This window comes from Saccostrea echinata, unplaced genomic scaffold (assembly GCF_033153115.1).
Source record: "Saccostrea echinata isolate AGI-Se365-2 ecotype Australia unplaced genomic scaffold, CSIRO_AGI_Sech_v1 ptg000054l, whole genome shotgun sequence".
Classification (NCBI taxonomy): domain Eukaryota; kingdom Metazoa; phylum Mollusca; class Bivalvia; order Ostreida; family Ostreidae; genus Saccostrea; species Saccostrea echinata.
The window spans coordinates 3,525,736-3,647,631 of NW_026889803.1; the positions used below are offsets into that span (position 1 = coordinate 3,525,736).

The following is a 121,896-nucleotide window of genomic DNA, read 5'->3' on the forward strand; positions in this document are numbered from 1 at the left end:
CTCAGCACTCAGGGCCATTGTGCAGTGAGGGATCTTTTTTTCTGGCAAGCACTTACTGCGACACGGGACTTCAGTTTTACGGTCTCATCCGAAGGACCGGTCTCCACGTCCCGCAGTGGGATTCGAACCCGCGACCTAAGGATCGACTCCTTACTCCTTGACTCTAGGGCAAACGCTCTAATTACTGGCCACTGGCATGAATGAATTAAATTAAATAAAATGATATGAGAATCTGTAAAATGATATGCAAATTATGAAAGTATGTTGCAATTTTTCACAATACATGTATTTGATGAGTTATTTTATATTAGTTTAAAATATATTTATTCATTACAAATGAAACGGATTGAACAACAGGCATAATGCCTATAATCGTTCTCTCCATAGGTCAAGGTACATATATATAACAATTATTGATACATTTAACATTGAAAAACAGTATGTAAAATAGATAGATCATTAATTGGTACATATATAAGGTGAATCCAGAGAAAGAGAGAGTAAAATAAAGAGAAAAAAAATAATAAAGTACATTTAACATATTGAAAAGCAGTATGTAAAATAAACCATTAATTGGTACATGTATAAAGTGAATCCACAGAGGGTGAGAGAGAAAGATTAAATAGAGAGAGAGAAAGACCATATTAAATAAAAAAAATAAATAAATAAATAAATAAACAACACACACACATAATAAAGTTGACTCAGAGTGGAAAAATTTCCTTAACATACCTAAAATGAGATTATTCTTCCTAGCATATCATGATAAACTAAGATTTCAGTGAAAACCTGTTTGAGTTTCTTATAAAGTTATGTACATGATTGAAAAATGAAAAGTTGTCTTCTAAACATAAGGATTCAGCACCATATAGTATATTATCTATATTAATTGGTATGCCATTCTCATTCATATATTTAATCAGCGTCTGTCTTTGAAGAACATATTGTGGGCAATACATGAAAAAATGTAATGAATCTTCAATTTGGTATCCACAATTTGTACACTTGCTGAATCATTAAGGTGGTCTTTAAAAAGATCAGCATTAAGATTACTACATTTATTTCTTAACTGACAATTTAGTATATTTTCAATTCTATTCCCATAATTGTACAACTTGACTTTATTTTTCTGGATGGAATTGGTGTAGGTTAATCTTTTTTGAAATTTTGCAATGTTGGGGAAGTTCTACAATCATCAGGTAAATTATTCCATAAAGATATTGTGGATGGTACAAAACTTTTATAGTAAGACACTGTTCGAGTGATTGGGATACGATATGAGTTTGGGTTGCGTAAATTATAATTATGCTGAATTGGCATACATCCTTCAAGCATATTATACATGTATTCAGGGGTAAGATTATTAAGAATTTTATACATCAGTGTGAGCTTATGCTTTTCCCTTCTTGAACTTAAGGTTTCCCATCCCAACTCATAATATAGGTTAGTTTTGGATGCATTGCACCTAATACCTGTAATTATTCTTGCAGCTTCCACCTGAACACTTTCCAGTAATTTGGATTGTTCTTCAGTGCAATTATCCCATACCACATCCCCATATTCTACAACTGGTCGAACAAATAATAGATATATTTTGATTAACAAGTCCCTTTTTAATTTATATTTAAGTGTACGCAATATATTTAGTCGTAAGCAAACTTTATCATAAATTGTTGTAATATATGTTCGGACCACCCCCCCATTAGACTGTAATGTCAACCCTAGATGACCGTGACTTTGATTCTGAGAAATACTATTCATTGTGTTCCCAAATGAGATATTTGGGTGTACTCGTTGAGTTCTGGTAAAATTAACATTTTTATATTTGCATCAGTATGATGAGGACATGTATTAATGGAAGTTGTTAAACAATTTACTGCATGAAATTTTCTACATTTATTTAGTTTTATTATAAAATAATGTTTGAAGAAAAAAAAATGCGCTGAAATGCCAGAAACGAAAGCTTGATCATTTCAATTTTTTTTTCGTTAATTAATCCTTAAAACAATTCATTTTACTCTAAATGTTAAATTAAGGGAATCAAAGGTTCTAATATATTCATGTGGTGACCGAACATATTTATTTTAAGATAGCTTTCTATACATGCATGTGTGGTTCCATTTAGGCGTTCTTCCAAGTTAGATGTGCATTTTTTAGCAGAAATTTGTTTGAGATATTTGAGGAACAATTAATAAACCTATTGTGAGTTGCAGATATGAGCGAGTATCCGTAAATTCCGAATTCATTGTACTTTCTTCGCATAATTTTATAAAAAAAAAAATATCATGCGTACATTTCAGCGATATCAAGTATCAAATGAAAAAGTTAAATTTTACAACAAAAAGTGTCATGAAATCGTGGTGTTTTGAAGTTAGAAATTGTAGTCATTGCGTAATACGAAGTTTTGAAAACACATGTAGGAGAAGACTGCCCCATATTAAGTCAACTGAATTCGCAAGAAAATCCTAATATTTCATGTACATGTATTCGTGTAGCTTTTTTCTTACACTTTTTAAAGGGTAAATTTTATTCGAGGCACGATAGAATTTTCAAATACAAATGAAATATATGGGTAACTTTTGTTCGTCACAGTCCTATAATTACAGCTTTGATAAATTAGCATCCTTTCAGTAGTTTTTGTGTCCGAGATAATTAGGCAATGACTTTTGGTTTTAAATAGAACCGTAATAAACTTTGCAAAATGGCATCGTATCTGCCTTCAACAACCCTCTTTTATGTAAACTTTAAGAGGACGTGATTTTTTTTCCATTCCGAAAATAGATCGTTTTCTAATATGGTATCGTCAACAGATACTAGAAATTCAAGTAATCAAAAGACACGTAAAATTTCAATAAACTGTATAAGTATTATTGTATAAAAATTCCACAAAACGTCTCAAATAAAACATTTAAAGGCCGAGGTTTTCAACCGGTCGGTTTTCCTCAGGTAAGTTTGTTGTGGGGTGGAGCTTAATTGAAACGGCTGTGAAGCCCCGAGGGAACCAAGCTGGCTTGTGTATACCTACCTATATACACAGGATGTTACCTGTATATTACCTGTAAATGTTTACCTAAGACATAGTTTAACTTCGGGTGTTGGTCAATCGAAATGTTGATCGTCAAATTTATGAAATAAAACATGCTAAAATTGTTTATGTAGACAGATTCCTTTAGTTCAATTCTTTTTTTAAAAATATGTTTGAATAAAGGAGACAATTTTAGTTTAAATGTGTGCGTTAATAAATTTCATGCAGTTCTGCAACAAGGAATACGCAGTCCTCGAATCATGTTAACTGAATTTTCGGAAATGGAGAAATTTGGGGATCGATGCTTTCCAAGCATGGAGTAATTAGGGAATACCAAATTGAGAAACATCTCGTAATAAGCGTTTGTCACACATCCAACAGCGAAGAAACCGCCGAGAGTGTGTTGGTTTAACAATAATTATTTTATTTCCTAAGATGGTAAGGTGTAATGTGAAACCATTATCCATAAAGATTTTCCCCCAGATTTTTTTTTTACTTTTAATAAATTTTATTGAAATTTTACATTTACACAACGTAAAAAAGGCCGTGTGTACGAACTGACTTTTTGCATTTGTTTCATGTTCAGCAAACTTCATGTACGAATTGACTTCTGTAGTTTGCATACGAATTGACTTCTTATGTACTAATCAGTTTTTGTACGAATTAACATTAAGTCGGCGTAATTTAATGAATATTCATGAGGCGAGAAATATTATAACGACAAATATCAGGAATTAAACTTTGCGCCCATCAACAAAATGTCATTGAAATAACTTGAGAACCATGTACATTTTATTTCCGAACATCGAAACGACCCCACTTTCATTATTTTGTCTCTGCAAAAATCGCCGCTAGGGTCCCCGTGATTTTACACTGTTGTTTATTCATCGCCCAGACCAGCAGCAATAGCCTGTGGCTATAAATAGCCACCGTCTAAAAAGGAAGAGCATGCGCGGTTCGGGGGGGGGGGGGGTTGTCGGACTCGCCCCCTGGATTTGTAGAATTATTAAATGTATACATGTATATTGAAGGGGAAAAATGCCAATATGGATATACAGATTTGATTGCTTATTCTTTAATATGTGTATAGAAGATTCTTTTTATATACAAACAAAGATACGTAGCGGGTTCCAGTATATGTTCAACCAAGCCTCTTTCTTTACTCCTCACTAAGATATTAACAGTAGTGAAGGAGAAACTTCAAGAGTACTATGCAACAATATATTCGAGAAGTGGTGTAAATCAGATGTGGATACTTAAAAATTCCAAGGAACTTTTGGAAAATTTGAAATCACAAGTTTTTACCAAAATCAACAGCTTAAAAACTTACGACTTTTCAACTTTGTACACAACCATTCCCCACGATAAATTAAAGTCCAGGCTTTTTGATATCGTTGACAGCTGCTTTTTCAATAAAAATGGAACTCGTAAATATACTTATCTTGTCATTGGTCATTTGCAAAATTATTTTGTTAAAAATCATTCTGATTGTACACACAAGTACTCTGAAGTTGACATTAAAAAGATGCTTGAGTTTCTGACTGACAATATCTATGTGGTTTTTGGAGACCAGGTCTTCCAACAATCTATTGGAATTCCCATGGGTACCAATTGCGCCCCGTTATTAGCAGACCTTTTTTTGTATTCATATGAAGCAGAATTTGTCCAAAATCTTGTACGTGAAAAGAAGAAAACACTTGCTGTGGCCTTCAACTCGACATTTAGATATATCGACGACGTATTGTCAATTAACAATGGCTATTTCCATTCTTATGTCGATACGATATATCCTGGTGAGCTTGAGATAAAAGATACCACAGAGTCTGACACATCTGTTTCATATTTGGATATTTTACTTGAAGATGTTAATGGTAATCTAACAACCAAGCTTTATGATAAACGTGATGACTTTAACTTTTCAATCGTCAACTTCCCTTACTTATGCAGCAATATACCTTCATCACCTGCATACAGGGTATATATCTATCAGTTGATTCGATACGCAAGAGCATGGTCTACGTATGTACAATTTCTAAAACGAGGTAAATTATTGACAAACAAGTTGATGAAACAAGAATATCAGCTGTCTCTTTTAAAGTCATCATTTCGTAAGTTCTATGGTCGATACAATGACTTTGTCAGCAAATACAATTTATCATTGAGTCAAATGCTGACTGACGTTTTTCATACTTATTGTTAGGCCATTAATTACACACTGAATTGTCGACGGATTTTTCCGTTATTTCCCGATCATGACAAGGAGCACACGGCGGGTGTGACCGGTCGGCAGGGGATGCTCACTCGTCCATGGCACCTGATCCCACCTCTGATGTTTTGGAGTTCCGTGTTTGCTCTGCTCCTATTTTGTATTGTTTAATGGACTTTTGAGCTGGTACGTAGAAAAATGACCCACGTTTTCGTAGAAATTATGGCCTTTAGGTCATTTTTCTCCATGTGGATTGTAGAAAAATGACACCGTAGAATAATGACCCTCTGTCATTTTTTGATAAAATATGGATTTGTAATGAAATTTTTTGTTAGGCAAATACATAGGGGTAATTAAAATCACAGTGTTCATTTTTAAAAGCTTTCAAGTTTAAATAATAAAATTAAAAGGTATTACTATACTTTACATAAATACGCGCTTTCTTTGATTTCTTTTATCACATTTAAGGTTTTCCATCCCTAATAGGACCAAATTCTCTATCCTTAAATGTTCATCATGTACATAATACTTTGATATTAATTTAAAGCATTTTATAGAACAAACGGATTTACCGAGAGAAAGTTTCAAAAATGTAATTTACTAAGCAGTAATTAATTAACAAAAATTGCTTTGAAGTCTACGAGGACAAGAAATTTTTTTAAAATTCAAATAATAATATCAATAAATATTGTGGTAGAAAGATACATTAAAGATTAGAAATAGAATGACAATTGAAAACGGTTTTTTTACCAGGTAAGTTTTTAAGATAATTTTTTTTATTAATTAAAAACAGATAACTCTTACCAAAATTCAAGATCATAAATTAGGATAGATCCCACCCTTCCATGCTTATTTTAATAAATGGGAATTATGTCTAAATATACTGCGTATTCAACACATACACATCTGATATGTATTCAATTTCATTGAATCTTTTGCTATTAGGGATGGAATACCTTAATAATAGTATCTTAAAAATTTTCAGTTTCCGCAGTTTTAATTATCTAAATGTGCAAAAAAAATCAAAATAAAGTCTTCTTTCTTCTTCATAAGTTATTAGAAAGATTAACGTTTTAAAACTCTTCCCAATTAGTTTTAAACATAGCGATTGTTAAGAAAATTTGATCTCATAATTATCTTTTAATTTCTATGAATGAAGTCTTAAACTTCTTCTCATAAAAATATAGGTAATTGTGAAATATATAAATCTTAAAAATATCACACAGGACTGCATCAATATGCCTCTGACTTTCGATATCAGGGGCACAAAACGTGATTTGCTCAAAACCTTTACCAGTGTCTTTTGTTGTTTGCTAGTGTCAACAAAGCCTTCACAAAATGAGGCTTTTTACAAAGAAATGTTTAACACAAGTCTATACACGGTAATATCATTTTCTATGCTTCTCTCTCCCCACTCTCTCTTTCCACTCTACTCTCTCCCCCACCCTCTCTCTCTCTCTCTCTCCCACTCTCCTCCCACTCCCTCCTTCTCCCCACTCTCTCTTTCTCCCCATTCTCTCTCTCTTTCCCAACTCTTCTCTCTCCCCATTATCTCTCTCTCTCTTTATTTTTTTTGACCGTCTGACTCATTTATATTAACAAAAACGTGAAAAAAAAAACTAATATATATGCATAATACGTAGATGTTTCAAAGTTATTTACAATAAAATTAATGGAAAAAATACTTATTCCAGAATAAAGACAAAATTCTTACTGTTAGTAGAAAAGAAATTATAAAATGTTAATTCTTGATCTTTTTACTTAAAATTGAATTTGGCAAATTTGTTTATTTTTGCAAAAAAATGAATGTATTTCAAAATTATAAGGGCGATAACTTCAAACAACAGAAAATACTGCTTCCCTGTTCACAATTTGCTCATTGCGTTATATGTTTGCGCATTTAATTTTATATGCTTGGAAAACAATATTTATATATGCTTATTAACATGCAAGGAACATATGTCAGCTTGAAATCTAAGTTGGATATTATTTGTTATACCGTTATGAAACATAGATGTGCGGCTAATGCCCTAAATTATCCACATGCAGAGAGGAGTCTATAAATATCCTTTATTTGGTCTAGTATGTAATAAGGGTTTGACATTCACTATCCTTTTCCCTTGTAAGCTTTCAGTTTACTATATTTTCATAATTTTTATCTTGTTCAGACATCGTGTCGTTGCTTTCAATGTCAACCAAAATGCACTTGCATCATGACTCACTCGTTGTTCTACGGATTACCCGGCATTTCATTTTTTCTTATTGCATATAAACGTTCGTTTGGTGTTTGTTCAAATACGTACTCTTAATAAAACTATGTGTAATTTTTACTTGTTGCATGGTTCTACTCTGCTAACCATAGATTTCTACGTTTTGAATGGACAGTTTGAAATGATTAACCGTTGGGCTATCAACGTAATTTGAGTAAATGCTCACCTTATTACAGGTCCTAGCAAAGCTTCTGGGAAAATTAAAATCATTCGCTTAAGTAATAGAGCCATTCAATCCAAAAAAAAAAAGAAAGAAAGAAAGTCAAGCAAATTGTGGGCTTAAAAAATCGTACCAAAGTTGCCTCTGTCGCGCATAGGAACCCTCCTCAATCTACATGTACTGTACATAACATTAAAGAGATAAAGTTTATAAATTGTAAAACACTTGAAGTAGGCATTTAATTCTAAGTCTGAAGGAAGAATTTAAGAAGGAATGCCACACCATTTTTTTTTCATAGATCTTTAAGACATCCCCTTTAAACTATGGTTTCAGCATTAAAAGGCCGATATTAGCTCTCAATTATTTTATGATTTTTTCCTCAATTTTTCATAGAAAATGAAAAAAAAAAGATTTCATTTGCAAATAAGATGCTTTAGAGTTTAAAATTTGCTATTGATAAATGCAGAAAATGAATATCTAATAAAATATGTAAACAAAAGCAATCTGGACATTTTAATTTTTTTACTAAAAAATTATCTATGAAAATGAAACACAATATTTGCGAATATTTTCGAACCTATGGATAATATATTCAAAAAACAAGTCACAGCTACAATGAATATGCTAGACAAACATATTTTAAAAAGAAATGAAAATTCCAAATTTTTATGGAATTCCATATACAACAGCCAACTGCTTACTGCCAACTGCTCACTACTTACTGCCAACTGCTCACTGCTTACTGCCAACCGCCACACATATTTGAATAAATTTTCATATTTATATTGATATTTATGTGAATTTTCATAAAACCAGGCGCGGATCCAGGAATTTTTTCCAGGAGGGGTCCACCCCAGTAAAAAAAATCCAACCCAGGATTTTCTTGACAAGAAAAAAAAAAACAAAAACGTAAACTCCTTTCCTGAACGTGAAAAACCTATTTCGGCCGGGGGGGGGGGGGGGGTTGATATCTTATGCTTCATATTTATGACTTTTCATATCCACTTAACACGGATCCGCGTTTTCTAGGGCGGGGTTCAAGGTCACTTTAAATTGGTTTAGTATATACATTAAATAACTACAAATTTCAGGGGGTGGTCCGGACCCCCCTCCCACCGACCCCCCCCCCCTCCAAATCCGTATATGTAAAACATAACTTATTTGGGAAAACATAGAGATATTACGAAAACCCATTGAGCTCATTTTCGTAGGTAAAAAAAATCTATTTTTCGCGTTATAACGCGAAACTTTCGCGAATAAACGCGTAACTTTCGCGTTATAACGCGTAACTTTCGCGTTATAACGTGTAACTTTCGCGAATAAACGCTTAACTTTCGCAAATAAACGCGAAACTTTCGCGTTATAACGCGAAATTATACATATATAGTCATGTTACTCAGGAACCTGTGATCTTGACTGACAGATAAAAAACATGAACGCAGAGGGGGACTTCTATGAATTTATAAATGACATTTCTTCAGAAGATGTATAAGAGAACTGATGCGAGAAATGGATAGAATATAGTGTTGATTTTGCATTTAATCTCAAAACCCTACTAATGAATTAAATGAATATTCCTTTAAAGATTTTCTTGTTTTTCACTTGTTGAATCCAAGAAATTCTGTAGACTAATTTTTTTCTCAGGAAGATCTCCACTCGTTGCTTTCTTTGAATAAATTGTCGTTGTTTTCGTAAGTAATGGTATGACCAAGTGGTGCAACCTTAAAATACAATGTTGTAATTCTACAGTGAGTCTATCGGAGATGAAATATTTGATACAAATATTTGTCATCCAATTTTCACATGAGGTTACTCATGTGATGTGACACAATTGTTCCATGAAATATACAAATTTACCTCATTGTTGTCAATTTTCTGAGATCTTTTATTTCAAATTCTATAGAGAGTGTTCAATCTAATTAAAATTAGACAGTTTCGTAGTTTGTATTTTCGCTCCTCTACTATACGCTTCAACACTTGTATTGAACAGCATTGAGAAAGACAAAATGTGACGGCAAAAAAGATTTAGAAAGAGAATTTTTTAAGATCAGGGTGAAAATTTAAGTTAGTTAACTTAATTTTTTATGTAGAGTGGGTCTTCATACAAAATTTTTGCAAGTGTAAAAAGCAACATCTTTCCATTTTTAATTTTTATCCAACAAGTTATGTGTTTTTTATCCCCGAGCCTTGGCGAGGGGATAAAAAACACACAACGAGTTGGATAAAAGTCATATCCAACTACAAATCATGGGAGATTCTTTTTATCTCATGTTTAATACTTCACAACCAATGTTTTACACTGTTTTATATTGGACTCCACTTTATTTTACTTCATCATGCTAACGCAAAAACCATTGTGACGTCACAACTGCACTTAACTGTGGGTTATGAAAAAAATATCCAATGAGTCATATCCACGGGATAAAGGGGTAAACATGGGATAAAAGGAAGTTGTAGTTTAAATACTAGTACAGGTAATGGAGTTATCTCTCTTTGACCATATTGTTAGTGTGTGACTAGCTACATATATATTTATATTGCAAAAAATTGTTAGCTACAGGCAGCAGTTACACTATATTGATAATTGATTCAAATGACAAATGCACATTATAAAATTAATGTTTTTGTTTCATTATTATGTTTGCGCGTTAAGTATAAGCTATTATAGTTTGAACATTATTGATGAAGTTTTATAGTACATGTATTATGATAGATACATCATGTGACTTTGATGCAGATGATTTATTGATAGGTTACAAAGTTCTAGTCTTTTTAAATATTTATTGATTAAATACTAATCTAAGAATGTTTATAATGATTTTGTTTAGTACAAAACTTGTTTGTTCACAATGGATAAAAAGCTAATATTAAAAGGTCTAGTATGAGTTTTAGATTTTTTATCAGGTCAGTGTATATTTATATCAACCAAAATCTTTTCTTTTTCTTCTTCTTCTTCTTTTTTTTTATTTATTTATTTATTTATTTATTTATTTATTTATTTTTTTGCCTGGGTAGAATTCAAGAGTGCTGAACCCATTTCATATTTACTTTACAACACAAAGTATACTCTAGAAAAAAAAAAAACAAAAAAACTTGGCATCGAATTTTTATTTCGTTCCCACGAATGTTTTTTTTTTCGTGGCCACGAAATACTGTTTTAGAATTCAGCATCTTTTCATAGAAAATTAAAATAACAGCTTGAAATTAAGATAGCAACTCGAAAATTCAAGACACTATTTTAAAAATTCGAGAGAAAGAGGTGAATATTCAAAAAGCTACCATAAAAAAAACACTAAAAAATTAAACTTCAAAATCAAACTTCATCGTAAATCCAATGTTTTCTTAAAGCATTCTAAATGGTCGAAACATTTACTTCAGTATTGGCGTCACACCGGTCAAGGTCCGAAAACTGAATCACTCAGGCGGGAAATAGGATGCTTCCCTAATGCCTCCGTTAGTTTTGCGTAGATTTCATTTTTTGTTTTATTTTACCGTGATCTTCGGCATATCAAAAAAAATAGAACGCAACTGCAGGTAACCTTTTAATATAAATATTATAAAAATAAATAAACACTATAGAAAAATTTAAGATACTATATTCTCGTTAAATGATACTGATTTCAAGATAACATGGTCAAAAGAAAAGATACTACAAATAGAAATTTTGATCCGATGTGAAAAAAATTAAAATTTTACATTGTTTTTAAGATATTTTATCGGATTCTGACGAAGGCAACCTGAACCCTTGCCCCTAGAATGAGAACACTTTGATTAAATATCAGGAAGGAGAACGCAAGAAAGCAAAATTGCGAGGAAACGAAATGAGCATCACCATCACATTCAATAAATGTTGTTCCCTCGTCCTCGCCTTATCGCACTTCGCCTTCTCCGACAGTCTCCTCAGATCCTTGTTGTCTCCCCTTATCAGTACACCATAATAAGTTAAGATTCAAGATCTATGAAAACTACAAATTGCAAGTGAAGATAGCTCCTTTAAGAGTTCACCTATTAGAATCAAACTACGGGGGAGGAGAAGCTTAATAAAGCAAAAAGGTGTAATAACGCGTAAAAAAGGCGTTTTTCAGTCTTTTTAAAAAGGCATTACTATGACTATTGAAAGTGTAGTACCACCTTTTGTACACATGTTTGAAGACTGAAGTTTTCAATTTATTTGAACTTTCAAAGTACATGTACTATTTGTGTTTAAAATTCATTTTATTGATGCGAAGATTATGATATCTCAACTATTTCGTGTAAGATTCTCAGCTAACATCATTTGTTAAACCGAAGCGCCAGTATTTCTATGTAGATTATATTTATATATTAAACAAGGTTGCACCTTTACATAATTTATACTGGACGACTAACACACGTCTAGAAAATTGCAAAATAAATAATATACACTAATTGCAATTTATATATTGGCACTTGAAGACAGTGTATGAATTTAATTCTAGTACACTGATGGGGACGTGGCGTAGAAGATAAGAAATTTCATGATGGGATATTTCAGCCTCCCAGAAGGTGAAACATAGGCTCCTGCATGGCTAGGTTGGTTTCAAGAAGTAGAAGTTCCACCTATCAAAAAATAGGTAAGACTTATCTTAAATATTAATAGAGGAAGGACTAAATTGAATAGAAGAAGTATATTCAATATTCGTCAACGAATGTATGATAAAGGACACACGGATAAGACGAAAGAGCATCCACTGATAAAATGAGCAGTGAAATACATTTCAATATTTAATGCCTCACATATATTTTTTTTTAATTTCAGTTTCTCTATGTTGATTAAAATTTCAGTCTTTTTGAATTGAATAGGATTAAATAGATTGTTTAAGAACAGTTTTAATCATTGATATTAAGTCACATTAATTCTTCCTTCAAGATGACAAAACTGAATGCATGGTGAAAGCCAAATTTCTGTAATTAATTTTGCTAAATCATTTCACATTGCAACTTAAAAAAAGAAGGTATTCTAATATGAAAACAAAATCAGTGGTTTCCTAATAACATTTCCATGGGTACCTACATATGTACTGAACTGTATATATGCATTGTAGTACCTTGACGATTCGGGGAAAAACATAGAAACACAGATTTTTTTTTTATCAATTTAATGATGTATGATAAGAAAATATCACAGACGATAATTAGATATATAGAAATTTTACTTATAAACAACACCAAAAGTTAGAAATAAAATAATGACCATTCACATTGTTGTTTGGCACAAAAGGAATACTTTTATTTTTCGCTTTATGTAAATTATCAACCAAATTAAATACCAGTGCAGCTATTTACAAAACCTCTGTGTGTTAATCACAACAATTCAGACGCCATACAAAATACAAAATATTCTTTCATAATGAAAGAGAAATGATCTACAGCGAGCCAAAGACGCCAAACAGTCATCCAAACCATCCACGATATGGGAAAGATAAAAAACTTAGTGAGTCAAATTGAAAATATTCTTTAATCTAGGTCGGAACATTCTGAGCATCGTCGACCTTATTCCAGCTGGTACTAGAGCGCCTGAGCCCTGAACCTTTGGCGTTAGGTTTGCCTTTCTGTTTAGAGTCCTTGGCACTACCTACTTGTCGCTTGGTGTGGATGACCAACCCCAACGCCACAAGGGATAGGACGAACGTGGCGAACAACAGAGCGTAATTCACGATATCCAAAATCGTCATACATATGCTACCCACAACAAATCCTGGAAAAAGAATCAAAATAGCGGTAAACACGTGTCGGAACATTCGTAAAATATCGCATATTTCGATTCTCTTCATAACAGTATAATTAATTGTCTTATCAAGTGAATAGAAGTTGATTACCATTATTTACAGTAATTTTGGGAGATTGTTTGTTTATATGCATAATATGTTCTGGGAAATTGAGGACAATACCTGTTTGACCAGCTTTTTCACATGCATCTGGTTGTGGGCACTGTTCTTTATCATATAAGGACATTTTTACATCTGGAATAAAAGAATATAGTATAGATTATAGCACTTCCTGTGTCTTTGATTGATGGAAATAACCCAAAGTACAGGTTATGATGATCAAAAATCTTACTTTCATATGCTGTAGGAGATCCACAGACGGCGTCTCCGTTCATGGTTATGTTGTTGCTCTCTAGCCAGGATGGGGGCCAGATATTGGTGCAAGTGCATGCCCAGGGGATGCCGTATAGTTCAACAGTCGTTAGGGAGTTGATGCCTTTGAACAAGTCCGTTGGGAGATATGTGAAGGGGTTATTGCTCAAAGAAAGATATGTCATCTTCTGAAGAGCGTAGAACATATCTGTTTGAATAGATTTTAGGTTGGCATTTTCGATTATAACACTAGTTACATTTGATTGTGAAAAAAGGGCACCAAAAGCAAATCCTCCTGAAACTAGGCGACTGTTCTTAATAACAAATTCTCCCCGGGGGTCCGGTACCGTGGTCATTTTTTCAACATTCATCCCTGTAAAGCTGTCTCCAACCATAGCGTCGATTGATCCTCCAATAATCGCAAATCGGTTCAAATTCCCAAAATTTGAAAATACTTGAACAGGAAGTGATAAAATATCGCAATCTTCAATCGTCAGCTCCTCTACCCAACCCATGTCCGCAAAGGCAGCTTGAGTGATGATAAGTTGTCCGTTAGAGGTGCATCTAATGATCAGTTCCGGGGCATAATTGGAATCAAAACTCGCAGTACTGATGGAGGAAAATCCCGAAAACGTAGGTCCGGTCGGGGTACCGTTTGGGAGCTCTCCATCAACTTCCCTCAACAAAATCCTCTGGGGCTGGGGCGAGAATGTTCCGAAGGCCAAAGGGAGGGACCAAGCTCTGGCGTTACATGTGTGTAGGAGCTGTGAGGAGTCGTAACTACAACCCTGTGGATTACCGTACACCCTCGAACACACAGCTAAGACCACGAGGACAGAAATTAGAGACATAATTGTCCAGTTTTTTCCTCTGTCTTTCAGAAATTACATTGAAGATATTTTTATCTCCAAAATCCAGTGGAATGAAAATGGCCGTGAATTTGCCCAGAAAGGTCTTTCAATATTAACTTGAAATGTTCTTGTATCCAGTGATCCGTGAAATCATTAAACACTGCAAAGGTAGATCACACTCAAAAGTTTATAATTCTTATTGATTTAAATTCTTAAATATGGAACACGGTTTTCACGGATAAAGACTAAGAAGATTGAAAAATAAGAAAGACATTTAACCTGTTTATTCCAACGATTACAGAAATTGTTGGCACAGTATAATTGTAAAATTAATATGCATTGCGGCTTGAATATTTCTTAAATTAAAAATTCATAAATTAAACCCAAGTACAAAATACTTGCATGGCTTCCTCTGAAAAAGAAGGGGAACACAATTGATAGATGTTAAGAATACAAGCAGAAATTAAAGAAATCTAAACATTTTTTACATTTCCATTTTTTAGTAGAAACTTCAAAACACACATACTGAGTGTCCAGTTCTTCAAAGTTTTAAAATGTTGGAATATGCTCAAAGTATTGCGATGTGTCCACTATTTTCAGCAAGACACACCTTTAAAAAACAAAGACAATAAAAATTCTTCAGAGGAAACATTTTATTGTTTGTATTCAGTTTTTCTGACTATGGAACAGGTCCTAAATCCCTTTGAATTATAAGTGGATTACAGGTTTGTGCTCAGAAAGGACATTTAAGGTGTGAGGTCTTCTACGTTCTTTATAGTCTGAATCTCCATGAAAGCAAGAAAACAAAAGCAAACAGCGACCCAGTAGCCTGACATACATTTAACTCCTAAGCCTCATTACGATCAGCACTCAAGAGTTTAAGCTATAATTGGAAACAAATACCTCATTATGACATGTGGATAATCTTATATTGAAAACATAAGTATTTCAATTGACCCGGTAAGGTAGTGGTTGGGCCATAGTTTTCTTTACTTCAATTTTGGGTTTCGGGTCTGCGTATTTAATGATTTTTGAGCACAATAGAAATTTTTTTTGCAGACCTCATATAGTTTAAATCACTGATAATAAGGAAGATTTCTGGTAATTTTAATAAACTCCCATTTCGAAGTTAATCTGGTAAAGCTTTTAGGCATGTTTCAGGAAGATAATATATACTGACATATTTTTTTTTTAAATCTAGGCTTACAAAGCAGGATCAGACCAATCAAAAAGTTCCCTTTGAACATTGACTGGTGTTGATGAAATTCCATTTATGAATATTTGAACTTGTTCCGTTATTGAATGAGAGAAACAAAAAAAAATCAATGAAATATTTTTTTATCTCCTAAATGTCATTGAACATACTAGTATGGAAAAGAAATAGGAACGCCCACCTCCATCTTCCGACAAGTATTACTAAGAAATTATCAATATAACATATTTTCAATGATTTTATTGAGTATAATACATTAACATTATTAACATAAGTGAACTAGTGCACAAAGGTAAAAATCAATGTAACAAAATAATTAAATAATTTAACCAGCATCATACATATAAAAGTTTCCATGAAAGTATCAATATCATAACATCATACCATATATCAAAAAATGGCATCTGAAAAAAAGACGTGTATATACATTACTCTACAATAGATACCTAATGAACGTTTAGGTAGCTCTCACAAAATGAAACGCCTAGTATTAATGCTATTCTTAACGTTTAGAACTTGGAAAGATTTTGACATACATAACCACGGATAAATACAAAACAAAGGCAAGATACTTAAAACGTGGAAGATATGTCAGAGCTCGTTAGACCCTTAATCTTATTCCCATCCAGTTTTCGTTGGGAACGGGGGTTTCTGTGAAGCCCCTCCTCCGCCTGCTTCCTTCTTTTTCATCATCTCCTGCACCCGTCCCCATGAAGTGGCCCTCTTGTTTTTCAGCCTATTTTGGACATCTTTTAAGTCCTTGCGAACCTTGCAGATGATTATCAGGGCGATGGTAGATATGACGATTGTGATGACTACAATACCATAGCATATCAAGTCCACCATCAGAATGCATGTAGCTGAACCCATAACGACACCTGGATAAAATATAAATTATAACCTTTTTGAATGTCTAAGTAATGATTTTTAGTTGACACATCATTCTTGCTAACATATGGTTGTGGAAAAATAAAAATAAGAGGACGCTTCGTTGATATAGACATAGAAGTTGATTTTGAAATAAATGAAGGCTTTTAGCATTGCCTTACCTAAATTGGGTTCACAAGCGTTGGACTTTGGACAGACTTCATTCCAGTACTTTGTTGCCTTCTTATCTAAATAACATAAAATGTTCTAGAAAACTGCAAAGGAATGAAAATATTGCATATCATTTATCACAAGTAAACAGAAATATTGAAGTTTCTTACAATTATATTCTGTAGGTGTGTCACAAAGTGGGCCACCACTAAGCCTGAGATTCTGTTGAATGCTGTAATCTAGGAACCAGAGATTGTCACAAGAACATGCCCAATTGTTTCCCTCCATATTAACCTCAGTGAGTGCTCGTAGCTCATCGAAGATTCCCGAAGTAATATTTGTCAAGTCGTTATTAGCCAAGCTAAGATAGTGAAGACTAGTCAAGTTGGTGAATGTGGTTGGTGCAATATAATCTAGACTGGTTCTCTCCATGATAAGGTATTCCAAAGATGGTAGCGACCCAAACAGGCCGTCGGGTAGGGTACCTGTGATTGGACAATCCCTTATGATGATTCCACTCTCCTCTGCCGTGATGTTCATTTTGGAGATTGTCAGTCCTGTGAACGTTCCCGCGTTTATTGAGGTTATTTTCCCGCCTTGAATGGTCAGCTTACTCAAGGTCAATCCGTTAAATACGGAGGCTGGGAAGGATGTGATGGGACAGTTTATAATAGCTACTTCTTGTGCGTTTGGAAACTGCGAAAACGCATTGGCACCGAAAGAAAAGGTAGAAATTCCTGATTTGCATTTGATAGTTATTGTATGAGGAAATTTAGGACTAAATCCGGAAGTTGAAGCACTTGAAAATCCTGTAAACTGACTGGATTGAAATGAGCTCTGATATTCCACAAACTCCAGTCTCTGCCATGACAGGGTTGTAAAGGAAGAATGAGACAAAGGCGTTGAGAATGACCCATAGGTACACTGAGTCGGTATGGTGGAATCCAGGTTTCCGGGCTTCGCCACACAGCCTGTGGGGTTCGCCCTTACCCAAGGAAATAACGATATACAAACAGCTATCAAAAGTTTGTCCGCCATTTTGACGGACATGTTTTATTTGTGCTAGCTGTTTCCTACATGGTATAAAAGTTGTCCTTCACATTGTTAATTAAACGCATGGCCTAAGACCAAACCTAATCCATAACCTACTTAATTTAAGCTATTAAAAACGCAAGCATATATGAACTTTCTCAAGAAGTATAAAGGATTATGCATTTTCATAAGAGATTATTGAGACTCTGGACTGAGTAGGTCAGTCGTGATTAGATTGCTTTTTGGATTACACAGGGGATTTAAACAAAAAATTAGAGATAATCTAGTTCTAAATGCGAAATCAATGATTAGCACACCAGAGAATGAAATTAATTTAGGGATGGTAATATATCATTATCAATTTCACTTAAAAGAAAATCACAACTGCAAAACAAAATAGCTTAGTTTAAAACTGATGAACGGTACTTATTTACTAGTAGTATGTAATGCCGGTATATTAATATATACTTTTGCTACTATATACACTGATAAACATGTATTTGTAACAAAGATTTGCATCAAGCAAAAGCTATAAAACAACGATCGTGTTTATATGCAAAAATTTTGTTGTATGGCTAAGTATCGCAAACACTTCCGAAAACTGACCCGAAATTTATGCCTCAAAATGCGAAATTACAGGAAACCGAATTCAAAATTTATGAGTCGTAATGCAAAATTTATGTGCCATGTGCATGTTTTACAGTATCCGTTTGCTATACATGTACCCACTCATGATGGTAGATGCAGCCCGAGAAACAAAGACCTATGAAAATAAATGGCCGAATATATAAAACAGGGATCCTGGTACTTTTTCCTCTTATCAAATTAAATTTAAAAAAAAAATGTCAGGAATTCTCAAAACCTATCATGCTTCTTGAAATGGGACGTCCTCGCCACTCGATATAAAATTCAAACTTGCAAGGACTGTATTTGTATTATTCTTTTATAGTTCTTACATAAACAATTCAACCCAATGAAAAGGCTGTTCAAAGAAGCATCTAATCACCACTGTATCTTCTAAGAAATCTGTATATTTCTTAATTACTCTATCATCTGTTGTGAACCCTTCCATCAACTCTACTTCATCCTCCATCTGTAACGAACATCTGTACCACCTTCCAAGACGTTAAATGTGTCATCTGAAATGACATCTATTGTATCAGCACCAAAAAGTAAATTGTATATTATCTTTGATAAATTCTTCTTTATCATCTGTTATAAGCATTCATGTTCATTTCCCAATCAGTTTTAAAATCACCCCCAAAGAAGACAAATAAATTATCTCTATTGAACCCATATTTTATCATCTCTCTAGATAAACTGTATCGGCTCCCAGAAAGTTTAATGTATCATCTCTAATGATTTCAATCATCTCCCAAGTAGTGAACTGTTTAACCCCCCCCCCCCTCAGGAAATTAGGTGTATTATCTTTTATGAACTCTATCATCTCCAATAAACCGTTCACGGTAGCTCAGTCGGTAGAGCGCTCGCTCCGTGATGGGGAGGTCGTGAGTTCGAATCTCGGACCTAAGTCGATAAAAAATGGGTAGCAACTGTTCCTTCGCCATGCGCTCGGTACTTTGAAGTGAAAGTTGCGGGTCCTTCGGATGAGACCTTAAAAACCGAGGCCCCGTGTCACGGCAGGCGTTGGCACGATAAAGATCCTTCACTGCTCAATGGCCCTGAGTGCCGAGTAAAGGTCAAAATTTGAAGCCCTTCACCGGTATATGGTGACGTCTCTATATGAGTGAAAAATTCTCGAATGGGAAGAAAACCTTATGACCTCCAAAAAATTTAACTGCATCATCTATAACGAACTGGACGTTATCAACTCCCAATTAGTCATCCGAATTAGCTCTCAGAAAGTCAAATGTATCATCTCTAATGAACTCTATCACATGTATTGAACACTTCTATATCATCTCCCAGTAGGCCTACTATATCATCTCCCATTAAGCCAATTGCATCTCTTCCCAAGATGAACTCTACTCTATAATCTGTAATATCTCTTCTGTGTCATCTTTCGATATATCTAAATCTAATGAATTCATGTACATGTATCATCTGTTATGGACTCTACTGCATGTATCATCTCATAATAATCTACTGTTCCTCTCCAAATAACAATGCTTCATCATTTGTTGACTTCTCAAGAAGGAAGAAGTCAATCGAATCACCTCCCAAGACGTCGATGTATAAGATTTACTTTTATCACTTTATAAGAACTGCATCACATCCTAAGAAGTCAAATGTATCATCTCTAATGAATTCTTTCATCGGCAACTAACTCTGTTGTATCATTTACCAATAAGTCTACTGTAACTTCTTTAATAAAGCGTATGAAACATTTGTAATGATATCTAAATTACCAGCGCCGAAAAAAGTCTTTGAGAACCATTCCTAATTTCCTATTCTAGCATCTGTTCTAGATGTCTTATAGTTGTAGTAGCTTTTCTTAACCACTGTTTTTATCGTCAGGCTTAAAGAATTAACGTTCGTCCATTCATTTACTGCGTTCACATTCACATTATCGGGTAAAAAATCTAACAGGACAAATATACATCATGAAAACGATTTATACAAGAATCCTGTATTTCATAACAATTGAAATGAGTTGTAACAATTTATATTAAAAAATAAGCAAAGCAGAAAAACATGATCATTTTAGTGACAACAAACAACAAAACGAACACGAGAAATATGATTAACAATCGGTTATCAAAACCAAAAGAAACAATTGCTTATTCATGAAAATATTAGATTAATCATACAACATTCACATGAGTTCATAATGATAATAAAAAAGAATAATCTTATTCATTCTTGTTTTAGATCCATCCGTTTTTGCCGACTGGAGGTTTTTGTTTTGCTCCGCTCCGTTGTTTCATAGCTTCCTGTACCCTATTCCAAGAGCTGGCCCGTTTGTTCTTCATTCTTCTCTGTACCCTTGTGAGTTCTTTCCGAGTCTTACAGATACAGCCAAGTGCCAAGCAGGAGAGGACGAGGATGATTAAAAGCAAGATGAAGCTCATCAGTTGGTATAGTGGCATACAGCTACTACCCATAGCCAGTCCTAAAAAGCCAAAAATATATATAGATCTACCATTTCTTTATAGTCCAGAGAAAATCATTTTCCTTTGATCTTTTTCGACAATTAAAATATCAGAATTTGTATTCAATGACTCTTGTTTGAACTCGTGTATTCTATATTTTTATATATAATGTATACGTCATATTACTCACCAACTGTATCACCACACACGTCCTCAGTAGCACAGATCTCTGAGTAGTACACCGTCACCCTCTTTGCTGAAAACACATTAAAAAATTGATAACTGCTTTACATATCAGATCTCTTTACAAATAAAAGCATTTCATTCCTGACAACTGATAACTTACTGTCGTGAGAGGCGGGGGTTCCACACAGAGGCCCTCCCAGCAGATTGATGTGGTTCTCAGCTGTGTATTGGAGGAACCACAGATCGCTACACGTACAGGTAAACTTGTTATTCGCTAGATCCACATAAGACAGACTCTTCATATTGGTAAAGATGCCGGTAGTTATGTTAGTAATCAGGTTGTCTTTTAGACTCAAATATTTGAGGTTAGCCAGACTTCCAATGTGGCCGACAGTGATGGTGTTCAAATTAGCGCCATTAACGGCTAGAGATTCCATGGACGTAAGGCTATCGAATACTGTTTCTGGAAGGCCTGCGGTGAGAGCACTGTTGATAGTTATACCACCAACAGCCCCAGGAATAGAGAGTCTGCTTATGTTAAGACCACTAAAAGCATTAGCATCAATAGAGTCTATTTTCCCGCCAGTGAAAATTAAATGATCCAAGAAGTGATTGGGGAAGGCGTTTGCAGGAATTGACGTGATCGGACACTCCTGAAACTCTAACACCTGAAGAGTGGGAAACTGAGAAAATGCATTGGCAGCAACAGTGAAAGAGGTAATCCCAGGTTTACAGATAATGGTGAGTGAATGTGGATAGGAAGAATCAAAAGAGGCGGTAGAGGCTGAAGAAAATCCCGAAAACTGACTCGATTGGACACCAGTCTGGTACTCGATCATCTCCAGTCTCTGCCATGAGAACGTAGAAAATGTGTTGGACAGTGTTCCACCTCCAGGAAGTGTACACCGAACAGGACGGACGCTATCGTAGTTTCCCGTTTTTTCCGAGCATGTTCCGGGATTTCCTTGGGTGATGGTAAATGTTAAGAAACCTAGGAAAAGGCAGAACCACTTCCCAGCCGCCATTTTAGCTGGTCTGCTTTCCGCGCTTTCTTTCTTCGTGTAAAGTTCCCTTTAACCTCAATCTGAGAGCACAAACCAGTGCCAATATTTCACTTCATTTTAGGCTAATCTTCAAATGTAAGTTCAATAATCTCCATGATCGAACACAAAGTAAAACGATTAAATTGCTCTCAATATTTTTACAAGAAATTTGGGATTATGTTTTGGAACTGGGCATTTATATCAAGTGTGAAAGTATATCGAGACGATTCAAAAGAATTTCGCATCAATTTCTTTTTTAAATCTGAAATTGCAAAACTTCAAGTTAATTTTAAGACATAACTCAAAAAAGAAAATAAAATGTCATAAAATAATTTCTTTACTTTAAAGAATACATATCTTGTATATATATATATATATATATATATATATATATATATATATATATATATATATATATATATATATATATATATATATATATATTAGGGATGTCAACGAGTACCCGGTTAACCGGGTACTCGATCGAACGTCCGAGTATCAAATACTAAAAATGGTACTCGGTTACTCGGATGTGTATTTTTTCTTATTTCAAAGTACATATTTTTATCAAAAACTTATCCCAAAAAATAACTTTAATATGCATACGGTAATTAGCATGTCGTCATTTACACCTGTAAAACACCCGTTATCGCCTGTGGCAGTGTGTATACAGTAATTAGTGACCAATCACCTGCTACACAGCTATTGTGGTCTTTAATTTTTGGATGGATTCAATGATTGTTTTCAGTGAACATCGTTTAAATATGGTCTATTATCTTCAAATCATTTTAAAATTTTCAAGTTAATATACAGGAGCGAAATCGGACATGCTGGTACCCACTTCAAAGGTTGAGAATTATTTAGAAATAATTAAAGATTCAAAAGATATTGAAAGTCAGTTTGCGTAATTAGTTTAGTATATACGGGGGAAACAACCAACATATGAAATAATATTAGACTAGCAATCCAAACAACGTCCGTTCCTTTTCTTTCGCTAGTCTAATCATCACAAACCTGCGTAACAGATTGTCTTCCTTTTGAGTTGATGAAACAGATCTCAAAAAGAACTGTAAACAATTTTTTTTAAATTTTTGATCTATTAATTGTGTCTTTTGTGTTCATTTGATAAATAAATGTAGTACCAAAAAATCATCCCCGTTGGACTCGATGTTTATATACATTTATAGACGTGATAAAAACAGCTTTGGAGTTTAACATAGCTTAATAGGGCTCAAGAAAATTAACGCACTTGTATCTATATTTTTACCGAGTACCCGGGTACTCGATCGGAAAAACGTCCGAGTAACCGATTATCAAAAATTGACCGATTTGACATCCCTAATATATATATATATATATATATATATATATATATATATATATATATATATATATATATATATATATATATATATATATATATATATATATAAGAATGAATGATTTAGAATTGAGATATTATTTGAGATGGAAATTATTCCTTTTTTGAAAATTGATGAATCTGAAAACATAACGACATGTACTTCATTTATTTTTTTAAAGTTGCTTCACCCGCAAAGATTCCTTGAAATATATAGTGCATAACATAGATATTGCAAGAAGAATGATGTAAGAATTTGAAATGAAATAAAATAACTCATATTCTCACTCAAGGTACCCGGCCAACCCTCGAAATCGATTGTTGGATTTTTGAAAATTCTGCACACTAAGTCCTGGTTGACCCAGAGAATATACAAAAATTCATGAAATTAAACACATTATATTTTGATCTTTATCTTGACTCTATTTTATGTAAGTTTGATAGATTTTTTTTTAAATAGAAATATAGATATGAAAAAGATTTTTCATTAGTCTAAGGAGATCTGATTATGACGTTAAAATGGTTTTTGACGTCAAGACGGAGCAGCGGGAATACATTAATTTTTGTGATGAGTTGAGTAGAACTATTCAAAGAACCTTCTAAAACAAACACAAAGTGTCCAGGCCTCTAGTTTCTTGTTGATTTAAGGTCATCAGACGTTTTTATTGAGGGGGCACAAGCATATAGTATCTATGTTTACTATAGTAATCTATATATCGGCAAAATTATTGTGCCCCCGGTTCCTACGGCCATGGAAAGCAAAGGAACTGAAGGACCACCAGTTATTACGGACGAATTTACGTCACCAGTCCGAATGACGCACGTCCAACTGTAAGAGATATTAAGGGGTTTTTTTGGGATATCAAAAGCACACAGCATTGTAAAAAGGGGATGGGGTTAAAATGGAGAGAATTTGTACCTGTTCGGTTCCTAGAATGTTATAAGTTGTATCATTTGTTCTTGGTAGAATTTTTGTGACTTTTATGAATTTATCTTTTAATGATTTCCGGACAGACCTCGTAAATGTCTTCAATGTCTTAAAATTTTGTGAATCATAATGAAAAATACTATATTGCAAAATGCAATTTATGAAAATTCTACCGAAAACTGAAAGATATAAACTTTAAAGCTGCATGTCTATGTTCCTCTAACATACATCTTAGCAAAGTGTGCGTTAATCTTGAATTTATTACTCTTCATTCTCTACTTTTGGTAGATAATAACTAGTAGTATATATATACACTGAATTGATTGTTAGTAATATCAATTCAAAAAGCACGATTAGAAAGTTGTATTTTCTCTTGTATTTTGTATTAAACTCTAAAAAATTATCAAAACTACGAAATTCTCGAGTGTTAGATTGCCATGCACCCTTGTACTGCCACGACTACAATTTATCAGTGGGGAATCTGTGGTATTAATAAAATAATTGAAATTTTATCCAGAAATATAAGAAAGCAGAACCAACACATCATTGTTGTCAATTTTCGTGGTAAGTGATGTGTGCAGTGTTGGCAAATCGAACACACCGAATTAACAATAACGGAACTCAAACACAGGTACTTGTTGCCAGATTAATACTGAATATAAAGAATTTCATGTAAGTTTAATTCATTAAATTGAAGTTATTGGGGTTTTTTTAACAGAGAAATTCAAATTTGTAAACAAAATGGTAATGCAAGTGTCTATGCCTCATTACCTACCAGGAAATGTTTATTAGTATTCAGAAAATTTTATTTAGAAATTTGTCTATCCTCTAATTATAACTGTTTGCCTTGAAAGACTCCAGCTATTTTCAATAACTTGTCAAATTATGGACAAATGTAGATAGATTGTAGTAAAAAGTCCCGACCCCGAAATAATTTTCTCCGGAGATGTGATGGGACAAAGGTAAGCTTCCTAAGATTTGACATTCGTCCGTGAAAAACTTCCGAAGAACAGAAAGTCTGCAATTTGGTAATCAAGTAATCAGATGTTCAAGTTAAGGCTATCTTTCTTGCCATTGGTGAAGCCACTGCCGAAGGGCAGAATACGAACGAAGGGCATCAGAGAAGTATGATTTTTCTTCATAGAACAGAAACAGTGAGTGAATGTTAAGCAAACATTCGCAATATTTATATACTGTATACTTTATAGAATTGTAACTGGAATGGCGGAAAAAAGTTCTTCAAAACTGCTCCAATCTGATTAATTCTGTGTTTGTAAGAATTAAAATTTAAAAACAAAGTTGAACAAAAAACATGTATACTAGTAATCAAAGAAAAACAATTTGATAAAGTTTTGGCTGGATGTTAAAGAGTACATTTAACAGTGATAACAATTTAGGCAACCGGGTGGATTTCATAGAATGTATGACATCTGACAATTTCATACAAAACAGCATGAGGTTTGTGGTACAATCAATATTTTATTTACATTATGGTCAGTTGAAGTCTTTTGTTCAATAGTTCATTTTTCCAGGAGTTTAAGCATCACATAAATGTCAGTTCAGACCCATCCACTCCCCCTTCTTTGTTTCTTTTCACCACCCCCGCCGCCGCCCCCACCCTTTTTGGCACCTGGTGGTGGGGGTCCCTTCCTCGTCTTTTTGACTGGTCCAGCCAGAGCATTTTTCCTCATGTGTAAGATACAAGCAAGTGATACAATACATATAATTAGCATCACAAATATAAGACCGAACCCGACAAGATGTCCTAAGGGGAGGCAAGTGGAACCGATAGCCACACCTGGAAGAGAAAGAAATGTACGCTATAAAAGATGTACTGGAAGATGTCTTGAAAGAAGAACCATGCAGTAGTTAATTCTGACAATGCTTTATTCTGTATTTCAAATAATATTTGTTTGGTATCAAAACATCTATGATGTTTTCTAAAGCTGGGTTACAGTTTTGCCAGCGATTTCTAGCAACTGGTCATCAGCGAATCTAATCTTCAAAGTATCTTACCCATGGTGTCTCCACATACGCTACTTGTCACGCAGTTCTGATCATAATACTTCCCAACAAGTGTGCCTAAAATGGACATTAAAAAGATTGTTAGTACTGGAAAAAGGATTCTATTAATGTAAAAGTAGCTATGAATATGATTTCAACAGACAAGAAATATAAATAAACATCTCTGTTTTAACAAAGAAAGTTACTCACCAGCAACGTCAGCAGGGCCGCTGCAGATGGCAGCACCTTGAATCGTGATATTTTTCAAACTTGCTTTCGGCCACCACCACACGTTATCGCACGTACATGTCCACTGGAAAGAGGTCTGGTCAAAAATTACCAAACCATCAAGTCCTTTGAAGAAGGTAGTGGGGATAGTATCGACTATAGAGTTGCCCTTCAAAGAGAGCGAGTGTAAACCAGTGTTGGACGAAAACACTGTTTCAGCAATGGATGTCAGTCCAACATTTTCAACGCGGATGGATCTTGTTTGATTTATGGGTGTAAAAACGTTGGCTGGGAACCCTCCACTGAGGGTCAGATCTTTGATTGTAAGTTCTCCAGCGGCGTCGGCATACTTGTCAATCGGTGCTATTGTCAGTCCCTCAAATGTAGCAGCATTCAGAGTCAAGGTCCCTCCGCTAATCGTCAATCTGTTCAGGGTTCCAAACGGCGAGAAGACGTTGGCGGGAAGATTGACATTACAATTTGAAATTTCGACTTCTTGGATGTATCCTAAAGTGTTGAAGGATGTAGATTGTAAATTTAACGAACCTCCTGTAGTGCAGAAGAGCTGAAGTGTTGGGTTTTTGTCGTGGCTTAGTTTTGTCGTGTCATAGGATCCAAATCCAGTAAAAGATCCTGCATTCATGTTCCCGTTGATTTTGGTTATTTGAATCCATTGTGGTAGAGGGTCGCTGAACGTACTGTATGTTAGAGGTAAAGTGACGGAACCAAACGTACACTTGTAAAGATGAACTGAGTCCACTTCATCATGGTATGAACATCCGGTCGGAAAATTCGCTCCATTCACTACAATTATTAAAGACCAAAAGAAAAACAGAGCGCAATTTCCAAAAGCCATTTTGAAAAATCTCACTCTTTACTAATTTTCTCTTTGTTTTTCTAAGTCTCTTTCTGTCACATATTATCTGTAAAGTCTCTTCATATATATAAATGTGACTGTTCTAGAGTGTACACTTTTCCCCTGACCTTATTAGTTCGTCTCCCAAAGCCAGCTTTTGTAATAATCGTATTACTTGAAGTAAAACACAATTGTTGCAGAGAATGCGAGGCATAGATTTTTTCGTAATCTCCTATTTAAATTTGGATCAATATTTCAACGTGATCATGAACACGATTTAAATTTAATCTCTTGAAACCTGTTCAAGTTCACTAATCCGGAGAATTTTATGAAGAATGGGTAAGAGGGAAAATATTTTCCTTGGAAAGAACGAAATATTGGTCATTTCAGCCTATCCCTATTATGTCTTTGGTTTTTATTTTCCTATATTCATAACACTATTGCAGTAAACACTTTGACAATCTCCAAAACAATATTGATACAACGTATTTCCTACATTACATTGTAAAGACCCCATACAATGAGTTAAATGCACGTACTTTTTTTTTACTTTTATCAGCGCAGTAAATACTTTCAGAAGTGATTTCTAATTTTAGTTAATTCTGCTTAAACAGTTTGAACATTATTTGATAACCCTTTTTTTGGTTTAAGACGCAGTACCCAGTTTTATTCTTCCAACCGGCTACCGAACTATTCTACTCTTCAAACAGGATGTATTTTTCACAGATATCAGCCAAGTTAATTAACCGTATTTTCCTTTTGTCCATTTAGTCAGCATAATAGTTTTTCGTCCACTTACTTTATAATTTATATTCAGTTTGATTCTTTGTAATTTTTATAGTCATGAAAAAATATGAAGAAAAGTCTTATTCGATCTAGATCGTCTTAAATTCTTCTTTTAAAACTATGAAAAATCCTAAGAAGTCTGGTTTCCAACCATATTTTCAACGCCTTATAGTGTATCTCAAAATATATTGCTAACTCATATTTTTCATTTTCTAATGAATTGAAATCTAAATTGAAAAAAAAATGAATTCATTTTATCTCAGTAGAGTACATTTTGAAAGATATCATGTCTAGTTCAATAAAGGAGGATCCATTCACAGAAATTATTTTGGATGTTGGAAGACATTAATTTGCATGATTAATTTAATATCATTGTCAGTGTGGTTAATTGCAGTATTATATCGATAAAATGAAAAGTTAAATTATATCAAAGTAAGCCATTCTATTCGTAAAAAGTAAAACAGCATTTTTTAAAAACAGTTTTACCTACCCTCATGTTTTCAACGACTAAGACATAATTTGACTGCATTGTAATAAAGGAGATCTGTAACAGTTGCCAATTGTTTCAAATATTGTTTATAGATTAATTGAGAGACTCCTACTGTAAAGTTGAAATCATGTCGATATATATGCACAAATAAAAGCAGGGGAAATTCAAGCGAAACATGTTATATCGGTTTTATGTAATTTCATGCATAGATGTTTCTATGCATGATCATTGATTATATACATGTATGTAATCTTAGAAAAAAAGGTAATTAATTGAAACACATGAATAGAAGAAAAAGGATATTTCTTGAACCAAAATTTCTCTGATTTAGTTTAAAAAAACGTTACTGACCATGTAAGAAGTGACGTCCATCAAACTCTCTCTCTCTCTCTCTCTCTCTCTCTCTCTCTCTCTCTCCGGAATATTATAAATGTCTACTTCCACATTCACATTTTGATATTTTATAGTTTTCGTTTATTTTCTTTAAAAGTAAACTTTTCACTTGATAGCAAACATAATACTAATTATCTATTTTAAGTGAATCTTCTAGTAAATAGGAAATCATTCCTTGTAAATTGAGTCAAATGTTTACTTTCAAATTCTACTTGATCAATACGTTCTTTACATATCAGTTTTGTAGCTGAATTGATAATGATGATAGCTTTGGATTTGTCCATCAATGTACAATAAATGCTGCATTCTAGATTCAGGCATTTTTTGTAGAAGCAACCATAATATTCTAATTTTTGCATCTACAAAAACATTTGACTAGATCTTTTTTTTCTGTTTGGTAGAGGTTAAATTTAGGTAAAACTGTTGATATACAAATTGAATCTAAATTAAAAATTTTTACAATCATAGTTGTACGTCAGTAATTGAATATTGAACAATTTTTTTTAGACAATATATTGACACAGTCGCATTGATATATATTTTATATTCACTAACCAGACATTATACGACATTTCGACTAATTGTTAAACTGGACAGAAATCTATTTTCACTACTGAAAGTGCAAGAATTCCCGATTTTTTCCTCACTTTTTTCGGCTTAAGATTCTATCTTAGGGGGGATTAAAATATAAATAACCATTTAAAAATATTGTGGTTATAACGAATTCTGATATAGTGAATTTATGCAAATAGCGAGTTGATTTTGTGTCCCGTAGAGGTTAAAAATAATGAAATTAACTTCTTTTCTGACTGATTTTTTAGGTCCTAAAATTTAAAAATATTTAACAAATATTATTGGTTGTAAGTATTTATAATTAAAATCTTATTATACAAAAAAGTTCAGTTCTCCAACTAGGTTTTTGTATTTGATACTTAAATAAGCATATTCTGTAGCCGTAAGATGGAAAATATGTATAACCCAAAGTTTCTGTAAGGATTTTACGAATTTGTCATACGGACTTAACAAATTGCGGATATAGCGAAGTAAATCCGTGTTCAGGACTTCGATATAACCGAGCTTTACAGTATTTGTGTCGTATTTGCTAGCAGTAAAGTTAATGAGCTTAAAATGATTTTAAGTTCTCGGTTCAATGCACGCACGTAGTATCGGGGGAGGGGGCTGTTAATCTTAATTGAAAGCTCCCCCTCCCCCTAATTTTTGTTGCAATATAGTCAAATCGTCCAATGGGTATGCAATACTTAAGTATTTAAAAAAATGTGAAAAATCTGGAACCTAACCCAGGCCCCCCTTTCCCCCGAAATAGGATTTTCGAGTGGACCATCTCTTTTTTTTTTAACTTGTGAAATAATTTTCAGGTAACTTGTGAAATATTTTTTCGCCCTTCCCCACACACACGTACACTTTCAAAAACGATTCTACGTGCTTGCATTTGAAATTTTGTCAAAAAATAAATATGATCAATACAAAATAAAATTTTCAACTTGTATAATTAGAAAAATAGATTGTTGAAGACCTCAGGTTTGCTCCTTATTTTATTTCTTAATAACGAACCTTCAATATAAATTCAAACCTGATAAATTCGACATACATGTATTCAAATGCTTGTACTTCCTATAAGTAACAACAATCATATACGAATATGTACAAAATAACAATACAAACACAACAAGCACATTAAGAAATTCAACTGTTTATAACGGTTAATGTATGTAAAACAAAAAATGATACTGATCGAGTCATGTCTCAATCACCATCACCAAAGCGCTTGTCGGTTGTGGTCACCTTGCAACACCCTTTGGTGGTAGGGTGGCTGCCGGTGGCTTCTGCTTAGTGACCGCCTGTGAGTTAAGCACCTGTTGTATCTTTGACCATTTCTCCGTCTGCTTGGCTCGGAGCTTGTCGTGTTTTGACATCAGCTTCTTCCGGGTATGGATGAGGAGGATAAGGACGATTATAGTGAGGATTATAGCGATGATAAGCAGGAGGACAAAGAGGATTCTGAACCAGTGGTGACAGGAGTCTCCGAGGATGAGACCTATAAAAACACATAATTGTTCAGAAAATTATTTGAAATCAGTTGTACATAAATAATGAAGACATATTTTGTTGTCAGGTGATTAACACTTCTTTGATAGCATATAGAGTGAATACGTATGTTACCTGGTATCCCATCGCAGATATCGTAGGTCACACAGTTTTCAAAGTAATACTTCTCAGCATTCTTGGCTGAAAAAAAATTTATAAAAGGCCTTTTATATTAGTTTCAATCTCTTGCAAAACAGACACTAACATTAACTACTGCAGGTAGAAATACAATTTTTCAATGATTACAGCTAACTTTTTTACTGAAGAAAGAATTCTTTCCATTTTTTTGAAGCAATATCGTATAATGCAGAAAGGTTACTGGTACAAGGTACATTGAAAACATACATCCTGTCTAAAAATACATCTATGCGTTTCATACTTTGAAAACCTTACCATTAGTACTCATTGAACAAATGGCCCCATCCCCTAGAGTGATGTTGTGGTCAAGAAAGTGTTTGATGAACCAGACGTTTTCACAGGAACATGTCAGACTCATCCCACTCAGTTCCACGTACAACAGAGAATCTAGACCAGAAAACATGTTGTTAGGGAAAGACGTGATAGGGTTGTTTCTGATAATGAGTCGCTGGAGCCTGGTATTCTGAGAAAACATGGCGGTTTCCAATGTAGTCAAACCATTGTTGTCTAGAATAATGGTGTCTACAGTTTTCAGGTGGTAGAAAAATCCGCTGGTAATCGATCCTCCTGCTATAGCGACATTTGTGAAGTTCAGAATACCTCTCGATTTGGTTAGCGTTGTAGATACAGTGATGTTGAAGTCGGCCATAGTATCTGCAGCTATTGCATCAATGGAACCACCCTCGATAGTTAATATGTTCAGACTTTTGAAATCGGCAAATATATATTCCGGAAGACCGTTTGTCAGCCTGCAGTTTTTTATATGCAGCTCTTGAAGGTACGACATCTGCGAAAACGTTCCCATTGAAATGATGGCTTGGCCCGAGGGACTTCCGGTGGAGCATTCGAGCTCCAGGTAGGATGTAAAGTCCGAGTCATGACTGCCTGTTGAATAGCTTCCGAATCCATTGAAGGACTTGGTTGGGGATGACACTGGTAAGTTGCCGTTGATATTTCTTATCTTAAGACGCTGGGGTATTGGGTTGGTGAAGGCGCTGTAGGTTACTGGCAGGGACATTACCGCAAAATCGCAGGTGTACAGACCACGTGATCCAGTTTCAGTGCTGTAGCTGCATCCCGTCGGTTGTGCAGCATTAACCAGGCAAGAGTAAAGAGTCAGAGAACATGCAAAAAACACAAAATTCCTCATGTTCGATGGTTAGTCTTCAATTAGAGTTTCACATGGTTCTCTTCTGCTTGTGTTCTTTCCAATTTCAGTCGTTATATATTTTTTAAAATCCAACACGAATAACAATTCTCGTCTTATTGCATCTAGCAGGTAATCCTTTTCGAACCAAAAACAGATTAACGATCAAATGGACTTTAATTTTCAGGGTAGTTATGAGCTGTGGAGCTTTTGATTAAATATTGAGGTTAATCATAGATTATTTAATTTTGCCTCACATATTCTTTCACTTAAATAAAAATGATTAATATATTCATAGTTATTAACAAGTTTAATTATACCTGTTTCGTGATCATGAAACAATGGAATTTTAGTCACTGATTTCCCTTTTATTATAATTGGCTGAAAAAAGTAAAAAGACAAAGATAATTTTTTTAAGAAAAATTAATGAATTAGTAATTATGAAGTCTTTCAGCCTCTGATCCCCAATTAATCCGAAAAAAATGAGAGCTGATATAAAGTAGGAATTTTATTAATACAGACATCTTTTACAAGTTACACGATTTCAGTTCCATTTCATCTTAAGGCAACAATTACGTGAACCGTAAAAATAACTCTGTCCCTCTTTGTCCCCTAAGCATTTTCCTATTCCTTTACGTCCTCCGATTTACCCATTCTTATTCATGCTTCAAACATTAGATTGTTCCAAGATAAACAAAATTTGAGGCGCAGTGACTTTAAGAAAAATATTCAAACTCAGAAGCCAAGGCCAAAATGTGGATTTCGCCATAAATTATCCTAAGGTAAAAAAGTACAGTGACCTTGACCAAAAATTATGTCACCTGATTAAAGGTCAAAGTAAATGCTCTTCATTGTGTAAATTCCTTTGACAAAAAGTATATCTTTACTTTTCAGGACCCCTCTACACACCGTACATTGTTTTAATGCCGTTAGAATTATCAGCCATTATAAACTTAGCTCTATAGTGCATTTCTTAATTTATAATCAATTCAAACATTTTTAGCATATTTTACGTCGAGAATAAATTGATTTTAATAAACTTTTTAATATATTTTTCGCAATTTAAGCATATTTTATCAATAGTAATTTCTGTTCACCAGTACTTCATTTTCTTCGAACATTTTTTCATGGGAGTAAATGGTATCCCACGCAGAAGATAAAATAGATAAACTCAGTATTCACATTAATTATATCTCAATACAATATCATTTTCTCAATGAAAAAAAAAATCAAATTAGTGTATGAAGGACTCTTATAGGAATCTTCACTTGTCGTCTACGTGTATGCATAAAATTTTAAATTTAATCAACACATCATAAAACATCTGGTACTGAAATTATCGTACTAGATTAATAGGATACATTTCATCTTTTTGAACATGACATTCTTCAACCAACGTCGAAATATTCTTCTGTTGTCCTGAACATGATTTGCTTCTACCAACGTCGGTCTATGACCGTTTGCTTCCTTCTTGGAATTAACGGTTATTGCTTAAAGAGAGACAACTCAGACCAATGAACAAGATGAATTCAGATGAGAAGCAAATGAAAAAACAAAACTTAAGTTTAAAATATAAATATATACATGCACAAGATCTGCGTTGTAGATGGAGCCAAAGGATGAACTTAGTTGGACAGATGTATTCCTTTCTAACTTGTCTGTCTGGATACTGAGTAAAGCCTGAACTTCAAGATACTCTTGACTTTTTAAACGTGACAGAATAGTCTCACCCTGTATAGGACAGCAATACAAAAAGCCAGATACTGCTGAAGATTCTAACAAAATGACAAATGTTAGGAAAGCATTAAAACGTATCTGCAAAATATCAGATAGTTTCTTCTGTCTGTGATAAAAAAAAAACAAGTATCTACAGTAGAGACGTTATGTGTGGTTATTTTCAAATAAAACCGGAAATTTATTATTTCCAGACCAATCAGACAATCTCAAAATGGCGGATCACCACCATGAAGTCGAGCACAGAGAGTTTTAGAGGTTAGAGGTTGAAACGTCCATTTATAATGATAAGAAATCACCCAAAAGAAAAAAAGAACTTTCATAGAGAGGCAACATCTGAGATAATGTCAGACAGTAGGGGATCATAATCAGTAAGTCACTTTTTTTTATGAGAAAATTTGTAACGTATTTCTAACTTAAATACAAACTACTCTAAAATGCTTCAAATAGATAATTGCATTCCTTGCATGCTAACTTTTTTGCAAGAGGTGTATTACAAATTTACAAACATTTCAGTTATAATTCCGAAACAAACAGAAGTGATGTTATAAAGATTTTTCAGTTATTTCAAGTATGATTTAAATTCCTTGCTTAGATACAGCTATAGGCTTCTAAAACGAAATGACAAATATGAACTTATAAAAATAAAAGTGATGTCAATTAAACTCGTTTAAAATTACTACATATACACAGAGTTAACGCATTTTATCAACTTGAATTATACTTTTGGTGTATTCACCAATAAGGGGATGGACGAACAAGGTGTGTAAAATGCCCATAGCTTCAAAATGGTTTTAAAAAATATCCAATTTGTGAATTACGTAATTAGAGTAAATTTATTGAAATTTACGAAATAATGACAAACAAAACTTTTCTGTGGGAATTCTCTCGCCAGAATTATTATATGACTAAAAAATTAAAATGTGGTATTCTTGGAATTCGAATCCAAGCAATAAAAATCCTTTTTTAAAAAGTATTATTTTCATATAGAGACTAACACGTTAACCATTACGCTACACAAGTCACGACTAATACATGTACCGACATTCAAATCATGTTTGTGATATGACCCTTGACTAAATGGACTTCCAATTATTACTCGGTAAGGTACGAGTGTTGTGTCATAAAAGTGTATTTCTAAAATTTAGTGGGTCTTTTCTCCATGTTAACAGAAAAATGGGGGGAAAAATGTATATTTGAATGCATACGTTGGGGATATATTTTCAAAAAAATGGAGCCAAGACCGACTGATATAGAAAAAAATAGGTTATAGAATGAAGAAATTTTCATTTTTCCCTCTTTGATGTGTTTATGCTATTTAATAGACGAAATCATTTCAATCTTTGTGAAATTGTTTGAATTGTTGAGATTTTACATTAAGTACATGTACATGATAATGCTAGATGAAATATCAAAGAAAACTACATGTATGTTATAACGGAGATTTCATTTTCACTTTCTTATTTGTCGCACTGTAGGCATTTTGCTTGCCTTGTTCGTCCATCTTCTTTACATCTCACACGAACGTCCGAATTTCAAACGTTTTCCAAGTCATTTTTTAACCTAGAACGTACAGTTCTGTGCCAAAAGAGAGGATAAAGATTATTACAAATTTAGTTTTTAAAAAAAAAATGGTTCATCATTTACATCAGTTCTGAAATTCAAGATTAATGTTGTCCATATAATTCAATGTGCGTATATGATACGCACTTAAATTACGATAATTTTTTGATACCAATGCTGATCAGATAAAAAGTATTGTTTTTATCAAATAAAACAATTTCTTGGATTATCAAAAAAATTTGTGGGAAAATCTGTCAAGAAACGTCATTCCAGTGATTTTACAAAATGCTGTTTTCAATGAAATATATAGAGAAAAAAAATAAAATTGTCTTCACTTCTGGCACACATCTGTACCTTGTGCTTTAAAGTGTCTACTTAGTACCTTAACAAAGGTTTACTAGATGTTATGCAATCTATGTACTGATGTGCGAAGTATTTCAAGCATTTTATGTTTCTAGTAAGTATAATTTGAAATCCGTGTTGTTGTTTTTTTTACGTTTATTACAGATTATCAACATAGTTGCAAACCACAGCCAAAATGTAACGATCCTCTCCCATAGTAGGAGAGACCTGGCCCTGGGGCCATGAAACTTAGTTGAGCTAACTTCTGATCTCAGTCTTACTTTTCCTCTATCAATTCCTTTGATAAGTGAGACTGAGATCGGCTGCGTGACTGAGACGATGGACCTCATCTTATGTTACATAACATAAAAAGCTCATACATGATTGGATGGCGACTAGGTGACTGTGAGATAAAACAGCAGCTTCTGTCAGGATATCATGTCACTGAACTTTTTCTATTAAATGTAAAGCTTTTGTCAACAGATCACATAATTACAGCAATGAGACAAATGTATTAGATTTTCATATTGATTTATATGGCAAAACTTGTTCTTGTTTTCCTTGTACAACAATTAAAATGATTTTTTCTTCATGAAACATCATTTTTTTCTGAAGTTTTATTTAATTCTATTGTATATGTAAATAAATAATTTCAAAATATTATCCACAAAATTAATATAAATATTTAAAGCGCCTTCTTGATTTCTGTGTTCTCTGACTGATCCGTGACAGCCCAAGTCATATTGGCTTTAGGTGGTGCCTTCTGTCCCCCTCCACCACCTCTTTTCAGAGCCTCTAAGACCCTGATGGCCTTCTCTCTTTTCCTAGTTTCGATTTCCTTTTCATTCTTGTACATAGATCTGCGATAGATGACGACGACCACAAAGGCAATCCAGGCGAGCACGAAAGACACAGAAGTGAAAGCGTATGAAATAATCTGATACCATTCAAAACAGTCGATTCCTATGGCGATACCTATAAATCAAACGGAAAACAAAGGTATTAAAGACACTATAACGACATTAAAAAAAGAAGAGATCTTTCCATTTCGATCATTACCTGGTATACTGTTGCAGTTGTCTGTGCTTCTACACTGTTCGCCAAAATACTGGGCTGCTCTTTGACCGCCACTACAAAGAATGCTTCCTTTTACTCGCATGCGGTACGCAGAAAAGTGGTCAAGAAACCAGAGATTGTCACAAGAGCAATCCCAGATAATACCAGAAATATCAAGTTCCGCTAATGATGTCATATTTTGTAGAAATGTCTTTGGTAAAGTTGTAAAATTGCTATTCGCCAGATTCAGTAAAGAAATTTTATTGTTGTACAGAAAAGTGTTGGCATCGATGGTCGTGATCCCGCAACCGCTGATGTCAATGGCGTTAACCATTGGAAGAAGATCGAAGAAGCCAGAGGAGAAATTCGTTCCCACATTTGCGTTTTTTATGGTGAGCTTTCCTTGAGGATTGGGAACCCCAGACATCTTGGTGATATTTAATCCAGAAAATGTGTCCGACTCTGTTGATGCTATTACTCCGCCTTCTATTGTCAACGAATCTAATTCTACAAATGTAGAAAACGCGCTGCTTGGAAGACCATTGTTGAAATTGCATCCAACCATTTTTAATTCATTAATAAAGTTCAGATCAGTAAATGTCGTACTGGATATTTGTATCGTCCCTCCTGTTTTGCATCCAATTTCTAAATAATTTGTGTAGTCTCCATTTACAGCTGAATAGTTGAAGGCGCTGAAACCATTAAAGAGTTGTGATGCCGAAATGTCTCCAGTGACGTCATATATCACCAAACGTTGAGGTTCGGGGTTGCTGAAATTCACATATTCCAGTGGAAGAGTAATCGAGGCAAAATCACATATATAGAGTCCCATTGATGACGTGGATGTATCATAGGTACATCCACTGGGAGCAGTTGCAGACGACACTATTCCAATAGAAAGTCCTAGTATTAGAAGTAGTAAGAAAGACATGATGGTCATTTATCTTGAAAAAGTTCCCCTATTGCTAAACGTTCGACTCACATCTTTCGATAGTTACTTGACTTAGAACCTTCACCTTTCAATACTTATATTCAGGTGTTTAAATATTCGCCGTTCATCAATGAGATAATACCTGCGTGCTATGTGTTTTTATAAAGAATTAGATCAAGGCATATTAAGAAAATGATCAAATACACGATAAGTTAGGTTTGATGTGTCAATGTGGGTTATGTTTAATTTGGCGATTATTGTATCCTTGTGAACAAACGAAATACTTATTTTGTTTACTTTTAAATAATAAGTTTTTTTAGTGCCATTTATCCTGCTTTTTTTTAATTTTTGTAAGTTTATTTGAAGCATGCACTAGGTTTTAAGCAAATAAATATTACAGTTTTTTATAACTTCATCGTCCGCATTGTCCAGCACAGTTAGTAAAAGAGGTAAATATGCTTTAAATTATCTTGATTAATGATCAATTCTGTTCTTTTTAATGATCATTATTAAATTCATTTCACACTCTTCAATTATTTTATATATGCGTATGACATAAAACTACAATTTAAAATGTTCTTGAAAGACCGGGAGCAGTTTGTCACATCGAAGTCACCCTAAGTAGTTTAAGTCTTCTGTCATGCCAAATATCTGTTGTGTCAACAACTATTTTTATGACTTTATATATTAAGTTCAAAAGCAAATAATGATCAGAAACATTTATGAAAGAATGTTAAATTCGGTCTTTTAAAATATACACCGAAAGGGGAGGTCCTTATTGATCACGGTCATTGAATTCTCAGTGAAAAAAAATAAATCGCCTTCGAAACCCATCTTTTAAATGAAAGACTTCCTTTGCTAAGAAAATTTGACAGAAAGGAAAATGATTTTAAGAATAATTTGTTTTTTGGCACTTCAATCTCTGTGTTATGGAGCTACACATCCTACTGGGTGTACCTACGAAGAATATACAAAACCAATAGGTGTGTACACTTGTGACTTTACAAATGCAACCTTTCCAGTGGCGCTAGGATCCTTTTCAAGTCCAAATCCACAAAGACTGAAAATAACTTTTTTCAATGGTAATTTGGTAAGTTCAAGCGTTTTCTCAGGATTTGGTGCATATGATGTTTCAACGTTTGATACAAACTACAAAGCTTCTCTCGAGATTTTCTGCGCAACAGGAGGAACACTTGGGCTTGCTACAAACTCGTTTACCGATATGACATACATTCAAGAATTAAGGCTAACCGGCTGCAATCTAAACAACGGAATCCCAGCAAATGTATTCAATGGAATGCAGTTGGATTATCTTCAAATCGACAGAGGGATCATCGCCTCAACTGATGCATCAAGTCTTGCTGGTCTAACGATCAAAAAACTGGCCAACGTTCCAAATCCAATTGGAGGTTTTACAATTCAAAATGCCCAATTGACCACCGGGGACTTGGCCACCAATTTCTTCTCGCCCCTCACCACCGTTGTATCCATCACAGTGGACAATGCAAACCTTGTCAATCTCACCAGTGGAATGTTTTCCTCCAATACCGCTGTACAGACAATCAACCTTTCACGGAACAAATTTACCAAGGTTTCCTTCGACTTGTTCAGTGGTTTGACTTCTCTCAGTTCCATTAATATGTCGGAGATCAGCTGGGACTGCACCTGTAACGATCTCTGGTTCCAGCATTCACTTTCTTCAAATTATATTAACTTATATGGAAATATCTTGTGCATGTCACCCACAAGTTTTCAGTGTAAGTGAATATCAGATAAATAAATGAATAAAAAAAATAATTAAAACTGAAAAAGATTAAGTTTATTTGCACATAATTAAATTATACTTGATATAAAACAGCATTTGTGTCATTTTAGATATGAAATGGACCCAATACTACTTCAATGTGTGCGAAAAGAAGGATTTCTGCTTTGGAATACCAGGTAAGATGACATATGTGTAAATTATGTAATTCTTAATTTAACACAACACAGACGTATCATGTTGTCCAGTCTTGAAACTTATATCAAAATGCAGAATTAATCCACATTATATGAGAGATTATATAGTAATCAAATATGAATACAAATCAAATTGATTATCTTGATTGTAACTACTCCTTTGTTATTAGCAAAGGTGCTTGAGGACAGGACCCCCCCCCCCCCCCCCGATATAGACCTCCGGGCCTTTTCGACTTTTTTTCTCATAAATTATCTTTCAATGACATATTTGTGATATAATTTATACCAACAATTATAAATTTTTATGTATAGGGTAGGGTAGTAACCTTTATAAAATGTTTGTTTAAGTCAATTTTCCGAATTGATGATAAAGAGATTATATCACAGATGGGTCATCAATATATAATTTATGAGAAAAAAGTCGAACAGGCCTGGAGGTCTATATCGGGGGGGGGGGGGGGGGGGGGTCCTGTCCTCAAGCACCTGTGGTTAATAGTGAAACAGGAAACAATTTTCCAAATTATTTCAGAATTAAACTAAAATTAAATTTAGAAACTACTTTACCTCTACAGGTGTTGTATCCAATATCTTTTGCTACACGTGGCATCAGATTTTATTCTACTTCCTGCTGATGATCGGTTTCACCGTGTCCGCCATAGCTGTTTTCATCGTTGTTAATGTTCGACGGAAAATGATGCAGATTATTCGTGAAATCGAGGCCAAGAAGAAAAAAGCTTATCGCAAGGTCAAAGAGGCGCTTGTCCGTGGGAGAGATGGACAGCACGCTCCGGCATCTACTGCCATGTATGGTATGAAGGAGAGGAAATGGATTGATACAAACGTTCCTTAGTCGTATATAATTATGAAGTGAGGAAAGGATATTTGACACTGTAAATCATGTCAGACAGGAGTATTGCTCTAATACTCTACTCAGAAGACAGTTTTTATTCACACTATTTTACAGGGTCATTAGAAAAGTTACTGTATAGTCTCCACAAGAATTTTATGCTCTGGTAAAATATGATGTTTTACAGCCGTTCCACTCTCAGTATTTTCCACATTCCCAAGGAATCTATACAAAAAATTAATTTGCACAGCTCTAATGGATGAAAGAAAACAACCTTTAAAAGTAAAGCAAGAACAATTTAGAAATACTATTACGTATAGAGAAATAATGAATTCAAACGAGCAAACCTTTATAAAAATTTTATTGAAACGTTCTCCCTAACGTAGAGTGAATACCTATAAATGTGATATTTCGTCAAACATGCTCACCGTTATCGTAATGAATATCTATTACTGTGATTTTTGTCAATCTCCATTCATGCTAAGAGATTTTCTAATTTTTTTTACTATTGTTTTTTTTCTATGTAAATCTCTGTATACAATTGTAACATTGTGATGAGATTTATAAATTCAGTCCAATTCACACAAAGTTACAGTGTACATATAATTAGGTTTTTTAGCTTGGTTAGACTTTTTAAAGATATATTAGTGAAGTTCAAAATTTTAAAAGTTGGCAAAAGTTTGTTTTGTTTTGTTTTTTTGTTTGTTTGTTTGTTTTTTGTTTGTTTGTTTTGTTTTGTTTTTTGCAAAGTGCCAAATTTTTATCAATTAATGAAAATACATCTACATGATTTGTGAAAATAATTTGTTTTGGTTACTAGTATCAATGCCGTGCATTTATTTATTTCTTTTTAAATGAGAATGGAAAATGTCAGTTTGATATTAACTTATACATCAGTCTTAGAATAAAGGTGATGTTCAGTCGGTAAAAGGTAATCATTTTTTTTTTCACATCATTATTGAACAACGTTGCTACCGCGGTATGGATAGGAGCTGTCAAAAGTCCTAGAAGACGTTAAGACATTAATATTTGCATCCACTGAATATTATTTCCTTTATTTTTTTAAGAAACCCATTGCCGTTTATCTGTGAGTAAACAACATTAAGCAAGCCACTTGTATAGATTTCTTGAGCAACGGCTGTTCCATCAATTATACATACAATGTCATACACTTCTATAATACAATATTTAACATGTTTAATTTTACTTTGAATGTTTTTTTTTATTCAGATATAAATATAAACAATAAAATGACTTTCTTTGTTTATTCGTACTGGAATTAATGTCGCAGCTATTGCAGAAATTTTTTTTTTAAAAATGTATTTTTTCTGCAACAGCTGCGACATTAATTCCCGTACTAACAACCAAAGAAAGCATTTTATTGTTAAACCTAATGCTTTCTTGTTTCTGGCTATTTTGGGTTCTGTAGAAAAAGAAAACGATGACTTCAAACTATGACCATGATTTCCTTATTATCTCTCTTTGGAAGGGGTGCAACCCTTCAATTGAACAAATCTAAATTCCTTTGCCAAAGTATGATATATGGCAGATTTGTTAAAATTTTCCTGTGGTTTTCAAAAAGTGGAAAATGTGAAAAGTTAATCGACAGACATGGTACAAACTTCAATAAAAAAGGCTCCTTTGGTCTTAGGCTTATGTGAGCAAATAATTTTAGAAAACATATAGTTCAGCATTAAAGTAGAAACTCTAAAGAGACCTCATACTGAACGTTTTTCATGTTGAATGAAGCCTTTTAAAAATGATAATGACAGGTGTTTCATAGACTATTGTTTCTCTGTTACCTTTTTAATTTACTCTTTTTGTAATCAACAATGTAAATTGTCGATCATATTTTAAAGAGCATAAACAGGCCATTTATTAATTTTATCGATGCATTTCAGCGAACCACAACTATAATCCAGTTGATTGTATATTTGTAGTAACTTTAATACACCAATACATGTAGCAAATACAGTGTATTCGCATCAGGCTGGACGTGATTTATGTCATTTTAATAACACAAGGTAAATATGACTTTTTTCCCGGACAAGTTACTGCTTAATGAATTTTTTTATTTATATGTTTGGAAGAAAAAGGATCTTGTTAGAATCTGCTATGGCTCAATTAAGCACATCTAGTTAAAATATTATACTAAGAATCTTTCAGAATGAGCTTGCCAGAACCCGAATGATTATTGTCAGAATATTTTATGAGGTGGTCCTCTTCATTATTCAGTTAAAGATTTTTCAATTTTCTAAATGAACCATAGAATTGTATCTACACGTTAAAAAATTCCTATCACTTACAGTGAAAATTCTAATTTACATAGAGATGGTATAATAATAAAATAATAAGCAATCCGCCAAAATACAAAAAACAAAAAAAAATCACTACATTGTATTTATCAAAAAACAAACAAACAAAAATTGGCATAACTGCTGATTCGAGAGAGAATATAATAATCTTAAAGTATATTTATTAATTTTTTTTTCTGATCAGTTTTACTCAACCATACAAATCTGAACGTATATTATTTCTAAGTTGATATTGAGAAAATAATGACAGTATAAATATTAAATGGCAAATGAAACAATTCATTTAAAAAATCATTGATTTTATTCCAGAAGGAAATGGCAAAGTGTTCGAAGAATCAAAGAAGAATTGTAATGAAACTTGTCTTTACTCTTGTTGTCCTTTACGTTATCGTCTTCATTTTTGTGTTTCTAAAGAATCACAGTGCAGCAATGACAGATTTACCCTACTTATTACCGGAAGTTGATTATCTTATAAACAATAAACACATATGCAGTTTTCCCAACCAGATATCATGCATTGTGTTGGTCAATACAAAAGTACACAGTTTTGAGAGGCGAATGGAAATGAGAAGAACTTGGCTAAATTCGTCTCTCTACAGTCCTTTTATTGTGCGTGTAGTTTACGTAATTGGAAAGTCTACAAAACTTAAAATTCAAAAAAGAGTGAAACTGGAGAATATCATACATTCAGACATCATACAAGGTGACTTTCCTGATATACCTAGACATTCGATTTTCAAGGGTTTTAAGTGGGTGTCAGAATATAGTCCAAACTCCAAGGTTGTACTGAAAACAGAGGAAAATGCATTTGTGAATCTCTTTCTTTACTTCAAACCCTATCAATATGAACTTCAAAACGCAAAGAACTTCATTTTTGGGAATATCTATTCAAGGATTCAATGAAGATTTTTCGCAATGTCAAAAGTGATTACTATATTCCACCAAACCAATATCAAGGATTGTCAGTTTATCCATTTCCATACTCTAGCTTTTTTGTTAACTTCATTTCTCCAAAACTTGGTACCAAAAATGTACCAGATAACCAAATCGGAGTCACTCGTCCAAATCGAAGATGTATTTTTGCTTGGCCATATTCTACACTTAGTTGAAACTTTACATGAAATTCACTTACATTTTATAAAGGCAAATGACGTAGTAACATTCAGTGAAGGCGAATGGCTCAATTATTACAAAAACAAAACAGACTGCGACCTCTTGGCTGTTAACGGGTTCACAAAGAGGCTGGGTATAAACAGATGTTTTTATGCTGTTTTGAACAGGATGATGATCTAAAAACAAACTTCTAATTATGGTCTTATTGACAAAGCATCTTTGAAACCTAATATTAATTATAGGTAACTTATCGGCAGATGTATTGATGTGGTTTTAAATGACATGATAAACTGAAAGCAAAAGTTTATGTATTTTACGTTGGTTTAAATATAAAATTATATGCATATTCTAGTATGTAAAAGAATTCGAAATAGATTTATATTTAATTGTTTAAGAAATTTGGATATGATTTCCTTAACTCCTAATTTTGTAAATTTGTAATAAAATGCCAAAGAGCAAAAAGACTCGGCAACGTCACATTTTTCCTCTTGACAAATATTCTCTTACCCATAAAGCACCTGTTAATATTGATTTTTATGCCCCCGTATCGAAGTTTCGGGGCTATATAAGTTTTTGTCCGTCCGTCTGTCTGTCTAACTGTCTAGCTGTCTGTCCGCAAAAACTTTAACCTTGCCCTTAACTTTTGATTGGTTGGAGCTGTAGCTTTCATATTTCACATGTGTATTCCTTGTGACAAGACCTTTCTTTGGGTACCACCATTTTTGACCTTGACCTTGGCCCAGGTTTGAAAAATTTTACCAAAGTTTAATCTTGGCCATAACTTTTGAACAATTGGTGCTAGGGCTTTCATACTTCACGTATATAATTCATGTGACAAGACCTTCCTTTGGATACCAACAACTTTGACCTTGACCTTGGAGTTTGACCTACATTTGAAAAAACTAAACCTTGGCGATAACGTTTGAACGGTTGGTACTAAGGCCTTCATACGTCACATATGTAATCCTTGTGACAAGACCTTTCTTTGGATACTAACAACTTTGACCATTTGACCTTGACCTTGGAGTTTGACCTTCTTTTGGAAAACTTTAACATTGGCCATAACTTTTGAACAATTGGTGCTAGGGCTTTCATATTTCACATGTGTAATCCTTGTGACAAGACCTTTCTTTGGATACCAACAACTTTGACATTGACCTTGGAGTTTGACCTACTTTTGGAAAACTTTAACCTTGACCACATCTTTTGAACGGTTGGTGCTAGGGCTTTCATGCCTTACATATGTAATCCTTGTGACAAGACCTTTCTTTGGATACCAACAACTTTGACCCTTTGACCTTAACATTGGAGTTTGACCTCTATTGGAAAACTATAACCTTGGTCATAACTTTTGAACGATTGGTGCTTCGGCTTTCAAATTTCGCCTGTGTATTTCTTGGGAGAAGGCCTTTCCTTGGGCACCATTAATTTTGACCTTGACCTTGATGTTTGACATACTTTAAAAAAAAAACTTTTAACTTTTTCCATATCTATTCAATGGTTGCTGCTAGGGCTTTCATATTTCACAGGTTTATTCCTCGCGACAAGACCTCGCTTTGGGTAGCAACATATTTGAATTGCATTTGAGAAAGTTTAACCTTTGCTATAAGTTGCCATACGGGGGCATCAGTGTTTCACAAACACATCTTGTTTTTTTCTTTGGTTGTAACTTTTGCACCAAAAGAGACAGGGTTTTCATATTTTTATGACCCCGTAACCGAAGATTCGGTGATATATAGTTTTTGCCCTCTCCGTCCGTCTGTCTTTCTGTTGTTTATCTGTTTGTCTATTTGTCCGAAAAACTTTAACATTGCTCATAACTTTTGATTGGTTAGAGCTATGGCTCTCATATTTCACATGAGTATTCCTTGTGACAAGTCCTTTCTTTGAGTACCAAAATATTTGAACTCTTAACCTTGACCTTGGAGGTTGATCCAATTTTGCGAGAAATTACCCAACTTTAACCTTGGTCATAACTTTTGAACAGTTGGTGCTAGGGCTTTTATATCTCACATATGTATTCATTGTGATAAGACCTTTCCAGGAATATGAATATCTTTAACCATGGACGGATGAACAAATTTTTTTTTTACCTTATTACCTAGACCTCGAAATTTGACTTTAAAAAAATTTAAATCGTTTTACTTCAAAAATATGTTACTTTTTTAGCATTATTGACAAACTTTTTTAGCATTATTGACAAACAAACATGGTTTTGAATTCGGTAGAATTATTTGGTAAATTTTATGGTATCAGCTTTCTAGACACACACACACAAATCATTTAATATTTTAAAATAGAAGTAGGCATCACATCATTAGCAACAGTAATTTTTTTCTTAATGTCAAGGAAGAAGATAATGACCTTGCTTCTTAATACATGTAAGACGGCCAAGCTTAATTAATACCATCGCTTAATGATATTGTATCCTCAAAGCTATAAAAATTTCATTAAACTGTTTAAAATACAATAAATATGAGAATACAAACTTTAGAAAGTTCATATTATCTAAAGATACAATAATTTACATGTATGTTTAAGCTTGCTAAATAAAGATAAAAATGCTTTTACATTTCCTCAATTTTCATGTTTCCTTTGGTCAAAAAGGGCCAAAAGTGGATCTGTCTGCATGGCAACCAAGTGCACTAGTGAAACTGACACCATAGTTAGTAGTTTCTAACCAAGACGCACCTGTGATGCAAATTTCATTAAATCGAAAAAGTCGTTTCCAAGCCCTATAGTAAATTTTTAGGTCATCTGAGTGACCCAGGTGACCTATTGCTATATCTTTTTTCCTCCGTCGCGTGCATTGTGCGTCGTGCGTTATCAATTTAACAATTTCAGCTTCTTCATTGGAACCGCTGAACCAATTTCAAACCAATTTTGGCATATGGTACCTATAGGTGAAGGAAAAGGGAGAAAAATTATGGATTTCATGGTCCTCCTGGGGCCTGAGGGGTAGGGCTTAAACCATCAAAAACTAATGCAATATATAAAAAATCTTTTTCTTTACTCGTCGGCATCAAGCATTTAAACTGTTGATATAATTGTAATAAGGATTGAGTCCTTTATCAAAATTGTGAAATTCATTGCCCTAGGGTGAGGGGTTCTTGAGTTAGGGTGGGATTCTTTTGATCATATAGTGAAAATGAATACATTCTTTAAAAAGTTTTTTTCTCTGCCACTGTATATTGAACAGACAAATTAAGTGCATGGTTATTATGAGCAAAAGTGCTTCTTCCCAAATTGTGAAATTCATGTCCCCTGGGTCAGAGGTTTTGGTGTCAGGGCGGGGCTCTATTGATCACATAGTAAAAATGAATAATTCGTTAGAAATTTTCTTCTCTGTCCCTTGGTATTAACCAAACAAAGTGCATGGTTATGAAGAGCAAGGGTGCTTCTTTCAAAATTGTGAAATTCATGGCTCCTGAGTCAGGGGATCTGGTGTTAGGGCAGGGCTCAATTGATAATATAATAAAAATGCATTAATTTTGAAGTAAAAGAAATTCATTATTAGATAGTCAACATGTATAAATCATTTACAAACATTCTCCTCTGCTCCTGGGTATTTAGCAAACAAACTAAGTGCATGGTTATGATGAGCAAGGATACTCTTCCAAAATTGTGAAATTCATAGCCCTTGCATGGGTTAGGGTTCTAGTGTCAATTAGGGGCTCTATTGATTATATAGTGAAATGCATCATTTATTTGAAATTCTTCTGTACTCCTGGACATCTAGAAGGAAACAGAGTACAAAGTTGTAATGAGTGTTTTTACCGGATTTGTCAGATACTGGACCACTTGGTCAAGTGTTCTGGTGCTGGGCAGGGCTGTATTGATATTGTACGGAATTTTTTAACTCCACTCTACTGAGAGAAGTTTTTCTTCTTTGCTATTCACCAATGACTATTAATTATTGCAAATAATGTAATTGATAGGTCAAATTGAATAAAAGAATTAAATAAGAATTTTTGATGTATAATACAAGAAGTACTTTCATAGTTTTTTAATGGTCAGATAAACTTGTAAATAATAAATAAAAATGAGACAAAAATACCTTATTTATTTCTTTAAAGACCAAGAGAGGCCAGTGTTTGAGGGAACATAAGGGTTTAACCATGTCCTCAATGATAGTGAAAAAATGGGAGTGTATTAGTACTGGCAAGTAAATAGATCTACTCCATGATTTATTACCGAGTACTAGACTAACCATTTTGTTGATCCCTGACCATCCTTTTTCTCTTGCTTTGGGACAACATGTATTTTTGTCTCATTATAAACTTCTGTTGATCCTTTACAGTGTTGTATTATACTCAGGTGACCGATAAGGCCCTTGGGCCTTTTGTTTGGCGCTTACATCGAATGCATGTTAAATCTTTACATTTTTAGATATTTAAAAAAAAAAAAGAAAATTTATAAATTTCGATTATTTCGGACGTAGTAAAAATCAATTAAGAAAAAGATAATTTAATCTCACGGACACTGATTATGTAACATGACGTAAAATAGACAGGAACAGAACTTTCATAACAATAACAAAATGCTTTATTTTTGAAGATCTGATATTAAGTTCTTTCATTTCCAACTTATATGCAATTTAATTAATTATAAGATGAAAAGTAAAAACATCTTACAGACGATTGAAACTAATGTTTCTGATTAATTACATCGAGTAGAAGTAATCAGTGTGCCATTTAAGTAATTTAAATTATTCGTGAAAAACATCAGAAAGAATTATTTTGTGGTGGTTTAAAGGGACCAAATAAGACCAATTATGTAATAATGATGCTAGTTTAAGGCATGAACAGTGACATTTTTGCTTCATCACTGGAGGAGAATAACATTTTTTACCACATTCAATATCACTTCACTCCTGTTCCCTGGGAACGAATGTGATCATGACTCAAGTTTCAATTATCAATTTACGAGAGTATTTGAAACCTACCAAATGGAAAGTAATGAGAGTGTAAATTGCATTCCCATCAATTCTTCAGAAATGGTGTCCTTTATATCGGTTTGATTACTTTACACGTCTTCTAGATCGTCTGGAGAAAAGATGACACCTGCTTAAGGCACTGAGGAGAGGCAATTCCAATTCCGTATCTGGAAATCTACAAATTCTAGGAATGAAATATGAAGATAACGAACAGTAATCAAGCTCAAAAGTCCATTGAAACAATACAAATCGGGAACAGAGCAAATGCGGATCTCTAAAAAACATCAGAGGTTGAATCAGGTACCATAGAGGAGTAAGCATCCCCTGCCGAACGGTCACACTCGCTGAGTGCTCCTTGTCATGATCAGGAAAAACGGAGAAATCCGTAGACAATTCAATGTGTAAATATAGCCTAACAATTAGTATGAAAAACGTCAGTCAGCATTTAACTTTATGATAGATTGTATTTACTGACAAGGTCATTGTATCGGCCATAGAACTTGCAGAATGACGACTTTAAACTAGACTGCTGATATTCTTGTTTCATAAACCTGTCTGTCAATAGCTTACCTCGTTTTAGAAATTTTATGATCTTGCATATCGAATCAACTGGGAGACATAAACCCCATATGCAGGTGATAAGGGTATATTGCTAAGTTGACGATAGAAAAGTTGAAGTCATCACGTTCATCATAAAGTTTTGTTGTTAGGTTACCATTAACGTCTTTTTCTAGTAAAATATCCAGATATGAAACAGATGTGCCAGACTCTGTGGAATTTCTTTTATTTCAAGTTCACTAGGATATATCGAGTCGTCATATGAATGGAAGCAACTATTGTTAATTGATAATATGTCATCGATATATCTAATTGTTGAGTTGAAGGCCACCGTAAGTGTCTTCTTGACATGTATAAGTTTTTGAATAAATTCTGCTTCATATGAATACAAAAATAAATAACGGGCGCAATTTGTACCCATGGAAATTCCGAAAGATTGTTGGAAGATCTGATCTCCAAAAACTACATAGATATTATCAATCAGAAACTCAAGCATCTTTTAATATCTACTTTAGAGTTAACTTGTGTGTACAATCAGAATGTTTTTTAACAAAATAATTTTGCAAAAGAACAATGACAAGGTAAGTGCCATTTTTATTGAAAAAGCAGCTGTCAATGATGTCAAAAAGCCTGGACTTTAATTTTTCTTGGGGAATACTTGTATAAAGTGTTGAAAAGTCGTACGTTTTGATGTCATTGATTTTGGTAATTTAAAGATTTTGGTAATTTAAAATTTTGTGATTTAAAATTTTCTAAAAGTTCCTTGAAGCTTTTAACTATCCACATCTGAATTACACCACATCTCGAATATATTGTTGTACAGTTTCTCCTTCACTGCTGTTCATATTTTAGTGAAGAGTAAAGAAAGAGACTTGGTAGAACATTTACTGGAAGGATTTTTATGAAGTTTAGGAATCCAGTATAGGCAATGTAATCAAAATTCATTCTGATTGTTGGGAATATTAAAAATATTTAAAACTGACGCATGATTTTGAAGACCTTCTTCAATAGAAAGGGAGCTGTGGGTATACATTGGATTACCACTTGCAGAATTAAATCCCAGTTCTTCTAAAATACAATTAAAATAATGAGCCTTATAAACAAAGACAATGTTGTTACCTGCTTTGTCAGCTTGGACCAGTATATACTGATCGTGTAATCTAATTCTTTTTTCACTTCTGAATTATTGAAGACAGAAAGACAGATGGTTTTCATATTGCCCCTTAATCGCTTAATGCGTAATGTTAACATCCATCTGATGACAAAGTTTCAAGGTCTTCTTTTTCATGTTTGGCCCATCGCCTGGCGTAATCTTCCACAGAATTCATAATATTTATGCAATTATGACGCCAGTTGAAAGATCGGGGTTCCCAAAGTGTTGGCCTTTTTAAAATAAGTGATTTAAGGTCCTCATTATTAACTATATTAACGTCACCAGTAATGAAGTGTCCAGCAGGGCTATAGTTGTAGGGTGAAGAAGAACATGATCACGATGGAGGATTATGTTTCAGATGTTCGATATCTAGGCACTGTCGAGTTCTTTTGTAATTAAAAAGTTTGAAAGCAATAGACGATGTATATTTGTGAGAAATACAAGGTGTGGACTTCAACTTGAAATATGGTGGAATACAAGACTGGACCCTTTTGTGATTAAGAATATTACTTATATGTCAATTCCTTTGTTAGCATATTGAAGTTTAAGGAACAAGCGGGTTTCAGCAGTATTTTCTTCCGTAAAACGTTGCGGTTTAAAAAAGCCTATATTTTGCAATATCCGTAATCACAGATCCGAGCCTGTATTCTGGTGTCGAAGAATCCAAATGTGGACTTTTCTTGAGTTTTTTAAATAGACTTTTTAAAAACTTTCAAAGGGACAGAGTAAAGTTAAGTGCGAATGTGATGAAGGCCTAAATGTTTATTTACATAAGGTAGTAGTTAATCAAAGGAGACGTCGTGTATAATAAGTTTTTTGTAAGACCGATATCCATGACTACGCTTACGTCTCTGTGTATTGTTAAAAAGTCCCATCACATTCACATTGCTACACTGTGGACTTGAAAGATTCCCAACACTATCGACTTTGTCATTGCTGCCATATGGAAAGGTTGTGTCTAGTTTTCTAATCCAGCTGTATTCTTCTCGTTGGTTACCGAAAGGTGTACTCAATGAATGTATTCAGGAAAACATCAGTGAAAAAATTCTGGTTTATGTCTTAACCAATCCTAATTATAATGAAACTCTGAGACTTTCATTAGATACTAGAATATATAATTTAGTTATTAATGATAAAAATTTACAGTTCTAATTTTATTCTTTTGAAATGAATTGTCTAACGCATTCATGAACAAAAAAAAAACAAAAACAAAAAACAAAAACCAACAGTTGTGCAATTTATTTTTGGACATGAACAAATTCGCAACCTTTGCCGTTATTTATATTTATTTATTTTAGTTTGGGATAAAATATGGGTTTAACGCAAGGAAAACCTATTAGAATCGTTTATATCCATTTTCGACAAAAGAACTCTTAAAAAGGGAAGTGCATAGTCCGAAGACTGTAAAGTACTTCAGTTCTTCTTCCAAGGTAAAAAGGTCTGCAGCGTTCCTTCAAACATCAATATTTACATTTGCTGTGTTTTTCTACTAAGCCAACTGTGAAATTGATTTGAAAGTCATTTTTGTGTATACTAACACGTAGAAATATACACGGTGAAACTCGCTCTAAAGTGACGTCACAATGAGGCTACAGAGACGTTAATAAAAATGTAACGATATAGGACAGCAAGAAATTCAAATACTGAGTATATTATTGGTGCTTTCAAACTTGTAAAATGTAAATATAGCGCGCTTCATGAAATATGCCTACGTGACAAGTCTGTGTGATTTACACACCAATAATTCACACAAAACTTAAAAACATTCCTTAACTGATACCTTCAAAAATTCATCATAGAATTAACTAAGCAAACCACTATAGTAACAAAATAAATAAGGGCATATACATGTGATATAAGTATAGACTTCCTTTCAGTAGAGATTGTTTTCTTTGATGTATATTTATTATTGAAAATTTCTTGATAAAGCTCTTACCTTACCGAAAATTCATTTATAGAGCTTTTACCTTACCTACGATTTTGAAACAAACCATAAACTTTTGAGGAATCGGGGATTATAGGCCTTATGGCTGAGAATTATTTAAACTTAATAGATATTTGTGGCCTTTTGGAAGATATAAATAAATGTAAAAGCGCCTTGGTTGAAGAAAATGATAAATATTATATTAACTAAAATTCACTGGAAGAAAAGGCAAGATATTTCATCCACCATGAAAGATAAACAAGTTTTACTGCATGATAACATATCAAGATTATTAATCTTTATGAAAAAATGGTTTATTATGACTTAGTCAATAATAAAGATATGTGATTTAGCTCTGAACCTCTGATACTCAAGTGCAGAGAAGATTTTTAAAGGATAAATGCATTTTCACTTTATATGAATAGAGCCCAGTCTAAACTCCAGAATCCACGTACCAAGGGCCATGAATTTCACGATTTTGGAAGAATCACGATTGCTCATTATAAATATGCACTTAGGTTCTCTGTTATACTCAAGAGCAGAGAAGAATTTCAAAGAATGCATGCATTTTCACTACATGTATATGATCAATAGAGCCCCGCCCTAATTCCAGAACCCCTGACCCATGAATTTCGCAATTTTTGCTTATTATAACCATACACTTAGTTTGTCTGCTATATATGCAGGGGAGTGAAGATTTTCAAAGAATTTATGCATTTCACCATATGATCAATATGACCCCACCCTAACTCCAGAATTAAAATTCAATTTTTTTTTAATATTAGAATTCAAAAAAAAAAAAAAAAAAAAAAAAAAAAAAAAAATCAGTAAATAAAAACAAACTGACAAATGACTAAATTGCCTTTAAAAAGGTTTTTAAAAAACGTCCTAAGCGAGACTCGAACTAAAACTTACCGTCATGACAATTTATATTGCCACTTAATTAAATAATGATCACATATTTAGAGAGGGAAGCGGGACATGACATACATGTAGGTCTTACGTAAGCGATAGCCCAAACAAAGGTTTGTTTTACCGATCTCAATGCAGTGTTAACAAATTCGGAGAGAAAATCCATCCACATTCTAAACAAATTCCGCTATATTTTCAGATAACATATTTAATGACTAAATAAGGATAATAATTAAACTAAAGAAAATTATTACAACAAAAGCAATATTCTTTGTAACTTTGAAATATTATACATACCCTGCAATCATGATTAACTCAGGTACATGTACTTATATGGAAGTCAACTCTGTAGACAATTACATTCAAGAAAAAGTCTATAAAGTAATAGTTCAAAACAAAGCCTTTCTTGTGAAAAATTAAACAATTATTATAATTACCAGTATTTTTTTTACAACAAAGTAAAGATTTTATTTTCAACACTTTTTTTATTACAACAAAAGATTTGTATTTTCAACATAATATGAAATAGGCTTCATTAAAAAAATGAAGAATGCTTAAATCTTTGAAGGGGTGAAAACATTCAAGGTTCACTTCACTCCTGTTTCTAAGTGACGTCATTGCCATTCATTATACACGAGCAATGACAACACATTCTTAGTATGTGTCTCTGTAATAATCGGAGGTACCTCCTCTTTGGCATATTGGCACTGTCTGCAAGTAGAGGATTTCCCTCGTTTAATTCCGATGGTCGATCTGAAATAAAATCAACATCTCTACTAACTGCACAGATGCTTTAGCATACAAAAATGTAACTTCCGGTATATTACAGTTTATGCTTTACACTAAGTAGGACTTTAATTCTCTTTTGATATTTTTATAAAATTACTCGTCAAACATCATCTCATGAATTGTAAAATTTCAAGATATCGCACACAGGTGTATTCTGTGAACAGATCATTGCGGGATAGGTATTAATATTGGTGTACATTTCATATATACACCACCGGGTGCCCAGGAGTCGTGCACTTAAGAGAGTAACTGTGCTAGGTGGAAGTTAAATAAAATTTTTGTATATTTCACCTGATATTTTAACATACCATGTTAAAGTCTAATTTTCTGTGTATAACCTTGAATATATTAAAGTCCATTATTCAATTCATTATCGAGGCACAAAACATGTGAAATTTCTGTCGGCCATATTTGTTTTGGATCAGTAGTCGAGCACTCGAATGTACATGATTGTAACAGCAAATATGAGGCCAAGAAAAATAAAAACAGAATTGGAACAAATTCCTAGTGACTGAAATTGCATTTTTCAACAAGAATCAATCTAATCTTTATCTTCATTTGATTTAATCATTTTATGATTGGTATTTCTAAAATAAATCACAAATTTTTCATCACTTTTTCTATACATGTATTCCTACGTAATAATTTCAGTATAATATTATAAAATCTTTATCATATCATCTTTTATAACGGCTGACTCAAGTATAAACAATTGAAAATACCCAGTGTGGCGCATGGTGAAAAATATACCGGTATTTAGAAACTGTAAAAAGCGTAGTAGTGCAGGAGCGGCTTTTGCTTGTGCATATGTATAATTAGGTATGTTTCCTGTGAATATTTTACTCTTTGTTATTGTACAGGCGCTTTCTTTGCTACTCTTTAAAAATCAGCCATGTTTAACGTAATATTGTAGCACGTGACCCAAGGTACAATGATCAACAAACAAATGGTAACGACTACTGGGCACTCACCATATACAACATTCGACAAGACACATTGCTGTCTCAAGAACACAAATCAAATTAATTAATTTTGGGAAATATGTTTTGCGATCTGTTCTCATTAACCAATGTATGGTGAAAATTAAAATGGAAGTACCATTCTCATAGATTAAAATATATGAAAAGATTGTATAGGAAAGCTGAAAGAAAGGGAAAAAAACTAAAAATCTGAATTTGAGTACAGTATTTGTTTAGATTTATTTTTTCTTGTTGTCGAATATTTGATGACGTGCAAATACTTTTATTAAAGTGTATTTTTCCCTCCTTTTAGGTACATGTTTACATTTTCTTTCTTTCCTTTATTCCATACGTACGTGTACAGTTCCTGGCTGGATAGTTATTATCATGTCGTCCTCGGTCTTTCCTGGCGTGCATTTCAGAAGTCTGATTATCGGTGTTCTGAAAAATAAGAAAGTACATTTAATTAAATGTATGTCTCTAACTTACTTTATAACTAGGGTAAAATAAATGTGTCCCTTTGACACTGTCAGATAGTAAACCTTCCACAAAAGTAAAGCCCCCCCCCCCCAATATTTACTATATAGTATTTCATCCGCATTTTAAACCTCCCCCTTAGTTTAAACGGTTTAGATTTTATGTATTCTATGTAGAATATACTCTTACAGTAAATGTTTACCTTTATGTTAATCGAGTATTGTGAGTTTCAGCTCTTTGAAATTACTGAGGATCACAAGATCTACAGGGCAACCCCAGACTTATTCCGACACATGATTGAGCTGCTGTGAAAAATGCAGAAAGAGTTCAGGGAACCAGGCTCTTGTACAAAACAAAAATAAATTAAAAAAAAAAGATTTTGACCCTAAATCGCCCCCAGGGTGAAAACTGAAATTCTGAAACCTTATTGCACAACTTCAGGACACCACCAATCATATTCCAAAAGATAAATTGGCTACTGCGAGAAATGTAAAAAAGAGTTCAAGGAACAGGCTTTTGTAGAAAAATGCTGGGGTTCTTTTTTACCCCTATTTGGCCCCCAGGGTAAAAATCAAATTCTAGGTTTTTAAAGAAAAAAAACGATGTTTTTTGACCCCCAATGGACCCTAGTGTGAAAATGAAAAATTCCGAAACTTTATTGCACATCTACAGGACACCACCGATCATATTCCAAAAGACGAGTTGGTATCTGCAAAATATGCAATAGGAGTTCAGAGAACCAGGTTTTTGTAGAAAAACGACGGATTTTGTCCCCCATTTGGCCCCTAGGATGAAAATGAAAATTCCGAACCTTATTGCAAATCTGCAGGACACTACCAATCATATTCCAAAAGATTAGTTGGCAACTGCAAAAATGTTTGATGAGTTCAAGGAACCAGGTTTTTGTAGAAAAACAGGTTTTTATTACCCTCCTGGGTAAAAATGTAAATTTCGAAACCTTATTGCACATCTTCAGTACACCATCAATCATACTTCAAAAGAGGAGTTAACTACTGCGAAAAATGTAAGAGGAGTTCAGGGAACCAGAATTTTGCCCCAAGGGTAAAAATTAAAAATTCAAAACCTGTTTGCATATGTTCAAGGCACTACCAATCATATTCCAAAAGATGAGTTCTAATGTCAGCTTACTTAAAATGTAAAAGAAGTTTAAGGAAGAAGATAGTGTGACAGACGGACGGACCAGGATTACAACAATAAACCCGAACTTTCTTTAGAGAATGCGGGTATAAATAACTTATTTCATGACAGAACACATATTTTTCCGCTCCTGTGCCATACTAGTTTACTACCAAAGATATCAAATTAATCTAGAAAAGAGAGTATTCATCATTAAACGAAACTGGAATAATGGTAATTGATGAGTCCCCTGTATCAATAAATATCGTTATCAGTGAGTAGCTGGGAAAAATATGTTTAAGTGCGCATGAAAAGAAACGTATCATAAAAGTGCAAGGATGGGTTCATTTAAAGATCATTAATTGGCATTTCGGTGAGGGAAAATTTTCTCTCTCAGAGTTTGATGGGCAAATCGATGAAATAGATTTCTATTGCGTTTCAAAAACCCCTAAAGGTCAAGAAGAAACACGCAAGCTTTCAATTTCAGGTGCCGAAAAGAACTGATACACAGTTTCATCGTTTTCTATCAGTGTCAGGAAAGAATACTGGTAAATTCTTCCAACCTCAATAGCCGACTCAAATAAATTTGGCATAGGCTTCTTTTGTAGTCTAGTTATGCCCCCGTAATCGAAGATTCGATTTTCTGCTTTTGGTTTGTCTGTTGTGTGTCTAAAAGCTTTAACCTTGCCCATAACTTTTGATTGGTTCAAGCTGGGGTTTTCATATTTCACAAGTGTATTCCTTGTGACAAAACCTTTCTGTAGGTAACAATATATTTGACCTCTTGACCTTGGAGTTTGACCCACTTTTGCAAATTTTTACCTATTTTTAACATGGACGTAACTTTTCAATGGTTAGTGCTAGGGCTTTCATATTTTACATGTGTATTTCTTGTGACAAGGCCTTTCATTGGGTACCAAAAATTTTTGAACTCCTCACCTTAATCTTAGAGTGTGACCTACTTTTGAAAACTTTAAACTTGGCCATAATTTTTGAACAGTTGGTTCTAGGGCTTATTTCACATGTGTACTACTTGTGACAAGACTTCCCCTGGGTATCAACATTTTTTACCTTTCGACCTTGACCTTGGAAGTATATTCTACTTTTGAAAAACTTTCACCTTGGTCATATCTTTGGAACATTTGATGGTAGGGCTTTCATATTTCACATATTACTTTTGACAAGACCTTCCCTTGGTTAACAACAGTTTTACCTTTAACCATGACCTTGGAATTTGACCTCCTTTCTGATTTTTTTATCTCTGAATTGTTGGTGCTACGGCTTTCATATTTTTGTGACAAGACCTTTCTTAATGTACCAACATTTAAGACCTCATGACCTTGACCTTGGAGTATGACCTTCTTAGAAAAAAACTTTAATCTTGGTCATAACTTTAGAACAATTGGTGCTAGTTTTTTTGATATTGTTCTTGTTTTTTACTTGTGCCTTTTGTATAACTTTTGAATAGTTGGTGCTAGGACTTCATATTTCACGAGTATTACCTGTGACAAGACCTTCCCTTGGGTACTACATTTTTTTACCTTTCGACCTTGACCTTGAAGTATGTTCTACTTTTGAAAAATTATACCTTGGCCATACCTTTGGAACATTTGATGATAGGACTTTCATATTTCACATATTACTTTTGACAAAACCTCCCCTTGGGTAACAACATTTTTTTACCTTTTAACCATGACCTTTGAATTTGACATCCTTTTTTAGAAATTGACGATGCTAGGGATTTCATATTTCACAAGTGTATTGTTTGTGACAAGACCTTTCTTGAGGTACCAACATTTTAGACTTCATGACCTTGACCTTGGAGTATGACCTTCTTTAGAAAAAACTTCAACCTTGGTCATAACTTCAGAACAATTGGTGTTAGGGTTTTTATATTCTGCTTGTGTATTACTTGTGACCTTTCTTTGAGTCCCAACATTTTTTTTATCTTTTAACCTTGACCTTGGAGTTTACCTACTTCTTAAAAACTTTAATCTTGATCATAACTTTTGAACTGTTGGTGCACGGTCTTTCATATTTCACATGTATATTCCTTGTGCATCTATGTTTCACAAACACACCTTGTTTTGATTTGCAGTGGACTGGTAATGTGCATCACTTTCAGCAAATTAATTAAAAGAAGAAAAATAAGACGTAAACTTACTACTGGGTATTTAATTATGTACCATTATGTTAAGAATAATTTTACCTACTGTTATTATTTGATACATAACAATGACATGTTTTCAACAGGAGTGTGGTACCTCTGTAAGAAATAGTTATATTGAAATATTGATCTTCTACACTGTCTTTCTAATTAATCAAAGTAGCCTTTTCATCTGCGTCAAAAATTGTGTTTTTATATATCTTAATTAGATATTAATTATGAATAATTAATATCACTGTACATCATAGATGTCCACCTTACTAAAAAGCAGGCCATTTCCGGAAATATTTTTTCTTTTCTATTTTTTTTTTTTCAGAAAATTTTTTTTTAAAAACATTTAGAAAATTTTCAATAATAATTCAAAGATAATTTCATCTTCTTTAGCTTGAAGAACCAACGGATGGCGAAAAGAGGTATATATATTTTGAAGAATTTTTTAAATATATTACAATAATTTATAGATTGTTTCTGATAGACAATTTGCCTCGTTGAAATAGTTACATTTCCGTATTTCAACATGTATAATATTTAATCACAGTAATATCTAATTCGAGAGCAATTCAGTTTTGTAAACATTAATCCAATCATAACGAACTCTTAAAAAAAGCAAGACTACTTAGAAATCTTTGTATTTGTCTGTATATTTCAGTAAAGGCCCAATGTATAAAATCATTTTGGGAGAAGCTTTTTTTTTCTTCGCTTACATTCCTGTTATTAAATTAAGGAAAAGAGGACATCAAACTTTTTGGAAATACCCATAACCACATTTCTTTCCCTGGAAATTTCAACACAATATAGAAACTAAAATTTCAAAGACAATTGTTATTTTTTAATTTATTCCCCCCCCCCCCATTTTTCAACAGCGTTTTAGTAAAAGTATGTGAGAAACTGTATGTATCACATACTGATCGAATGAAATGGCATATAAATGTGCATAATACACAATTTGATCTTAAGTAATTAGGATATTTTTCAAATGAAAGATTAATACTGAGTTATGTTAGCTCTAATAAAAAATTGGAAATCTGGAAGCTTTGTAGTCGTATCCACACAATCTGTACTTTTATATAGACAGTATCTTTTTGCAGTTGACAATATTTTCAATATAGATTGTATTTCTGAGGAGTGGTCTTGAATAATGCAAGGAAAAGATAATCACACCGGGGCTAAGCTTGTTTTTTGACAGAAATTCCAATACTTTCTTCTAAATCAAGAAGTAAATTGAATTTCCAATGCTGAATACTCTCATTAAGGCAGCAAGCCTGCTGTAAGCGATATCAAGGACTATCGTGAACCCAATTTTTCAGTATTGTCTAAAGCAATGAGATGCCCAACAGATCCAAATATACACATAACAATTATTTTTATTATATTATAACACTATACATTATATATGTACGTTTATTTGAATTTAAAAACTTAAAGAAAGGAAGAGAAGGTAAAAGGTAAATTTATTAATTTCGTGTATTCTGTTTTAACACTAACGTATACATTTACACAAAATTAGGGGAAAGGGGGGGGGAGCTACATGTATAACGAAAAGTAGCCAATTCTAAAAAACAATAATGTTTTCTTTACGCACTGATACCTTTTCATTTCCATATTTTAATCTTTAAATCTCATTCTATATTTTTTTTTATACATAACGTTCAGTGAACAGTTTAATGACAAAGAACAGATGAAATCTTATAGGAAGACCATTAATTTTGCTACATTGTTTCCTTGATTAAAAATGTTTTTGAAAAGCATCTGACAATGTCTCAACAGAAGGGATTTTTGTTCACATTTTTTTCTTTCGTACGTGAACAATGAAATCTCAAAAGACGATAATTATGACAACGATCCGAAACAGTTCTCTTCGATGGCGAACCAAAAAAAAATTCTTCAAAAGATCGAAGCTAACAGTCTAGAAATATTTGAAGGAACTGAAATTGCTTTCCATTTTCGTAATGTTTTATGAATACTACATTAGCTGTCGTGGTTACATAAGTTAGAATGGTGGCACTGTATTCCTGCTGAGCGACAATTACATAGAATAACACCACTAGTGTAATATTATATTTTTCATTTCTTGGAAATAAATGTGACAATTATTACATCCAGAGGTGCGACGATCGCAAGGGAAATCTGATGAAAGCATAAACGTCATATTGTTTACAATTTTGCCTTATAAATGAACACTTTGCAAAACCCGTGTAGAAAGAGGAAACAAATAGCATCTACTCTAGACCTTGGAGAGAATGCATTTGGTATATCGAGAAGACAGCTAGCTTAGAAATCACGTCTACTATTTAGCCATTAGAGAACAAATTCAAACTTTTTGGTTATTAAACGTGAGTCTTCTCACATAAACAACTCGTAAAATTTACGCGTTATTTTACATACAAGGAGGTTGTGAAAAAAAACAAAACAAAATGTGCATAAGGAGAACATTACCAAAAAAGTCATTTTCATGGCACGCCAAATTCACAAAAATTAGATAAACATAGTTTAACAGTTGATAAACTAGGTTTGTCCATTGTAAACTATAGTTTACGAATTGTAAACTATAGTTAACGATTCGATAACCATTCTAAACTATACTTAACGATCGTAAACTATAGTTTTGAGAGATAAACTATGATTCACATTTGCCAATCATAGTTTATCGTCATAAAGTATAATTCACTCTCGTAATCTATAGTTAAGAGTTGTTGAATAAAGTTTATGAATCTAAACACCTGTTAACTGTTAATGATAGTTTTCATTCAAAATCTCGCGGCACCATTCGCTAGAGGAAAAATACTGAATGTGTATCATTGCCGTAAGTTCTATATAAAAAAGAAACATATAAACATAATTACTTAAGTATTTTCTCTTCTTGATAATCTTAAATTTATGTCAAGCTTTCAACAACTCTTTTGATACCAGCAATGCTCAGTCATTTTTGTTTGATCAGCGCCAGAGTTTGGAAAGACAGCAAGGATAAATGTCAGTGATTTATTCCGTTGCTGATGAAGAAAAATTTGATTACAAACCGTCAAAATGCATTTTTAAAACATACATTTTAATCAATAATTTTCCTGTCATTTTCTTTTTATTTCCCAATAGATTTGCTTGAAAATGAAAGAAAATTTACTTTTAATGTCATCAAGTATATACTGAGTATTTAACAACCAATGAAAATAGTCGTTGTATAGCTAAGTCTTATCATACTACAATTAACTTATCTATAACTTACAGACAAAACTATTGTTAACTATAGTTTTGATCGTAAACTATACTTTAATTAGAGTCGTGAAATATAGTTTTACAGCATGTATAACGAAAAGTGGACAATGCTAAAAAACAAAACCAATAATGTTTTCTTTACGCACTGATACCTTTTCACTTCGACATTTTAATCTTTAAATCTCATTCTACATTTTTTAATACGTAACGTACAAAGTACAGTTTAATGACAAAGAGAAGATGGAATCTTATATGAAGACCATTAATTTTGCTACATTGTTTCCTTGATTAAAAATGTTTTTGGAAAGCATCTGACAATGTCTCAACAGAAGGAATTTTTGTTCACTTTTTTTTTTTCGTACGTGAACAATGAAATCTCAAAAGACGATAATTATGACAACGATCCGAAACAGTTCTCTTCGATGGCGAACCAAAAAAAAATTCTTCAAAAGATCGAAGCTAACAGTCTGGAAATATTTGAAGGAAACAAAATTGCTTTCCATTTTCGTAATGTTTTATGAATACTACATTAGCTGTCGTGGTTACATAAGTTAGAATGGTGGCACTGTATTCCTGCTGAGCGACAATTACATAGAATAACACCACTAGTGTAATATTGTGTTTCTCATTTCTTTGAAATAAATGTGACAATTATTACATCCAGAGGTGCGACGATCGCAAGGGAAATCTGATGAAAGCATAAACGTCATATTGTTTACAATTTTGCCTTATAAATGAACACTTTGCAAAACCCGTGTAGAAAGAGGAAACAAATAGCATCTACTCTAGACCTTGGAGAGAATGCATTTGGTATATCGAGAAGACAGCTAGCTTAGAAATCACGTCTACTATTTAGCCATTAGAGAACAAATTCAAACTTTTTGGTTATTAAACGTGAGTCTTCTCACATAAACAACTCGTAAAATTTACGCGTTATTTTACATACAAGGAGGTTGTGAAAAAAAACAAAACAAAATGTGCATAAGGAGAACATTACCAAAAAAGTCATTTTCATGGCACGCCAAATTCACAAAAATTGGATAAACATAGTTTAACAGTTGATAAACTAGGTTTGTCCATTGTAAACTATAGTTTACGAATTGTAAACTATAGTTAACGATTCGATAACCATTCTAAACTATACTTAACGATCGTAAACTATAGTTTTGAGAGATAAACTATGATTCACATTTGCCAATCATAGTTTATCGTCATAAAGTATAATTCACTCTCGTAATCTATAGTTAAGAGTTGTTGAATAAAGTTTATGAATCTAAACACCTGTTAACTGTTAATGATAGTTTTCATTCAAAATCTCGCGGCACCATTCGCTAGAGGAAAAATACTGAATGTGTATCATTGCCGTAAGTTCTATATAAAAAAGAAACATATAAACATAATTACTTAAGTATTTTCTCTTCTTGATAATCTTAAATTTATGTCAAGCTTTCAACAACTCTTTTGATACCAGCAATGCTCAGTCATTTTTGTTTGATCAGCGCCAGAGTTTGGAAAGACGGCAACGATAAATGTCAGTGATTTATTCCGTTGCTGATGAAGAAAAAATTGATTACAAACCGTCAAAATGCATTTTTAAAACATACATTTTAATCAATAATTTTCCTGTCATTTTCTTTTTATTTCCCAATAGATTTGCTTGAAAATGAAAGAAAATTTACTTTTAATGTCATCAAGTAATATATATACTGAGTATTTAACAACCAATGAAAATAGTCGTTGTATAGCTAAGTCTTATCATACTACAATTAACTTATCTATAACTTACAGACAAAACTATTGTTAACTATAGTTTTGATCGTAAACTATACTTTAATTAGAGTCGTGAAATATAGTTTTACAGCATGTATAACGAAAAGTGGACAATGCTAAAAACAAAAACAAAACCAATAATGTTTTCTTTACGCACTGATACCTTTTCACTTCGACATTTTAATCTTTAAATCTCATTCTACATTTTTTTAATACATAACGTACAAAGTACAGTTTAATGACAAAGAGAAGATGAAATCTTATAGGAAGACCATTAATTTTGCTACATTGTTTCTTTGATTAAAAATGTTTTTGGAAAGCATCTGACAATGTCTCAACAGAAGGAATTTTTGTTCACTTTTTTTTTTTCGTACGTGAACAATGAAATCTCAAAAGACGATAATTATGACAACGATCCGAAACAGTTCTCTTCGATGGCGAACCAAAAAAAAATTCTTCAAAAGATCGAAGCTAACAGTCTAGAAATATTTGAAGGAACTGAAATTGCTTTCCATTTTCGTAATGTTTCATGAATACTACATTAGCTGTGGTGGTTACATAAGTTAGAATGATGACACTATTCCTGCTGAGCGACAATTACATAGACAGTATAACACCACTAGTGTAATGTTATTTTTCATTTCTTTGAAATAATTGTGACAATTATTACATCCAGAGGTGCGATGATCGCAAGGGAAATCTGATGAAAGCATAAATTAACATTTGCTATCGTCATATTGTTTACAATTTTTCCTTATCAATGATCACTTTGCAAAACCTGTGTAAAAAGAGGTAACAAATAGCATCTACTCTAGACGTTGGAGAGAATGCATTTGGTATATCGAGAAGACAGCTAGCTTAGAAATCACGTCTACTATTTAGCCATTAGAGAACAAATTTCAAACTTTTTGGTTATTAAACGTGAGTCTTCTCACATAAACAACTCGTAAAATTTACGCGTTACAAGGAGGTTGTGAAATAAAAAAATGAGCATAAGGAGACGTTACCAAAAATGTCTTTTTATCTAAAAAATTTTATTTACAAGAAAGTATAGGAAATAATGCACTCATTATTAATTCATAAATGGTACTCATCCATGAAAATATCATTACTTTATCTACATCAGGAAAATGCGTGCATATAATGATTTCATTACTTTATTTTGGTCAAACATAATGTTAGAAATACTTCACTTGTTTCATATTGCGTCATTTACTGTAGATTTCCGTGTATTTTATTTCAAAGGGCAGAACTACATTAAACTTATCAAATTAGAACCTCTCAGTTAACAGTGTCTAGAATTTCTTTAAGAAGAAATCAGTCAATTTTTTTATATAGACTGAAATTTATGTGGTACGGTTACCGATTCACTTTAGAATTAGATCGTTCCAGCAAAATGTTTTGGGACAACAGCGAAGCGCAACTAGGTCCTTCTTGACGCCTGTTTCTGGTTTTCATTTTCCATAATTTTATACGAGTTTTTCTTGGTATTCAAGAAACTGGAATGGGTACAAAAAGATATTAGAAATAATGATTAAATAATTTCATAGTATTTACCGCCGACACGTCGGTTAATCGTGTCTTTTCGTATTCCTTCAAGACATTTAGGTATTAAACTATTACCATTAGAATTCGTAAATGGAAACCGTTCTTAAACCATCTCCCAAGTTAAGACAAAATCGATTCAAGGTATCCTAGGAAGGTTAACTGTCGATTTTCGACTTTCGACATTGAAAGGTCGAATCCAAAAATATTACCTCCATTAATTTGTATTACGTTTTCATGATAGATAACAAGGATTAGTGTAACATGTGACAAGTGTGGAGTGTCAACTCACCGACTTAACGGAAATCAATATACATCAAGGAATTACGTAAATAAACAAAAACAAACAAACAAAACAAAGAGACACTATAGTTTTACATTTTGGATGTTTACAGGAACAGTACAATCTTTTGGGATTTTAATTGATAGACCCTTTGCAACATTGTTATCATCTGTGTACAACAGTTATTTCTGTTCACCAATACTTCATTGTCCTTAAAAGAAATATGGCAGTTACTACAATGAAAATGAACTATTAGAGATAAACTCAACATCATAGAACTAGATAAACTCAATATGTACATCTTTATGTGATAAATGTCTTTAAAAATCCCCAAAACATTTTTCATTAGTGTTCGAACTTCCTTAAAGAAAAGAAAGTAACACAATTATGAACAATTCCGTCACGTGACTGTTAGGGACAAAAAGTGTTGTGGCTAATTGTGTTGAATCTCATTTTATTATACACATAGAAACGTTTCTATATAGTGTGGCAATCAAACGAAGAATGAACAAAGGGAATATGAAATGAGATAGCTAATCGAGTGACCTTATCTCTAGATCCAATGACTGATCGAATAAGCTTAATTTTAGGTTGCCATAAAACCGTACAGCAATCATCTCTCGCAACTTCAGAAATATACCATATTGAATTAGCGCTGGACTCCATTCATCTGAATCTAATGGCATTGTAATTAATATATTTTCTTTTAATACCAAATAGAAATGTCTACGTATACAAATGAAAAATAAGATGAGATTAACATTTGCAACATGAAATTGTATAAAATACCAGCTATTGATTCGGTGCTAATATACAATGTTATGCATATACTGGTGCAAATCCAAAGCTACATATGAAGAAAACGAATATAGGCATTCAATTTGTAGTCATATTGAATCTTTCATAAAGCTTCAAGCATATAAATTTGAGTAAATTAAAAGTTGATTTTGGATTGGAAATGACAGCTTTAAACAGATAGGAAATAGAAAAGGTGTCAATAGATAGGGTTTATAAGGGGTATTAAAAGATACTCTGTAGGCAGGGAGTCAATACATAGGGTATAGACAGGGGGTCGTTAGATACAGTACAGACAGGTGTCAACAGATAGAGTACAGGTAGGGTGTCAAAATATAGGGTACAAGACTTGGTATCAATAGATAGGGTATAGACAGGGAGTCAATAAAAGGGGTACAGAAAAAGTGATAACAGATAGGATACAGACAGGGTGTCTATAGATAGGGTACAGGGTGTCAATAGATAGGGTACAGTGTTTCAATAGATTGGGTATAGACAGGATGTCAATAGATAGGTTAGGGGCAGGGTGTCAATACATAGCATAGGACTTGGTGTCAATAGATCGGGTATAGACACGGTGTCAACAAATAGGGTACAAACAAGTCACTAGACAGTGTACAGACAGGGTGTCATTAGATATGGTATAGACAAGATGGCAATAGATAGGGTTAGACAAAGTTTCAACAGATAGGGTACAGACAGGATGTCAATATATAGGTTACAGGTAGGGTGTCTTGGTATCAATAGATCGGGTATAGACACGGTGTCAACAAATAGGGTACAAACAAGTCACTAGACAGTGTACAGACAGGGTGTCATTAGATATGGTATAGACAAGATGGCAATAGATAGGGTTAGACAATGTTTCAACAGATATGGTACAGACAGGATGTCAATATATAGGTTACAGGCAGGGTGTCAATACATTGGTACAGACTTGGTGTCAATAGATCGGGTATAGACACGGTGTCAACAAATAGGGTACAAACAAGTCACTAGACAGTGTACAGACAGGGTGTCATTAGATATGGTATAGACAAGATGGCAATAGATAGGGTTAGACAATGTATCAACAGATAGGGTACAGACAGGATATCAATATATAGGTTACAGGTAGGGTGTCAATACATAGGGTACAGACTTGGTGTCAATAGATCGGGTATAGACACGGTGCCTATAGAAGGATAAAGACTTGGTGTTAATAGATAGGGTACAGGCACAGTCCCAGTGGACAGGATATAGACAGGATGTCAATAGATAGGGTACAGACAGAGTGTCAATAGATAGGGTACAGGCTGTCAATAGATAGAGTACAAGTACCGTGCCAGTAGACAGGGTACAGACTGGATGTCAATAGATAGGGTACAGAGAGGGTGTCAATAGATAGGGTACAAACAGGTTGTCAAAAGATAGGGTACAGGCACAGGGTACAGGCAAAGTGCGAGTAGACAGGGTGTAGACACGGTGTCGATAGAGTACAAGCAGGCTGACAAAAGCTAGATGAGTATAGAATTATTTCCCTTTGTATGTTGACACATTTGGAATAGCACCTCTAGGTAAAGAGCATTTTCTTTTTGCAACATATATTTAATCTTTTACTGTAGGTTAATAAAAAACAAATACTGAATTTTTTTCAAATCAACACAGTTATATACACTTACATTACCGTGTATGTTTTCCTGGGATCCATTGATTTCCCTTGTGTTCAGTTCTATCATTTCTTCTTTTAGTTCTTTGTTGAGATTCATCCCATATTCTTCTTAGTATATATAACGTTGTATAAATAAAATTAAAACTTCATTTCATGCCGTCCACTTAATAAAATACTCATTTAAATTGTGAATAATAATTTTTTAAAATCAAATTAAAATACATTACGTTATAAATTATTAAGCAAAAGAAGACGTTAAAGAATTTTCTATAAATAGGCCTAGTTACCATTTAAGCTGTTCTCTCGTTCTTGTGCAAGGTACTCCTGTTTCGCATTTTTGATGACGTCACTTATGAAGTTATCAATCTGTTCTGCAATTAGCTCCTCCTTTGTGGGTGCATCCCACGATAGCTTAAGTTTGGCTTTGTTTTTTCGGCGTTTTGGTTTTGGGGAAGTCAGACTATTAAATGACATCGCTGAAAGTATAAATAAAATGTCTATTTCATAAAGGCTGAAAACCACAAGCTGCGCACGATGAAACTTCCAATATTAAAATCGATTTTCTTTTAAATATCAAAGAAAAATCTCAAGTGAAGACAAAAAGGCTTTTATTTGAATAAGAAGTATTTTTGTAATAACATAAAAAAGCAAATGTATTAAATCATCCACTCGATAGAAATGAAAATTAGATCATTTCATCAAGTAATATATACTGGAAAAAATAGCTAGGCGATACAAAGACATCAGAGCAGCCATGTTATAATTTTGATCACTCCAAGAATTGAAAAGAACAGACACACACTCATTTTTTTGCCAGATTAGACTTATTTTGAAATGTTTCTGAAATTAGGATTTACAGAGGTCAGGGAGCCTTTTAGATGTGATGAACTAAAAAAGTACAAGGGTATCATTCAGTATTGTAGCAACCAATGCCTATTTTGTTTAAACCAGTTCCCTCAGGGATAAAAAATTGTATATAAAATATATAAATAAGTATTTCATAAGAGTTGTAGATCATTCCCAAAGAATGCATGGAGGTAAACGCTGACAATTTACTAAAAGCCATCGAGTACATGACAAATTATCTTTGACAGTTGATTTTTTTTTTAATTAGTAGCGATACCCCTTTTACTTGATTGTTTGACACAATGAATCAAGAGCGCATAAATATCTTTCCCGTTCATTTGAATTGATCAAGAGGCCACATTAGAAGTAATGATTGCTATATTCAAGTCAAAGTGTTTTCAATAGTCTTTATTTGTATGCCTTTGTTTGGCTGATTAACTCAAACGTCTACAACACTAAGTATCGATTTCTCAAAGGACCAAAACACTTATTAATGAGGTATATGCTATAAGTTAGAGGTTCCTCATGCTCTGTGTATCCGTGATAACCTTCTCAGACTGAACATTAATATTGCATTCGATATGGATTTTCTGTCCCACAAACAAATACAGCGTAAAAAGTGATTACATGAAAGCGACATAATTTTCAGAAACACACTTCATGCAGTGACGTTTATAGCTCTGTAATACTGCGTAGGTATTATCAAGCAGGAAGCAGCAATAAATACAGTTTTGAGACGACCTATGAAGAATTACTGGGGGGGGGGGGGGGGCACACACTGTTGGGAAATTAAGAGTTGAGAAACTTTTGCACCTTTGATAATATACCCATAATAATACTTGTACCTAGTTGCCTCCATCATCACACCTCTTGGATCCAAAAGACTCCCGCCTACTTTGCCATAAAATCAAAATATGTCACTGTAAACGGTATTTTATATATATATATTAAATGGGACAATTAAGAAAAATACCATCGATGTCTGCAACTTTCAAAGTTGCCACGGAAAAACAGAGCAACCGAAAACCGATAGGGATAAAAATAAGATGATTATTGAGGCATTTAACGGCAAAGTTGATGATTCAGAGCTCTTATGTGAAATAAATCTCCTAGGAACATTAATATTATAAGATGCCCATGGGCCTCGAGGCTCACCTGAGTCACCTTGGCCCCGCTAAAGATTTTTTTCTGCTCTTCATTCCAGTAAAAAAAAAAAAAGACCCCATATTATGACTCCAAAATACCCTCAAGAGGTTATGATAAAGTTGAATCCACACACCGGAATGCTTCAATTTCAATATGATAAACATGGCTCTGATGTATGATCAAAATAAAGCCCCACCCTAACCCCAGGACCCCTATCACAGGGGGTCATGAATTTCACGTTTTGGAAGAATAACTCCTTCTCATCATAACATTGCTCTTAGTTTCTCTGCTAAATACTCAAGAGTAGAGATTGACTGATTGATTGTATGTTTTGTTTTTACGTCCCGTTCGAGAATTTTTCGCTCTTATAGAGACGTCAAGAGCAGAGAAGCACATTCATTTGTCAAAGAATAATGCATTTTCAATATATGATCAATCGAGCCCCGCCCTAACTCCGGAATCCCTGAATTTCAAAATTTTGAAAGGTCAAGAAGCCCTTGCTCATAATAACCATGCATCAAGTTTCTAAGCTAAATATTCGAGAGCAGAGAACATTTTCTTAAAGAATTAATGCATAATCCCTACATGTATATGATAAATGGAGCCTCACCTTAACTCCAGAACTCCTGCCCCAAAGGGGCAAATTTCACAATTTTAGAAGAGGCACTCTTCCTCATTATAACCATGTATAGTTTGTCTACTAAATACTCGAGAGGATAGAGGATTTTCAAAGAATTAATGTATTTTCACTGTATATTCTATAGAGCCCGACTCTAACCTCAGAAACCTCTGATCCAGGGGCCATGAATTTCACAATTTTGGAAGAGGTGTCTTTGCTAATCATATCTTTGCACTTAGTTTGCTTGTTAAATATACAGGTTGAGAGAAGATTTTTGAAGAATTGATGAATTTTCACTATATTATCTATAGTCCCCTGCCCTAACACCAGAACCCCTGGTCATGAATTTCATAATTTTTGTGGAGGGCTAAATTCTTATTACAATCATGCCCACAGTTTGACGACTTGATGTCCAGGAGTAAAGAAAAAGATTTTTAAAAATTTCATTAATTATGGTGGTTTTAGCCCCACCTCTCAGGCCCCAGATGGACAGGGGCCATGGAATTCACAATTTTGTTTTTCATCACCTGTGGATGCTATATGCCAAAATTGGTTAAAACTGGTTGTTCAAATGTTAATGCACGACGACGAATGAAAACAGACACCAATAGGTTTGGTCACAAATTTAAGCCCCACCCAGGGTCAAGAATTAAAGAAAGGTCTATTCAACTTAGGTATGTTTCCATATCAAAATGATTGTGTGGTTTTGCTACTCTTGAAAAGATTTTTTTTTCAAATTCCCTTTAAAACTTTGCTACCTATCGTTGCCCCACCCTAACCTGGGGGCCTTGATGTGATAAAATATTAATGTACAATATTTGACAAAGATTCCATAAAAATATAACTAATCATGTCCCTGCTGTTATGGAGAACAAGACTTAATTTTTTCTATATATTCATATGTTAACCTTTGATCCCCTATTGCCGACTCATCCCCCCCCCCCCCCCCGAGGGAACCATGATTTGTTCAAAATCAAATGTACACTATCTGAGGATGCTTCCATTTCAAGGATTTATTATGGTCCTGCTGTTCTTAATAAAAAAATTTTGAAAAAATTACATATATTCCCATGTAAAACTTTGATTCCCTATTGTGGCCAAAATCTAGCCCTGGGGCCATGATTCGAAGAAATTTGAATTTAAACTACCTCAGGATTTTTCCATATTAATATGACTCATCATGACCCTGCAGTTCTTAAGAAGAAGATTTCTAAAGATGTTTCCTATATATTCCTTTGTAAAACTTTGATCCCTGTTGACGCCCAATCCTACCCCGGGTACCATTATTTGAACAAACTGGAATCTACACTACATATGTCTGAGGATGTTTCCATATTGATATGGCTTATCCTGTCCCTGATGTCCTCAAGAAGAAAATTTTTGAAGATTTTTTCCTATTTATAAATTTCCATGTAAAACTTTGATCCCATATTGAAGCCCCAACCTACATGTATCTGCGTTGTTCAGTTGAACAAACTTGAGTCTACACTATGTAAAGAACCTGTCATATAAGTTTCATAATATTTACACAATGGTTCTCGAAAAGAAGACTTTAAAATGATGCAACAAAATTTGTACTAATTCTTAATTATCTCCCTTGAAAAAGGGCGTGCCTTTTCATTTGAACAAAGTTGAATTCCATGTACCCGTGTATGCTTTGTGTCAAGTTTGTAGAAATTTACACCGTGGTTCTGGAGAAGTCGAGAGTGTAAAAAGTTTACAGACGACAGACATCAGATGACATACACGTAGACGCCGAACACTCTTCGATCAGAAAAGCTCACTTGAGCCTTTGACTCAGGTGAGCTAAAAGGTTAATGCATTTTCAATAAACGCTGTTTACATAGAACGTTAGTAGGAAAGACTGCAATATTAATCATTTTTCTCAGTATTTTTCAGTTTCATAGTCAGTAAAAGAACCAATGTATACATGTAAGTAATGAACGTAATTATGATAGATGTTCAGTTTAACATGTATTCTGAGTTTACCTAGGCTGCTGACACCTCACTGAACCCAGTGATCACTGATCAGTATTATAATGTCACTAATACGCCAACGACACATTATGAAAATAGAATATTCTCAAATAAGGGCTATTGATACATGTACGTGTATTCCTTATCTATATTCACTGAATATGCATCATGTTTGCACAAATTCGCTACAAAATTGTTTTGCAGAAAAATAAATCAAGTTTCTCTATTAAATATTAAAATCATTTTCAAGTCGCCCGTAAATTAAAGAAAATTCCAAATAGATGCTGTCATCTGAATACATGTATCTGGATAGCCATGTTTATTTAATTACGAAAGACAGAAACCCCACCTTAATTTAATTAAGTGAAATAGAAACCTCACCTTATCTTTGCTCGGCGACAATCCTTTACAGAATAAATTCCTGTTATTAAAGCAGGAAAATTTCTTGAACCTGGACTTGTGTGCGAGTATTCGATATATAATTAATAACCAATCGATCAGTGTTAATGCAGGAGGACTGTTAAAATTGGTAAAAGCATCAAAACGACAGTAACCGACACTTATCTATCTGTAATGTTACGTAGCGATTGTCAATTAGAAGTTCGGTCCACCATTGTGGTCCTCTTAAGAACAGCTTCAATTTGCCGCTTCAGTACACCGATATCGAGAAAATATGTATTTTTGAAACTTCCCTCTGCAAGAAAATCAGGCAAATGGTCTTTAAAAAGTTGTCAGAGCGATTGTGTGGATTTACTGTATTGATTAGTCTTTTCTGATGACATGTTTTCGCGGAGGAAATTTACGAACAGTCGTGGTTTCGGTTGTTAGTAATCCCATTTGATGCGATAGTTAATGAAGATGTACTATCAGCAATCAGATGTACCGCAGTAAATTAACATTCTCAATACTCTCTGTTATCTCGTTAATCTTCTGATTTGAGGTTTCAGATACTGATACCTTCATGCAAAATAGGAGCAGTTGCTTATTTCATGCTTGATTAGAGTATCAGGTTTTAAATTTTGAATTTTCTGGGTGATGGTAAGTTCAAAATTTACTTATGTTCTAAATTTGTCATTTACTTCCACCCAATAAATTCAAAGTTTGCAACATAATAATATCTTGGTCTGAAACCTTTCAAATCTACAATCAAAAATCCACAGGAAAACTTGATTGAAACTCTCAATTCTAAACTGATCGAACTCTCTTCTACGTATGGGTCATAAAAAAAATGCAATTGTTGACTAGCATACAAATCATGTTGTCATCTTCTTAAGAAAAGATAGAAAAGAAAAGTTTCAATAAAAAAAAAAGAAAAATGTTCGTTACTTCATGAAAAAATGTTCCTTACTTTATGAAAATTTTTCATTAACAATGAAAAGTTGAATTATTTGTATGCAACAAACATTTTTGTAGTAATCTATCACACGCCAAAGTCACAAAAAATGAGCTAAGCATAGTTTTACTGTTGATAAACCAGACATCATTGGTAAACAATAGTTTAGGAAGCGTATTTAACTACTGGTTAGTTAGTTAACTATGTGTTAACTATAGTTTCCATATGTAACATATTAACGGTTGAACACTATAGTTCACGAATAGCTACGACAAGTTTATCTTATAATTACTAGTAACTATAATTAACATTCGTTAATCATTGGCAGAAGTTGTTCATCATAGTTTCACTAACCGTGAAACTACATTTATCAGATCAACTATGTTTTACGATAATTTTTGTAAATTGTAGTTTTCCTTCGAAAACTATAGTTCAGAGCAATCTATGCTCATAAATAACAATTTAGTATACTGTAGTTTAGAGAGAAACAATAGTTAAAATTTGTTAATCATAGTTTATCGCTATAAACTATATAATTCACACTCGTAAAGTATAGTTTATAGTTTACAGTTGTTAAATATATAGTTTATGAAACTAAATATCTGTTCACGATGTTTTTTAATGAAAATCTTGAGGAACCAATCGATGATTTACGAACAAAACCTTTGCTGACAATGTTGATGACTCTAGTTTACTAACTGTAAAACCATGCTTGGCTCATTTTTGTCAATTAAGCGTGTCATAGTAATCACTAGCCTAGTTTTACTCCATACAAGAAACCACAGGAACTTGTTTCCGAATAAAAGGTTGCCCCATAGTATAATGACACAAGGTATCTACTCCAATTTGTAGAGAACGACCCTCTCGAGAATTATATTCATTTTCGTTTTAAGGAGAAAGTGTTTGCTCCTATGCTGTTCTAGGATAATTTATCTACAAAATCGCGTATGACACGCTTAATTGCCTTTTGCTCTAAATATAGCGAAAATGGCTGCATTTCTCGTGAGGGTCGTACTCTATGTAATTTGTGTTAGATACATTGCATTATATTATGAGCTACCTTTTATTACAGAGACAAGTGTCTGTGGCATGATGGCTGAAATACCCGCGATCCATTCTTGGGTAATGTTCGGATAAACATTCTCTATACTTACTTATCCTCTCCGTACCCCGTAGGAAGCAGAAGCCATTCAACAAAAAACGCCACTGAAGACGATCACAGGCAACAACCTGCACTTCTCTCCAAATGTTCCACCCAGTTTTTTCTTTCTCTCTCTTCTGTGCGCCTCCAGGTCTTCTTTGGTCTTCCTTGCTTTCTTTTTCCTTCCAGAGCAATTCTCATGTTTGGAATGGTGTCTCTTCGGAGAATATGGCCAATCCATTTCTGTTGTCTCACTTTGATTGTTGTGGAGAGTGGGGTGGTTCTTGTTCTTTCATACAATTGTGGATTTGAGATATTGTCTGGACACTGAAAACATTCTTTGTAGAGTTTAACAAAGTGTTCTGAAACTACACTAGCTACACTTAGTCTAGCTAGATATTTGGATCACTTTGCTTTTCTATCTAAATAGACAAAATGTTCTACCTTTTTAAGTAAATATATACTTTAATGTTAGCATCAATTACTTTGTTAACTACATGTACATTGTTTCAGACGTCATGTTGTCACAGTTGAAACAACGACATATACTTTTGAAATGTCCAGTAATTGAAAGTTTTTAGTTTGCTGAAAATCCAGAAAAAAATGAACATGCTGATATATTAGCAAAGTAGGAGGCACCTCAACCACTCAATACAATAAAAAAAAATTTGAGGATATCGATATCTTGGTGAGTAGACAATAAAAATTCTGAAGGATGTCTTAAGCAATCAGCAGACAGTACACAAGATCGTATAGGTCTCAACCAAACAATGGACAGATCTAGAAAGTATTCAGTAAAATCAAAGTATAACTTCTTGACTTGTACTGCATATAGGAATAAATGCATGCCTCACAGTAGCTTTTGAGTTTTCATTTTATCCTATCCCAATCCCTCTATCTGGCCTTTTATCTCCCTTCCTAATCGATATATCGGATTTAAAGATTCCTCTACAGCTAACAAATTAATTCTGAGGAAAATGATCGATGCAATCACGTTATGAAGGCACAACCACCCTGGATTTTACGGATATCTTTATCATTCATGAATCATTCACAAATGTAAATATGTTTACATCTGTCGATATTTTATCAATAACCATTTCTGTACAATATAGGGTATGGCTTCATTATCGGATTACAAGATAAAGTTAATAGGAAAAGAGAAACTAGGAGTCGGAATGATAAAAAAATTAACGTAAAATAAGGAATATATGAGAATTATATCCGGTCTTGGAGCACAAGCTAATTAATTCTTGCATAAGCATTTATCCGCTTATAAATGCTAATTATTTCTTGCTCTAATATTGATTACATGTATATCATTTTATATTCCCAACCAGTTTCTTTGCTACAAAAAAGTTGAAGATCTATCAATCAATCAAAACGATTGAACCTAACGCTTCATGTGCGGAATTTATGAATTTTGGAGAGGATCCCGAATACAATAGTAATCACATCCCACGATGTCAAGTTTGAAATAAGAAGTACAGAAACAAATATGGAAGGGGGGCTCATATGTAAAGGGGTAATTTTGATTGTAAAGTTTTACAATACCCATACTCTCTAAAGAAAGTTCGGATATATTATTGTTATCCTGGTCCGTCCGTCCGGCTGTTCATCCGTCTGTCACACTATCTTCTTCTTCAAACTATTCTTACATTTCACGCAGTAACCATCTCATCTTTTGGCATATGATTGGGGATGCCTGAACATTGTGCATAAAGATTTTGAAATTTTATTTTAACCCTGGGGCCAAATTGGGGTGGAAAAAATGACGTTTTTCTACAGAAATCTGGATCCCTGAACTCCTCTTACATTTCTTGCAGTAGCCCATTCATATTTTGAAATATGATTAGTCTGTGTGTCTTGTAGGTGTCAATGAGGTTAGAAATTTCGATTTTCACCCTGGGGACAGATGGGATCAAAAAACGATGTTTTTCTACAAAAACTTGTTTCCCTGAACTCCTCATACATTTTCTGCAGTAGCCAACTCATCTTTTAAAATATGATTGGGAGTGTCCTGCAGATGTACAATATAGTTACGGAATTTAGATTTTTGCCCTGAGGGCCAAATGGGGGTCGAAAAACGACGATTTTCATTGTACAAAAACCTGTTCCCTGAACTCCTCTTACATTTTCTGCAGTAGCGATTTCATCTATTGCAGATTTTTATCATTTTGAAAATGCACAATATTAGCATAGAATATGGCAAATTTAAAATATATATTTTTTTATAACTATATATTTTTATTGTCAATCTAGAAATAAATTCAATTTTGTTCATAATTTATTTCAATTATGGCAAATTATAACAATATAAAAAGTTATTGACAATAAAGAGCAAAATGTTAAAATATTCACATCACATTCACAATAACTATCATAAACTAAGTCACTCAATCAAACATAAATCTAATAATAATGATTTAATGCCCCACATGCTAAGGAAATAAATTAGATTTATAATGCACTAATCAAATCTTTGATCTCAATACTCCTTCTTGTGCCATTGATACTGCTAGTACACCGTCTCTCCTCCATATACGACCCAGAGCTAAGGCTTTACCTTTACCTGAAATGAAGGAAAAATATGTTTTATAAACCCTTATTACTTGTATGTGTAGATATAGAGTAAGGTCTTGTAGACTTTCCATAAAATGTATACCAAACTTGCAAAAAGGAAATACCTGCTTATAACCTAGTTATACATAGTTTATATGGACAAGAATGGGTGGACAATGTTGAGGTCACTGGGTGTAAAGTGCAAAAGTGACCTCATCATTGTCCAAATAACCACCTGCAGGGTTGTTAATGTTACACACCTTGTGGATACAAATAACCTTTGTGCATGGTATAATCTTCTAATATTTTACTCCACTTTAAAGTTTTGTCCAAAACAAGAATATGATATAAAACCTGTGACCTTGGGTCACTGACCTTGTCAAAGTTTCCCTGGATTAGTTTCTAGACATTTCCTCAACTCACAAGCAACCTTTGTCTCAAGTACAAGTTTAAAATGTTTGAATATTTCAAAGTTGTGGCTATAACAATAATTCGATACTTTTGTACCCCATGGCCTTGACCATGTACAAATGACCTTGGTTGAGAATCAAGACACATTTTTGGTCACAAGCTTCCTCTGTATTATGTATGAGACTCTAAATTTTCCCCGTTTCAAAGTTTATTCAGACAAGAATTTCCCTCCTCTTGACTTATTCCTGTCAAACAAAATGATGAAGTCCACAAATTGAAAACAATTCTCTTAAATGTTGAAAAATTGTCAAATCATTAAGAGAAAATCAGGTGCACATCTTTTTATGGCAAATGAAGATGGTATAAATTTTCAAAAAAAATCCATATGCTAGTCTCATAGAAGATGTCCATACAAAATCCACAAATAGCTGGGCTGACAGACAGAGAAACAAACTGATTCCAATATACCCCCTAAACTTCGTTTGTGGGGAATCAATAACAATTTATGTACAAAAAAAATAAGGTGATTTTGGTCATCCCTACAGTTCATTATACATATATCTGTGCTGACTGTTCAGGTAGGGGTTTGCAATTAAGAAACTTTATATAATCTTCCTAACTGCATGTTTCTGAAAACCTGCCTCTCCTCCCTCCTTCCCCTTTCTAATGTACAGAAGAACTTACCACATTGAGGACTTTCTATTTCATACAGCATCCACTCTTCAGCTCTAAATGTATTATGAAACCACATACTGTGGTCTAAAGAAGTAATGAAGCCTAGCTGGTGCCCGACTGGAGCTGGTTGCTTGGCAGCCCCTAACAAAGCCAGATCTGAGATAAATCCCGCCACACACTGCTGAAGCTGCATGTTATCTCCTGTAAATGTAAATACGAGGATGATGTTCTATACTGTAGCATTCAAGTGTTTATGACAAGTTTTAAACAGCTACCAAATAAGACAATTTTTTTGGAAAAGCAGAACCATCTGTATTTCATCACACATAATTTGAAAAGAATATAAAGAGAACTGTGTTTCTAATGCATATAAATGGAATATGAAAGAGAAAATTCCAGTTTATGTAAAGTTATTTTTTAAACTATCTAAAATTAACAACAGTCAAAGCTTAATGTCAGGTCTACCATACCTATATTTTCAATGGCTCTGACCCAAACATAGCGGCGGGCTTCCCCCTGTTTCTGTCCATGATAAAGCTGTGGATCTATAGGACGGGACTCTATATGAAGGGACTGTGTGAGATATTCACTAATTAATAGTCTCTCTGAATCTGACATCTCCTCAGTTCTATAGAAAGTGGTTCAAAGAAGAGATAGTTATACATATATGGAAAATACTGAACATTTATGAATTAGATATATATGTTGTATTATTTAAGTTTGTAGATTTTTCATTAAATGAAAAATGAAAACATTTACCTGGTAATAATGAACACAATTATCAATTAATAATGAAGTTATAATGCAAATTTAGTTGGGTTTTTTTTTTGGCATATTTAGCAAACAAAATTATTTTGAATGCAACTCTGTACAATTTTAGCTTATACATTTAACACATGTGTAAGATGCCAATTTTAATTTCAGTTTAAATTGCTATATCAATTTTTTCCTATTCTATTTTCAAAAGACTTTTCTTGTACATGATTAATATTTATAGAATAATATGATAGCAAAATACACTACTGCACCAAATTCCATTTAAATAATATCTTTAATTCTAACTTGATGCCTACATATAAAATGTATGAAATAGAACAAGTTAAAAAGTATATACTATCCTCAAGAACAATTCAATACTTACTCTAGCCTGTTTTTCATATAGTCTCTAGAACTAATTAATTCTTCAGGGTCAGGAACAACAGGCATTTTAAACTGATGTTCCAATGGATCTGTTTCCTCTACTTTAAAAGAGGCTTGCATTGTGAAAATAGGGATTCCTTCCTGTGTGGCCTTGATGTTACGACTTGTATAGGTCTTACCATCCCTTGTCCGATCCACATGGTACAGAATGGGTTTTTCATTATTACCTGAAATAAAACAAGTCATTTTTTATTCATTCATTCATATTAGGTACCTATTGAAAGATGTTTGGCAATATTGAAATAACTTAAAGCAAACTATCAAGGTATTTCCTTACCTCCCCTTAAAAAGTAGCAGTGAAGACTGTGTAATAAAAGTTCATCTGCCACTGTGTTGAATGCTGCAGTTAAAGCCTGGCCAACTACCTGTCCACCGAAAACAAACCTAGACCCAACTGGCCGCCAAAGGCTCTTAGATGAAGCTCTTATAAGAAATATACAGAAATGTAATTAAATCTCATCTTAAAGTAGCGATTAGTGTATCAACATTTTCATGGAATTGCAGATTTACGCAGTTCGTACATCTTGTTTTCATACAGAAAAACAATTATTATTAATAATTGATAATAATTAATAAATAAACAATTATTATTAGTGTAATGCGTCAGATAAAAAGATTTCCATGCAAATCAACCACACCTGTATATATTGACATCAATTTTTTTCAACTTAAGAAACGATCTGGCCAAGTCCTCGTTGTCTCTGGACATCGTAACTGTACCGGATGCCATCGTTCTAGCTAGTGACCTAGGAAGTTGTCTGCTGTATTTCGCCTTAGAGCGCTGCACCAGTGACTGAGTTTGACAGGTTAACTGTTGGAATTTACGGAAACTAGTCCGAAACATCCCGATCACTTAATTTCAATTTCGGTACAGTGTGCGGATTGTAAGAATGAAATTTTAGATTACGGTTACATCATCATCATGCTGATCACTAAGGATTTAAGATAAAATGAAAGTAACTCACCATGTGTATCCTGAACCCGATATGTTTTCTTACAAGCTGCATTTATGAAAGATAACTCGTGTTCGTCTACCTGTACATTGTACCATCTAGCGTTATTCCACCCGTAATAGGACCGAATTCTTTAACCTTAGATATTCATCACGTATGAAATACTTTAATATTAATTTATTAAGGAATTTTACAGTAGAAAAGGTTTTACCAAGAAAATTTTTCAAAAAAACCTGAGCAGTAATTATTGCATTGAGGTCTAAAGATATGGCATGTAAAACGTGATATGGCATGTAAAACGTTGCAATTTTTGATCTTTTCCATTTTAAAACCGGAGGGGGCCACTTTTAAAAAATAATAAACACTATCAAAACCTAATTTTATTTCTTTAATGGAAGTAATTCAATTAGTGACAAATTATACGAGGTATGATCAAAAAGTACTTTTGATCATACCTCGTATAATTTGTCATTGTATTGTACAATTTTCTGTTTGTATTGATAAATTTTCATTTGTATTTTTATTATATTTTTCATTTGTGTTGGATAGTGTTTGTTTGTTGGTTGGTTTTTTGTTGTCGTTGTTGTTGTTTCTGTTTTTGTTTGTTTGTTTTGTTTTGTTGTTGTTGTTGTTGTTGTTGTTGTTGTTGTTGTTGTTTTGTTTGTATCCTCTATTTTTCCATTAGTATTGTATGATTTTATTTTTAGTGTATATTTTTTATTTGTATTCTTTATTTTCTATTTGTATTGTATGATTTCATTTGTCTTATATAATTTTCCATTTACATGGTATAATTCTCCGTTTGTATTATATAATTTTTCATTGTGTTGTATAATTTTCCATTTGAATTGTATAATTTTTCATTTTTATTCTATATTTTTCATTTGAGCTGTATATTTTTTTTTAATTTGCATTCTGTTATTTTCCATTAGTGTTGAATGATTTTATTTTTTATTTTTAATTAGTGATTTTTTTTTATTTGTATTCTTTATTTTCCATTTGTATTCTTTAATTTTCCTTTTGCATTTTATAATTTCTCATTTGTATTCCATATTTTCATTTGTGTTGTATAATTTTTTTTGGGTATTCTATAATTTTCCATTAGTATAGTATGATTTTATTTTTCATATATATATATATATATATATATATATATATATATATATATATATATATATATATATATATATATATATATATATATATATATATATTATATAATTTATATTCTTTATTTTCCATTCCATCTAAAGGAAAATTTACTATAGCAAAATACTATATTCAGAACCCCCCCCTCCCCCCCCCCCCCCCCCCCCCGCGTTCTACGGGTCTGTCATGCCAAGGTTTGCTTTCAGAACCAAGAAATTTACTTTATAGCGAAAAAAGCATTATTTGTATGTCCCAGTACAAAAATGTTTGTTTTTGCTTCTGCATATTACGGAATGATATGTTTTTGCTACATTGCGATGTACGACACAGGACATTCATATAATTATAAACTATTTTTTATCGGATTATTATCCAATTGTTTTGAACATATTTTATTGAATTAATCAAAAGGATTGGAAACAAGTTCTTGCAACTTACTGGTTCCTCTCCTTAAATATAACAATATGTCATGCAAATAATACATTAAAATCTAATATTTTCAAGTGATATATAAAGTGAATAAGACGTCAATTTAAAATCTACATGTTTCATCAATAAATTTATGAACAGCAGCAAAAATATTGTTATTAGTAAGTACAGGCAAATTTTTATCACCCCATAATAACAGGTTTGTGTCAATTGTAACCAATTCATCAAGCAAAAACAGGTGATTGAAAAGATTGTTCCTAGCATTTGCATAATTTCTGCAAGCAAAAAAATAATGATAAGCATCTTCATACTTGTACACGTGAACAGAGGGGATTGTTGATGATATTGCGTCTATATAGATCATAATTAAGTAAACAGTTGTGTCTTAGTTTAGTATGAATTATGTTTGTGTAGCGTTTGCCAAAAGAAAAATACGTTGGCGGATAGCTGATTTTTGCACAAGCTCTTAAGTTTTTACGAAATGAATTAATTGAAATGGCTTCTCTTGTTTCTAATTTTAATAAGTTCCATTGTTTCACGGCGTCTGGTACAAATGACCTTTTGAATAGTTCTAATCTACATCTTGGGATAATAAACTGCTCTTTGTTGCGGGTATTGTACTTTGATACATTTTCATGCTTGTTTGGTATAATATTACTTAAATATTCAGGAACAGTCCCTTTATGAATTTTGAACATAGTAGTCATTTTTGCAATATAGCGCCTAAATTTTAAAGTTTCCCAACCAGTTTCTAAATAAAGTGTTTCTGTAGACGCAAAAATAGGAAGTCCTGTGACAATTCTAGCCGCAGCTAGTTGTACTTTTTCAAGTTTTTCAGAATCATATTCAGAGCAACCATCCCAAACAATAGAAGCGTATTCAAGCATTGGTCTAACAAATGTAGTGTACAATTTTGAGAGGTTATTTCTACTCAATTTAAACTTTAGTTTTTTCAAAAGCCCAAGTTTTTTATAAGCATTGTTTACAATACCGTCAATATATGCAGACCAGGTAAGATTCTGTGACAATAATAAGCCCAAGTGTCTATGGACTGGAACGCACTCCAGTCTATCTCCTTTAAAGAATAATTTAGGCAGGACAGAAATAGACTTCGTGTTAAAGAAAACAACCTTTGTTTTAGATGGGTTAAATTTTAGAAGCCATTTATTTGACCATAATTCTAAAATATATAAATCGTGGTTTAGCTTGTATTCGATATCTAAAATATTGTATGAACTTTGTTGGAGCGAATTATCATCAGCAAACAACCTACACATGGACATCATATTTTCAGCAACATCGTTTACATATATCAGAAATAAAAGTGGCCCCAAGACAGAGCCCTGTGGTACACCTGCAAATAAATCAAGTCTTGATGACAACAAATCCTTATACATTACTATTGTTATCCAATCAAATAGCGTGTTACAACCAGAATTAAATGAAATTATGCATGTCACCGCTTACTGAACGTCATAACTATCGCTGAAATGGCACTAAAATCATCACAGTGATGGTCACTGATGATTGCATTTCCTTCTATTGCGAGCCCCTCCGCCTTCCTTCCCACCTCTTTTTTCTTTTCTTTTTTTTCTTTTTTGAATATACACCATCCATTTCCCGTTTACAGATCTTCAGAAGCAAACATTACTTAATATATTCTTTTATTGCTTTTTATTTCAAAGGATTACATCACATTTTCCGAGGGTAAAATTTTCCACTCCACTGTAAAACACAAGAGAAATTTCATCTGTTAAAAAAATGGAAAGACACAAAACCCTACATATACAGCATATTTTTGGTTAAATTCAGTTTATTCATAAAATTGACGAATTTTAAGGTTTTTTTCTCCCTAATCTGGTTCTTTCTAAACAAACCAAAAGAACATCATTTTACAGTTCAAAACACATTTAAAGAGAGAGAGAGAGGGAGAGAGAGAAAGAGAGAGAGACTTACTGACACCTGGCCAGGCATGGGTTATTATATTGTATTCCATTATAACCACATACATCAATCATTATTCGGTTGCAGCGACATTTTCGGTTCTCTTCGCAAGGACCGACATCCTGAATGCCGACATTACTACAGAATACATGTGATACAAATTCAGGACTTCAATAAAGAAAAAAAAACTGTGGAGGTCAGTGAGACTGCATACATGGAACAAAAAGAAAAATTGGGATCACAAATCCTGTTTTTAATCCTTTCTGAGGACGGTTACTGTTCATGCCTAAACATAGTTTTGATTCTTGAGATGTCTCTAAATAACATTTTTAATAATTTCTACTAATTTTCATATAAGAACGGAGAAATGAGGTTTTCAGATTTTTCAGGATCACAAACATTTTGGCAAAAAAGAAAAAAAATGAAAGTATTTTCCTTTATCGAAATATTCTAAGTTAACACACCATATTTCTTTAGATACTACGCGTATTTTGATTTCAGATAACTTTAAAAGCATATTATAATTTATACTAAGAAAATTAAGAGTTTTGTGTAGCATAAAACCTGTTTTTATTGTATTGATATTTGTCTATCTCTGTAAAACAGCGCATTGCGCGTATTCTGACAATGTTTATAATTACTGGTACTTCGGGTTCTGGAAAAAAACCCAAAACAAACCCTTCTCCCTCTATCTTTTAATTCGTTAATCAGAATTTGGCTGGGAAGAAAAACATAGGATTAAATCTGTTTGTCAAGCTCCCTTTCTTTATCGATATAAACGCCGCATTACTTTACTGATGCAAAAATGTTAAGACAAAAGGCAATTTTTTATTTTTAAAACATAGAAAAATTTGAAGTAATTAAAACTTGCATAATATTTGTTGGTTAAAATAGAAAAAGGAAACTTACGCCCTTTTAGCGTAACACTCATTCGCGTACGTGATACCATCTCGTCCACAGAGGAGGGTGAGGTCTCTGGGACAGGATTCCTTGGACGAATCCTCGCTGAGGGACAAAGCAACCAAGATCACGCCCACAAAAATAAAGATCATCCCCGTATCTGCCTTGGATTCAATATTTCAATAAAATAAAGTGTCTGTTTTCAAAAAAGAAGAGAGAGAAACTTGAGAGATGTTAAAAATGAGGCTCTTACTCTTTGCTGTGAATTTATATCATCGAATAGTTTATTTTCATGGATGATAGTTTATATATGTAGACAAAGAATATTTATCATGTAATTTAGATACGTATATGATGATGGACAAAGTGAATAACTAAGGCTATTAAACATTTTCGTGTATACCATTGTAAACTACTGGTCCTCGTACTTATTTCCCCATAAATCTGTCGTTAAATGATACAGCATCCTACACTGTCAGGAGGGGGGAACGGTCTTTAAAGAAGCCTTGCGCAGTTGGCATCTCGTTCATTTCAGAAATGTAAAACTGTAGTTTTGACAAAAGTTATTACATATTTAAAAAGTATACCTTGGAATTTATATACTAGCTTTCTGTGTCAAGGTTGATGGCAAGACACATTTTCCATAAGTTTTGTTAATTCATAATTTAGATTGTTCCTCGGAAAAAGCTCAACAACCTTTAGTTGATGTAGGAGTCTGTTAATTGGTCTTTGTTATACTATTGTATGTGCATTATATACCTGTGTATGCCTCCAAGATTCTTCGACTATAAAAAGCGTTTATCTTGCATTTGATGGCACAAAATTCATATATGTCATGCGCGGATCTGGGGGGGGGGGGTTCCGGAACCCCCCCCCCCCCTGGAATTTGCAGAGTTATTAAAAGTATGTACTGAAGCAAATAAAAAAATGACTTTGGACCCCCCTCCCCCGAAAACGTGGACCCCACTATCACCGCCATGAAATAGGGTTTTCACGTTTGGGTAATGGATTTTACTTCTTTTTTTTTTTTTTTTTGCTTGTCAAGAAATTTCTGGGTAAGAAAATTTTTGACTGGGTTGGACCCCCCCTGGAAAAAATTCCTGGATCCGCGCCTGCATATTAAATTCTGTCAGAGAATTTAATATTGATAAAAATTTGCCAGACAAAACTTATAAATAATCGGTATTTGAACACAGAGCTTACAGGAAATACTCCCTAAAGCTAGGATGAGGGGAATACCAGTTTAGCATTGTACATTAGTTATATAATTTCTTAATTGCAATGCAGAATTATATTGGTGGATGGGTTGATAATTTGATAAGTTACATATAAATAACTCTAAGTTTTAACATAATTATGCAGTAAAACTTGATCATCAAAATCTTTTATGACAGAACAATTTGTGATAATTCTCGTTTTCCATATTACTCATCACACACAAAGTTCAGAGCCCAGAGAGAATCAAATTATATTCCAGTTGCCATATGAATATGAAACATTAAATGCCCTGCAACATTAGGCATTCATCGACATCAAGCCATCTGCTAATCGGGAATAGGGGTTACACAATATAAGAACATTAATCTACTGAACTTGTATATTACCTTTCATAGACAAAGAAAGATAACTGCTATATAAAGAACTTGGGAGAATAAGGAGTAGGAAATTCCTACAAGTTCGATATTTAGTTTTTAAATACATGTACTTTTTATTAGACATGAATGGATAAGAATTGCCCTAAATTCTAATTTTTACAAACTGAGTTTAATTTCTATATTTCTACAGAAAATTGTCAACAAAAATTAGCAATTTAATATGTAGAAATGTGAATGAAAATACATATAATGGACTTGTTTTTTTTTAAATGAATCTGCATTTTATCTGCTTAATGAAACACCTCATAAAAAGTTATATGGACTTCAAATATTGTCATAAGTATGAATGTTGTCTTAAAAATGTATTTTAAAGTATAATATTGTTACTCCATGTTCTTGTTACCACAAAACTCTATATTTTTACTCATACTTTGAAAATATACTTTTAATAGAATGGAGCAAAGACACACTCATACACAGAGTTAAAGTCTGTGCACAGAGATGGTCATTTTTGCTTTCTTTGGGGTGTGCATGCTATTTATCTAAACAGGTAATTTTAATACTTTTTGAGATAAAAGCATTATTATAAAGATTTTAAAGCAGTAATACACTGTACATTGATATTAAGTAATGTTTTAAAAATAAATTTTATTTATTTCTTTTTTTGGTGCAAGCATGGGCAATATTGGCTCATCACCCCTGGTCTTTGTTCTAATTGTTTGATCTCTTTTTTACAGGAATTTTTTCATCATGCCAATATTATCACAGGATCCACAGCGATTCCAGTATCATAGCATTTAAAGAAAAAAAACAAATGATTCTTGTTCATAACTTTATTAAAATCTGTAAGATTCAACCAATAGAAAAATGAAAAACTGGCTACAACAGTAATGATTTAAATAAGTAAAATGATATGTTGTAATACCTTATTAGTGCACTGGTAAACGGCTATACTGATTACATTCACTGATGTTAAGTCTGATCTGCAAGTGTGTACAACACTTGTGACGACACACAACAGTATTTCGTTGACTGTTAGTGCATGGTATTTGAGTCAATGTTGGCATGAAAAAAAATTCTAGTAGTTAAAAATATAACAAAAACAAATAATTATTTCAGTTTTGTATAGTGTAACAGTGTATATATATTTTTTGGACACATAAACAGGTTTGTTGTCTGTTGATATTACCATGTGATCTGGTGAATAATTGCCCTCATAAACCCCAAAAATGTGCATAAACCTTCATCTACTTGATACATCATAACATCTATAACCAACTAATCTAAGACATAACTAAATTACCAAACAATACCACTGCATTTCTTTTTTTAAAGAAAAATACTTGTACATGTACTAAGATTTCTTGAAAAATCATACATGATTAGCCAAAACTTTTTTCTGAGTGTTTGATCAATGTACATTGATAAAACTGACAATTTAAAAGAAATTTTAAGTTTATATCACAGACAATAGAAATACTATTTATAGACACAAAACTTTTCCCACTACAAAATTCCTGATGTTTGACAACCAAAGAAAATGTGCAGCATATTAATGACTATCACTACAATTGTGCATCAAGAATGATCAATTTCAAGTTACAATAAACACTGATTGTAACAATACAATTATTTTCTGTTTTACTTTGGTGTGTATCTATCTTTTTATAAAACCAAACTTTGGGAAATAATTTGATTTATTCTTCATGTAAAATAAAAAACAATAAAATGATGACCTACTTAATCTATAATGCAATATGCATATTTGATAGTAAGCTACATTCAACTTGCATATTATGGTCATTTCTCAATTTCTGTCCAACAGTCCAAACAGCACTGAAATTATCTACATCCCTTTCACAAAATTCATCCAATTTTGATTTAAACAGGAAATCTCAATATAATATAAACAAATAGAAATGGGAATGTTGTGGAGGAAGAAAAAGGTGACAAAAATGGATTGGAACAAATCATTGTTGATCACAATATGAATATGAATGATAACAATTACTGCAGTTAATTATATACTTGTAACCTAACATTTATTACTCAATAATGCCACAAAATATCTGTACTACAATTTGTTGGATAAAATAATTTATTAGAATTTTGCTTAAATTCTGTTAAGGTATACCTTTGAAAGCTTCAACAGTTTCTCTCCAAACTGGAGCAAATATTTGATTTTTTGAATTTATAAAATGAAAAAAGATTCTCATTAACTGGAGAAGTATTTTGGCACTGATATGATTTAACCCTGTTAAAAGAAAAAATGTCAAACCCTTTTAGATTTTAAAAGAAAAATCATCAAAAGAATAAATAATTACTAAAACAAAATGGCAAACTGGAAAACATACTTTTTTATACACTATATAATATCATACTTGAAAAAAAGAGTTGTTTGCAACTACATGTTGTTTAATTTCTTTTACAAAATGAAAAATGATCTTTAATACATTCTTTAAAATTAAAAAAAAAATTGTTACAAACCCTAAAAAGGGGATTTCAAAACTTCCAATGCCTTAATAAATTTACAGGCTGATTATATATTGAACCACAGAAGAAGAAAAAAGTCTTCTGTTTTTAGGTCCTACTACAGAAGTATAAAATAACAACAGATTCATGTGATTGAAATTTTTGGCCTAACTGCCATGAGAACTAGAATGTGCATACTTGACAGGAGAAAGTGTCATACCCACAGAGTTATGTTTTAGGCTGAGTCTGAATGGATCGTCTTGATGACCTTCAAAGAAAAAAAACTGATGTTTTCATAAAGAAAAGCAAGCTAATATTCATATGTGGTCAGTTTTTTTTATATCAAGAACTGTGTTTAACTTAAGCATAAATGAATATTACTTTTATTTAACTAATTGCTTCAATTGGGGTGCTGTATTTTGATAGGGTTGTCAAATGACTTTTATACCTTTCACAGATATATGTTAATTTTCATGCGTGGATATACATGTACTTGCACATGTTCATGTAATAAAAAATGCCAACTTTTCCATATACACAGATTGAAACTGGTTTTTTTAAACATTGAAATAAAAAGTATAGCTGTCTAATTATTCTCAAGTTTGTGTAAAGAGGTATAGCACACTTAGTATACAACAAAACCTACAATATAGCGTATTTATGAACATCCAAAAATTTTCACTATTTTATCATGTTTACTACATCTAGCTATAAACAAATACAAATTACACAAGTATCTGGCAAAAATATACATAAATATCTCAAAAAAGATCAATGAAATTTACTGATTTTGTATGGAACATATGGAGAATTTGAGGTACTCTTGAGCAAGCTCACAAAATAATATCCCCCACTGTAATTTTTTTTAAAATGCTCATTCACAATTTTATAGTGAACTTGAACTTGTCAAAAGGACTTTGGTTAAACAAGAGGTCTATGGGCCACATCGCTCACCTAAGCACTTTGGCTAGGAAAAAGCAGAAATCAGTTCAGTATTGAAAAGTTTAAATATAAAAGTGGTCCCTATATTTGATCTTCTATTGAGGCCTTGCCTTGCCTTCACATGATTTGAAGTTGAACACACTTGAATCAATCTACACCATATGAGGATACTTCTAAATTAATATGAATAATCATAGCATTGCTGGTCTAGAGAAGAAAATTTTTTATTGATATATCCCTTATATTCCTTTGTATAACTTAAATCCTATGTTGTGGCCCCACCCTTCCCCCGGCGGTCATGATTTGAACAAACTTGTCTCTTCACTAGCTAATGATGCCTCCATAAAAATATGAATATCATGGCTTTGCTGTTCTTGAGAAAATTTTTAAATAATTTTCCCTATGTATTCCTTTGTAAAACTTTGATCATACATTGTAGCCCCACCCAACCCAGAGGGGTCATGATTTGAACAAACTTGGATCTACACTATCTGAGGATGCTTCCAAATCAACATGACTTAACATGGATTTGCTGTTCTTCTTCTTCTTCAGATTTTTAATGATTTTTTTCCTATTTATTCCTAATATGTAAAACTTTCATTCCCCATTGTGATCAATCATGGTTTTGCTGTTCTTGGTAAGAAGGTTTTTGAAGATTTTTTCCTATATATTCCTATGTAAAATTTTGATCCCCCATTGTGGCCCCACCCTACCCCCAGGGGTCATGATTTGAACAAATTTGAATCTACACTATGTAAAGAAGGTTTCACATAAGTTTCAACTTTTTTGGCCCAGTGGTTCCTGAGAAGAAGATTTTCAAAAGATACCAAATTTTCACTATTTCTTAATTATCTCCCCTAGGAATAGGGAGTGACCCTTCATATGAACAAATTTGAATCCCCTTAACTCAAGGATACTCTGTGCCAAGTTTGGTTGAAATTGGCCCAATGGTTCTGGAGAAGAAGATGAAAATGTGAAAAGACAACGACAGCAACAAATACGACAAGGACGGACAACAGACAAATTTCGATCAGAAAAGCTCACTTGAACCTTCGGCTCAGGTGAGTTAAAAAATGGGGATGTGTTGATGACATAGTTAAAGATGCAATGGTAGTTTTGTAAACAGAAAGTGATCTAGACCTTTTAGGAAAATGAAATCTTGAAAAAAGTAAAGGAAAAAAACATTAGGCTTTATAATTTTATAAAATATTCAACATATTAAAAATTGAAATAATGAAACATAAAGTGATATATGCATATTGCAAAAAGGCTGGTTGTAAAGTAATAATATAGATCTTGTATGTTATCGTGAATTTATATTCTGAATCAAAGCATAAGTTCACAAAAAAATCTTATAAATGATAGTTCAAAGTTCAAAATCACTTCATATAAAATGACACAGATAAAAAAAAAATTGAAAGATTTATAAACATTTTTATCTCAGGTAGTGGAAAAGATAAGTGCAAAATGTATTCATTCCTATTTACAATAAAAAATGTGTTAGCATTCTGGTATCTTATTTGCATGCAATAAATGCTTAATGTTTATTAAAAGTTGTTTGTATTGCAAAATACAATGTATATGTATCAAATTAAACATTTTTACAAGCTCATGCTCACATTAAAACTAGACATTGATTTCAAAGTTTCTTAACAGTTACTACATGTACAACATATTATTGATCTTCATATGATTTTCAATAATTAATCTAAATCATGCATGCAAAATTAGTTCCATTAATAGTGTTAGAACTAGATACAAGCCTAATATAGATGACTCTCTCCACAGAAGTTTAGGGATCACTTTATGACATAGTGTACACATATACAAAGGCTGAGAATTAACAAAGTGCATAAGGACACATCATAAGATGGTCAGATTTGTATACATGTATATGTAATCCCATTTTATGATGTTTAATGGTTTTGAATGTCTTTTAGTCAGAGGTCTGAATGCCTTCCCCACAAAATAAATCAACAGAAGGAAATAAATACAGTTGAACTTCAGTATCTCAAACACTGATATCTCGAATACCATGGATATGTCGAAATGATTTGGAAGTCCCAATTACTTATTCTTTCAGTACTGGAGAAGCACAAATTTTTGTGGGGGTAAAATTTTGTTAATTTGTCATCCATAAAGGTAACATGGGCATTGAATTTTGTTGTTTCAAAAGTAACCCTATTCAATGTATAGTCAGAAAAAAAATTCGTGGGGGATTTAATTCCGTTGCCAATTGTTTACATTGAAATAAATGAAATTAAATTCTCAATGAATATTTCTGCTTTTACAGTATTTTACCATTGATATCTCGAATGCTTGGATATCTTGAAGTTTTTTCTCAGTCCCATTGAGTTCAAGATAATGAGGTTTGACTGTATGTGAGACTCAATGGTTGCCTTAGCAACAGTGACAAACTCTTATTTTACCTCTAATAATGACCTTCTGTGTAGTTCATCTGACACAGATTTGATCAAATTTGAGTCATCTAGTTCACTTGTCAAGGGCATGATCAAGATTTGGCAGAATATGATAACATAAGATGGAAAACAATAAATGGGAATGAATAAATAAAACCAATTTAGTGAAAAATGAAATACAGGTACAACAAAATTTACTAAAAAATATACTTTAAAATGTTCATGCAGTTTTGAAGGGCTTGAGTGCAGTTTGGAGAAAGGAGAATGAAATGACAGTGTTCTCTTCTCAGGAAACTGAAGGTCCATGTGTTTAGCGTTAGTCTCTTTGACACTCAGTATTCTATGTGTTTTATCATCACCTGTTAAATCCATCCCGTCTTCCTGGTCTGTTTCCCAGGATTTTATCAAGTTCTCCCATGATGGCTGGTGTCAGTTTTGGAACCCACTACAAATGTTTATAAAATATGATGACTAACAACATTACATGTATATTCAATTATGTTAAACCCAACAAGAGGCCCATGGGCCACAATGCTCAATTGAGTAACTTGGCCCTGATGTTCTTTATCAGATGATTTTTGCAAGAAATTTTCCCTCTTTATTCCCAATCAAATATTTTTATCCCACACTGTGGTCCCACCCTAGCCCCTTAGTGTCATGACTTGATTGAACTTTAATCCACACAACATGTGGATATATCAATATCAATATGACTAACATTGCCTAGTTGTTCTAGAAAAAAAGAATTTTTGAAGATATTTTACAGAATATATTCATTGTGTAAAATTTTAGCCCCAAACCAGGGTCCATAATTTGAAGAAGAAAAACACAGGAATCTACACAATGAGGAAATATTTTCATAATAAATATATTTTAGTGTGGCCCTGCTCCTCTTGAAAAGAAATTTCAAATATATTCCTGTGTAAAACTCTCATCCATTGTTGCAATCTTGGGGATCATTATTTGCTAAAATTTGAATATGCATTATCTGAGGATGCTTGAATATCAATAACATGTAATATTACTGATTATGACACTGCTGTACTTGAACAGAAGATTTTAATAAAAGAATTTTTCATATACTGTACATTACCACATAAACCTTTGATCCTTTATTCTGGCCCCACCCTACTCCCTAGGGAAATGATTTGAACAAATTTGAATCTGCACTACCTGAAAATGCTTTCATACTAAAATCATTAATCATAATCAGGGCTGTTCTTGAGAAAAAGATTTTGTCCTATATATATTCCCATATAAAATATGATTCCCTACTGTGAGAAAAAGTCAAATTGGTTAAGTTTACAAGAGACAGAAGAGTAAATGTTTACCTTTCATTATGCTTTACAGACAGACAGATGCCAGACAATGGATGATCAGAAAAACTTATTTGAGCTCACAGTTCAAGTGAACTGAAAACTTTTATCCCAAGTATCCACAAGCACATATAATGGTACTGCAACATTATATTCCTCAGTATCTAGATGACTATAACAATGATATTCAGAAAATATAGGGTACCTTATTTTCTCAGAGAACAGATAAAACTAGTGTCTGTCTCCCTCACCCCAAACTTATTTTAATAAATGTTACCTTTTCATTATGTTTTACCTGTAAAGCTTGTATATTTGTGTACAACTGATCAACAGTGGAGGCCCCGAGTAATACACTGTTTACATTATCATTTTTCAAACACCAGGCTGAAAAAGAAAACAAAATGTGATAGTTGTGGTCTACAAATCATTTTAACTGAGTAAAACATGTAAAGAGAATATCAAATTATCCAAAAGTACAACCATATCTTTATTACATTACTTTGATCCATTTGAGAGGACGTTAATTGGTATCTGTGATCAGACAAGATTAATCCTTGTAATGTATTTCTGTCACAATATTTCTAAAACTGATCCTGAACCATCTGTTGCTAAAAGCCCTCACCAATAGCCAGTTGAGTAATGGAGCATCCAATTCTATCTGCTATCACTGCTGCCTCCCGGAGTTTGGCTTGTTGGCGTCGACCATCTTCACTCAAAATTTTGTCTTTTAACCACACATATCCCTAGAAAGGTTATTGTTATAATTGATCATTGTGTATTTTTAAGATCTGATTTACCACTCATTATAACTGACATGACCACTCATTATAACTGACATGAGCAACAAAAAATTCAATGATAAAATCAGTAATGCAGACTGCTTTGTTATGACTAATATTAGCAAGGGTGCAAGTCCTAAATCTTGTACACAAAAAATAGCTGGTTTACAATAATGCACTTTGTATGCTATATGTCAAAAAGAATTTCAGAAGAATTATAATACTTTTTTCAAAGTGTGACCATCTTTATCCCTGCACTGAAGCCTGAATTAAGGATTTAGGGGTCTTGAATCAATTTGACCTATCAGTTACATTATTTACAGTAATAAATAGCAAAGGGAAATAACTTCTCTCAGTAGAGCACAAATTTCCCTACAATATCAATAGAGCCCTGCTCAGCACCACCACACTTGACCCAGTGGTCAAGAATTTCACAAATCTGGTAAAAACACCCTTGCTCTTGACAATAAAGATTTTCTAAGATTTATGCATTTTCACTATATACTCAATAGAGTCCCTTCCCCAAGATCAGAATCCCTGGGGGCATGAATTTCACAATTTTGGAAGAGGAATCCTTGTTCAACATAACTGTGCACTCTTTGTTTGCTAAATATTCCGGGGCAGAGAAGATGGTTTTTAAAGAATTTATGCATTTTTACTATATGATCAACAAAGCTCCACTCTATCACCAGAACCCCTGACCCAGGGGCCATGAATTTCACAATTTTGGAGGAGGCTTCTTTGCTCATCATAATCATGCATGCACTTAGATTGCTTAATACCCAGGAGCAGACAAGAAGATTTTAAAAGAATTTATGCATTTTCACTATATAATCAATGGAACCCTGCTGTAACACCAGAACCCCTGACCCTTGGGCAAAGAATTGCACAATTTGGGAAGAGGAATCTTTGATTATCATAACCATGCACTTAGTTTATCTGCTAACTATCAAGGGGCAGAGAGGAAAATATTCAAAGAAATAATGCATTTTTGCTATATTATCAATACAGACCCCCCCCCCCCCCCCAACACCAGAACCCCTGACCCTGGGGCCATAAATTTCACAACTTTGAAAGAGGCATCCTTGCTCAACATAACCATGCACTTACCGGTACTTTGATTGCTGAATACCCAGGGACAGAGAAGAAGATTTTTAAAGAAATGCATCTTCAATATATGATCAATAGAGCCCCACCCTAACTAATAATTTTGGTAAAGAACTCAATGTTTATTACATTCATGCCAACAGTTTAACTGTTTGATGTCCAGGAGTAAAGAATATTTTTTAACATTGCTTCAATTTTGATGGTTTTAACCCCACTCTTCAGGCCCCAGGGGGGCAGGGATCATGAAATTCACAAATTTTGTTTCCCTATGCCATATGCTATAATTGGTTGAAATTGGTTCAGTAGTTTCAGAGAAGAAGCTGAAAATGTTCAAATGTTAACACACGACGACAGACAAAAATAGATAGTTATAGGTCACTTGATCGAGTGGCTCAGGTGACCTAATAAAATAAGAGTTAGAAAATATCAGTCAAACCTCTCATGTTCTCCTACCCACTGCTTTCAAAATAAGTCAACAGACAACTTTGACATCACAGTTAGAATTTATTTTTTACCAATCCCGCATATATATCATTACTAGGGATGTCAATTTTACTCTGACAGCTTAGTCGAATAGTCAGAGGCTTTAGTCGAATGATAGTCGAGTACTCGTTGAAATTTAAATTAATTTTTCATGTCATTTTTCCTGCTAGCCTGCCTGTACAATATATTTTATTAAATCTACGCTATCACCATTATACAACGAATTATTGAATCATTAACATTTACGTAGTAATAAATATATGTATCCAATGTATTTGATTTCAAATATAATATTTACTGCACATTTTATCTATATACAGAATATCAAACGCTCGCATTTATCCTTTCTTTTCATGTTGCTAGTACTGATTTCTTACCTGAAGCCATTTGAATGTGTATTGTCAGTGACCCATGATTGTTAAACAATTAAAGCGCAACTCATTTAAAAACAAAGAGAGCTTGCGATAAATTTTAATAACGAGATTTTTTGCAAACAATCAATACAATTTGAAAATGATTGATATTAATTTCAGAAAGAAACACCTTGAAATTAAGCTAATAACTGTCCCTCAATTTACATGTATTTACAAATATGTAAAAGCTGTTTAATTATCCTTCATTAATTGATGGTTGCAATATACGAGGTCTTATGGAATTGCAGGTTGAAACTTTACAATTGATCTGACATGTTTTAAAGTATGCCAATGCATGTTTGCTGAACAAAAAAAAAATCCTTTGAACAATTAAGGAAGACTGGTTAAGCTTTCCCTGAGTTTTACGCACGAGAACACTGAACACTGATAGGTTAATAAATGAACTGAGCAGATCCAATTTTTTACCTTGAATTTAAGATTACTATTAAGTAGCAAATTTTTAACGAATAACCGACTAAAAAAATTTTAGTCGATAGTTGTTATGATCGAACGATAGTCGAGTACTCGAATATTCGTAGACATCCCTAATCATTACATATATGAGTTATCTCACTTACAACATTTCCATCTAAAAGGAAACAACACAGTTGTCACCCTGCATGCTCACTTGCATTATTTTATTGTCATCTGAAGGGAGACACAGTTGTCACACTGCGCATGAGGGAAACATCACGAATTGTCTTCCAGTATGTGACATGCACTAAACCAATCAGATTGACTGTATTATAATAGGAGAAAAAGGTTTACACAACTTTAAGATCTGATATTAAAATAAGTACCTTGAGAGCTGCCCTAGAGTAAATAGGAACACCATCATCATATTTTCCTGTCAGAATACCCCCTGCTAAAGGTGACCAGGTGATTGTGCCAACACCTGTTAAGAAAAAAAAAATGTAATGAAAAATTGTCAACATCAACAACATGAAAACCATAACATTACTAGTACCGGTATATTGTTACATAACAAAGCTCACTGTAACAAATCTAAGTCATAGAAATAAAGCCAAGATATATACATAAACATTATTAAGATTACATGGTAAATAATGATCCTTTGAATGATCTATTAAAACCAATAACTAGATCAGGAGGGACTTACCAAAATATTTTTAAACAATCTTACCTTTACTTTTTTAGGAGACAAAACTTTCAAACTGTTTGACCAAATGTCTTAGCATTTTGTTCTATTAAGTTTCAACCCCCCCCCCCCCCCCAAACCCCCTTGGAAAAAAAAATTAAATTAGCCATGACCTTGAATATAATCTGTCCTTGCCTCTAATATAGAAATGTGATGTAAAGTGCCTTCAGTAATATATTAAAGGATTGAACATGTACATGTATTACCAATTTTGTGGTACAATTCTGGCATGGCTATTTCCACCTTGTCTCGTTGAAATAAGTGATATTCTGCCTGTTCAGCAATGGCAGGAATGAGATTGAACTGCCTTGCTACAGAGTACGCCTCCTGCATGAGCAAAGGAAATTTAAAAAAAAGAAAAGAAATTGATTATTTTTCAACCAGGAATATTCTACGCTCTACTATGATAGTGAATTAATTTTTTAAAAAGTTCTTTTGTTTTTGAGTAATAAAAATTCTTAAAAGATCAATCATTCAAATTAAGGACATACGCAACATACTTTGAACTTTATTGTCTTTTCCCCTGGAGTTGAAGAGTTCCAATACTTAAAGGAACTGTGTGCTACATTTTAATGTCTATATATGCTGTTGTACACTTCTTGTAAAACAAGTATGGATAAAAAAAACATCTAGAATATATGTCTAGAAATTTTTGTATATTTTTCTTTGAATTATACAAGAATTTTCATCAATTAATATCTTTTCAAAACCCCTGGTAATGCATGCTTATTTTTTGTCTACGAACATCTGATTGCACTATAATCTTAAATTAAGAATATCTTGAAAAATTATCAGTAGGTAAGGTACGTTAAGTATGTCCTTAAATTAAAGCCTTGCATTGAAATCAATATGTCTTTTTATATGTAAATTCTGGTATTATCAAGTAGGTTAACACTCTTTCTAATGAGGAAGAAATTTGGTCTATATTTACATGTACTTACAAATGAATTTCTATGCAATGATTAAAATCTTTGTTTAATTGTATAAAAGATACTCAATCCAGATCATTATTCCAGTCTCACTTTCCACAGCTGTGGAACTTGCAGTTTTTTTTCCCCAAATTGATTTGAGATATTATCGGGTTTTAATTGTTTTGGAGACTACCTGTAATCACTTACCATGATTTCCGTAGGCGACCACCTTGAAGTTCCCCAGTACATTGCCCAGCCTTGATTGATTACAAATGTAAAAGCCCTAACTATCTCTGCAAGGATAAAGGACAAGCCATTTTAATTAAAACTAAAGGTGTAAATCAATGGTATATTAACTATGGTGCAAACTCCAAGAAAAAACTTTTGATTGCTGTTGATCGACCTGTAGTTACTGTATGTATGCAATAGACAGCATGGCTACTGAAAAAAAAAATTATACCCAACATAAAACTCACTAGAAACTAGATATCATCCAGGACTAAACAGTAGGGTCACATTAGTTACCATAACCTTATTCTCTTGGTCTTCTCATCAATTATTCACAAAATTATGTTGATATTTAAAAACATTGTAATGTACATTTCATACACAATTTGCATTTATAGCTGACTTACTTTTATATAATCGGAATGTGTGTTATATTTCTACAAATAGTTACTGTTAAATAATAAAGGCTGGTATGTTAATTGGCTAATCTTAAGGGAAAGGCATTAATGCCTAGAGGAGGAGTCTGGATATTGCAATTGAAGCCTTGAGAGCCATAGACAATTTGTGCAGAAATTGACCACCCTCCATCCTCCCCAACACTTTCTGGCTCTGCTTAGGGCTGATCATTGTTTAAATCTATGGGAATCATAAGCCCCCTAAGTACTAGAGGTCAATTCCCAAAGGCATTCATTTTTGAAATTGTCTGCCCTCAAAGGTTAGTTTTGCTTATGCTCTGTAGTCTTTGTATTTGTATTGTATTGTATTGTTTATTACCAAGAACCATACAGTTCATAGGTTTAAAGTATATACATAAATCAATTTGTACATTATATATATATAACATTTCATTATCATTTGTATATTAAGTAAAGCAGGATCATAGTAAAGGATCTTACATACTATTCATTCTTGGTTCACGGAGCAGACAAAAGCACCATGATATAAATTAGTCCATAAAGCAAAAAGCACCATAATAAAAGTTGGTAATACATGTAGTAATAGTGAGGATAATCTCGTTATATCAATGTGAGTTAACTTCTGCTCTCAATCTTGTACATTTATAAAGATATTTTCCTAGTTTACATAACTGTTACATTTTTTGTCGACAACAATTGAACAAGTTTAAAGGTAGATGGTTTTTGGTGATAATATTTCTTAATATACTCTTTTGTAACATCGGAAAAAAACGGACAAACCAGAATAAAATGATACTCGTCTTCAACTTGTGACATTGAACAAAATTTGCACAATCTTTCTATTCTAGGAATATTAAAAAATCTCCCTCGTTCTATCTCTAGTTGGTGAGAAGATAGACGATATTGACTGATATGTTGTACATATTTTTGTGATATTGATTTTGTTAAATATAATTGTAAATTAAAACTATCGCTTAAATACCTATACAAAATACACTTAGGGGAAGCTTCAAAATTACTTCGTGCTTCTTGTATGAACATGTCATCCAATCTTTGTTTCACCTCAAACAAAAAAAGTTTTTCATTTAGGTAGTCTTTACAGTTCCATATATAACCAAAGCCTAAAGTATCAACAAGATCTTTTATATGTGACAGCCAACAAGGAAAAGTATTTGATTCACACACATCTAACATTTCTTGGTATATATTTCTTAAAATGCAATTATCACTATTTTTTAACTTTAACCAATACTTCAGCATTCTAATTTTTCTGTTCCATTGTAATGGTTTCCGACCTAGTATTGTGTCCCATCGTACTATACTGTATATTGATCTAGTGGACTAGTTTAGATGCTCATAGAATCAGCCCCTAGTCACTTCATGTTTGCTTAAATCATTGAATGATTGAAGCTAGGACACACTTGTATCTTTGACCTTTAAATCTTGCCATTTGACTGCAAGACACTCATTTCAAAGAATGTTTATAGTTTTAGTCATCACTCTTGGTAGGGTTTATAAAATTTAAGGTTGTATAGTACCTGAATCATCATGACATTGACATATCAATCTGGACATTAGTCCTTTACCTTTGACTGATTGATACCTCTACTAGTGTCTTTTTTTTTATAATTACTAATGTAGTGAATATGAAATCTCTACACTGAAAATTGCTTGAGTTATCATGTCACATGGACATGCTGACTGGACTGTAAACAGCATGCAGGCACATAAAGTGATAACAATAGACAAACCATATTTTACAGGACCCTTACAGTCACAACAGTTCAGGTTTTAATAAAAATGTGTATGCTATTAGAGAAGCATGAATTGAAATTGCTAAAAATTCTACTGTGTGCCACTACTTATATTATAGTATCGTCAGCTCATTTATATTTTTTTTCCCTACTTATTTTGTCTTCTTTTATATATATATATATATATATATATATATATATATATATATATATATATATATATATATATATAAATCTCTTTAGAATATACACATGTATATATTTTTTCAATGTTATGTAATTAATATTTACTTGTAACATGTATGACTTGACCTGTATTGTGGAGAGGACTTATATAGGCAGTGCCTGCTGTCCAATCCAGTTATGTTTAATCATAATAAAATATTGTTTAAATTAATTATAGAATTGTCAATAGTACTTAAAATACTGTATGTGTACTTAAAAAAGCAGACTTCATATTTTAGCATCTTTGGCGCAGACAACGATAAGCTAATTCAAGAATACCACTAAAAATTACAAATGAATACAATGCATGGTGCAGAAATCTGTATACTAATTCATGGTTATATCAACCACTCTGTATCTCATCAATGCACTAAATTTTGAATACATTAATATATATGTATAGTACCTTCCATAGGAGTGTGAGGATCAGGTTTATTAGCAAACACAATATCAACATAGTCTAACTGTAGCCTGTCTAAGGAACCCTTCAGTCCTGTAAACAAACACACATCATGACATTAGAGTATAGTAGTATGCCATATACATGACCAAAAAAAAAATCAAAGAATTCTAGACTCTTTGGGTTGTTACACATTGTAATTAAAACCTACCTTCAATGATATGCTTCCTTGACAAACCTCGCTCTGTTTCTGCCCTAGCAAAAAAAGTGAAGAAAAAAAATTGATGAAGTCAGAAAAAAAAATTACAGGTTATCAATTTTAAAATCAAAGTACTGATAATACTGGTAGATCAAAAGAAATTGCTATGCAGTTTTGGCAACAATTAAAATCATTCACTGATCTTTGACAGTACATAACATCTGAATGAATTTCTATAAAATTTAACCCCAATTTTTTTTAAATACAGACAAGTTGGTATTGATGACTTCCAGGAAACCTTTATATAACTTTGGATATTTGGATCTTACTTTCCACCCCAATAGAGTTTGGTGGATATGATGTAACTTGATCTTCTCCATGCTTTTTTCTTCAGGATCTTTCCCAAGGTGATCTCTGCTCTGAAAAATAGTGTACAAAGATAACATATCAGGATTTCTACGTTATTATATTTCTTCTGTCTACATGTAATAAACATTTGAAGCTGAACCTGTTCTCACTACATTCGCATGATCTGCAACAATTTAAAAAAATGTTTGAACAAGTAATTAATCTTCACATTCTGCAAGATATATTTAATGAAAACAGTAATCACTTGTGTAAACATATAAAAAAAAAGAAGATATTTTATATATAAACTGCAATCAATATACAGCCTACATTTTTCTTGGGAGAAAAGCTTATAAATGATTAAAATAAAATAAATGTACAATTATTTTGGCCTCTTTCCTCATGCGCGGATCTAATGGGGGATCTAATGGGTGGAGGGAGGGGGTTAAATTTGTAAAGTAAGGAAAAGATTACCATGGACATATATATTTATGCTAAGGAAAGCAAATTGACCCCTACCCCCACTCCATCCCCCCCCCCTTCCCAAAGAAATAGGTTTATCAGGGTTCAGTGATTCATTTTGAAAATGGTTATGATGGGTCCAAAGGACCCCTTTTAATGACAACAATGAGTCCCGTGCCAAAATCAATGCGTCCAAATCCAAGAGTACCATATATTAGATGTTACAGAGGAAATTCTGGTGAAATAAAAAAGGGTATTGCACGAAAGTGCAAACGTTTTATTGTAGCTGTGGGTGATTTATACTTTCACTATCAATTGTCCAAGTAAGAGTACATGACTTTATGTCATAAAAATAATATATTGTCCACTGTGCACTTTGGTTCTATTTTCAGATCGTACATTGTACTATCAGTCATAAAATGCACAGAAGCAGAATGAAGTAAAAAAAAAAATTTAAGAAGAGATGACAAATAGTCAGAAATAGAAATGATTAAATTTTATACTTCTTAGCTTGTAAGAAAAAAACGAAAAAAAAAAACAATGATACAGGTTACAGCTTAAATACAAAGGTATAGTATTCACTTCAGAAACGTTCCACGGTATAGACATAATCAGTGATAATCGAACTATGCTATCTAACTCTCAAATATTTTCTGATAATTGCTTTTAACTGCAGTTGTGAAATCTGACCTGTTGTTGGCAACCTTATACCTGTTAAAATCGTTCATGCATATCGCTTAGCACGTGGATATGATGCAATCGGTCAAGTTTTGAATCAGATTATACCGAAATAATTTAAAGTAGTACATGTCCTTCTATAAATTTATTGCGTCCATTGGGATGCACATTTATTTAAATAATGCGTCCTGGGCAAAATTTGTGCTTAATTTACGCAGGACGCACACCAAAATGAATCACTGAGGGTTTGGACAAGTTGTTTACTTTTTTGAAGCTTGTCAAAAAAATTTGTCTTGGATTTTTTTCAATGGTTATGGACCCCTCCTGGAAAAAAAAAATCCTGTATCCACGCATGATACTTACTGTGTACAAGTAGAGTATACCAGTTTTAATTCCTTGAAAAAGACCGATACATATAATCATAGGTATTTCTATAAAAAACTAATTAAGCGCAATTACATCTTAAACAAAAAAAACTTTTATCATCCAGAACACTATTTCATAGTACATGTGTAATTTGTATCATTTAGTAATTTCTATTTGTAATAGCATGCTTAAGAAAAAATATCAATGTTAGAAATGGATAAAATGGTTTAATAGCAATAAATGTACTGGCATCATAGTCACGGGGCATGTCTCCTCACAGGCAAATAGCCACAGTTAGAAAACACACATGGTCCTGTGCAATAAAATAAATTAATCTATTCGTATTTCTAGAAAATGGCAGGAAGTTCTACTAAATATGATTTTTCAACTACAAATTCTAATGGACATTAGCCCATACCTATCACATACACTGTAATCTTATACAGAGCTCTCACTTCATGCATATTACAAGAGCTAACTCCTTGCATGCGTACACCTGGCCATGCATTACATTGTGTGGTGCAATTTTTTTTTTGGGTGATGACAGTAGGCAAAAATTGTTCCGAAGTGTTGAGCAGTGAATTTGACATTCTTACCCATCACTAGCTTCCTGCATAGCCTCGAAAGCAGAGGGTGGTAAATCTGGGTTGTCGTGTTTGCTATACAGACAACAAAGGTTTGAAATGTATATGATGTAAACACAGAAATGAAATTTAAGCGTCAATTTATCACTCAAGCCCCTGCCCTTGAGGCACCATTTAAAATTCAACCCTTGATCCTCAAGATGTCCTTTGTTGGGTTTATAGTGAAAGCTATGTTTAGCAACTTATAATACAAAAATAGGTCAACATAATACAGTTCACATAAAAAAATAAAAATACAAAGACAAAAATTCCTTTTTAGAGGCCAATTCCAATGCATATATTCTATTGAAGAAGTATGCACAACCTATGATAAAATGTACTTGTTGCACAAAATTAATATGTCTAATTTGATGAAAATCTACTTTGTACTTTAATTTGCAAGGAATGTATATCATTGGCTATGAATTTTTATATAACAATACTAACTGCATTCAAAATCTGTGGCCTTCCAACATTCAATATAATTGTTGTATACAAAACTAAAAATAGATAAATGCAGGTCTAAGGAGAACTCATTTAACACATGGGGAGTATACATACTAGGTTGATTCACTGAAAGAACTCAAATCCAGAGTTTTCTATAAATGGACTTACTTTCCTGCCGCATACACCTCAGCTGTGTCGAAAAAATTGATTCCACTTTCATATGCTAAAGTAAGTATTTCTTCTGCCACCTAAAAAATATAGAATTTATTTATTTCAGTTGTGATTTTAAAACACAAATCCAAGTAAAATCAATCATTACTCTACATTTATAGATGTATAAGTTATATAAGAATATTTGTTTGAGGTACACAATTCACTAGATACACATACTTGCAGCCCCAGTCATAACAAGAGATGTTTGTGACCCCCCCCCCCCCCCAAAAAAAATAATTTGAATTCTTCTAAGTCCAAGGGGCATAACTCTGTCAAAAATTGCTCGACCATACCCAAAACAATACTTGACCTAGATATTCTTATGATAAATCTGTATACCAAATTTCATTTCAGTATGTGCTATCTCTGCTAGGAAAATGTACAGAAACTGCAAATAATTGGAATTTTTCTAAGTCCAAGGAGCATAACTCTGTCAAAAATTGCTCGATGGTACCCAAAACGAAACTTGACCTAGATATTCTTATGATATATCTGTATCCCAAATTTCATTTCAGTATGTGCAACCTCTGTTAAGAAAATGAACGGAATCTTGGTGGACCCACAGACAGACCAACAGACCGACCGACCGACAGACAGCAGCTAAGCAATATGCCCTCCCTTCTTCGAAGGGGGGGCATAATTAAAACAGTCCCAAATTTAAAGATATGTACTGGTATGTTCAACACTCCAAATCCTTCATAGGTATATATTCCTTCCTCCTCTTATAATGATGTTCATGTAGATTACAGTCAAGTTGGCATCTGGCTCTGGGACCGTAAAACTTAGACAAGCTCACTTTTTGATCTCAGTCTCACTTTTACAAAGTAATTAAAAGTGGAAAAGTGAGACTGAGATCAATTTGAGCTCAACTCAGTTTTATGGCTCCAGAGCCAAGTAATGCAGAGTAAGGTTTGTCATAAGTACCCAGGCCCCTTCGGTGCAGGTGGGGTCAGAATAGGGATTCAACTTTTCCCATAAAATATCTTTGTCAGATCAGCAATGTCATGTTCAAATTTATCTTCAAGTATACTTATGTTGTTAAGATCTATATTTTGTTTCAGTTTTAACAGCTAGGAAGCAAAAGGAAGATTAGTGTAGAGTAGGTTTCAATGTTTTTAAATAGGAATATTAGACTTCTTTAAGAACAAGAGTTTGGTGGTCATACATATAATATAGTTATAATATGTATATAATTTTCAATTTATGCATTCTTTGGCTTAATTCAACACCTCAAGAAAGGGTTTCTTTCCAAATTCATTTGCCTGTAAAAGAGAGAGGAGCTAGGAAACACAGGTGAAAGTGGGTCCTTTAGGATTCTGTTAAACAAGTAAAAGTGAACATATTAGAGTAAGAGTACTTGTCAGGATCTATTCCTGACCTAAGCATGAAATTCAAAATACTTAATATGATTTTCTTCTTTATGAAGTTTTATGTTGATGTGGATTTTTGTGATAGTGGCTTTTACTGTACAGGAATTAATATTATGAGTTTGTTAAAAAAGAGCTTATTAAGAATTCTTTCAAAACTATGAATAAAGCTACTAGCTGCTTCTAGTACTTCATGAATAAATCAAAAGATTATTTTGAAATAATGTTGCACATGTACAATGACAATTTTATGGTATATCCTAAATACCAACACCATTATGAAAGATTCATGGTATCAATGGCTATATATCTGTCATGATATGTTAAAACCCTATAATAAAATGTATATGTAAAGTTTACACATAAAGACTTTATACTAAAACAAAGGATTCATGTTTTATTCACAGGTCTGAAAGAGCTTTATCATGCAGGACAAATACTGAAATTTTAATATCTATTTTCCAATATACAACAACAGCTCTGATCATTGAGATGCTGATATTAAGGAAGAAAGCCTATATATTACTTTAACATTTCGTAGATTGAAATTCAGCTCCCCACATTCTCTGCCCACGCACAGAAGAGTCCAGGACCCCATAAATCAAAGAACATGATGAAGAAAAATGAATGCTTTAACATTCTGGGCTAAATATATATGATTTTTTACGAGTAATCCATCACAATCCATCATCAGTTTAGTTTAGCTGCTTTAATACATTACTATACATTTATTATAAGGTGAAAATCTATACATCTCCACAAAGCCTTGTCAGCAAGTTCAGTATGGGTAATCAAATGTTTCCAATCAATACACACTACATAGAAGATTTCAGTCTTGTCTTGTCTGTTTTCTTATTGATTTGTGGCATCCTATGGACTTCAGATTTTCAGCTTTATATGAATTATAATTGTCACAAATTCTGACCCCTTTTAGTCATTACATTTGTTTTAGGTACATGTATACTGATTCTTCTTACTACATGTACATGGTCTTCGGAAATCAACACTCTGAAATATGATGGACTGAGTGTCTCAAACATTTAAAAGTTTTTAACAAATGTGTCTTGCTTTCTTTCTCCTTTTTTCTGTAATTTTTCAACCCATGATTCACTCCATAATCTACAGAATCAAACACTCATAAAACCCCTGGAAATCATAATAATCTTGAATCTTACAAAATAAAAGATAACTTCCATATTATTTATAATAGTAAATTACTGCATGTTCCAGAATCCTACATGCCTGTTAAATATTGAACTCTTGTGTGGCCTCATTAAAACTCACAGGGACCAAAGTTTGAAAATTTAATTTCCATGCACTTTTGGTATTCATATCATTTTGCCAATATGATTCTTAAATTGAGAAGAACTTAAGTATATACATCTTATTCAACATGTATGTATTTTTCATCTCTTTGGAAGGATCAAACCCTTCATTGCAATATGAATCTCTTTAACCAATGATACATAGTGAAACTAACCAAGTATAGTTTTGAGGAAGATATGAAAACAACAAGAGGCCAATGGGCCACATCGCTCACCTGAGTAACTTTGGCCATGCTGTTCTTTACCAGATTTCCCCCCTTGTAATACCTATTGTGGCTCCGCCCTACCCCCAGGGGTCATGATTTGAACAATTTAGAATCTACACTAACCCAGGATGTTTCCAAATAAGTTTCCGCTTTTCTGGTCCAGTGGTTCTTGAAAAAAAGATTTTAAAAGATTTTTCCTATATATTTCAATGTAAAACTTGGATTCCCTATTGTGGCCCCGCCCTACCCCTGGGGGTCATGATTTGAACAATGGATGCTTCCACTTAAGTTTCAGCTTTTCTGGCCCAGTGGTTCCTGAGAAGAAGATTTTAAAAGACTTTTCCTATATATTTCAATGTAAAACTTGGATTCCCTATTGTGGCTCCACCCTACCCCCAGGGGTCATGATTTGAATAATTTAGATTCTACACTACCCCAGGATGCTTCCATATAAGTTTCAGCTTTTCTGGCCCAGTGGTTCTTGAGAAGAAGATTTTAAAAGAATTTTCCTATATATTTCAATGTAAAACTTGGATTCCCTATTGTGGCCCCGCCCTACCCCTGGGGGTCATGATTTGAACAATTTAGATTCTACACTATCCCAGGATGCTTCCATGTAAGTTTCAGCTTCTCTGGCCCAGTGGTTCTTGAGAAGAAGATTTTTTAATGACCCCACCATATTTTTGTCTTTTCTTGATCATCTCCCCTTATAAGGGGACTTGGCCCTTTATTTTAACAATTTACACTCCCTTTCACCCAAGGATACTTTGTACCAAGTTTGGTTAAAATTGGCCCAGTGGTTCTTGAGAAGAAGTTGAAAATGTGAAAAGTTTACAGACGGATGGACAGACGGACGGACGGACGACGGACAACAGGTGATCAGAAAAACTCACTTGAGCTTTCAGCTCAGGTGAGCTAAAAAAATTATAGACTCACTGTACACAATACTACCTTGTGAGAATTAAAGTACCAAAATCATTACACACTGCTCATTTTGCTTTCACAATTAAGGATCAAATCCAATTTCTTCAACTTAAGCAGGAAAATACAAATACAGTCAAACCTCATTATCTTGAACTCAATGGGACTGAGAAAAAACTTTGAGATATCTGAGGATTCGAGATATCCAGGGTAAAATACTTGAATAATTGAGACTTGCAAATCACTTCGATATATCCATAGTATTTGAGATATCAGTGTTCAAGATATCGAAGTTCAACTGTACATTGCATAATTATATGCATTTCAAAACTCTACTAAAAGAATCTCTACATTTCAGCTCAATTTCAAGCATTAATATTTTTTAATACTACTTAACAATAAATCACATACATGTATATTCAGACATTCTTTCAAGTTTGTCTTATTCTAAAATACTTCTTCATACATTATGCATGTAGGTTTTACACCAGGGCCTCACAGCTCTATGGTATTAATTAATTGACATGAAATTGCTTTAAAGCAAGGACTGTTCCAGGCTCTGGATCAATAAAGTAAGCCTTAACACTGGCTAGTAGGAAAATTGGCTTAATGAAATTTCATTAGTGAGTTAGCTTGATCAAAATACAAATAGATATCAAGCTTCACACATAAGGAAAGTTTTCCCCAGGCAACTTCAGTCCAAAAACTTAGTTTTGAACATGTCAATAAAACAAGGCATTAATTAGTGTACTATGGGGCATTCCTATAACTACATGACAAAACATATTTGCTCAACATAGCTGCATAACAATTTCTTTATTTTTCCACAATAAAGTGAACAATTTCATACTGAATTTTTAAGTTTTTATTCCCTAGAATAATCCTATAAAGTCATATTATATACATTGTAAACATTACTAGAGAAATTTTTGATCTTAATATTCTATTGATTACATGAACATGTATTTGCAAATTCAGAACTTTGGATTAATTAGTTTATACAGAGCAAAGAAAAAGGAGAATGAATTAAGATTGCATCCCTATTTCAGAGCTGTAACAAGTAAACGACAGAGAGGCAGTTGGGAGTACAGTAAAACCTCGTTATCTTGAACTCAATGGAACCAAGAAAAAACTTTGAATAATATGATGATTCGAGATATCAAGTGTAAAATACTTAAAAAGAATAAGTGGTTGGAACTTCCAAACCATTCAATATATCCATGGTATTCAAGATACATGTATCAGTGTTTGAGATACCAACGATCAACTGTATTTATAATTGCACAATTTAGTGTAAAAATCTAGTCCTGCAGTTTTAGGGGAAATTATGATTATCCATATTTCAATTTTTTTAGTATATCCCTTTTGGAGTTGCATGACACACACATAGCTTTTCCTTTGAATATAGTTTAACTTGCTTTGCCAAAACAAGAGGCCCATGAACCACAACCCTCACATGAGTCACCTTGCCCTGCTGTCCTTTAGAACCAAATATTTTGATTATCTTTCCTTGAAAAAAGGCCTGACCCATCATTTGTATGGTAAACACTTGAAACCCCTTCACCCAAGGATGCTTTGAGGTAAGTTTAACTGAAATGGCCTCATGGTTTTGAAGAAGTTAAAAATGTGCAAAGTATACAGACAATTAACTCACAACACATGAAAGATAATAAAAGACACACAAAAGAGGGACAGATGGATGCTGGACTCACAATTGACATTTTGAGCCTTTGGCTAAGGTGAGCTAAAAAGCTTTGTCTTAAGTATGACCGAAATTCATCAAGTGGTTCTGGTGAATTTTGTTAAATATATGAAGCCATTGGCAAACAACAGAACAGTTCAAGATTTGGTCAGATATGCTTATTTTAGCCTCTAACCCATTTTAGCTAAAAAAAGAAAATATCTTTATAATAAGATGTAAAACTTTACATATTTATGTAACCTAACAGCAAAGTTTATTTATGCCCAAATGTCTATTCTAATGAATGGAATAAGAAATACACTGCAAACTATTGACAACAGGGATGAACAATTAATATACTCCTGTCACAAGCCCCCACATAATAAAATAAAGTTTCACCTCATCTGTAACTTGTCCACCAAATGTCACCCACGTTCCTGTAAAGAAAAGTAAAATAAATCACTAATGGGAATTCAAGTCCCTTCAGAAACTGGCAAAATGTCACTCTTCATATCAGTTTTTCTAAAACAATTGTCAAACCCTATCAAAACTATACTCTGTATTACAATTCTTAGATTTATTAAAATGTACATGTATACTGTTATATAATTTTTCCGAGACTCTATATTAGTTTGATGCAATGCTTCAATATATTTTAAAATCAAGCTATTTTTTTTAAGGGATGCAAAGTTTATTGTAAACTTCAGAACCTTATGCTTGACACCTCTAAAAGAATTTGAACCATGTAAAACCCCTTCCCTCAACTTACATTCTTCAAAAGTATCAGAAAATGCTTCTAAATACCTAGAATTAAATTTGATGTACTTTAACTAGAATCCAACAAATAGCATCAACAAAATGCTTAGGAATTTAATCATATCAGATTCTTAGGAGGCTCTAATGCCACCTTAATTTCTTTTTCTCTCAATCTTAGAACTGGAAACTGAACTTCTGGGAGATATTCAGAGAAGTATCAGCACTTATCTTTTCACTAATGACCTAAAAAATTGTTTGCTATTCTTTGAGAATTTGGCATAGTGAATTATAAATACACCTCCTTAATGACAAATGGAAGAGGTCTAAAAATAGATTTGTTCTGATATTTTCCAGAATGGAATCAGGTATTTGCAAACATCATTATTGCAAAAAGAAAAAAAAATAACCTTAAATAATGTTCCATGGTAAAACAACTTTTGAAACAATTAAGTCAATGGTTCACAGAATTCAGAATGTGATGCCTTTCTCACACCTGTATTTAGCTTGGGTTATTGACTGTAATTAGCATAATATGTTACAAAAAAATTAATTCTGAGACAGTTCATTACTAGCACAACATGACATCCCATCATTCAATAGGATGTTATAGAAAATCAGAGAATGGTCAAAGATTTTTTTTTTTAACATGAACTGAAATGCAGAATGTTATATAGAAAGCTTGAACAGTTTTCACTTCATGGGGATATAAGCATGCATGGAAGCACTAAACATTAGCTAACAGACAAAATTAGTTTGTGAACAAATGTATTACACTCTACTCTAAAACACCTTGGCATTTAGCTGTGCTGTGAAGAAAGAAACCAGCTGTTTCAGGAAAAAAGCTAACAAGAATTTTTTATAAGAATCTGAGTAATTACTTATGACATAAATGAACATTGTAAATGGTGTGACATCAGTGAAAAACATACAATAAACACTAATGATTCTCCAGTGTTCAGCTAAGAGATTGGTATCTGTGTCCTATCTCCAAACAATGTCAATAAAATGCAAGTATATGTGAATTATATCTTGATTTGGTAATATACTGCTCTACTAGATCAAACGAAATGGCTCAGTGCTGAAGCCAATTCTCAGTAAAAATAGATGCAATACACACTGATGCAATCTTTCTGAGTTGTAGTATTTTCTATCATTTTTACTCTGGCCACCTAACTTAAGTTCAACTTACTCTGGCCACCTAACTTAAGTTCAACTTACTCTGCCCCAATAACTAGTTTAACCTACTCTGCCCACCTAACTAAGTTCAACTTACCGGTACTAATACTCTGACCACCTAATTAGTTCAACTTTACTCTGGCTACTAACTAGTTCAACAGAAATTTTAGGTAATATGGGTAACATTCTCCAGATTCCTGAACTAGATGTCCTGAATCATGCTAAACAACACACAAGTCCTTAATCATGAATTATACAATTCCTCTTTGGCAAAAACTTACCCTTTATAACATATCATATTCATGTTGAGTTGAATAATTATAAATTTGTTATTTGAAGTTTACATCAAAATCTTACTTCATTCATTATATATCTTTTTAATTGCATGCTGGTTCAATAGTTGTCAGCTTTCAGAAAGCTTAATGCATTATTTAGATGTCTTGGTATTTAGCATTGGCATTTTTAGAGAGGGTGAGGAGATCACTAAAATTGAGAATCGCTAACAATTAGTTCTGCATTTGGAGGTTATTGAAATCTTTTTAGGCATCACAAAATAACTTAATTATTTCTTACTAAAATTAAATATTAAATTTTAAGGACAAATTGCTAAAAATTCCATTTATAAATGGTAGATATGCCATACTGTTGATCACAATACTGTTACATGTCAAACAGTTAATCATACATGCATAATCATACAATATCACTCCTATAAGTTGATTAAAATTTTATACTGCTTATCACACATTTAATATCATTGCTATAATAAGACTAAATATGTTGATCAGATATGATTCTGTTATTCAAATTCAACTGCAGCCTTGGTGGAAGTTTTGGCCATAAAAGATACCCACTTCAAAATGATCTCAAATATTTTGGTGCACAAAACTGCTTACTTAATTTATTAGTGTTCTTACTGAAAATCAACAACAGGTAGATAACAGATAAAATATATTATATTTTTAAATATTTACATTTGCTGTGTTTTTCTACTAAGCCAAAAATTGATTTGAAAGTCATTTATGTGTATACTCACATGTAGAAATATACACGGTGAAACTCGCGCTAAAGTGACGTCACAATGAGGCTACAGAGACGTAAATAAAAATGTAACGATATAGGGCAGCAAGAAATTCAAATATTGAGTATATTATTGGTGCTTTTAAACTTAATTGTAAAATGCAAATATAAGGAATGTTTTTAAGTTTTGTGTGAATTATTGGTGTGTTAATCACACAGACTTGCACGTAGGCATATTTTTCATGAAGCGCTAGCGCAATTCTGACATGAAATATGCCTACTTGACAAGTCTGTGTGATTTACACACCAATAACTCACACAAAACTTAAAAACATTCCTTAAATATATTTTGTTTCATTTTTTTTTCAAAATGTACATTTTCATACCGGTATCTTAAATGAACAATCTGCATACTATACATGCACCATTGATAAGATGCTTATTAAATTATAAAAACTTAAAAAAAAAAAAAATAAAAACTGATATTAATCTTATAAATTTATTTAAGAGCACAAATCATCTGATGCTATAAATTGCCACACTGTAAGGACTTGCAGAGGCCACTTAAGAAACACTTAAAAGTGAAGAGCAGGGTGAAATCTGGAAATAAGCCACTATGCAATGAAGAATTCCTCTGGAAATAATTAAACCACTATGTTCAGTCTTATCTTATAGCAATCAAATTGAGTATGTAAAGCTTATAAATTTGTATATATCATTGATAGTTACCATTCCTCAGTTCTCTTCCAGAGTACATTATTAATTAAAATATTTTCTTGAGCAGTAACAATTCCGAAGAAGCTATACCTCTCTCAAATGCAGTGCAAGGACATGTATGTAGTCTAACATTCTGACGGTTTTTGTGAGTGAGGTAATACAGAAAGTAGAACACAGATGGACAAGTGCAGAAAACAAAATTAAATTAGAAAAGTAAATTTAATAATTAAATAAATTGTGCTAACTTTATCAGTCATCAGATTTTTTTTTTTTTTTTTCCGATGTCTTAGTTTTTTTTAAAATCATTTTAAAATTCAAAGAAACAGCTTTGAGAAGAAATCACTAAATATTTGCCAAATAAATTTGAGAAAACAATGTTTTTTTTCTTAACATGTAGGATTGATGACCACCAAAGATCAGTTGATGTTTATAAAACCAACATCAAAGCATACCAAGCAAGAAAGCTTTATAGAGGAAGTTCTTAAACTAGGCAGTTCAGAGACATAGTGAAATAAAATATAAACAAGGCACCAGTCAGATTCAAAACAGATGTTCTAACCTGGATATAGAATCTTCTATATTTCATTTCACTCTCAAAAGTAACACATTCTTAGAAATTACGTTTTGAGGTATCATATTCATTATATCCGACATTACATATATAAAAAAAAAAATTCTAATCAATGATAGCAAAATTTGTTTTCTCTCTAGCTCTCTAGATTATTTTTCATTTATATCTGATTTGTTTTGGTTTTTGTTTGTTTGTTTGTTTTTTTATTTATTTATTTTATTTTTTTTTTGGGGGGGGGGGGGGGGTGCCTAATTAAATTAACAGAATTGATTGTTACCCTCCATTTACTGCATCTGAGGTTAGAGGGTATCTTAATGCAACACTAAAGTAATATAACACTATTCTGTCAATCATGCTCTTAGTGTGTGCAAGTTTCCACATGTGCAACATTATACTCTATCGAATGCACATGTACATGGATGCATGTGTACATGCATGTGTAATACTACTCTGTCCTGTCAAAAAAAGCTCTATTTTGCCTGGGACTCCTTTTCAACAAGACCATGCACTACTATCTGAGCTTGTGGGATTGGGGAATTTAAAGAATTGACATTGAAACTGAAGTATGATATATGATAGGGTTGAAACCATAGACTCACTTCAACATATCCCCGATATTTGACCTATTGGTGTTGCAGATACTGAAGTTCAACTGCGTTACAAGTAAATGTATACGAGATTTGTATGTATGACATCATCGTGACATAAAGAGTATGTATATAGGGATTGAGATTTGTTATAAGAAATGCGGCACTAATACATGTAAGTACTTTGGCAGCTGACGGTAAGTTACACAAACATGTACCTTGGCACCTGGTCAGGTGTTCTTTGGCACCTACCTGAGTGTCTTGGAGTTTTTGAGAACCACTACAAAGATAGGTGATAATAAACACTCACCCAGTCCTAGAGATGATACACGCAGTCCAGACTTCCCCAAGTTTCTAAAAATATAAAGGAGATGGGTGAACATGACGAGCGATAAGCCTAAAGTGTGACAAACATGAAGATGAAAAATTAAATTTCAATTATATCAAAATTTTCCTTGATATTTCGTCTAACATTAAAATATACTTTATGTAAAATCTCTACAATTTGCAAATATCCCTCAAAGATTGAAATTATTTGCCTGTGAAATATTAGACACGCACTAAAGCGGGCAAAAAGAGTCATTTTCTCATACTATAACACTATTTTTCGATATGAGTGGGTCTTCGCTCCACCTTTTTGAAAGTTAATCCTCAAAGTCTGCATAAAAATATACATTTTTTGGTTATCAAAAATATGGAGCAATGACCCACTATACCTTAAAAATATACTATTATGACATAACATTCGCATCTTTTCAAGAAATACTTGAAGTCCATTAAGTCAAGGGTCATATCACAAACATGATTTAAATGCCACTGTTCGTCAGGGCCTGTGTAGTCTAGTGGTTAGCGTGCTAGTCTCGAAAGAAAATGATACTCAGGATTTTTATTGCTAGGGTTCGAACCCCACGAATACCACATTAATTTTTTTAATAAACGAATAAATTTTGTAGAGAAAATTTTCCTCAGAAAAGGTTTGTTTATCACAATTTCATAAATTTCAATAATGAGAACTTTACTCTAAATATTAAATTCACAAACTGAACATGATTTTTTTATTTCTGAAGCTATAGGCTTTCTGCACGCTATGTTCGCCCATCTCCTTTGTTATATAAAAAGATGCGGAGATTTGTTTTTACTTTTCTTTTTCTCTTTTTGCAATGTTCAAGAAGAAAGTCTTGATATTATTTGAATAAAATCAGAAGATGCTCACAACTTGTACTTGCAAATTATTAAGAATTAATAAGTAAGCTTGTAAAGCTAAATTTTATAAATTCTTTTAATTTTTACAAAATCATCAAATATCTGACATTACCTGTATATAAAGTTTATTCAAAGCATTACCAAGTTAAGTCAAAGCATTACCTGTACGTCACAAGTGAGCTGGAGCTTGAACTGCTCATTTTTCGACTGCTCATGCTCACAATGGGAGCTTCCAACGCATGGAGTGGGGCAGAAATGGCAAATGCCCTACTACACTGAAATTAAAATTGAAGTTAATGAAAAACATTTTATGTAGAAAAAGAAGGGGATTTATAAATCTCGATTATAATTTCATTATATCAGAATATTTAACTTCCTGGTAATACAAATTGTGGAATAATACTGGAAATTTGGCAAGAAAAAAAATAATAGAAAAAAAATCAAAATTGATGCAGCAGTCACCAAACATGAGTTATGCATATTGTTTAACCAATAAAAGAAAAAAAAACCCAATCAATCAAAAAAAATCTTTATTCATTTAACTACCTTAAAAATAGCATTACTTACCATTTATAATCTACAGTAGATATCAATATCACAACTATCAAAGACTTCTACGTAATCTTCAAAGCAATATCTTATCACTTGCTTCAAAATCATATTTTATCAATATCAAATCCAATCCATGTTCAATTTAACACCATTAAGCCCCAAGAAAAATACACCAGCTGCAAATCAATGCGAAATATTTCCTCAGAAATAAAATTCCGTCATTCGACAAATCTAAGGCCGAAGGAATATGAGAAAGAAGAGGAAAATCTTTTGATTAACACATATTGAAGTCGCTGCCAAAGAGATGCCAATATTTGTCTGTGTTGTGATTGGTATAAATCAGGCCAATGATAGATAGACAGCAGCTGAATCCCACCGAAATAAACACTAATTCTAAATCCAGCTCTCCCTTGTGAAAGTTACAAACAGTTGATCCTCCTATTCTTAGAAATGGTTTTTTGTTTACCCCTACAGATGTCGAGGTAGCGATTCACTGGTTCACTCGGTAAGGAAAACCTTAAATTAGCAACAGACAATACTGCTGGGTAATTATAGATAGGATTAACAAGTAGTTGGGTAATCACTGTACTGATTGTAACAGATTAACTGCTTCCAAACCAAACAGGCTCCCAAATTACCAATCAATACAAAATCTCTATTGATAAAAACATAGGAGAAGTCATCCATTTGGCAACTTAATAACTGTTCCATTACTAAGAGAAAAACAAAGTTAAACTTTGAGAATCCTTTTCTCACAGAAACTTTGAACACATTTCAGAAGCAATTATCAATGAAGATTTTCCTTTTCTAAATACTGGGAAAAACACCGTTTGTACATGTTAACTGGCATTGACCTAGCTTCACTGAATTAGCCTTTGCTAATTATGTTATAGTTAAATTTACCAGAGTGAGTAGATTTGGAAATTGAAAATAATCAGAAATTCACCATATCGTTAATGTTGATTGGCATTGACCTTAATATTCATTGAAATATGTGGCCTTCTATCACTTCTTTGTGATAGTTTGCCAGTAGATATCAAAAATGAAAATCATTAGAAAATCACTATTGGTGATTAAATGACTGATGAAAATGATCACCATTTTACTGGGAAATATAATCAAACTGCTATAAAATCCTTATTGCATCTGTTTATTTCTGATAGGCAACTTCTGACTTAATCTATAGATGAAACAAACCAACATTATTAAAGTTTACCTACACCAAACAGATACATTATAGTTTCTTATAAAAAAAATAGCAATGTCCAATTGTAGCCATGGCAACCAAAGCGAACATTATATTGTCACATCATGATCATGTAAAGTTACTAATTCTAATATTTTTAATACTCTTTTAAAAAAAATTACTTCAAATTCATGTTTACTATCCACATGAATATAAACTCAGAAAAATTTCTGCAATTTAATGCAAATATACTCAATACTTGTGCATGCCTAACAGTTTCTACATAAGGGTAAATGCTACACTCAGCAACACTAAAACACCTATAATGAATGATAAGTCTCTGGTTAAAATTTCAATCTGTTTTTCATAGTTTGCTCACAGAAAAATTTACAGTAACCTGGTGGCACATCAATTACAGAAGCAGCCTTTAAGTATTGGTTAGCCATCAGGGATATGGCTGTTTTGGCAGCTCTTTAACAATAAAAGATTACTCACAGAATTCTTCCGGTGAAAACAAATTAAATATGACAGCATAAAAAGTATGGATTTCTATCATAGAGTAGGAACCTTTAATGAATACACAGATCCACAGTCTTCTTTGATGTTTCTCTTCCAAAACTATCATCAATCAAATGTATTTATTTACATGTTTAAGACCTAAGTCAAAGGAGCATATTGTACCTAATCATTTACTAGTGGAGATCATAGTGCTCATTACTAAGAGTAGGTAATTACTCCAGGGAATCTGCCAATATTGTTTAGTATACTTCATCTGACTTGCGTCAATATTGACCTTGACATGGACAAGAAAGATACATGTACTTCTGGGACTTTCTTGGAAGCAATAGTTTAGGCTCAAAATACCCCCTTTTATCTTTTTTTCTTGTGCTTTTAATCATGTTAGACATGTACAAAATGAAAATATACTGCATGAAGATTAAAATATTTGAGTGGGTTTATCAGGAGAATTTTAATAAATTTCCTTCCTATCAATCCTTTGACAGAATGCAAATGCACTTTATAATACAGCTTCAAATTCCACTCTGCTTTAAAGCAATATTTTATCAGTTGTATATCAAATTAGTTTTATCCTGGTTTGCAAATTGAAGTTCAATAAACCTACAGTTTTTTCACTACTGAATACACCTGCAATGATTGAAGTCAATAGATCGTTTGTCTAATTTTCTCTTCACATACAAAGTATGAACTTATTTCACAAGCAAAACCAAAAACATCAAAAACAGAATAATATTTATACAATTTACATCTTTCCAAATTCTGTGATATGATTGGCAAGTGATATAAAGATGGCCTCAAATATGCCTGATTTACATTTAAGATACATGTATAAGCAAACTAACAAGCATGAATGCCTACAAGATTGTCTTGTACCTCTGCATCAGACATGACAGCTGCAATTTGTTCGCTGCTCGCTAGTGATAGTATTATGATTTTAGGTAATCTTTACAGGATTATATTAGACGTTTTGGTGCCATATACATGATAGTCTGAAATGAAAGGTGGCCGAACTAATGTATAACAGTTTTCCCTACAATGAAAATAATATTTTACACGTAAAGAGCAAACTATAACTGAATTGAAAGCATGTTGCTAAATTCAAACCCCATTCTAAGACTATTACATACAACCTTTAAACTTGATTATACATGTAAATGTATTTGATTTAAACCACATCCATTTCCCCTCTATTAAATTTCTGCTGTGTAAAACTAAGTTTTTAATTTTTGCTTAGGCCTCTGAAATCATCATATGCTGATATAGTAAATGAAATATACTTTCAATTTTTTTTTCCTACAATAATTTTCAGTTTTTACATCAGCCAACTGGCATAAAGCTAGTAGGTTAAATTTCAAGGTCAAAGTAATGAAGTCAAAAATCATAGTATATTTGGAAATGTCTTGTCACAGGCAATTCACATGTGAAATATGAAAGCCCTATTTCTTCTCATTCAAAAGTTATGAGCAAGGTAAATGTAATGTAAAATTTTTTTGAAAAGTAGGTCAAACTTCAAGGTCATGAGGTCAAAAATCTTAGTATATTTGGAAAGGTCTTGTCACTGGTAATGTACATGTGAAATATGAAAGGCCTATCTTTTCTCATTCAAAAGTTATGAACCAAGGTTAAATTTTGGTACAGTAGACTGACAGATGGACAGACTGAGAGATGAATGAGATTTAATGTCCCTTCACTCCCAGTTTCTTCTGGAGGAAAATTTATGACCAAATTTAAAATTTAAGATAAGTTATAAGGTCAAACTTCTAGGTGAAGATCATGAAGTTGGAAATTATAGTTCTTTCTGAAATGTGTTAAATTGTCACAGGTACTCAGTAATATACAGGAAAAAAGATGAAAGCCCAATGTTCTCTCATTCAAAAGTTACTATCAATGTTAAAAATTCTGAAAAGTTCTGAAGGCTAAACTTGAAGTTAAGGTCACAAGGTCAAAAACCAAGGTATATTTGGAAAGATCTTGTAACAGCTTATGCACATATTTAACATGAAGGCCCTATCTACTCTCATTCAAAACTTATCACCAATGTCAAATATTTGAAAAGTAGGTCAAACTTCAACAGCAAAGGCACAGGGTCAAAAATCATAGTATATTTGGAAAGGTCTTGTCACACGCAATG

General features: G+C 33.0%; 11 protein-coding genes across 13 annotated transcripts; 1 reads left to right on the forward strand and 10 right to left on the reverse strand.

The window, feature by feature from the left end:
* Positions 1-13,141: 13,141 nt before the first annotated feature.
* LOC133172295 (leucine-rich repeat-containing protein 4C-like) lies at positions 13,142-14,610 on the reverse strand. Its single transcript, XM_061307156.1, has 3 exons — positions 13,740-14,610; positions 13,571-13,642; positions 13,142-13,377 (listed from the first exon to the last, which is right to left on the reverse strand). The coding sequence occupies exons 1-3, from the start codon at positions 14,608-14,610 to the stop codon at positions 13,142-13,144; spliced, it is 1,179 nt and encodes a 392-aa protein (XP_061163140.1).
* Positions 14,611-16,438: 1,828 nt separating this feature from the next.
* Positions 16,439-17,915, reverse strand: LOC133171960 (SLIT and NTRK-like protein 2). Its single transcript, XM_061306757.1, has 3 exons — positions 17,032-17,915; positions 16,873-16,938; positions 16,439-16,701 (listed from the first exon to the last, which is right to left on the reverse strand). The coding sequence occupies exons 1-3, from the start codon at positions 17,909-17,911 to the stop codon at positions 16,439-16,441; spliced, it is 1,209 nt and encodes a 402-aa protein (XP_061162741.1). The 5' UTR covers positions 17,912-17,915.
* Positions 17,916-20,721: 2,806 nt separating this feature from the next.
* Positions 20,722-22,193, reverse strand: LOC133172193 (slit homolog 1 protein-like). Its single transcript, XM_061307040.1, has 3 exons — positions 21,293-22,193; positions 21,137-21,202; positions 20,722-20,966 (listed from the first exon to the last, which is right to left on the reverse strand). Exons 1-3 carry the CDS (start codon positions 22,155-22,157, stop codon positions 20,722-20,724), a joined length of 1,176 nt encoding a protein of 391 aa, XP_061163024.1. The 5' UTR covers positions 22,158-22,193.
* A 3,829-nt stretch (positions 22,194-26,022) lies between these two features.
* LOC133171974 (SLIT and NTRK-like protein 5) lies at positions 26,023-27,551 on the reverse strand. The gene is made up of 3 exons (XM_061306767.1): positions 26,678-27,551; positions 26,480-26,545; positions 26,023-26,261 (listed from the first exon to the last, which is right to left on the reverse strand). Exons 1-3 carry the CDS (start codon positions 27,549-27,551, stop codon positions 26,023-26,025), a joined length of 1,179 nt encoding a protein of 392 aa, XP_061162751.1.
* Positions 27,552-31,009: 3,458 nt separating this feature from the next.
* On the reverse strand, positions 31,010-32,625 carry LOC133171611 (uncharacterized). Its single transcript, XM_061306397.1, has 3 exons — positions 31,720-32,625; positions 31,402-31,467; positions 31,010-31,276 (listed from the first exon to the last, which is right to left on the reverse strand). Exons 1-3 carry the CDS (start codon positions 32,612-32,614, stop codon positions 31,020-31,022), a joined length of 1,218 nt encoding a protein of 405 aa, XP_061162381.1. The 5' UTR covers positions 32,615-32,625; the 3' UTR covers positions 31,010-31,019.
* Positions 32,626-36,921: 4,296 nt separating this feature from the next.
* Positions 36,922-38,288, reverse strand: LOC133171620 (uncharacterized). Its single transcript, XM_061306408.1, has 2 exons — positions 37,310-38,288; positions 36,922-37,225 (listed from the first exon to the last, which is right to left on the reverse strand). Exons 1-2 carry the CDS (start codon positions 38,244-38,246, stop codon positions 36,936-36,938), a joined length of 1,227 nt encoding a protein of 408 aa, XP_061162392.1. The 5' UTR covers positions 38,247-38,288; the 3' UTR covers positions 36,922-36,935.
* Positions 38,289-39,166: 878 nt separating this feature from the next.
* Positions 39,167-41,046, forward strand: LOC133172296 (uncharacterized). The gene is made up of 3 exons (XM_061307157.1): positions 39,167-39,994; positions 40,113-40,178; positions 40,769-41,046. The coding sequence occupies exons 1-3, from the start codon at positions 39,460-39,462 to the stop codon at positions 41,044-41,046; spliced, it is 879 nt and encodes a 292-aa protein (XP_061163141.1). The 5' UTR covers positions 39,167-39,459.
* A 13,353-nt stretch (positions 41,047-54,399) lies between these two features.
* LOC133171536 (uncharacterized) lies at positions 54,400-74,057 on the reverse strand. 2 transcript variants are annotated; one of them, XM_061306302.1, is made up of 5 exons: positions 73,707-74,057; positions 69,025-69,213; positions 68,748-68,842; positions 56,059-56,143; positions 54,400-54,707 (listed from the first exon to the last, which is right to left on the reverse strand). In XM_061306302.1, the coding sequence occupies exons 2-5, from the start codon at positions 69,209-69,211 to the stop codon at positions 54,559-54,561; spliced, it is 516 nt and encodes a 171-aa protein (XP_061162286.1). In that variant the 5' UTR covers positions 69,212-69,213; positions 73,707-74,057; the 3' UTR covers positions 54,400-54,558. The 2 variants fall into 2 exon arrangements, with proteins under 2 accessions (XP_061162286.1, XP_061162285.1); XM_061306301.1 differs by having other exon boundaries at positions 68,748-68,845; positions 73,707-74,056.
* A 4,079-nt stretch (positions 74,058-78,136) lies between these two features.
* On the reverse strand, positions 78,137-81,557 carry LOC133205151 (acyl-coenzyme A thioesterase 8-like). Its single transcript, XM_061340897.1, has 6 exons — positions 81,286-81,557; positions 80,925-81,070; positions 80,589-80,814; positions 79,918-80,075; positions 79,457-79,648; positions 78,137-78,371 (listed from the first exon to the last, which is right to left on the reverse strand). Exons 1-6 carry the CDS (start codon positions 81,489-81,491, stop codon positions 78,274-78,276), a joined length of 1,026 nt encoding a protein of 341 aa, XP_061196881.1. The 5' UTR covers positions 81,492-81,557; the 3' UTR covers positions 78,137-78,273.
* Positions 81,558-84,825: 3,268 nt separating this feature from the next.
* Positions 84,826-86,247, reverse strand: LOC133171807 (serine protease inhibitor dipetalogastin-like). The gene is made up of 3 exons (XM_061306606.1): positions 86,032-86,247; positions 85,135-85,260; positions 84,826-84,903 (listed from the first exon to the last, which is right to left on the reverse strand). The coding sequence occupies exons 1-3, from the start codon at positions 86,172-86,174 to the stop codon at positions 84,858-84,860; spliced, it is 315 nt and encodes a 104-aa protein (XP_061162590.1). The 5' UTR covers positions 86,175-86,247; the 3' UTR covers positions 84,826-84,857.
* Positions 86,248-89,964: 3,717 nt separating this feature from the next.
* On the reverse strand, positions 89,965-120,664 carry LOC133205519 (voltage-gated potassium channel subunit beta-2-like). Of its 2 annotated transcripts, none has more exons than XM_061341348.1 (16): positions 120,624-120,664; positions 117,671-117,783; positions 116,616-116,659; positions 111,878-111,915; positions 105,934-106,013; positions 105,292-105,354; positions 103,171-103,260; positions 102,854-102,897; positions 102,649-102,735; positions 99,827-99,912; positions 98,915-99,035; positions 98,350-98,444; positions 95,390-95,510; positions 95,063-95,151; positions 93,811-93,896; positions 89,965-90,357 (listed from the first exon to the last, which is right to left on the reverse strand). In XM_061341348.1, exons 1-16 carry the CDS (start codon positions 120,651-120,653, stop codon positions 90,318-90,320), a joined length of 1,227 nt encoding a protein of 408 aa, XP_061197332.1. In that variant the 5' UTR covers positions 120,654-120,664; the 3' UTR covers positions 89,965-90,317. The 2 variants fall into 2 exon arrangements, with proteins under 2 accessions (XP_061197332.1, XP_061197333.1); XM_061341349.1 differs by lacking the exon at positions 120,624-120,664 and adding an exon at positions 118,076-118,532 and having other exon boundaries at positions 89,966-90,357.
* Positions 120,665-121,896: the final 1,232 nt, after the last annotated feature.

Coding starts and splice junctions, on each gene's coding strand:
- LOC133171536 (XM_061306301.1), bottom strand. CDS start 69,211: ATGTCATTTAATAGTCTGACTTCCCCAAAACCAAAACGCCGAAAAAAC. Junction 68,846..69,024: donor ACGAGAGAACAGCTTAAATG/GTAACTAGGCCT, acceptor ATATATACTAAG/AAGAATATGGGATGAATCTC. Junction 54,708..56,058: donor TCCAGCCAGGAACTGTACAC/GTACGTATGGAA, acceptor ATTTTATTTCAG/ATCGACCATCGGAATTAAAC.
- LOC133171960 (XM_061306757.1), bottom strand. CDS start 17,911: ATGTCCGTCAAAATGGCGGACAAACTTTTGATAGCTGTTTGTATATCG. Junction 16,939..17,031: donor CACACCTACAGAATATAATT/GTAAGAAACTTC, acceptor TATGTTATTTAG/ATAAGAAGGCAACAAAGTAC. Junction 16,702..16,872: donor CGCTTGTGAACCCAATTTAG/GTAAGGCAATGC, acceptor TATTTTATCCAG/GTGTCGTTATGGGTTCAGCT.
- LOC133171974 (XM_061306767.1), bottom strand. CDS start 27,551: ATGGCTTTTGGAAATTGCGCTCTGTTTTTCTTTTGGTCTTTAATAATT. Junction 26,546..26,677: donor CGGCCCTGCTGACGTTGCTG/GTGAGTAACTTT, acceptor TGTCCATTTTAG/GCACACTTGTTGGGAAGTAT. Junction 26,262..26,479: donor CGTATGTGGAGACACCATGG/GTAAGATACTTT, acceptor TTTCTCTTCCAG/GTGTGGCTATCGGTTCCACT.
- LOC133172296 (XM_061307157.1), top strand. CDS start 39,460: ATGACATACATTCAAGAATTAAGGCTAACCGGCTGCAATCTAAACAAC. Junction 39,995..40,112: donor GTCACCCACAAGTTTTCAGT/GTAAGTGAATAT, acceptor GTGTCATTTTAG/ATATGAAATGGACCCAATAC. Junction 40,179..40,768: donor TTTCTGCTTTGGAATACCAG/GTAAGATGACAT, acceptor TTACCTCTACAG/GTGTTGTATCCAATATCTTT.
- LOC133172295 (XM_061307156.1), bottom strand. CDS start 14,610: ATGTCTCTAATTTCTGTCCTCGTGGTCTTAGCTGTGTGTTCGAGGGTG. Junction 13,643..13,739: donor ATCTCCTACAGCATATGAAA/GTAAGATTTTTG, acceptor CTTTTATTCCAG/ATGTAAAAATGTCCTTATAT. Junction 13,378..13,570: donor TGAAAAAGCTGGTCAAACAG/GTATTGTCCTCA, acceptor TTCTTTTTCCAG/GATTTGTTGTGGGTAGCATA.
- LOC133171807 (XM_061306606.1), bottom strand. CDS start 86,174: ATGATCTTTATTTTTGTGGGCGTGATCTTGGTTGCTTTGTCCCTCAGC. Junction 85,261..86,031: donor GAGTGTTACGCTAAAAGGGC/GTAAGTTTCCTT, acceptor TGTATTCTGTAG/TAATGTCGGCATTCAGGATG. Junction 84,904..85,134: donor CCATGCCTGGCCAGGTGTCA/GTAAGTCTCTCT, acceptor TGTGTTTTACAG/TGGAGTGGAAAATTTTACCC.
- LOC133172193 (XM_061307040.1), bottom strand. CDS start 22,157: ATGGCGGCTGGGAAGTGGTTCTGCCTTTTCCTAGGTTTCTTAACATTT. Junction 21,203..21,292: donor AACCCCCGCCTCTCACGACA/GTAAGTTATCAG, acceptor ATGTGTTTTCAG/CAAAGAGGGTGACGGTGTAC. Junction 20,967..21,136: donor CGTGTGTGGTGATACAGTTG/GTGAGTAATATG, acceptor TTGGCTTTTTAG/GACTGGCTATGGGTAGTAGC.
- LOC133205519 (XM_061341348.1), bottom strand. CDS start 120,653: ATGTCTGATGCAGAGGTACAAGACAATCTT. Junction 99,036..99,826: donor GGTCGCCTACGGAAATCATG/GTAAGTGATTAC, acceptor TTGCTCATGCAG/GAGGCGTACTCTGTAGCAAG. Junction 93,897..95,062: donor CAAATATACAAGCTTTACAG/GTAAAACATAAT, acceptor AAACATTTGTAG/TGGGTTCCAAAACTGACACC.
- LOC133205151 (XM_061340897.1), bottom strand. CDS start 81,491: ATGTTTCGGACTAGTTTCCGTAAATTCCAACAGTTAACCTGTCAAACT. Junction 81,071..81,285: donor ATTGATGTCAATATATACAG/GTGTGGTTGATT, acceptor ATTTCTTATAAG/AGCTTCATCTAAGAGCCTTT. Junction 78,372..79,456: donor AATAGAAAGTCCTCAATGTG/GTAAGTTCTTCT, acceptor CCTTCATTTCAG/GTAAAGGTAAAGCCTTAGCT.
- LOC133171611 (XM_061306397.1), bottom strand. CDS start 32,614: ATGAGGAATTTTGTGTTTTTTGCATGTTCTCTGACTCTTTACTCTTGC. Junction 31,468..31,719: donor TTGTTCAATGAGTACTAATG/GTAAGGTTTTCA, acceptor ATTTTTTTTCAG/CCAAGAATGCTGAGAAGTAT. Junction 31,277..31,401: donor TATCTGCGATGGGATACCAG/GTAACATACGTA, acceptor GTGTTTTTATAG/GTCTCATCCTCGGAGACTCC.
- LOC133171620 (XM_061306408.1), bottom strand. CDS start 38,246: ATGACCATCATGTCTTTCTTACTACTTCTAATACTAGGACTTTCTATT. Junction 37,226..37,309: donor CAACTGCAACAGTATACCAG/GTAATGATCGAA, acceptor TTTGATTTATAG/GTATCGCCATAGGAATCGAC.